Source organism: Ceratosolen solmsi, unplaced genomic scaffold (genome assembly GCF_000503995.2).
Source record: "Ceratosolen solmsi marchali unplaced genomic scaffold, CerSol_1.0 scaffold35, whole genome shotgun sequence".
In the NCBI taxonomy this organism is placed as follows: Eukaryota; Metazoa; Arthropoda; class Insecta; order Hymenoptera; family Agaonidae; genus Ceratosolen; species Ceratosolen solmsi.
Window position 1 is genome coordinate 8,187,793 of NW_011948423.1, and position 144,179 is coordinate 8,331,971.

Here is a 144,179-nt window from a genome sequence, read left to right on the forward strand (position 1 = left end):
GTCGATAAACGTTAATTTGGAATACGACAGAAGATTGGACGTAGAATGACAAGTGGCAAACGTAAATACCTACCACATACAGTTGATATCTATCACCTTCTACGAGCCTGTTACGCAACAAATGCGAAATAAGCTACTATCGCACGCGAATCCGATGCGAATGTCTTTCCCTCCGCGATAGCAGTTGGCTATAAAACTTGGGCGGCGTGCGTGCGAAAAGCCAAGAAAGAGCATGGATCCTTAGCCAACAGGTCGCGCGAAGGAGAATTGACTGCGAAACTCGAAAAAAGAGAGGTAAAAATCCGACGGGAGAGGAAAGAATATGGTAGAAAGAGAGGAAGAGGAGAAGGAGAAGAATTCGGCTGCTGCATGGCTTCCGAGACCTGGCGAGTGCCTCCACTGCACTGACCAGACGCTGCTTTATGCACTCGGAACGACCACTTGGGCGCTGTTTGTTTTCCTTGGATTTATTTTTACGTTTTTTTACTTTATCTCGTTCTTGTTTTTTGCCCCTTTTGCCGGCTGAATACAGTAAAATGAATTTGGTAAGGCGTACTTTAGTGCTGTATTTCTGATGAATTTATACCGAGGAAGACATTTATTCTGATTAAAAAGATCTCTGCCTAATATACTCAATTCGAAAATATGCGCGATTCTTCGATAGTTTTCAGATGCACCAAATTCTTTGTCTTATCGCGTGTAAATAACAATTTTTTATGCAAATTTCCTTAAACGATTTGAATATAAGAACGGAAAAGTAGTATTTCAATCGAATAATTTCAGAGATTTGATCTTTAATAAGTTTTCTAATATTTTTAGGTTTATATTAAATGTGATTTTAATTAGTATCAAAATAATAATGACTGTAACTTTAATTTCATTTAAACAATACACGTGATTATTAAAAGAAAGAGACTCGTGAATATTAACTTTAAAAATAGTCGTATAAAACTAAAAAAATTTTTAAGTAATACATAATGCGATTGAAGTAGAAGATTATTAATATAATATATCATATAGATAATGTATCGTATGATATTAAGTAATAATAAAAAAAAAAGATGATTATTCTTAACGTAATATTCTATAAACATGTTTCCCGTGGAATTTTAACTGTAATTGATATTGAGTTTGATTAACTTTATACATGAAATAAATTAAATAACTTATATCTAAAGATATACGAATTGAATTTTAAAAGCAGTTTATATTCGTATGTGGTAAATATCTTCTCCTTTTTTTTTTCTCAAATCAACTCCAAAGCCGTATGAATTATACAAAGAAATTGAGATAAATATTAAATTATTATATAGTTCACTAATATTTAAATTTAGAAAAAGAGCTGCAAGTTCACCAGGTTTTTTCATTTGTCATTAGAGAAGTGAACTAAGGATAGGCACCGTAAAAATGGAATGGATTCCAATAATTTTGGTTTATTATATAGAATAAATAAATATTTTTTCTCTTTGTTTCTAAACGAATAATTTATTTTTAAATTTTATAATATATATATATATATATATATTACAAAATATAATTAAAATTAATAGCATTCTAGTAATTGTCAAATTTTAAATATTACATTAATTGAATGAAAATTCTCAAGTACTCTTGCGAACCTATGAAATGGAGATGAATTTTATATGCAGAGTATTTATTACACAATTATCTCATTCCGAGTATTATATAAGGTTGCACTTTCATTAACAATACAACAGAACGATACTTTTATGATGGAATTTTTTTATTTCTTTTAATTTATGCAATATTTGAATTCGTTTCATATTAAATATTTATTACATATAATTTACAATATAATTAAAAATTAAATATAAAGTAAAAGAGAATAGTTTAATTTGTTTATTAGTTTAACAGACAAGTAAATATAGACTTATAAAAATATGGATTAAGTTTAAATTACTTAATTAATTTGGTTAATCAACGAACCAGTCTGTGTTTAAAGTTCCATACCGAATAAATAATATTAAATTAAAATCATTCATATTGTCCATAAATTCATATTAGAAGTAAATATTTTTTAACCAATTTGCTATGATTCAAAATTACATATACAACTAATAATATTAATCATCCGCTCAGCAGGTAAAAAAAATAAAATACGAAAAAAATAAAAACAGGAAGATTCTTCAAAATAACAGGGAAGAAAGAAACCGCATGGAAATTTATAGGGTTTCGAATGCCAAATATTTTAGCTCGTCGTGCTTTTTATAACAGTAGAGGAGTATACCAAACACGTAGATTCCATGTTGTCGAAAAGCGTGCGATACACGAGTAGAAGAAGAAGAAGAGGAAGAAGAAGAAGAAGAAGAAGAAGAAGAAGAAGAAGAAGAAGAAGAAGACAAGAGGCCGCCATGTAACTCTTATCATCCATAAAATTTGCCAAACAACAAATAAATATAAAAAAGGGAAAGGCAAGGAGGACGGTGTTTCACTTAAAAGGATACAAAACTCCCTCAAAATCCGTTTCCCAGTCATTGTGAATGAGTCAGGATGAAAATAAAGCCGACGCGTATCCCAATGTCGATAATTTTTGATACTCATATATAGTGCAGTGGGACTCGCCGTTATCCTCGCAACTTTGCAACCTTCATGAAACAGTTATACCCCAAAAATTCGGGCATTTTATGCCTGGCATTTTTATGCACACACTTACGGTCGATTGCGATTAAGCCAATTTACGCGTGCCGAAGACGATAATATTCCGCGGCGACGCGCGAATAATCCGAGGCCGGGGAAAAACAGACGGGGGTATGGCGATTGACGGGGGGAGGGGGTGGTGGTAGGGGGGGGGTAGGCGAGGAGCAGAAAGGCTGTTAGCATCATCGACCCGATTTACCTTATCGAGATCTTGAGTCATCTCTATTCATGTTAAAAAGGCAAAAAATAAATTGGAATGAGCATAGCAGCGCGTGGCGGGAGAAAGAAAATAAGTGGCTACTTCGAGGAGACTTTGGGCGAGTTAGCCTCACTCGTGACTTGAATAGCGCGATCCTTAAGGTTCTTCGAGCTAATAAAAATCCTCCCTCGACCTTGGGGCCAAGTTACCGGCGGTTCGCCGCTCAGTTATGCATATACAAGCGTAGAATGGCGACTAATCGTACGTGTCGACCAAAATACAACCGACAATTAATGATGAAACCCGGAGGGCGTCATTCAACTGTGTTTCACATTAAGCTTTCGGAAATTAAAGGTCTTCCTTTCTTCCTTCTCCCTCCTTCTTTACTTTCAAGCATTATAATAAATAGGGAATGTGGCTTATGACGCAATAAAAAACCTAATCCTTCAATGGTGTTGCTTGGTGTTTATTTTTATAGCTCTGAGAGAATGTTAGCGGAAGGACGCGCAGAAAATTATCTGTCCGTCACGGCATCCAACAAAATTATCAGATACAATAAAAACCATCTATAAATAATATGAACTTTCAGTGGTGTACTTAATGCTACTGCACTTCGACGTACATATTTAATCGATTTATTTAGTCTTTCTGATTTTATCTTTCATAATATCCCATAAAGCTAGATTTCAAAATTTACAATTTTTACTATAACAATAATTTATGTGCTATAAAAGAAATATTTAACTATGTGCTATAAATGTTAAACAAAACAAAAATTAATAAATAAGTAAATGAAAGAAAAAAAAATAAGTATAATAAAAATCTCGTAATATACCGAGGATATTTCGGATTTAACTCAAGATTTGGTCATTTCTAGTTAAATTTGAAGATTATCATTGTTTGACATTATCGTTAAATCCATGCTTATCTTCAATTGTTCGTAATTTATTTAAATAAGACACTGTTGAAACAAAGGGCAAAAAAGAAAAACACACAGGCGCGCGAACACAAATTTTTTCTTGATGTAAGGATAATATAATAGATGTAAGAATAATATGGTGAAACGATAACGAAGTAATTAATAAGGAAATGAGAATGTAAGAGAAGTAGAACGCGCTCGTAGCCCTTGGGATCATTCATTAAAGCCTAAAGTCTCACAAATATAAGAATTTTAGCAGTGATTCATGACACACTTTTTTCTGGCATTAAAAATTCCAAAGTACTTACGAAACCAATGCCCCGGCTATCTACATAAACGTGCAAAACTTTATAAGTCTGCGTAAAGCATGCATAAACAGAAGCCAGGTGACTTTTGCCAAGGGTGCAAATCGTCTGAAATGAGAAAGAGACGCAGAACGATAGGAGCCCCATGGTATAATGTCGATGAACAAAGCGCGTCTAGCAGCAGATCGCGATAAAATCCACGCCAATTAATGAATATGTGGGCAAAAGAGCGCACGCGTAATTTCGCAGTGCATAAGCACCTCCGATGCAAATTAGCGTACGTGTGCAATGTACTCAGGGCTGATTTATATTCGACTTGGAGTTACGCCTCACCTTTTGTCACGCGTGCATTATTTTTGCGCTTGACCTCCGTATGTCGACGCTCGCAGCTAGACGAGGATCCGCGTGCGCGCGCGCATCTTTAAGTTGGCCGGTTTTTCGCGACGGTGGTGCTTTGGATTTTCGCTTTCAATGTAACTCGGCGGAAGGCTACATCGTATAGGTATACTTATTTGCATATTTTTAGATGCGTTTCCCCTTACGAACAACTTGGCAAAAAAGCTCCTGCAAAATGTTACTTTATATTATCATTGCAATTTCCTTATCCTCGCTCTCACGATAAGACAATCGATGCATTAATTATCCGTCGCATTTACAAATTATAAATAAAAATAAATTTCCCGTGCAAATAAGTGAGTTTAATAAATGTAATTGATTGCGCGTGACGTATTTATTTGAATTTGGTGCAATAAATAATTTTTTTCAATATTCATTCCGCGGTACGGAAGATTTATCTAAATTACATAATTCTATTTCAAAAGGCAATATGGATTTGAATACAAATGTATTCATCTTGATTAATCATTTAGTGAGTACTAATATAAATTTTACTTTGCTATAATGTTGCATTCTAAATTGTATGCTACGTGCGACTGCAAGTTACGTATATATCCAGAGAAAATTCTTCAGAATTCATATTTACCGTTAAAAATCTATATATTGCTTTACGAACTATAGAAATATTTCATTTATAATCAAACTAAGAGTATGACACGATACACAACAGGTTTTCAAATGAACAAATAATCTATTGAAACCTGTATTTGAAGAAAATCCTGTTTCCGTGTACTGCCAATATTTTGACAGTTCAAACATGACATATGTGTTTAATATAATGGGATTCACTTCAAGTAATAAATTACCAATAATGTTAAATGAACACATTATTCTAATAATTGGGCTTAATATTACATTCATTTTGTTGTACATTTGTGTCTTTGTTGTACATTGTATATCGTTTATTGTAAAACTCTAAAAAAAAAAAAAAAAAAAAAAAAAAAACCATCGTCGTAAACAATAAATATATGAATGGAAAATATTTCTTCTTACTTCATGTTGTGCATTAATTAGTTTCTTTTTAAAAGCCTGTCGCAAGCTGTTTTTCAACTCTCGAGAATACTCAACAAGATGAAAAAAGGTTTTATAACATTTACAATCAGATGCGGTGTGAATAAAATTTTAAAACTGAGTTAGAGCGTACTTAGCGTATATCATGTTTTATATGTTAAACAAATAGACTGAACAATGTTCCTGATTTAAAATATTTTAAATATAAACGCTCGAGTTTCATGTAGATTGCATATTTATCAAAATATTTTATTTTGTATATCATTAATTTACAGTTTGTCAATCCTTACGAACTTCTGTTAAATTAAAATATAGAACCAACAATGAACATTATTAATTAACATTATTATTAAACAACAACCAACATTATTCTATAAAAATTTAAATACACGTAAGTTTGTGTATCAGGATGAGAACGTATATGTACAAACAATATTTTATAATTATTTCTGAAAACTCTATTTTACAGTTAACTAGAGTTTCATAATTAAAAATTCTAATTTATATTGATTTTCATGAAATTTTAATATAATTCAATAAGTAAACTGATTTATTAATATTTAAAATATTGTTTTAAAACATTTTATTGAAATAATCTTTGGTATTTTAAAATTTTTATAATCGAATGCGCTTTTTATAAGTGACGGAAACATTTTTAAAAAATTTCAGTTAAAATATTTATCGGGATTTTATTATTTATAGTTCCATTTTTGCATATTTATATCCATTTATTGATATCAATTGCAATAAATATATCCTTTTATTAATATCATACAAAATTATATTTTTTAATATGTTATATTATAAATTGTATTCTTCTTTAAGACGTTCTGAAAAGAGATCGAATGCTGTATTTACGTTAATATGAATTTGGTTAATCTCATTTTTTATTTCGATAAATATATCATAAATAAAAAGCAAACTATTTATGTAGAGTAATATTTGATCGGGGTGCATTTCATTATATAAATGAATAAATAAATAAATAAATATAAAAATATAACTATATATAAATAAATAGATAAATGAGCGTTATTGTAATTTCTATTGTAGTATTGTAAAACTATTGTAAAAGTTTGAATATCAGATTAGGTAAACAATGTCATGGACACAATTTTATATAAATATTTTTTTAACATAATGAAAAGTAACAGAAAATCTGCATAAGTGTTTTGTCAATTTTTCTTTTAATTGAAAGAGAATTACATTTAAATTAATTTATATATTAAATAGAGAAATGCTTGATTGTCATTAAACAAATAAATATACTACGAGGTATACAGCTTTATTAGATGATTGGTAGTTGATGTTTGACTACTTTTGGCCATTGAAGAATCAGACCGAATGAAAAAACTTCTAATTCTTATGATGCATACACACACGCACGCACGCACGCACGCACACGCACACAAAATTATAATTATTATAAATTGTACATGAAAATTCTAAAATTAACATCATAATTTATATAAATATATATATATATATATAAATATATATATATATATATATATATATATATATTGATATATACTTATATTTTGAACAAAAAGAATAAATTTTATGAGTAACGGTATTTTTTATTATAATAAACTAAAAAACAAATTATATTAAAACGATGTTGAACTACAGCATTAAAAAAGTACAGTTAATATATAAATGATCCGTTTTATCATTGCATTCATGATTCTGATAATAAAATAAAATTATTTTATGGTAGAATCGTCTTTCATGATTTGAGAAAAGTCGTCTTTTTTATCCAGATTAACGGTCCGAATGTATTGTTGGTCGCTTCCTTGTGAATTTCTCCAATTTCGTAGATGTTTACTCAATAAACAAATATAGTTCACAAGATATGTCAAATAAAAAATCTAAACACATTTAAATTTTCAATTAAAAAAAAATTACAAGTGTTTTAATATTTAAAAAATGTTCATGTAATTTTAATGCATTATTTATAAGTCCACTATTAGTATTAAAATAAATGAGAAGCTACTATTATATTCTTTTTTTGTAGTAGGATTTGCTAACAAGGCCTTTATAATTGTCATGTGGTACATTATGGATAATGATGAATAATATAAGCTCTATAATTTCATTTAATTGGTAATCATCATTAAATAGAAATTATTATATTGAATTAATTAATACTTTGTATTACGCATACTTTGTAACACAGTATAATGTTTATATTAAGAATAATGTGCCAGAATATTGTCAGAATATGCTCCTCTATTATCATGTCCAGCATAATTTTAACAAAAAAATTCTTCTTTCGTTCGAAGTCTTTTTGTAAATTCCGTAAGAGCGCTTGGCTTATCTAAATTACTGTAATAAATATCTACTTATAATGCTCATATATTTTATACAAAAGCAATGGAAAACTTCTCAGTACTCAAAGTCGACGATATTCGTTTTCGGGACACCATTAAAGAATTTCGCAATAATTCGTGCACCAGCCAAAATCACCTGGAAATCATCATCTTTAAAAATGTTGCGTACGTCGTATCTCACGGATTTTTATCCTATATAAACGAAAAAACGATTAAATAGAGAACGATATGCGCCAACACAACTGAAGAAAGGAAGGACGAAAGAAAGCGAAAGAACAAGGACTGGAGTATGGAGATATTTCGAACGGTAAAATTGCGGCATCTCGTGTAACGATAAGATGCAGATACAAATACGTACGAGAATGAATGATTGATAAAAAAATGTTTTTGGACGATAATGAGAGAAAGATGAAAGAAAATGTTGTAATCCGTAACTTGGTTGAAAAGTCTGAAATGACCGATTTAATTTAAGTTTATTTCCGGGACTATTGAATTTTCAAGAACCGATATACGAGACCAATACGCGTATATTTATTTATATAAGCAATGTTATGTCGAAGTTATTATTTCTTGCTTAAAAGTCTTTGAATAGAGCTAGACTTTTTGATTTTATGTACCTGTATGAATAAAATTCGACTTTATTACGAGTATTGTATTTGAACTATTTTTAAAAAATTGAAAAATTGAAATTTGTATCATTTACGTTTTATCAAGATACAATTTATTTAAATCGTTAACTGAATTAAATTATCTAAACGAATCAATCTTATTCATAATTTTATTTGAAAAGTTCTGAATATTAAGTCGTTTTGATTTTAAAGTAATGTATTATTATTAATATACTATTATTTATATTGTTTGATATTAATTTTTAAATGTTTACATATTCTCCTATTAAATGAGACAAATTGCTTTTATTTAAAACTACTTTACATGCAAATGAGTGAATAAAATTTAGATATTAAATCATTCTTTAAAAAAGTTTGTTTATATATTTATAATTAAATATTTATAATCAATAATGCATTTTCATTATTTTTATAGATATAATTACTTTGGACACTTCGTGCTTTTTCAATCCAATTGTTTTATTCTTAAATTTTATTGATCTTTGAAAAGTTTTTGAACAATCGTTATTCGTAAAATGTATTGTTACTACTCATAAGTAAGTTTATATTAATTCAATTCAAAATATGTATATTTTTAATCAAATTGCTTACATTGTTTAAAATGAATGTTACCAAATAATATTTATGAGTGAATATATATTCCATTTTATTTTTTTCGAATAACAGTTACACCTACTATCTCATTATATATATATATAATGAAATAAAGTTAAAATAATATATTCTAGAATATAGTAAAATGGGCTGAGTGTAAAATATTAAAATACTTTCCAAATTTCTTCTTTACATATCATAATTTTGTATGTTCGCATATATTAATTTGAACTTAATTAATATAAATAACATAGATATTTAGAATATATAGCACGCAAATATAATGAAAACATGACTTTGCAAGATTAGTCAATTAATTTCAGGCCATAATTGATAAGTTATCATTTTTAAGACGTTCTAAGGAATTTTATTTATCAGTTTTTAATGATATTAAAATACAAAATAATGTGTATATAAATTTTAATGAAATGTTTGGCATTTCTTTTTATTTTCCAATTATGATTTTCAAATATAAGAAATATTGTTTAATAATAATATTCATCTTGAGGTTATCAATTTATAACAAAATTAGATTTTAATATCAGTGACATGTTGAACTACCACTGAAGTAAATATTTGTTTTGTATAGTGTGACATGTTATCAATTGAGTTCTGTTTTTTCTTTTTATAATTCAAATACTAACAAAAATATGTCTGAAAATTATATTTATAAGTCAGATATCATTAAATTATTACAAATTATTACATATATTTCGTATATTAAAATAAACAAAAATAATAAAATTCCGTATATATAGGATATAAAGTTTAGTAAATAGTTTCGTTTAATAATATTTAAGGCATAATATAGCTAATTTATTATATATAAACAGTTTTATGCCCTATTAGAATTTTATTATTATGTTTACAATTTAGTAATTTAGTTTAGATATCATATAATAGCTTCACATAAACGAGATTTAATAATATTTTTGAAAAGATGCTGTTTGATCACATTATTTCAAAATTTTCTTACACGAGTTTCTTAACAATTTCAACATAAATGCCAAGACAAATACGTTAAAAAATATGAATAATAATATTATACATGAAAATAAATCTTTAGTAAATTGTTTATATTTTATTTTTTTTATATTATCTTAACTTAAATACTAAAAGTAGATGTATTACCGTTTTCATAAAAAATAGCTATCTTGACAAATCTATTCCACAAATATTTTATGAATTACAGTCCTTTTGTAAGAAAGCGTGTTAAAGATTAATTGATACGAATAAATTAAACAAATATAATACGGAAAGGAAATTTAATAAATTAAAATATTATAAAAATTGAAGTAAAATTTATTTTCTCGTTATAATAGTAATATTTAATATTTGTTTATCGGTATTTAAATAAAGATTTCAATAATGACTTTCGACAAATTCAATATTTTAAGGTTTTTTAACGACTACATTTTTTTTTTTTTTTCATAATCAATTACGAAGGTTAAATACAAAATGATAAAAAGATTTCTTTTATTAAAATTGTTTTGAGAAATAGGCAATTAACTTCTAGAAGTTAAAATAAAATCTTCGTTAACTTTTCAGACTAGAAATATTCATTAAAGGTATAAGATTTTAAACTTGGAAACTTATAAAAAATATTCTATATAACTTAAGTGTATACACAATCGTGTTGTTCCATTATTTAACTTTATTATTTATCTTATGTGCAGGATGATTGAGATAGTTATAAACGACGTCTGAGCAATCATGCTCTCTACCACTTGCGTTAATTGTACAGATATAAAAGAATAATGAAAATTATAATTAGATATGATGATATATTAAATGAATTGCACAAGAAGATAATTATTCACAATTTACAACGTAAATAAGAATCTCATGATTTTATTAAATTTACAGATAATTCACAGTTAATACAGAAAGTCAAGTTATAATAATTATGTTTCTACAATATTTACAAAATTAATTATTTTTAGATAATATAAATGACAAATAAAGAAGTATAAAATAAATTGAATCGAAATTTGAAAATATATAGTATAGGGTATAATTTTTGCCAATTCCTAGGAAATTGATCTATAAATAAATAACTTAATGCGTACGTAATGCTGTATCATTGAAATATACTAAGGTTTCTTTACGATCAATATAATTATTTGTCAATACTGTAGCTTATGAATTTTTCAACTTTTTACAGCTAAATTTAGTAAAATAAAAAAAAAATAATGAATTTAAAGAGAATGATTATAACATTTAGAGTATGAAGTAGTGGACGCGACGTGAGGAATGAATTTAGAATGTACGTTGCGACCACTAAGTCATATAAGTCCAACAACAGTTCCATATCAAGTCACCATAAATACAAAAAGAAGATAAGAAAGGATTAAGAAGCTCAGCAGTTTGCATAAGAGACATCGTTGAAAGAACCTTATAGTTCAATGATCTTCCGCTTGGCTGCGTATATACGCATCTTATTAATGTTGTACAAGGCATAAGTACGTGTAAACATGCGGCGGTATGCGCTATATTACCAGTCCAGAGAGGGCAAGGGTTCGACTTTGCCGGATAAAGTATATAAGTGACAAAGAATTGACCGCGTGTTTTAGATACTCGTGACTATGCTCTCATCCTCCCAAAGGATACGATCGTAAGAACAATTTGTACAGCCTCGCAAATAATCCTACGCAAGGATCTGCATATTTATGTTGACTTTTTCTACGAAAGCTTGTCCACTTTCTGATCCCTTTTGTACCAATCTTTGTTTGTTTATTATTATTATTATTATTATTATTTTCATTCGTCCTCCTCTTTCTTTTTCTTTCAATGTTCCTATCTTCTGCCGCATCCTTCTATTTTTAGATATTAATTTTCATAAAGGGTTTTTATAAAGCTTGTTACATTTAAAATAAAAAAATATCTGTATAAAAATTCTCTATACAACTTTGTCGCATTTATTTAAAATACACAATAATATTGGGTATTAATAATATATTTAAATTTTTCCGATGCTATACGAAGAGTTATATAGGATTTTTAACTTCTTTTTAACTTTTTTTTTTTTTTTTTTTTTTTTTTTTTTTTTTTTTTTTTTTTTTTTTTTTAAAGAAACAATGGGTATTAAATTTGTCGTTTTAGAACATATTAGCATACAATATAATGTCTTTGCATTCAGTTATAATCAATTATTTGGAATGGATTTTATCTTATTAAAATAAATGTAAACGTTGCGTTGCTTCGATAATGAAAAATACATTCAATTTAAAATAAGCGCTATTAATATTATATTAATATCGTTGGGAGCATAGTTTTTAATCGTTGAATTGTTGCAGCTATTGTTAACAGAATCGCGTATAATTAATTAATTGTGGATTTATTCGTTTAATCGAAAAATAGCAAAACTCCTCTCATTCACTTAATAATAGCGATAGATTTTTTTTTATTCTAAATATGCTTTATAGGCAATATTTTCTTGATTACATAATAGATTTATGTAATTTCAAACAAATTATTTGATTGTAAATGTAATTTAAATTAGTACAATATATTATGTTGATTAATGCAATCGGTTCATGGTGCATATGACGATGGCGGTACATATTTTGTTGATTAATGATGTTAAAATTCTTCCTCTTCTATAAAATACATTGTGTATAAATGTAAGTATGAGTAAAGATTTATATCATACATATAACATTATGCTGATAAAGTAGACATCTAAGACAGACGAATAAGTAATGAATAAATGTATCATCTTTGTGCTTTTAAATATGTATCGCTTCGTTTAATGTAAGATAAAATTTTATTCCTTTTATTGCGCGCTAAACAACAAAAGAAAATAAATATGTTAATAATAATAATAAATATTGAACGACATAGGGTATATTATGTTATTAATAAATTGGTAAAATCAGATTGCTTTATTCAGTAAAATAAATGTTGGTACGATGTAAATAATTGCGCCCATTGTTTTATTATTATAATCTAAGAATATTCATAAAAATGTATCTAATGTACAAAGGATGAATTTTGATTTGGATGATTGATGTGTAGTTTGCACTATTTACAAATATTTACTAGCCTACAGTAAACACCAAATATTTAATGTACTATCGACATATAAAGAATAATAATTATTATAAAGAATTAATTAAAGTAAGAAAAATCTCTTCTTTTTATTTTCAATTTACAGAAATATAATTGAAATAATTTCAAGATATTTTAACAAATCATCTTCCAACACGAATCCTTTTATTAATGATCTTTAAAATTTCATTTACCGATCTATCCATTATTCAGCGAGATTAATTCATTCCGTTTAATAATCAATTTAATAATTACTAATTATAATGATAAATATATTAACTTTAAAGAAATATTAACGAAGAAAAAATATTAAATATAGATTACTTTTCTATTATTGGATTCTTTTTTTTTTTTGTTATTTTTTTGTTTTTGGTTGGTAAAATTAATTCATGCGTTTAATGTTATTTAAAGTATTTATACACACACACACACACACACACACACACACACACACACACACACATATATATATATATATATCTGTATTATTCAAATATATAATATTTTTAAATAAAGATGAAGCTAAAGATGAACGTACTTAGAGCTATTCAGTCTTCATATTATTTGAGAATTGATACACATATTATTAACAAGTAAACTTTTAAATATTTGTCACATCTATAATACAGACTGCACAGTCAATTACGCCTAAATGCTTAATGTATCATAATCAATATAAACTTTAGCAAGCACACGATACTAAATATTGTAAAAAAATTGTTAAACAAATCTTTATTGCAATTACACCTTAAGATTTTTATTTATTATTCTACGCGCTTGCGTTCTTTTGATATCCAAGTCGTGTCTCTGCGCGCACATCTTTCTCCTTCTCTTTCACTCTCATCGTCCCCGCGTGCATTGTTTTTATTTCATTGGGTTAACGCTCAGCCCCTCCCCTCGCTATCATTTAAATCCTATCTCGCGTCGTTGTCCTTTACTCACGTACACGCGTACACTCGTCGAAGGCCCTGTGAGCGCGTGGACCGAACCCCCAATCCGGTCTTTTAGGCGCACAAGAGGAATGCGCATCTCGTCCTCTCGCCGAGGATGGAGGAGGGAGGGGAAGGAAGAGCAAAACGAGCCGCATCTCGGATAGGCTGTCAGAGATAGAGGGAAAGGACGTATGTGCTGAATTTGCAATATCGAGTGGGCTTAGCTTATATCAGATCGCTTTAATTGATGATATTTGTGGAGCATTTTGTTGAGTCTTATCGATCGACAAGGCGCATTTTCAGTGTATGAGAAGTGTAGGGAGATTTTTTAACGTGTGTGTAATCTTTTCAAGCTTTTCACGTTTAAGCCAAGCTTGTAATATTTGATAATTGTGATTATTCGAGGATCACTTATTAAACTATTGCTGGTTAATTATTAACAATTAATTTACCTCGCTAAGGTTTTGCCATTCACTCTGTCTCTACTACTATGATTTCTTTTTCAATATGTTTTACCTTCCTTTGATATCCGACATACCTATTTTCAAGAATTATTCCCATTGGATTTAATGAATAATTCAATAGACACATTTTCTCTACATATTCTTAACAAATAACAAACATTATAAATAATTTAAAATTACATTATAGCTAATATCGTTTGAAAAGTTATTAACTTTTTAAATATATTATCACTATATTTCGTTAAAGTTTAACAAATTTACGTTATGAAATATAGAAGATAAATTTTGAATAAAAATTTATTCCGAGAATCCGACGAAATGTGCTGTTAATGTTAAGTTGAAATTGATGAAATTCAATATTGTTTAAGTGAACCTTTATTTGGAAGTATTTTATGGCTTGTAAATGATAAAAATAACGTGCGAATAAAAATTTTAATTATGCAATCTTATACATATTTTTTGCCTCTTTACGGTAGTTCGATGTTTTTATCCTGGCTAAATGAAGGTCCTTTACTTCGTACAGATATAGAGTTCATTCGCTTTCAAGATTTAAAAGGAAACACCACAAGATGATATGTCGAAGAAAATATATGTTAATTAACTTAATGGTTTTTAAAACACTAATTATACAAGGAACATTATTTATCGATTTTTCATGTAATTTATTCATAACACGCGAATTTACGGTAAGTTAAGATGGAAATAACAGAGTGCTTATTAAATTTTTGATACTTATGTACATATGTCAGATTCACTTATAATACTTTTGAAAATATATTCATGTTTGCATCATTATAATTCATTATAGGGTAATATATATATATATATATATATAATTATTGTTATTATATATTATTAAATCTGTTAGAGATCCATATTATAAATTTTCAGTTTAAATCGATTAATTAATGAAAATAAGAATGAGAAATTCCTTCGAGAGTATACAGATCGAAATAATTATGTATATGTATATAAAGAAAAAAAACCATTAATACATATTAAACATTATTTTGATTCATGACGGAGGTATAACAGCGAAAGAAACTATGATTAATAAATTTATGAAGAAAATGGGAATGAGTCTGAAAATAAATTTTATAGGTGAGTGCGGTCTCTTTGTGCAATCATGTTATCATAAAATTGCAAATTTATTTGTATAAAACAAATGCTGCAATTAGTTTATATTTATTGGTGTACTATACATACACAGAGTGGATCAACAAAAACTAATGTTTTTTGCATCCTTACATAAGCTAACAATTGTTTTTTTACGAATTAATATATTGAAAAATATTCGGTATTTTTACGATCAATCTGTGTAGTCTATAATCCATATTATATGAGAAATTTGTTATCTTGTTTAATAAATTATCTTGTTGTGCTCACTACTTTATTAATAATAAAGTGAAAAATTTCTGTTTTTATGCAAAGCATTTCAACGTATTTATTAAATGTATAAATTAAGTTTTATAGCTTTTAATATATTCTGAGCCTTTTTTTTCAACTAAATTTGAACTTTTTATCTCCATGATAACTTCAAAATTTTTAAGATCTCAAGTGATCTACTTACTTGAAGAATAGAAAATTTTAACTCTAATTTTAATAAACTTACACACTAGTATTAATTTAGTTAGAAATATTAAAAAACAAACAAACAAAGAATAAATATTAAAAATTTCATTTTTTATTAATACTAATAAAGTTTTTGCTAAAGATTTTTTTACATTTTAATTGTTAATATTTGATTTAGTGTACTATTGAAAATAAAATTATCATAGACATAAACTGAAAACCAAATGTTTAATTTAACTTGTTGAGTAATATTTTATTAATGTGAACAATTCGTTCACCTATGACATCTTAACAAATAATATATTTATCATTAAAAATTTTACTTCAATATACAATATTTTATAAATATAAAATAACCGTTTTACAATGAATCATCATAAAAATGACAAATTAAGGAATACCTTAAAAATAATTTGTCTATATTCAGATTCACTTTGATGGATGAATCCACTTTAAAGAATGGATAATATTAATTAATACTAATAATAATCATGCTGTATGAAGTGCAATCAATTAATTTTATAAAATAATGTAAAAATAAAATGCTAATAAATTGATTGTACACAAACTTCTTTTGGATAAGATAGAGTACTCGAAAAATTATAGTTAATTTCATTCCGTAATTGATAAGAACATACTTAAAAATACATTAAAAAGTACAATAAAAAATGTTTAAATTGAGTAATTATTACCGAAGCATTTATTCTTAAATAATATAATTAATAAGTTTGAATATTAAAGGAGTATTCTCTCTCTCTCTCTCTCTCTCTCTCTATATGCGCGTAAGTATTTATGTGTGTATATATTCATGTATGAGCATCCATGGATGTAAGCAAAAGAGCAAAACAAGAAATGAAACTATAGTTTACAATATAATTTCTGGGGAAAAAAATTAATAAATCGTATAATCAAAGAATTTTTAGCTTGAAAAGATATAATTCAATGCTTATATGCATTGCAAATAAATTTTCACTTTAATCTCCTAAGTAAAGTGGTAAAAATGTTCATAAGTTTATAGGCTTCTTGATCTTATTTATGTAAATGCATTTACCAAATTATTTACAGTAATAAAATTTTCATATATTTACTGATTTTAATATTTAATATGAAGAAATAATAGAAAATTAGTATAGAATAGAAATAATAACGTGTTTAAAATTTATTTTAAATATATTAAAAGTAGTACAGTATGTTAACGGCAGGTTATATTGGATCCGATTAATCAGTAAAATTGAAAAAGAAGTATCCCATTCGAAAGCAAATTAAATCAAAATAATTAATTCCATTATTCTCTTATATTGCTTTTAATAGTTAATAAAAATACGGAAATCTTCGTAAAAGTAATTAAATATGTAAATATAAAAAACAAGACGAAATATATATATTTTGTTATCTTAAAACTCAATAAAAAATATATATAAATTCAGAAGCTTCCAATAAAGTCATTAACAAATGTAACTTTTGTCATTATATAATATAAATTTATAAAAGAAATAAGACATATTTAAATAATACATTATAATAATACAGCTTATTATTATAAAATTTGGAGATTTATATTTATATAATATTAATGTTACATATTACACATGGTGAACATAAAGTTGTGTATATAATTATAAGAAAGAAAAATAATTTTCAATAAAAAGTAAGGAATTAATAATTACTCATAAATTGTTTAAAAATTAATTATTTAGAAATTTCATAATACGTACGTATACATATGATGCGTGCATAGGATATATTTTGGACTTTTTTTTTTATATTCGTGAAAATTTTAGATTCGGCTTACAAATTCAGTAATATAATATATTTATAACATAATAAATATAAACCTCGAGTCTTTCAAGAAAAATATTTTTAATGTTTTAATAATTTTCGAAGAAATGTAATTGGCGAACTCACTTTCGAAATTTTATAAATATTAATTCATTAATTAAATACACGTGTAATTTAAAAGTTTCTTAATTTGTAAAGGTATAAGAGTTTCTTTTTATAATTAAAAAAGTAAATGAAGCTAATAAATGTTAAATTGGCATTAATGTATATTGTAAAATTGATAAAAAAAAAATATATATATATATATATATAAACGTAGTATTGTGATTGAAATATTTATTTTATTATCGAAAGAAATTTTTCACTATTTCTAATCATAAAATAAATGAGTTATCATGAAATAAAAATATTTATTTTCCTTATATAACTTTTATACATACTTTTTATATTTGAGAATTTATGCTTATCAATACGATGAATATATGCGAATTATTCTTATAATCTTTGGAGGAAAAATATAAATATGTAGACGAATTGAGCAAATGACTATGTATTTTCATGCAAAATATGAAGTTAATTGAATTCTCTTAACGGTACCGCATGATCAAATAATCAAAATCGCTTCCCTTCAATTACAGAACGAATAAAAAATGCTGTTACAACGATCCATCATAAGAGATTTGCGGTCAAAAAATGAAGCAGACAGTCATTCCCCTTTACCACCACGGTTTTCTTTTTCTTTTTCTTTTTTCATTTTTCTTTTTTAATGTTTATGTATAGATTATCAAACATATGCTTTTAATAAATTAACAGTAAGATTAAATGCAAATACAGCAATGTATGCTTGAAAATGACTACCTATCAATTTAAGTTTTAGATCATAATTTTTATTATCTTAAAAGTATTGAAATCTTTTCTTTAAAATGTACGTTCACGTGTTAATCTTGATTTTGTAATAATTGCATTATATAAATTATTCATCAATCGTAGAAATTAATCAGATGCGCATTAGGTATAAAAAAATTGAATATTTCATAACTGCACGACATAAATAAATTACTTTCTACTGTACTTATTTTTTTCATTAATATTATTGTTACTTCCATAAACGTTGTTATGTAAAGAAATTCAAGATTTAGTATTTATATCTAAATAAATTACACTATTATACAATATTAATGTAATTTCAATATACATTTCACTTTAATAACAATATAACAAATTACGTCGAAAAATTATTTGGTTCGTCGATATATATATATATATATATATATATGTATATTTCTTTATATTGTAATTAATGATATGATAATATTAATATACATGCAAGTTTAAGTTTTTTTTTGTCGCGCAATTCACGCAAGTTAATTTTAACAACTGGTAACTAAATAAAAATACATGAAATAATATTGCAAATCATCACATATAAACTGCTGATAATTGAATATAGATCGAGAAGCAGGATATTAAAATATGGAAGAAATGAAACTGTGACAGGAGGCGATGCACCGATGGTGAGCCCTTGAAAACTATTAATTGTATAAATGCAAGGTCGGGACGTCAATATTGAAACATTAAAAGTCGTCGTCGAATCATTCCTGTAAAAGTTAAATTGGATGCTTCTCGTATAGAGTCAGTTACCCACTTAAGATCAAATTAATAATATAAGTGCATAGTGAAATGAGATTTTATATTTTCATTATGCCGATGAGATAAAATGATAATGTTGCTACATCTCCAGTTACTCTCGCACTCGCTTCAATTATGCTGTCTTATTGGCAATGATAATAGTATCAACTTGGTGCATCGATGAAACTGTCTTACGGAATTCGGGATAGTAATTCTATGGGGTGAAAAGGAAAAAGGAAATTAAGAAATTGACCTAAGTCTATTTGGTAAACCAACTACCGAATGAAATTTCAATATTTTTATATTTCAATATGGGATTATTATATACATTTACTTCGTTTGTATGGCTTATTAATGGATAAACGACTTGTATGTGTATAAAGTACCATTTACCAAGTGTAATTAGGCAATCATAATAGTTTTCATACAATATGTTTTTATAATGTATGCAAAAAATGTATAATGTATGCAAAAAGGACAATATTAAACAAAGATTTTACCAAAATTTGAAATTTAAAAATTTTTTTAGTCTACATTGTTTACAGTTTTCATGATTTCTCAAAGATGTCGCTTAACCTACACTTTAAGAGTTGAAATCAAGTTCTGGTAAAATGATCAAAGTAACACTATTACCTTTTTAAATACATAATAATTAAGATACATTCAGTTAAATTTCAAATATTCCTCAGCCTTAATAGTTATTTAAATTTAAAAAAAAATACGTGTTTCATAATTAATAAAAAAAGATAGCAAAACTTTTATAGTGAAAAAGTTAACCAGTGGCATCTGTTGACGAAAGACGATAAAATACAGAATGATGTATCGATGCAGCGGAAAATGATTTTATCGATTTTATCGCTACATTCCGTTTGAAGTCAGGTTTATTAAAAAACTTTCATATTACATGAAAGTGTGTGCTGATAAGTGAAATTAGAATGTATATACTTTCTCATTTGTTTTTATTATTACTTTTTTATTAATTCATTACTATACTTCACAAAAATATTAATACTTTTTTTAAATTTAACTTCATTAATTTAGTGTAAGTAATAAATTTAATAATACGTATTACATTGAAATTTCATTACCATTATGTGATAGTTAATCGTTGTATTTTCTATCTTTTTAACTTAATTAAATATTCTGTCGATTTAATTAAGTCTGCTTACTAATAATTTGGAAAGTATTCTATTGTAAACGACTTTCATATTAATTTATTTATAAATCCTAGTAAATAAATAGCTATTTTATCCAAAGTATTATGCTATAATCAAATTATACTAAAATAATAAAAAATCATTTGAGTGATAAGGATACAGAAATTATTAGTAAATATTTTTTCAAATAGATGAAAGTAGTATAGCAGCGAAAGTAGAATAGCAAATATTAAGCAACTAAAATATAAATGTAATTTCATAATTTTTGTTTTATAATTTTCACAGAGCTAGTCTCTAGGAATCTTTCGATTACGTGTTGCAACATATTTTGCCTAATTGGACGATCACTATAGAGCAAACGTCCGCTACCAAAGCTTCCTATTTGCATTAAAAGATAAAACAAAAACAAAAACAAACAAACAAACAAAATGAGACGGAAAAGAGGAGTGGAGTGAAAAAAGTTTTTATATTTTCTCGACAATAATATATTATAAACAAAATAATTCGAGGCACGCAAGAACTTTAAGCGTTTGCATTATAAATATTAAAAGAATAGGCATGGAGAAATAACTGGAAATACACATCCGGCCTCGACAATCCTTACAGCAGCCGCTATCACTCCTTGTCTCGTGTGAATATCGTCCCGTTGAATTTAGTAAATCCTTTTGTTTTTATTACCCAAGTGTAAATCAAACTCAGGTGCACCTTGAAGCGTTAACGCGTATGCTAGTTTTTTGCTTACGCACGTATTGTTGTGGGGGGTCTCCGTTTGTTAAGAAAATAATCAAGGTTTTTCTCTCACTTTCGAAATTTCGATGGACATCATCCTTTATAGAAGATACCTTTGTTGCTTACCAGAATGATTGAGCAGTTCGTTTCATTTTATATTACGTGCATGATGGACTTATTTATTGGGACTAAAACTCTTAAAAAATACAATTCTATTGGTCGCGTAGCTGAGGCTTTAATGATGGTGAATAACGAGTGTTGAACAATGTTTGTTGTATTCATCCGCTCTATATGATACTCTAAAGAATAATCTAAAGGATACTGTGCATAAGCATGTGGATACTGTCATTTCGGTTTTACTTAATGCAAACTTTAAAATTAAAAACTTATGAACATTTTTAACGCAATTCCATGTGAATTTACAGTAGACGTGAATAATAAAATATGCATTTTATATTTACAATAGTTGTATAAATTTACATCAAAAATATATTTGCAAAATTTCAATAATTTACATATCTTTGCATCTGAATTTAAATAAAAGTAGAATAAAAATAAAATTTAACGTACACTATGTAAAAAGAAAAAAAAATCACGTTTAATATTGAACTTATTATCAATTTTTATGAAATATTAATCATTAAATGGATGAGGAAATGTGTATATTATACTAAACATAAAGAATGCTTTATAAATATACTATGAATACAGAAAATTTTAATTTATTAAAAAATATAACATTAAATATTAAAAATATTCAATTGTTTATTAAATACATTGATTATATTGAATTGTAAAAGAAAATTTTGAAGAACATTTAATTGTGTTATTAATTTTTAAATATAGTCACTTGAAATCAGTAATACTTTGTTGTTTTTTTTCATACTCTAATTTTTACTATTATTATTAATATCATATTACTATTATTCATAGTACAATGAATAATGTAATGTATTAAATCGATAATAATACTGAGATATTATTAAAAATAGTCTGTGAAGCAATTAAAGTTCGTCTATTTAGTCATTTAAAAAAATATATATTTTTGGTGGTATTCGAAATGAATTAGTTTTGTCAACTTTTAATGCATATGAATAAAAATTATCTTTATGTAACTCTTGAAATATTAATGAGTTCCATTGATAAATATTTTTAATAAAATTTTTTTAATAATTACTTATTTGTATTACTCATCTATTAATCTATTTGAGAGATGAATCGACATATCTTTTTCTCATTTATTACAACTTTTTATTCATAATCGTTAATATAGCTGAAAACTAATTTTCTGCTAAACCGATTACCGCTCGTACTTAATATAGTTTGAAATGCTCTATATATTGTACCGATTATAATTACTATATGTCATTATTTTGATAATACGTTACATAAAGTAATAAGTTAATGAATAAATCCTATAAACGTTGATATTTAAGTATAATACAAATCTTAATGTAATTTCATCCATATTATTTAAATAATACAGGTTATTGAATATTCATATTATTGTAAGTATAAAACAAAATATATAAAAATACCATCAGAAATTAATTTTATTAACTCTATATACTACGAAAATTCAAATTATTTAAAATAACATAAATCGCGATTTTATCACTCGTTAAGAGTATGTAGATTTATAAATATTTTATTAATTTCTTAAAATATATATAATACGGGCTGAACGTTAAAATGTATGTTTACGTATCTACGTAGTCTCATACTTAATATTAAATTTTATTTCATACAATAATTAAAATTTTCCAGATTAAAATTTTAAACATTCGCTTCAATGATTTTTTTCATCTTTTAATGAAATTTGCATGAAATGAAATTTATTTAATTGTTATGTTTTTTTTTATTTTTTTTATAACAATAATAATAATTTTGATTTAAAGGTTATGTAAAATAAATATTCTTATAATAAAAATTATAATGAATTTTTTATTATTGAAATTAAATCTTTTTGAAGATATATCGAAGCAAAATGTATCATCGTAGATCGAGTGAATATTTTTTAACTCAATGATTTCATGTAAGTTGAGGATGGAAATAATTGACTATCAAGATAGAAATAATTTGTTCTTTAAAGTCACAGGTGATGCCTATACAGATTAGATATTTTATCGTAACCAATTAAAAGAACACCTAAAAATTGTTGAACTTATTGTTGAATTAGTGTCCTAACTAATTTATATTAGTTTTAATTGAATATTATTTTTTGTCCGAAAAATGTGATGCTGTATTAAATAAGATCGATGAAAGGCCGTTAGAACATAAAAAAGGTAAATGAGAATTTTAATATGTTAAATATAATTTCGAATGAACAACTAAAAATTTACATTATTACAGGCAGTTGAGTTAAGCTTGTTGTTCGTAAAATTACAATTACTATCGTTTAATTAGGCATAATGAATTAGATTATAATGTGAGCAAATGGAGTGTATTAGGTTTATGACATCTTGTACTTGATAATATTATATGATATTAAAACATAATTGTTTAATTATCTTGAATTATGAATTAATATTTGATAAGGTGACTATATGAAAATATTTATTTTACCTTTGAAAGACAGTTCTTTCACAAGGCCAAATAAATACATTGGATTATTAAATCAGAAATCTTAGACTCAATACAATACGATTGCAACTGTTGCGTATATTTTTATTAATATGATCCAAGGTATAAGAATAAATTCTTATTAAAGATCTCTGTAAATGATTTTGCAAATTTGTAAAAATTTAGTTAATTTGAATTCATTGTTACATTATGAAGAAGCTATAATATTTAAATCATACAGATTAAAAATCAATATTTTTTGAAACTATATAACTACGTACATAAGATTCAGATTAAGATATAGACAAAGGAATTTTTTTTTAAAAACATTGCTGCTTGATTATTATTATTTTATTGAGAGCGAGATTTATTTTTATGCATCTGAGTTTGTAGAGTCTGATTTTCGTAGAGTTCATGATAATTACTTTCATTTTTGTATATAACGACGTTGTGATCGGTACAAGCTTTCACTAAATTTACAGTCCATTTTGGCTTATTATATGATCACCGCGAGAAGATACACAGAGAAATTTCACTTTCACGCTCTATTCATCATTCATATATACTTTATGTTTAAATTTGTATCGACAAAATAGAATTATTTTTCCGATAATTATTAGTTTACTGTACATTAGACGTAATTATTTATTGATTTATCTTTCATCACTTTATCTCGATGAGATAGTAGTCGATGAGAAGTTTTTGTTGAAAAAATCACAAAAAAAATAAAATTAAAGTAAATCTATTTTGAGTATAAACCACAAATAATTTTTAAACCTTAAATATATGCACTGTTTGTAAATTGTAAATTTTTTAGAATGAAAGACAAAAAGTTCGTTAAATTAATATTTTACATATCTGCTGTATATCTCTAAGCTTAGATAAATACTGTGATATAATATTTAGAATAGAGTCATTGCTAAATTTTAAAATATAATACCAAACTGCCGTTGTCTTTCATCTTACAAGTATAATAAAGGTGTTTCAATTGATTCTAATTGATTATAGAAATATAACACAGTAATATATTCATAAATGTTGAAGCGTTTGGTAGAGCTAATAGGTATTATTCAATGCAAATATTATTTTCAAATTAGTAATATATTTTAAAAAAAATAATTTTTCTAATTACTCACCTTATATGTTTTTACATATCTTCTAAAATTCTAAAATTATGTTTAGATTTATCAAAATGCTGAAATTGTATTTTTATTAACTATTTATTCATATATCATATTGGTTCTTATAATATAGTAAAAGTATCTTTTCTTTTCGTCATTTTTTCCTTCTGCTACATTAAAATTAAATCGAATAAATTTATATTAATATTAAACGTTTCTTCCATTCCTTGAAAATTGCGTTAATCAACTATTCTATCAAGTTTATTATATTATAAAATAGATCCAATTAGAATATATGAATGTACACCATTAACTAACACATTTGATAAATTAGAATTTTACCTATAAATAAATAATTAAATCAATAAAATGATGAATTACCTGATGTGGAAACAATCTTTTTATAAGTATAGTAATACTTTTATGATTACGAGTAGTATGCGTGCTTAATTTTTATTATGAATAACTTATTCCGATCTTGTGCTCCCAGATATCGGGTAAAATATAATCAAATATTCGGAAAAAGAAAATCAGAAATTCGAAAAAATAAAATCAGATAAAGAGATCGGTATCTTATTGGAATAAACTTGCATTTCTGTACATTTTATATATTTTATTTTCATATTGTATACATTTTAAATATGTGAATTTCATAATTGGAGTCGTTAAAAAACATTATTTATTTAATACACCATTGTACATTTTTTACATGCTCTTTCAAATAACATAATAATACATTTTTAGTTAACAAGTGTAATACTATAAAATCATAATATTAGATAAATTAACTTCAATTCTTTAAGTTTATGATCTGTAAGTAGAAATGTAACTTTGCAAAATTACTTAATTCACATAAATATATGAGGAGAATAATGTATTTTACTTTCTCTTATAATAAAAATGTTTGTTTTAACGAATTGAATTAATTATTTTTTTGTATTTACAATCGATTAATCCGTGTCAGATGCACGCCTGCAAAAGGTGATGAAAGAACATGAGCAGTTAGTTTACACTAGAATAGTTATCGAATATATGAGAAATATTAAAATCTGTTCGCTTTAATGCCTGTAAACGTGTGCAATTATTTCCAGCAGCAATTCACAGGTGAATAATACTTACACTATAAATCTCTTTACATGTCATACAATATTAGCAGACAGATACTTTGTATTTTTATACTTAAACTCCCCCCCCCCCCCCCCCCCCCCCCCCCGCCCCGCCCCAATTTGCGCCGCACGCATGTATTCACATTATTGTATAATTGGATGGATCAGAGAGAAAAATGACAATCTTGTGAATTCTCATGCGTACGAAAAATTATGGGTATAGGAAAAGATATTTGAATTTACGATGCGAATACAGGTAAGTGTCGGTACTTTGCGTACTTTCACGTAGAAATTTTCTCGAGACGTGCGTGTGTACGCGAGGCTGATAAGCACGCAGCCGGGGTTTCACCTCCTTGTGACTGGTGTTCTAACGGGAGATGCCGATGAGGCGATAGCGTTCATTGATATAATTAATTGTAAAGGCACTGGTGTGCGACTATGTCCTGTTTGTTTACCATAATATCCAACGCTATCCTGTCTAATCTTGAAGGTCTTTTATGTTTTTGTTGCCGTTGTATGTTACCTGGGAACTGGGAGAAAGACTGTTTCAAGTTTCTTTTTCCTCCCGTGGCTGAGTGTATGGATCTGGCAATTAAGGGGCGTAATGGATATTAAAGAGTTAAATCTACGTAGACGTTGAATTAAAGAATTGAAGAAGATTTCTTTCAAAATCTTAATAAAACCATATTAAAATAGATATTATAGCCATTGGATGTTCCAATTTCATTAATATTTATATAATTTTTATTGACTAATACGTTAGCAAGTATTATAAAATAATAAAATTCCTTAGAATATGAAAAAATTTTAAAACGTATATATATACACGTTTGTGCGCATGCGTATGTGTGTGCGCGTATGCGTGCTTGCGTGCGCGCGTGTGTGCGTATGCGTACGTGTGCGCGTGTGTGTATGTTTCATTAGGCTACGCTATATTACGCATTAATATATGGTAATTTAGTATATTTAAAATTACTAAAATTAATTATAATATATTATATAATTATTGCTTATTCATGTTGTAAGAAATGTAGGATCTTTATATTTTCTAAATTCATTTAACAACTTAGAGTGAGCTTTGTTTAAAAGTAATAGTCTTTAAATCTAAATATGACTAACTATTTATAATTATATTCTTAATTCAAATAGATTTTTGTTTTCTAAATTTAAAAATAATATTAAATCGTCAGCTATTCCTTCAATGAATGTACATGATAGAATTAAAAAAATTTTCTTATATTTGAATAGACAATGCACGAAAACATTATTAATAAAATGATAAATATGAAAAAACGTATTTTATATTTCTTTTTATGCTTATATTTTACCAAAAATTCGGCATTAAATATTATAAAAAATAAGTTGATTTTTGCAAATATGTCTGTATGTCCTCTTATATATAATATTTTTTAAAAATATAATCATTTTTTATATTTCTATATTTTCCAACAAATTAGTAATATTAGCTGCAATTTTTAATTCCATGCGAAAATAATTCAGACAATATCAAAATTAATCGTAGCTCGTTGTTTGAAAATTCATAATCATTCTTAGGTTTTTTCATTGTAAATTTAATTGCAATAAAAGATACTTATTCCTTTAATTCTAGTTAATGCTTACAAGAATTAAAAATTTTACATATCTATTTTTCTTTTACATATTATCTTAATTGTATATCAAATAGATTTTCCAATTAGCGTAAATTAATTTTTGAAACAAAAATCATGTACTCTGTATTTTAAATTACATGTTGGAAAAAATAATATAGTTTCAGTCAGTTTGCCAGGGAAGTATAAAGAACATTTTAATTTTATAAAGCAAAAATTATCAGTAATTGAATTAATAGTATTTATAAAATAATATTCATTCTCAATATTAATATAATATTGAAAATACTTTATTCTATATTATTATATCTTTATTTGTGTAAAAAGTTGATTTTAAATTAAGGTAGTAGAATATTTTGCCTTTAAACCTTAACTCAAAACACTAAATTACTTTTTACACGCTTAATATGTGGCAATTTCATGAATAAATATAATTATCTATTTATATTATACAGTTTTTGATATTTATGAATACTATATTATTTAAAACTAAATATTAATCTTTAAATTTACACAACAATCATTTACTTCAATGCGAATGATTATTAAAGAACTAGTGCAATAAAATTTTTTGTCCTCGAATATAAAAGACTTACGAACCTAAGAAGAAAGATAAATAAGTGACATCATTTAAAAATTAAAATATAAGGTTTGCCGTTGATTATGTAGTTTCTCAAAAAATGTAAATTGTTATAAAATACACGTTAAACATACACGTGTAAGTGAATTTGCAAGTTAAATTTCTATTTAAATAACAACTTACATAAGATAGTTACATAGAGAAAAAGTTAATATTATCGGAAGGTTTATAATATAAAAATTGTGCACCCTTCTCTTAATATATCAATGTAATTGACATATTTGTGGTAAAATGCAAGTCCATTGTATGATAATGACCTTTGTAATTGTTGTTATTAAGTAGACATTCAATTAAGGACCATAAGTGAATTACATAAAAAAAAAAAAATGAGAGATAAAAATAAAGCCTTCACAAAGAATTCTATGATAAGCATTTTAACAAATTGAAAAAGTGCGCGAGACGTGAGGTAGATGGTGGATGGATATAAGGCGAGGGAAGAAGGAAGAGAGAAAGAGAGAGAGAGAGAGATAGAGAGAGTGTGTGTGTGTGTGTGTGTGTGTGTGCGTGTGCGTGTGGGTGCGTTAAATCCGGCATAATAATCAGGAATAATGTAAAATGTCAAAAAGAGTGGATGGATAGGGTAAAGCGCCCCGTCCCGCATTCAACGCAAGATTATTCAAGCCGCGGAAGAGAAGGAGTGGAAATTCCGACGTGACGCCCCATGAATGCTCCCGTTGGGCTAACGATGCGACTAGTTATCTCCGCGGGACTTGGTGAGCTCTCGATGCAGCTCGATGAAAATCAGGCAGGCTCGGCTGTGCTGAGCGAGTACGAGTGTCAGGAGGAAAGTCGAGTATGTGCGCAGTAGGCGAGTCGAGCGGTCGACTCTCCTGGCGCAGCCAAAAGAGAGCGGATAGTCCAGCCGGACGGCCGTTTCTCGAACGGACGTAGACTCGAGTCCCCTTCCTCTCGAGCGGAGCTCGACTCCGTGACGAGGGCTCATCATCGGCCGCGAGGCCCCAAAAGCGCGGCGACCGTCCCCTTATCCCGGAGCGGGGCCGGTTCCGCGTATGCGCCGAGGCTCAGTCCTCTCCCGCGGAAGAGGACGGGACGCGACTCCCCGGCGGGCGGCACATTGTCATTCGCCGAGGCTCCGTTGCTCTGGCGCGCGCTCCCCCCACCCCCTTTTTTGTTTTCCTCGGTAGCAGCGCTCGGTAGCCGAGTCACGGCGAGACTGTCCGCAGACGCACCAGCGGCACCGACTAGATAATACTCCGGGACGAGAGGCCGAGAGATCAGCGCGCCCACGTTAAAATACGTCGAACGTCGAACGAACGCCGAACGCCCATCCTTACTTTTACGGGAGGCTAAGAAGCCATGAGAGCCGATATGATGACGACACGAGCACTTGCCCCGTTGATCCTCATCCTCCTCGTAGCCGTCCGAGGTAAGCCGCCTGCTTTATTCCTCCGAGTTCTTTGTTTCACTTTTCCTCTTCAACGGCTATCGTATACTTTACTCTCGATCATCATCTTCTTTCGACTTCTTTTGATCCCGGCGTAATGACATGCTGCACTCCCGGCGAAGCGACGATCGTTTCTAACTTGCCCGTACCTTACTGGCAATTCCATTTGTAAAAGCAACTGGGCGCACCTCGAACTTTCGATTGATTCGTCCTATAGCAGATTCCCATCCATCTAAGCTTACCCCGGCTTACTTGGAGACTGGGACAGACTGGTCCAGAAGTTAAGATCAGTAACCGAGGTCAGAAATAAAAATGCGACATTATAGTCGTCAGCGCGATTTCATTGTATTATCAGCATAACAATCAGTAATATTCTTACTTGACATTGCTTAATTTATTAATATTATCGCTGATTTCCGGAAGCGATATGGTTTTTTTGTTCTGGTACTTGTTGCGCTCAGAGCCAGCGATTTCGACAGTTTGATAATACTCAATCGATATAATTATAACGATAATAATGATAAAAATCATTACGTAGCATAGAAAAATCGATGTTGTTATAAATACTTTTGCTTTCTATTCGCACTTCCGATAATTGGATTCAGCTATTTTATACTTCTTTCGCGGCTACGTAGGAATTATCAACGATTACGTTAACGTTTCTCATTGTTCTTCTTACGGGATATCGAGATTCGATAACTGTACTGATAATTACTCTACTTTAATATTTAGTATATAAATTTCTTATTTTCACAATCTCGACAATGATTAAACCTACGACTAACGAAGACGAATATGGAGAAAAGATTGAATTCTTAAGAGATCAGCTACAACGGAATATTCGTCGAAACGCTTGTACATTTTGTAAAATGAAATTCCATAACGCATGTGCCACTAAATATGAGTATTTAAAATTGGCTAAATTTAAACCTTATTTATTTATTCGATGAAGAGAGCTTCGTCCCATAAAGCTAAGCTTTTCAACCACAAGCATTTTGAATTCGAATAGCAACAAGCCTCCATTCTATATCATCGACTGACTTAATCGACTCACTCACTTATAACCGACGTCATTCACTATACTGGATGATCATAAAATTAAAACGTTTGTCCGAACAATTCATAGAAACATGATCAAGTCGATAACCGCGAGGAAAGAGATCGCTTAGACTCAATTGTTTTGAGCCTATAGCAGCCAGTTGCCTCCGTTAACAAAGTATCTCACGAAGGAAAGGTACCACCGAGCGAGGATAAAATTTTACAGGAAGCAGAGAGGCTGAAATTTTGGGCGACAATGTCTAATAGACTATAATTTGACAAGAATAACGAAAAAGTCGATAGAAACAAACAAACAAACAAAAAACAAAACAAAAAACAAAACAAAAAAGAACAGCTACCGCGTAGATCAAATGGGAAAAGGAGGGGCGAGATGCTGGGGAATCGCGCGGGTCATAATCAGCGTGTGAGATTGGCGAGGTGAGCGCGCTCACGTCAAGTTTCACACATCCGACGGAGAGAACTTTCTCTCCCTGCACGACGAGTGAAAATATGAAAGTGACTCGCATCGCCCGAAAACATGCGCGATCACGCCTTTACTTGCTCCGTCTATCGGGTCCTTGGAGTTACTCTAGTCTGCTACCATTCTGGGGGCCTCGCTGGCTCCATGGCTTCTATTTTTTGCCCGGCGCGTACAGAGCGACGCCGATAATGCATGCGCCAGAGATCCTTCGAGATGGACCAACCAGGCGTTGCTTTCTAAACGAGTGAAAACGTGCGCGAGTGCTCGATTATCGGGGGACTCTCGGTCGGGCTCGTCGCTACTCCCAGCACACACTTGGCCAACATCGGTTCATTTGCAAAGTGTGGAATTTAATTCGACGCTACCTCCGTCCTTTGCACCCAACCCACGAGCACCTTCGCATCGAGCAACACCCCACTCTCTCGCACGCTCTATGTATTTATCTTTTTCCTTCTTCGTCTGCTACGCAGAGCCAAGAGTAATGGTATTTTTGGCTTAAGCACGCTAGCTTTCACTTTTACTAGAGCAAAGGAACATTATCGATCCGAGAAATTTAAATGAAGTTTAATGATTTTTACTATTAATATCGGATAATTGATGCTAATACAGTACTATTAAGAGAAATTGCGAATTAAATTATCCGAGGTCAAGAAATTCGCGTAGTGTGCCGTTTGATTGCTTTATCATTACAAGAAAAAAAAAATTAGTAATGGAATTACGAAAAGATGTACATCTAATAAAACATATCTTATCACTGTAGTTGATATTAAATTATTATAATGTTATTGCAAAATAGATTATATATGGATAACGAATATATATTAGCCAAATGAAATCCTTGTCATTGAAAAAATTTATTTCGGAATACAAAAAAAACTGCCCTTTTTCTGTTTGAGAAACGTTATTGCATGCAATTTATTATAATCATATTTACATACGCTTGTGACGAATATATTCAGCTTATTATTGAAATTGACGATAGGCGTTTGAATGAAAAATTTATTATTACGTGTACAATAGATGGTTAATAGTTTTTTAATAATTTCTATAGAACCAATTCGTTTATCGTTTAGTGATGAAAAGGAATAACGCTGATTTCATAATATCCATGCACATAAAATGCAAATGAAAATGAAATTAATTTCTCATTTTTCTTAAAATTGAATCGTAATTGACTTCGATAAAATTATCTTAATAATATTTTAGTAAAATTTTATTATCGATAAATATTTCATTTTCGAACAATACGTGTTTCAAGAAATTCAAATTGTCGCATAATTATGTGGAAATTGTCCCATTCTCTCTGAAAATAATTCCCCGTTCAATTAGAAAATATGATATATTTTATAATTAATCGATTGCTTATTATATTTATACTTTTCATATAATTTCACATTATTATTGCAAGCTCAAATTAATTGCACAAACGATCTTTCCTGCACTTGCTCGACGCAGTCGATCATACAATTAAGCCTATGATTAAAGCGAATCAAATAATGTGCATGTTTTCATGTATCTGAAATAATTATTTTAAAGTTATGGGAAATAAAAATAGATTATCATATCGACTGGAAGGTAATCGAACGTTTGTCACGCAGTCAAACGACAGCAAACGAAGTTATGGATTATAAAACGAAATACAGTTGATTACATTCGTTTCTTAATGATGCAAAGTCATCATTACCGATTATTAGGGACGTACACATAATAACGTTGAGCAAGCGACTCACGAGTACATAGAGAAGCTTATAAATGTCGTTGCACCATGTTAACGAATTTTCAAAACTAATTTCACTCTACGCCGCTTATGGATCACGCACCCAAAAGGCATTTCTAAACAATTCTCGCATAATGATTTCATGGCCTCTAGCCATGTACCAGTAAAGAAGCAAACGCAATTTTGAAAAGTTGCGCACACTCGCACATCTTTCGAATGTACCAAATTATACAATTACATATTACATTGCAATTCCAATAAAGTGTAATTAAGTGACGAAGTAACGGCATTTCTGTTTGATATATATAGTGTAAATTGCGCGAAATCGATTATATTTTAACAGTGAGTATCTCTATAAACAGTCGCTCGATTGTGTCCCTAATGCGCGAATTTGCTCTTTGTCAGTACTAAAATGCAAAGAAGCACAGGACAAAGCTCGCAAGCACCTTGGTTATTGCTAGAGTTTATTGCATTAGGTGCGCCCGTAGATAGATAGAGAGAGAGAGAGAGAGAGAGAGAGAGAGAGAGAGAGAGAGAGAGAGAGGGAGAAAGGGTTTGGAGAAAACCAAGCGCGCAAATAATGGAAATAATCCATAATGACGGTTGACGGTCAAGAGGGCGAGGGTATTGGAGGAGTGGATAATAACGGTGCAATTGGGGTGGGGGGGGGGGAGTCCGAATTTTCGCGCACTCCGAAAATTACGGGCTCTACAAGGAGCGACGTAAAGCTCCGCTAATGGCTTGGTGCGCGGCTCTTTACGATCGTAAAAGAAGGGAAAGTAAGTATCGCCGTCGACTTACGTAACTTCCAAGCCAGAGGGGCGAGAAAGGCCGCCCCTCCCCCCACCCGCCGCTCACCTTCGGGCGGGATAACGGCAAAGTCTCGTGGATGCGCCTCGTCGTTGCGGCTGCTCTCGTTTTCTTCCGCTTCGCGGATACAAAGACTTTCATTGCGGCGACTCCCTTCCGTATTGGCTAATTAGTTCGGCGACTTTTTCGGCGTGGAGTCAAAGGACGGATGCACGCTATTGTCGGGAAGTCATCAACGGGTACATTAACCTTGCTTTTTGCGCCCGCTCCGTGTGGATTTTGAGGATCGGGAGGGGGGGGGGCATGATTTGCTAAAAATTTTTGTGAAAGATGAATAGGAGCCGAAGCTCGGAAGCGCCGAATGAGTCGGGCGAGGTGGAAAGGAATTCCGCATCGCCCTCGATTTTATAGGCGGACAATGGCAAAAGCAACATTGACAGGGAAATTTCTATTATTATTTTAATAAGCAGCCCGATATTATCGAACGTTCTTCGATTCTTGTTACAATATAATGTAAGAATGGCCATTGTCCATCGTTTAAAAATGTACTGTTCAGCTATGCTTTATTTAAGACGACGAGAATGAGTGGATAATTTTTATAAGCGTCGATCGACCGCGGCTTTTTAATCCTAATGTAATGATTTCGACGACGATATCTCAATCGGGATCCTTTGCGATGTGCCAGTAAGATAAATGCTTCTTACTCGTCAAATAGTATTGGAATTTAATAATACTATTAAAAAAAACATCTTTTACAGGTATGTCCATTTAATTAAAATTGAGCGCGACGCGTAAAAATTGATGAGATGAAGAAGCTCGACGGGAAAGATTCTTTGATAATTATTTCCCGATGCCCGACGTACGTCAAAGATAAAATTTAGATTTAAACATTGCATGCAGCTTATGAAATTTGAATCATCCGTAAATAAGAGTACTTGTAACGGCTGTTTCGATAATCCGGTTCAGCGAGCAATATTATCTACATTGTGGTGTTGTAATGAGTTACGTCTCGTTACAGTCAATTGACGACCATCATAAGTCAATGCAGTGTGAATTTCCAGCTTATTAACAGTTCTTTTTCCGCATGACAATTGATTCGGTCTTTCAAGAGTCGTTGATTGTTAAGTTGATTTAACGGTGTAACCGTAATTGGCTCAGAGCGCACGCGCGTATGTAACGTTCGGTTCGGCCAATTCCGTATCGGCTGTTACCGAGACGTGCCGTCATTTTGTATCTAAAGCCGGATTTTCAACTCGTGTGACACTTGTTGGATAATGAATTTTTTTCTATATATTTTTTTCTCGCTTCGGCGGCTTCGTTGGGATTATGTGACGAGATGCAGCACCGCTTCATCAGATCTCGAATTGAACGGCATCGTTCAATAATCGGTAATACCGTATGCGTTGCCGATGACGCAATTATCCTTTATGGAGTGAATTCATCGGCGTGAATTGAATTCGTTATACGTCTTACCTTATTACCTAATGATTGACGTTAAGTATAAATGATTAATGTAAGTGAACTTGGCTTATACGGTTGTCAAAGATAATGTGTCCGTGAGCGCATAAGATTTTTCGTTTGATTGATAATATTGAAGCCTAACGTCGTAATCATCCAATTAAACGTATAATTATTTAAATGTTTATTTATTATGAAATATAATATTTCCTACGAAAAATGATTCGGCTGCACAAAAATGATACGCTTAACTTTTAATATTTAGCGTCTATTGTAAATACCGTTTTTAAGATAGTGAGCCATGAAAATGTTTTTTATCCTCCCGTACAAATTAATGTCTTATTTACGTCATCTTATGACTTCCATAAGAAGAAACTAGAACTTTTACAATTTATGTTCATTCTTTATAGAGTAACAAAAAAACAAACAAAATCCTTAATTCAACTGGCTATGATATAACTACAACTTACTAGAATTTATGTGAAATTGATCAACTTGTATGCAGGTCAGTTAGGGATTTTCGACTGAAAATAAAACTGAAGATAAATCTTTCCACCACGCGTCTCCGTTAAACACACGCGCGCACAACGGTGTGTACTTAGAGCACAATTAGCACTTTTCATTCATACCGAATTTTATCAGTTTTCGTACTCATTAGAGTATATAATTAAAATTAATAACTATAGAATTAGCAAATCTTTAAATAAATATAAAGGCAATTAATTAAGTAATATCACATCAATTAGGCGCCCAAGATTATCCAGCATTGTTATTGATAAATTAATTTTTTAAAGCAATTAATAAATAATCACTGAAGAAATGGAATGGAAGTAGCGATAGTGCTTTTGTTAAAATCTTATTCTCAGTGAGCGGATGCTTCCGCCAGTCTAAAAGGAACATTAAAAAAGATAACTCCTCAAACAACGAAACAAACAACATTAAGTCGCTAGCAACGCAACAAAAAAAATTGTGAAATACTTATGCAACGTGTTGCCCTCCTTTGTATTATTGCATCATGAAATGTTAATGTCTTTTCCGTTCGATAAGTCCGCGTTAGAGAATAGAGGAAGGGATTCATGGGAAATGGCAGTGTACCGATTTCGGATTGATTTGACAATTTTGCAAACGCAACCAGATCGAATGGAATTTAGAATTCAAAGTCACTTGAAACAATATCGTCATGGGCAAGATTTCAATCATTTTGTCATTTAAATAAACAATTATCTCGTAATTATCTCGTAAATAAAAAAATCTCGTGTTTATGAACATTCTCAATTATTATAATATCAATTTAAAATTACAGAAGTTCGTTAATTTTAGATTTTAGATATTGTTAGAACAAAAAAATTATTGTCAATATCTAGTATTAGAAGTTAATAATACTATTTATTAAGTTTGCTAAGTTGCATTTTGAAAACAAATTATCGTCATGAATAATTAAATTTTTCTCTACGGTATCAAACATACCCGAAGAAGACAAAATATCGCTAACTTTTCTATAACGTTTGGTAAAAATAACTATGATTAACAAATGTCCAAAAGAAGGATAAAAACATAACTAAAACGACATCTTACAGTATTATTTATAATATTGATAATTAAAAATTAATTATGGAGTTTTTGTGCATAGAAAGGCAGTAGAAACGAAGAGAGAGTATGATTATTCAGTGGCTCGGGCATTTGAGGCTGCTCGTTAGAAAAGCCGCGCCTATATTTCCCGTGTGTGTCCCTTTCAAAATGTGTACATATGCGATTAGTGGCCAATGTTTTCAGGGGTCTGTGAACGCTCAAAGCCAGTTGTTTATAATTCGAGGCGCAACGTTGCACGGAAACTCTTTCTGACGTCCTCTTGACTGGCTATTATTTTTAATTTCCTTATCTGCTTACGCACTTTCCGGCATCCCTCTACACACACGCGCACACAAGTCACTCTCTCTCTCTCTCTCTCTCTCTCTCTCTCTCTCTCTCTGCCTGTCTCTCTTTGAATATGAAATGATACAAACTTTTGTTTGGCTTCTAGCTGCAACGACATTCAACTTTATCCTTCCCTTTTGTATTACGTGCTACTTCAACAATTTTGAATAATTAGTATATATAGTATATATATATATATGTGTTTTGAATCGAAAGTAGGCCCAAGCCTTGTAAGATTCATACAACAATTGAAATTTCAGTTAATTCATGATATATAATAAACTCAAGAAATTTATTAAAATAGTAATAGTAAATGTAATTGAAAATTCAATTGATCAATTGAATTTTTATGAATTTTATTTAATGTAATGCTTCTTTCATGCGTCAATATAACGATAATCCAGTCATACGATTATATCGACGAAATAATACGACGAAATTATAAATAAATTATATACCGATAAGTTTTTGTAAAATCAATCTCACTCGTACAATTAACATCATTGTTTTATTTTATTGAAAATTATTGGATTTTTTAAATATTTTTCAGTGATATAATTTGAAGTCATGTAATAACTTTCCATTTTTATAAAATATTCATGTATACGCATAAAAATTGTTACACAATATATTAATTTCTGAACCATTAAAACATTTTATGTTTAAAAGTATATCTCTTTTAAAATTATAAAATAAAATAACCAAATATTGATAGTCGAGTTACGTGAAATAAATTCATATTTTAAAGAGATATTTTAATTTATATAATTTTATCCTGATTACTTGTGGCAAAAAAAATTTTTTTCCTTTTTTTTTCTTTCAATTATGATAAAAGTATTATTTACAACATTTCGCCTGTAAGGTACTAATCTCTAATTTCTAATTTACGCTTATATATATATATATATGTATAATTTATATTTGAATCGTAATTATTCCAACGACTTGAAGATTAATTATCTTTATTAAATTATTAAAGAAACGATAAATGTGTTACCATGGATTAAGAAATAATCGATGCACTGAATCCAACTTTCATTTAGTTGTTAACTTATATTATAATTATTGCATATGAGCGCATCTACGATCCTATAATCTTCATAGACCGTTTAATGCATATATATATAGCACATTTTTTCTTACGATTCGCAGACATTAGCAGTACTCCGTAATCATATATAATTACAAAATCGCCGAGAAAGTGTGCACATATTCGAAATGTCCAGACGACATTGAATAGGAAGTTAAAAAGAGAAGAAAAAAAAAATAAATGGAAAGTCCGCTACTAAATATATTCGTGATTTCACTGTGCATTCGACCGTACCCGTGTACAAAATAAGTGGTGGATTTTTAATCAACAACTGGTCAAAACAATTTTTTTCAGTATATTAATATTTTGATGTTATGTAAGTCGAATGATGTAAAGTATTAATCATACTTGATTTTATGGCACTTCTTTTAACATGCACAGAATTTTAATGAAATACATTAAAGGAAGCCTTATCGACTTATCGTATCGGTTGAACTTCCATTATAACAATTATGCCATCGAATTGCCAGAATTTCAAATTAAAAAATACTATTACATTTCAATGTAAATAAAGTATAATTATTTAATTTAACAAATTTATTACGTATTTATTTACTGAATTATTCTTTTACTGAATAATACATAATTACTTAATATTTTATAAGTCTAAAGGACCTACGATGTGCAAAAGATACATTTAAATATCATTTATTTATATTGTCATTATTATTATATATATGAAATTTTCACTAAAATTTTCGATTTCGACTAAAAAGCCTTAACTTTGGAAATTTTAATTGAGCAAATGATTAAGTGAACTTAGAGTAATAAAAAATTGTTAATTCCTATAATTAATCCTCGATGTGTGTTAAAAAAGTATTTTATAGCTCAGATGTTAAGTATTTAAAGGGAGCAAATAAATTCGAGGAGATTTAAAATTGACGGAACGATGATTTCTGAAAATTAAGTATGTGTGAGAATATTTGATTATAAAGGGGGCGGATCTTGATCGAAAATCTACATGAAGGTTGCAAGTCAAGGCTAAACCCGTAGAACCGAGGCTTCGTCACTTTCACTCTTGAGAGCATAGCTCCGCGACATTTCCCACCTCAATCGTGCGATTATTTACTTCAAACTTAATCTTAACTTCTTCTTTATCATAAATTCACTCATAAAATTGTATGCACACTCGCTTAGATATAATCGCTTTCTTCATCCTCTATTTATTTCCTCTCCCGCCTCACCTGTACATTACAATCGCCCAAGTTTTAATAATTTAAAAAACAAAATATCAAAAAAGTACGATAGCAACATTACGTATTATTCAATGCCAAAAAAATTGAACCATAGCTCATATTAAAATTAACAATAGTGTATTATTAATTTATAGAAAAACATTCACATATAAATAAACTTTTCATTAATCTCAGCACCAAGAAACTTTAATTCAATCACTGTATATATATATATATATATATATATATATGAGTTTAAAAAACTTCAAATAATATTTTGAAATTTTAATACAAAACTTTTGAAAGTGTATTCATTAGTTTTAACTATTACGTTAAATTAAAATTATTTTAAATATCGAGTAGAGTAAAAGTATATACCCTGATAATATATAAAAACATTACTATTTTATAAAAATTACTTTTAAATATATTAACACAATATGATAAATTAATTTTCTTATAAGAAAATTGAAAAATAATTTAAGATGGAGAAAAATTTTATAGAAAATATGCGCAAATGATAGATAAATTTAAATAGATTGAAATTAAATTTATAAATACTATTGTGTCATAACTCTTATTTTACTATTATTAGTTAATTTTATTTTAAATGAAATTTTATACATACCTCGTGCAAAATATATAATGAAAATTGTAATTTTTATTTATTTTTTTCCTGAAAATCTTATTCATTTCATAATAACTACAATAATGTAGTATTAAATATATAATAAAAATCAGACAAGAAAGAGGGAAAATTGAGAGAATATCAAATGTATAATTTTTGTAATTTATTGCCCTAAAATATAAACCAAACTTCCTTGATTTTTTTGTATTAAATCAATTACCCTTATAACTGTTGCTAAGCTTCATTATTTCATAATAGTTGTACTTAAATGGATCGGTTAACTTTATGTTTATTAAAATATAAAATTAATCGTAAAATAAAATTTTTAAAATTAATGGTGTCGATATTATATGCAATTTATGAAAGAATATTGTGCGACAAGATATTAAATTATTTCTTAACATATATATATTTTATACACAATTGATTTAATATTTATTAAATATTTATTTAATTATTTTTCTATCGAAGACACTAATGAACATAAATTATTATTTTTAAAATGTTTGTGAATAAAATATTTATTTTTATTCACATATTATTATTTGCATAAATTTTAAATATTTCGTCCAGCTAAATTTCATTGATTTCATTTTAAATACTAAATATAATTGTATGTTATAAGATATTTTAATTCTTATTAGCGCTTTCGATTCATGAAAAAAAAACTAACTTTTCCGGTTGAGAAATTTACCAAAGGTATAAATTGCAATTGTGATTATTTGAATGAATATATATATATATATAAATGATTAAAAATCAGATAATCGACAAGTATTAACAGCTTAAACACACACAATCATGAAATTATTTTATCAACTCTTCTCATAAGATTCTCTTATATTCTTCAACGACATATCTACATTATTTAAGGATGATATAAAATTTAATAATTGAAAGAATCTTCATAGATTATATGTAATTCTTGTAATTATAAATACATAAATCTGAAAATACATAAGTGAGTCCATATATTGTATTGATACATGTTTTACTGTACACGTGATCAAATTTAAAAAGAATGAATAAATTTAGAATTAAATAAGAATGTTATATTTCAATATGCATATGAGAAAATTTATATGAAAATTTTCAGATAATAGAAGTACAGTTCCAATATATTATTTGAATAATTTAAATATATTGCCTTTTTTCTTCTTCTTGTTTTCTGTTTTTTCTTTTAATGACATTCTGAAGATATTAAAGTTGCATTAATTAACTGTTTGCTAACATAAAGCCTATCCTCACCTAATGTAATACTAGTTTTAGTACACGTGCACCATTTTTTTTTATATGTGTATAAAAAAAATATTTACATGAGTATTCGAGCGTATTATAAATATCCAACTTGTTATATATTATCCGAATTCCGTCGCCAACGAAAGACGTGGCATAAGTACTGAGGTGTCTGTATTTGCTCGCCGGAATCATTATGCCGAGCATCTATATGCAAAGTCTAAAAATCACTTGGCTGACGTCTGAAAAGCCAATAATTGATAATAACTCAGAGCCAAACTAAGAAACTTCTGCGATGTTATTTCAGCTTCTCAGGCCCAGAAGCAGCAGCAGGAGGACCCCTGCCAGACAAAGTCGCGCGTCGTTGGGGACATCGAGTACTGCGATCGCTACTGGGAGTGCGTGAACGGTCGTCCGGAATTGTTCGACTGCCCAAACGGTTTAGTATTCGCGGGTAAGCATCGCGGAGTCACCGAGGGCTGCGATTATCCCTGGAGGGCGAACTACTGCGACGGTAAGCGCCAGGCGAACCCCCCCATAGCCGCGGAGCACTGCGATTGGCTCTACGGCATATTCGGTCACGAGACCAGCTGCACGAGGTACTGGACCTGCTGGAACGGTACAGCTACTGAGCAGCTCTGCATCGGCGGACTCCTGTATAACGAACGGGCGAGGTCCTGCGATTGGCCGGAGAACGTAGAGGGATGCCAGAAGCACCGTAAGTTACGCTAGAGCGACCTTATTTACTTAATCCCATTAGGATTGAAATCGGCTCGTAGATGAATTGCTCGTGAAACAATTGAGTCCGATATACTAGTTTTCGAGAATCATGCGCGTAATTTAAATGTATGTCTCTATAGAGTCGATGGGATATCCAACGTGTTACAGTTGCATAATGATGGAATATTGCAACCATTAAGTGATTGAGAAACATAATTTGGGTATTTGAGAAGCAGAATGCCGGGATTAGAAAGTATTATTTTCCTATGCAAATAAGTTGGTTAAGAAAAAATTAAGATGATTATCAAAATTGTGTATATTTGAGTGCAGAGTCTTAAAAGATTTTAGTTTTTGATGATAATCGAACGACAGAGGCTATAAAATACCGTGGAAGGATTATTGGGAATAAAGGCCATTAATGGCTAAATTAAATATAAGCTTTCTTACGCACCAAATAATTCGGAAAAAGTGATTGCTTATGAATGGGAAATTCATGTTGTCATGTGTCAGTGTATGTATTTCATTATTAAACCGAGTTTATGTATGTTCCATGCTATATGTGAGTAAACTTATTGTGAATTCAGATTGTACGTTTGCACAGTTCGTTGACTTCTGATAATCGAATTAACAATTATTGAGTAACGTTGTTATCCGACTGTCTTTACGTAATTCTAAAGCTTCTTAAAACTTACTTTATTTCTCGAAAATAGAAAAGCATTTAGCATGGTGCGCTTATGAATAAGGGATAAACAAAAAATTAAATTGTCATTAAAAAATTTATATTTATTACTTAATAAATTTTAAAGATTAATTAACAGAAATTCATATTGCTGGTTAATGATAAAATTAAAATTTTTGTCGTAATTCAATGATACTAGAGTTTCATGTTATCGTTTAAAATACTAAAGTACTATGCTTTTCGGTCCTTATTTAAAGAAAAAGTAAAAAAATTTTTTTTTTTAATATTTATCATTGTAAACGCAATATTTAATTATTGATAAATTACTTGCTTAGTAAACATCAATTCTAATTGAAGTAGCGAAACTATAAATTCAAGTGATTTGAACGTCGTTGCTAGCAATAGGATAAATGTAAAACCTTATCGAGAATCTGTAAAATATCTTAAACTCGCGATTTTCGGTTAATAAAAGTAAACAAAACTTTTTATAATTTTATAGTCTGTTACTCTACTTGAAGCAAAAACTGATATTATGTGAGGATCTAACGAGTATAAAAATCAAACGAGTAATTAAAGTTAAATGCACAGCGATAAGGTCAAAGTAACTAATCTATAATGATAATAATAATAATAATCATAATAATGATGATAATGTTGATGATGATGTCGATGATAATCAATATCAATATAAATTCTAGTTTATAATTAGGACATTATTCAAATAATCTGAAACGAATGATTTGTATTTTTGAATTCATAAGGAAGCTGTAGAATTTATATAAGATTTTTAACATTAATATCCGTTGTGTATTTGGTCTTTGTTTTTATTTTTTGTTTTTATTATTATTATTTTTTTTTTTTTTTTATACAATGTCACAATATTATCTTTAACAGACCTTCGGTCTGAAGATCCTTAAAAGCCTCCATTACCTACTGATCGAGCATTTAAATGTCCTGTGTACGCAGCTCTTTGTAACGAAGACGCAAATGGTAACGTGCCATTGGGCAAATCCTGTAACCGTTACTGGCAGTGCCAAGGTGGCTACCCCCGACTCCAGCGATGTCCAGCCATGCTGGTCTTTGACAGGCGTTCGCTGCGCTGCGTCGTACCACCGACCGAGGAATGCGATGTGCCGACGACGCCGGCAAACCTGGAGGGTGATTTGCCCGAGAACAGGAACGAGCAAGAGCCCGAGGAGGAAAATCTACCACCAGGAGTAGCGCCTCTGCCTCACGGCGCCATCCCCATACCCCTCAGGGCTGGACGCCCAAGGAACTAATGGACTTAGAGAAAGAAAAATAGAGATGGAAGAAGACGGGGAGATAGTGAACGAGAAGCTGTGCGCGTGACTGTGAGGATGTAAGCGAGTGAACGAGAGAACGAGAGAGAGAGAGAGAGAGAGAGAGAGAGAGAGAGAGAGAGAGAGAGAGATTATGGTTATTTTTGTCGCGAATGAGGAGGATTGCAAAGAGACGTGCGTAATTATTGCATCCATATACATCTTCTTTTTTCGTTATTCATTTTTATTTTTAATTTGACTCTTACCTCTGTTTCATTAGCGTCTGTACTAAAGTACTTCTAATATGTACACGGTACGTCATAAAGTTGTCCTCTTCTTATTGCTCTTTAGAATCATGTTTCTCGCATTGCGTTTAACAATTGTTTATCCTTATTTTTAAACGTATTTAAAAAAAAAGGCTAGTTCTTTAGAAAACCAGTATAGTATAAATAAATAGAGTAATATTTTAATAAATAAAAATCTCTTTTCTTATTTATTTCACGCTTAAAAAAATTATTTGTCGAAATTCCCAATGCACAAATACCAAGTAAATTCTACAAATTTATGCTTCATTAATATTTTTAATATCGAATAAATTTATTTGACAAAATCGTATAAATATTATGTAAAAATGCGCATGTAATATTATACTTAACGTAATAGATGCGTAATAATTTGCTCGCCTATTAATTAGCACGTACATTTAATTGAATGTAAATGGAAAATAGTTACTTATATCGTTAGTTAATTTGAGAAAAAACTTAATTAACCCATTTGAGTAATGCACAAGGGAAATCCAACGAGCAACACTCTGTTTTACCGTGTACATTTATGTAGCGTTTACAGACTTAAATAAAAATTCTACTACTTTTGAGACTTGTGTCAAGACCTCGGAATTCGGAAATTTATCGATATTTCATAACAAATGAAAAGAAAAGAAAACTGTATCACTATCGTATGTTCAACCACGTTTGTAATGTAGTTGTGATTCCTTAAGCGTGTTTATTTTTTTTTTTTTTCATTTTTAGGAGTCTGCATTTTACGATTTTAAATCGAATATGAGGGAAATTTAAATAAATCAACGATTTTTCCAATTTAAGTTACGCAGGCACGTGTTTTTATAATTTTTCGTTACTATCGTAACGACAGTTGAATAATAAACATTTTTTTCTAACAATACTTTATTATATTGTAAAGTTTAATATATCTGAATGTAAATATTTCTTTTCCAATTCTATTATTGCGTTTTATTCATAAATAATGCTGATTAAAAAAAAAAAAAAACCTAATAAAAAAATTTCAAAAAAAATATGATAATAAGTGTATGTTTATGGCGTAGAACTTTTTTTTTTTTTTTTGTAAAAATAAACTTACAAATGTATTTTTTATACATAATACACTTAAACCACATATTTCTGTTTCTTTATTTAATCTTTGTACTCTTATTTACTTTCACACATCCAAATGCTTCTATTAATTATCATTATCATAATATTTCCAATGGTCGACGGCGATAAGTTCGCTTCTTTAATCGAACGGGCGAGCGACGTTTCATCCAGGCATATTTATAAATGTACATTGATGTATAATAATTACCTTCCATCCGAGTATTTCGTAATCTGTACCTTTCTAAGCACTGCAATGAAAGAATCTCGTGATAAATATAATTTTAAATTAAGTGAAAATAGAAGGGAAAAAGGTGAGGCTAACCAATGAGGAAGTTCGTCCTTATCGAGACAGCTGAGAGACTCGGAATCGAAGAGCTTGTCATCGCCGCAGGTGATGAGGCGCGGATTACCATCAACGCAAGTAATTAGACGGCCGCAATCACCAGGTACCGGGAATCTAAAAAATCGGCAAAAGATGAAGGTAGTTGCGAAAATTGCATTGCTAGTTTTCTGATAATTGTCCACCTAGCAAGAATATTACTCGCATTCTTCTTTAAAATTCTAGCGGAGTAATTTGACGTTACTTTATTATCACGAGATCCGAAGAAAGGTAATTAAAAAAGTTATTAGAATTTATTCAGAATTAAATGAAACGAAGATGTTTATAGGATGGTTAGTGTCAGGATATGTTTGTTTTCTTTCTTTCTTTATTTTTTAATATTTTTTTTTTTTTTTTTATAACTCTAGGAGAGTTTTAAACTACATTAATTGATTAAATATTCAGTTCAACAAAAAATTACATTTATTTGACTATTGACATATTATTTTTATAATTTTAATGTTAATTTATTTATTTTACCGAAAAATTTTAAGAGTCATACTACATACGTATAAATATAATTAGAAAATATGATTTTTCTTTATTCGGATTCTTTATCGATGTTGTAATGAATTCCAGTAAATTACATATATATTTTTCACGATAGTTAAAGAGTTTAGCAAATTATAATTTTCACGGAGCCAGCATGTAAATAGTATGCATATTCATATAATTCTAATATTCTTTTCTCAAACTCTATATATCTAATTATAATAAAAGGAATATACGGTGGAGTATTATCATTAATAGTCAACCTTAATGAGTATTACTATTAAAAAATAACGCTACTAACGCAATAACAAATATCTCTTAAACAAAAAAGAAAAAGAAACGAAGAAAAAGGAATAAAACATTTTTCTTTTAAATTTGCTAATCTATTCAACCATTCTCTTCCCCTTATTATATAATCCGGCTACTATTTCTATAAATGCGACAGAAAGAAGAACTCTGATATTCTATAATAAATTATCGAGCTCTTGCCATTTTCCGCTCCTTATGACAATAAATAATTGCGACTTCTTCGTTTGATCATCTTACCTGGGGAAGGGCCAGAATCTAGCGGCTGCTCCAGTGGGTGGCCTATGGGGACACTTGAAGCCGACGATGGCCTCCGGATTGCAGTAGGGTAGGAGTTGATCCGGCCAGACGCAGGTGTGGCTCTTGTCGTCATAGGCGAGTCCGGGATCGCAATGAGCCTCGTGTGGCTCACCGTATGCGCACTTTATGTAACTCGTGCTGCAAGAGTCGCTGTCCGGATAAATGCCGAACTGGTACTCACATCCCGGCGAACTCAGCGGTATTACTGAAATCTCAATGACTTTTTATGTGCGAACGACAATGTTAGGAGGACAAGAATATCGGTATATTACTTTTTAATGGGTGCCTAGCATCTGCATTTTAATTATTATTATTATTGTTGTTATTATTATTATTTTTATCATTGACTATTAAGAATATTAAAATTTAATTAGTTTTTTTTTTTTTTTTATATAAAAGTTATATACAAAAAAATAATGCGTATAAATGCAAAAATAATAAATTTAAAATATCTCTAACAAGTGAATATATATTTTTTTTTATAAATGTATTTGAATAATTTTAATTATGATTATTATGAGAATGTATTTAATATCATACTAGATAATGTTGTATAAGCTATAAAAGATATTCGATGCCATGTTATGAAAATTCAATCGGATATATATATATATATATATGTATATATATGTATATATATATATATATATATGTGTGTGTGTGTTAGCGCTTAAGAAGATGTTAATATTTTGTTGTCGTTATTAAAAATAATAATTGTACATTAAAAAAATCATAAAATACTTGCGAAGTACATATGTAAGTAAAAAAAAGTTTTTAAAATAAATTCCACTTGAGTAGGCGAACTACTAATGAAAAAGAAGAAAAAAATTCGTCACGCTAGTGCCAATCATAAAGCCTTTAATTCGATTATAGTGTAGGAAAGTATTATTTATTATTTATTTCAGTACTTTTTGCAATATAAGCTAATATGTAATACAGAAAATGAAAACGTAATTATGAAAATTATTTGAACTAATCGACAGTTTTTAGGATGAATTACCATATTAATTGCTGAGTTTTTCATATAAATGTTTTTTGTTTTTTTTTTTTATTTTTCAGCCAACAATAAAACCACATATTTTAAGTAATACAATATATGGAATAAGATTAGAATACAAAAAAATTCCAAATTTCACAAAGTGTGAAAACAATAATTTCAACAAAGCCTAACGACAGCGCTAAATAATAGGAAACTAATTTTATCGATTCTCATCGTAATGAATGTGACAATTTGCTTTTGACGATAAAATAATAGAGCAACAATTGAGTGACTCATCCCATAAAGGTGGTAGAAAGCGAGTAAATACTTACGGTTAGCGGTGCGTTGATCGCAGTGCACAGCCCAATGATAATTGCAATGGTTATGCACGGCTCCCTTCCCGTCGAACAACAGTCCGTTTTCGCAGTGCTCGAGCGTCAGGGTGCCATTCGTGCAGAGAAAGTAGGAGTTGCAGTCGTCCGGATGAGGGTAGGCTTGTTCACCATAGGGTTCGGGGCAATGAGGCGCTCCCGATAGCGACACACCCTCCGCTGAAAAAATATTCTATTTTTGTTTGGGCTCCGATTGTGCATTGGTCGGGAGCAATGTAAAAGAGAGTAGGACAATGGGTAGGGAATCGGCTGAAGAGGTTACGCTTACTTGGATGACCGGCAATGTTTGGAAAAAAGCTACGTTCCTTTAAGCCGTAAAAAATTTGGCTAATATTACAATAATGACAGTGACTGATACTGCTGTATTGTTACTTTGCCGATGACTTGTTTATGCAAGTAGATCACGAACATCCAAGATTTATAAATAAATAGTAATGGATTGTTCAGCTTTCCTACGATTTTCAACTTAACTTATGTAATTTGAGTCATTTCTATTTTTTGTACTGATTCCCATATTATCTCTTTGGTTCTGTCCGCTTAGAGAGGGAGAGAGAGAGAGAGAGAGAGAGAGAGAGAGAGAGAGAGAGAGAGAGATAAAGAGAAAGATAAAGAGAGAAAGATAAGTTGGGATTGTGTTTACGATGAACAATTTAACAATAACTTTTATTGACTATGTTTTATATATTTGTCTATAATGGAATACATTAGGAATCATATTTATTTTTCGAAATGCGCAGACAAGCTAACAATTATCAATAACAATTATTGAACTTATTAATAATTACCATTTCTATTAAAGTGAGCAATACATAAAATTTAAATAATCTATAATAATTAATATGATTAATCAATAATTTTTAAATATTAAAGCTAACGAACATACCTTTTTATTTAATAAAATTATTTATTGTACTAATTTTGGTATTTTAATTCATTTAAAAATTCTTTTAATACAAAATTGGCATATAAATTATATTATCCCTTATGTAAATAGTAATAAATAAAATCGTAATAAACCAATATACTTTTTATTTGATAGAAAGTATTTTTCATTGTTACTTGATTATTAAGTATAATTTATAACACTTACCGTTTCAATTTTTCCTGGAACTTTATAAAATAAACATTACAAAAATAACGAAGCCATATTAATTTTACATAATTTTTATTATTTATTCTTAAGTAACCATTTCAATTGTTATGTAAAATTTACTAGAAAGTATTCAGGAGTCTAAAAATCTTATTTACTTATCTTTAAATATAGATATTATTAGTATACATATATTGTATTTTATGCGAGCAATTAAAATTTATATAAATGGATAAAATTATAGTCGAATATTCAAATTTTGTTGAATTAAGTACAATAATTATATAATATGATAGAATAATAGAATATATTGTCTTTCTTTCGTTATCTTTTGTATCAATGCTAATCTCGTATGATATTTGATAAAATTCTGCATAAAAGGAAGGTGCATAACAATTTAACTTTTCTTACGAAATTTCTTACGCATATTAAATAATAAGAAAATAATTATTTCTTTACATATTTTAATGACAATGAGAATATGTAAATTTATGTTCAAGATACTACGATATCTCACATTTTACAATAGTTTTATGTTTACATCTTATATATTTTAATAAAAGTATATAAATTATTAATTTGAAAAATGATCTTTATTCAATTAATGTAAGACGTATATCATTTAATGACATTTAATGACTCTCTCTCTCTCTCTCTCTCTCTCTCTCTCTCTCTCTCTCTCTCTCTCTCTGTCAATCTCAATCTCTTGCTCTTTTCTTTATCCTTTTTATGGCTGTTATTTTTATTTGTACTTATTATGATACAAATACTTACTTGTATTTGTACTTGTCAAAAATGATTTTTACAAAATTCAGTACTATTCATTTATATTATTGTAAAGTAGTTCCATTAAAATAACATCACGATTAAAATATTCTTCTATTAATATATATATTCATTAATAAAAATCTTCATTAAATTGTTATATCATTTTATAAAATTCTTAAAAAAAAAAAAAAAAAAAAAAATTGACAAAATATGATTAAATACACTGTTAATTATATAATTTTTTGTTGTTGAAAGTTTATGCGTCATTGCTAAATTAATTTTTATCATAGAAATTTTTCTATTCTCCCTTATTTAATGGTACTTAATATAAATAACTGAATAATAATTCTGGACCAAACTTAATGAATTTAACATGATTTCGATAACAAAATGAAACAATCGATATGTTAAACTAATATAATTTTATTTATAAAAACAACATTTTTTTCAGCAGAACAAGCATTAACATATTCATAAATCAATTATAATATAATAATCATCTATATTCATGATTGCCAGAATCAAACTATTAATTAAGAAATTTCATTATGTGCGTAATAAGTTAATCATAAAAAAAGAACAACAAAAAACAACTCCGTAAAAACATTCGGTTGGTCAAAAGTCATAAGTAGAATAATATGTTTTTATCGTGCAAGAGTTACGATGCCGACATAACCGTATGTCAGTGAAAGTAATCGGGTGGTCGCAACACTTCTCTTACGAATAAAAGAGAAGGCACAACGTGCGCCTCGCTCGCACTCCTCTCCTACTTCTCTATCAATCAATGATTTTATACATCAGTACTTAGTTTTCTTTTTTTTTCATTCGCTTTTTTTTATCCTTTCTTCGAAAATCTCAACCAATAAGTCATGAAACATAAATTGGAAAGATATTACTTAAATAAGTGCAAAGCAACTGCTCTTGCCTGTACTTTCATTTTAATCCCCTTTGATAAGTAAAAAATCCTTTATTCACGGTATTAAAGAGCCTTGAAAAATATATCGTCTCAATAAGCTCGACTATCCGACTATTGGAATTCAAACTAAGAACATTATTTCGCTGCGCGAATTCGATCCTGCTGATATAACACACCATCTTTGCTATGCTGAAGAAAGGCCAAAGAAAACTCGAAAGCCAAAATGAACGATTTAAATACACGAGGGAAAATAAATCGAGATAAATGATGGACTCACTGGTGGAGAGGACGGTGAGGACCAGGACGAGGACAGCGTTCCCAAGGCGGCTCATGGTTCCGGTCTGCGTGCTGCGACCAGTAACTACTGAATTTCGCAGCCGCCGCCTCCGCTATCGCCGTCACCGCCACCGTCACCTCCACCGTCACCGCTACCATCGCCGCCACGGGCCTCCTCCATTACCTACAAATATGTGTCCCCTTCACCTGGAGTTATGCGTCGACCCCACCTACCGCGCTTCTTATGCGCATACCTACCTGTTCCCGTGCTGTTATGTCCCTTTGTCTTCTGGACATCACCATACAAATGCGCTCTTGTTGCCCCGAAGAGACAATACGTGTCCAGGCCTTCTCTACATTTTTACTTATATTTTCTCTCCACTTAAACTTACTCGCACTTCCTCGAATAACTTCCGATAGATACTGGAGTACACGGATAATTAAAGAGAGAGATTTTAACTTTAAAAGATTTTTAAAGAATCTGATAAAAACAACTTTTTTTTTTAAACTTCTTTTCATTAAGTCAGTGAAAAATTTTTGTACCAAAATTTAAATATATACTCATTCATGATTATATAGGTTATTGTGTTGCAATTACAAATAAATGTCCTTTTTACATTTCATAAAAAATTATCTTCAAATTATTGTTTATGTATACGGATTTCAATAACATACGTTTTATTTATACTGACTATTATTGACGTAATTGTTTATAAAATTTCCAATTCAATAACAAAATATAAATACATAAAATCATACGTTAAAATACTTAAACATATTCATCCTAATTATTTTTTATATTTACATAATGAATACCTTGATACATTTTAATAATGAAAGTAAAAGATTTATCATGTATAAATATGTATAATTAAAATATGTTTATATATGTTTATTTAAATATATGTTTTATCAAGTTTAATTTGCAGAAAGGATTTCATCAAAAATGTATATAAGTATCTGACTATGTATATATACGTATATCTAAAATATATTTAATTTATATAATTTGTAGTATTTTCTATATTTAACAAGTAATATTATTACTTATGAAGTTACTTAAATATTATCAAATATAAAACTATTATAATATATATATATATATATATATATATATATATATATATATATATATATATGTATTTATTTATTTATTATATATTTTATTTACTAATACATTTATTATGTATAAATCAATCTACTTCATGTGAATTTTCTTTAAAGATTTTGAAATACACATAAAGTATATATATAATTAATTTTAAAAAATTAATTAGATTAAATGATAATTACATACATATATATATATTATATATATATATATATATATATATATATATATAAAGTATTTACAATTTTATGAGTATTGTTTATATTCATTATATTGCTTTTGATATTTTAAAAACACTATGTATTATATTATTTGTTAAAAAGATTTTTTCATGATTTCGTATTGTCTATTACCATGGTCTTATGTGATTTTTACGATTATTATTATTATTATTAGTATTATTATTATTATTATTATTATTATTATTATTATTATTATAGTTGTTGTTGTTCTTTTGATTGTTATTGTTAATAAAAGTTATATTAGTAGTAATAATGATACTTTCATTATAAATACGCATATAACTCGATATATACTTATGTATGGAAATATATATTGGAATTTTATTAAATAAAACTACATGATATTTTATAAATATTTATAATATATAATCTATAATAAACTATGTAAACAATTTCAAATAATTTTAAGAAATACATATTTCTCGCCAAGAACCAAAATTAAATTCCAGTCAGTTATTAAACTGTTTCGTTAAACATTTTGAAATTACAAAATTCGTAAAATATATTCCATTGATTTAGGTGGATTTAGTCTTCAATTCTCCACAAAATATGAGCATCTATTTACTTCGATATAATGTTGTTATTATATTAAATTGTATCGTTTATTTATAGAATAAAGATATTTGCGTGTATCAGCCATTAATATCGTAATTAGGCGCCTATCTGGTCTTTCATGATTTGCTTGTTTAGGATTGTCATATTTCAGTTCTTGCCTTTGTAATAGTTCTCACTGAAAATTAAAGAAAATGCAAAATAAAGTTTTATTGTGTGTGAAAAGAAATTATGTGAAATCGAACGCTAAATAGAAATCTGGAGCAAATGGTTTTCGTATTTACGAAAGGAGCCTCGTTTCTCTCATAAATATCAGTGCGAGTGAAAATCATCAAACTCTTCAAATATATATTTAATAACATTATTATGTGAATTTTCTATTATTATAACTTTATTTACGATAAATAAATTATTGCTTATGTCATAAAAGCTTAGTACTGAAAACTTCACATATTTTAAATAAAAAATATTTTTTGGTCATTGAATCAACATAATGGAAATATATACACATATACAATTATACGCTTTATCTTATTATTTGTCATAGCTTGCAGGATAAGTAAAATTTATTAAACAAATTATTCATACAGTGATTATTGATTAAAATATTGTATGATTTATTAATAAAATATTATAATAAATCAGTCCGAGTAATATTTGATATTTGTTAATATATTAATAATAATTATTCAAATTATAATTTAAAAAAAAAAAAAGACAGAATTTACCATTTACTTTTTATCAATCTTATAATATAATTGAATACAAAATAATATTCTTTTGTGAGCCTCTTAATCATGTAAATGAGAAAGCTGAAATTAATAATAATAAAAATCTTTATAAAATGCTGTAATTATCGAAACAAAAATTAATAGACAATAAATTTATATTAATTTAATCTGTAGATGTAAAATAAATACTAATTCAGCAAAATAATACATATGAAATTTAAATATATTTTATACATTTATATTAAAACATCGATTTAAAATGTGTTTATATAAAATAGAAAGTATCGTATTACATACTAATCAGGTATTTATACGTATATATATATACACACATATATATATATATATATATATATATATGCGTATAAAGTATTGTTTAGATTAAATATATAAATATACTCTTTCTTGTTTAAGAAATCAAAACATATTTGACTGCAGCCTGTTATTTTGTTGAAAAAAATATTTACTCATAATACAAAATATTTATAAAATTCATCATCGTATAAGTAAGCAATTATGATCTTACGAATAAAGATCGTTTTAATTAAAGTTTTTTTTTTTTAATAACATTATAATATTTCGTTTAATATCATTAATATAATCAATTAATTTAATATCATTATAATTATACATTTTAAGAATTATTTTTATTATCAATATCAATTGTTCATATTTGTTATCGTGTTACAGATGCTATCGTTGTTAAAGTTTGGTTATTTATTATTAACAATTTTATAACAATAACTACTTTTTCATGAAAGTCTGTATAAGCATGCATTGTTTATTCTTTTAAAGCTCGATTTTTACGAATGCAATATTATTTATTTTTCGAAAATCTATCAATATTAGTTACTTAAAAGTGCATAGTAATCTAAATAACCAATTCTATGTGAAAAGTTTTGTATATTTCAATGTAATTATATTTTCATATGTAATTTAATTTAAAATAAATGGTCTAAAATTTTGGCAAGCGTAATCAATCCGTTGGTATTTGTGTTTATTTTAAATAACATCTGAGCACCAATAACTTGGTTATCCGCATGTTAAACAATATATGATATGGAACATGTTGTTTCATATTCATCAACTCAGACAAGAAAATGAAAAATAATGTAAAATTTCGGTAATTACCATCCTTGGACTGATTCAGGTTCGGTGCACCTGAAAATGTCCTCATTGTAAACGAGACCTTCCTCGCATTGACCCTTTTGCGGAACCATTCCATTCCGACATATGTAGAACTTGGCACAATCGTCGGGATGGGGATAGGTCGGATGAGGTAAGATTCTTCCTTGAGGGCCGATGACGTCACCCGCTGGACAAATGAAGCCGTCATCGAGGGTTTCGCGTTTCGCGTCCTGACAGAGTCGTGTAGCATCCACTGCCCATACGCAGCTAGACATTTTCTCCTCGTAGACAAGCCCAGGCGGGCAAGGCATTACCTGTCGCCAACCAATATATTTTATTATAGAAAGGTGGTATAAAATTTTTTATACGGTGACTCTTGACTTTATAAGATGATTTATATTAATATTAAAGACTTAATATTAAAATGATAATCAACAATTCGAATGCAAATTTTTACTTCGACTTTTCTTTTATAGATGCATTATACTACTCAATTTGTTACAAGGTTAAGGATCAATATTGTATTTAAATGAAATATATTATTCAATTGAAGAATTGTTACATAAATTTTCAATCATCAACTTCTGATGATTTATTTTTTTTTTTAGGTAATTAAAGACTAATACTTATTGATACTAAAACTTATTAATTAAAGACTAATATTATTTATAACTCGGCAATAAATTTCAGTGGTTCCATTGATTCAATATTTGAGATAATTATTACTTTAATATGTACTTAGCATTTACCCAACTCTATACTGTGAGTTTGTATTTATTTTCTAAAGTCATCAATATTTGATATTGAATTATTTTATTTCCTACCTTTATATAATATCTATATCATGTAATTATAAGTTTCTTATAATTTTCACATTATAAAAATTATATATATATATATATATATATATATATATATATATATATATATTATTATAAATCTGTTTAAATAATTATTATAGTTTTTGCTAACAGTAAATTCTATGCATTAATATATCATAACAATAACTAAAATCTCACGCATATTTATTATGAAATTATAAATATGAAATTCAATGAAATTCTTTTTCCTAGTGAAAACTATCAATTACGTAGTTTATTCCGGAGTAATAACGTGTAGATTGATTGAACACAATGATATTTAAAAAAGATGATCGTTCATTTCATAGAAAATTGATTAAATTCGGAATTAAAAGTTTAATATGACCTCCCAAAATGTTAATAAAAATTATGAATCAAATATAGACAATTTCACATGAAAATTGAAAGTTATACAATCATAAATTTAATGAGAAGAAATGTCGATACAATTTATTGTTTATTTTAGCTAAATTTCATGGTTTACATCAGTGTTAAAATTCTATTATTAATTATATTTATAATTTATAGAGCTATTGTTTACTTTATTATTTTATATTAGAATAATTTTATTTAATTATATTAATTATTGTAACAGCAACCTTTCAACTCTATATAATTTATTTAAATGATAATAAACTCATATCAATTATAAATTGAATTATTATACATTTTACTTTTTAATTATAGAATTCTTTTATTAATAACTTATTGCAAGTATCAATATTTATCATTTACTAAATCTCATATAAAATAAAAATCTACTTTCATTATTTGTAAATGTATAGTGAATCAAACTAAATTGTAATAACAAAAATATTTAAAATTTTTATTCACTTACAATAAATGCAATGAGATATTACTAGTAAAATATTATAAAAAATTGTTAAAATTCTTATCACTCTCGCATAAAGTTATTAGCATTATGATTTCTTTAAAAGTAATTAAAAAAAAATATAGTTTTTTATGCGATCTTGTAAATTAAATGTATATTGATTTTTGTTATAGTTATTAATTTAAATGTTGTAATAAAAACATTTATCTAAATAATGTTTTATTATAAAAATATAAGCAAACATTTAAGCTACTAACACAATTTATTGTAGTATTGTTTTAGAGCAGACCACAAAGCTAATACAATTCTTTATTTATCTCAATTTCTTTAAGATAATCTAATATAAAATTGTAATAATAAAATAATATCGTTATCATGGATATTACCTGCGGAATGCCATCAATGCAATTGACAAATTTATCGCAGAATAGAGGATCTTCGTGCTTAAAGTAACCGTTAGCTCGTGGGCAGTCTTTGGAAGGATGGGGTTCCTCTGTGAAAAAGAAAATGAAAGTATAATCGCCAGTTTAAACAATGGCATCTGTATAAAATTCGCTTTTATGCATATCTATTTTAGGAAAGGAAGGCTACAAGTATTGAATAAACGATTGCGTGGATTGTACGAATAATACAAAAGGTGTCTGTATGAGGCTGAAGATAAAAGGACCGCGAGAGGTAGTGGGTCAGCTTTTAATAATTTTTCAAGAAGAACCTTGAAGACCGGTTCTCAAGATACATGTGTATAGTGCATTTGTCGTTGCGACCAATCTGCGTTCGTTGCGTTCATATGCACGAACTGTTCGCGTCGGCTGGCTGCGATCTGAAATCGGCGAAAGTTGCAGTCTATTCGTGAATATACAATCAAACGGTCTCGACTGGATACAAAGTTATTCTCAAGCTAACTTTGAGTGTGACTACAGAAATTTTTTCCCTTCTGCAATGCACTCCAATAAATATCAAAAGTCTGGCATTTTGATTAATGCACAACTTGGCAATTTAGCTCCAATTAATTATTAAAACAGTAGCTTGTATAATGCCTTTGAAATTGCAGAAATTTATACAAGAAAGTAGCCTAACTGTAGTAATATATATATATATATATATATATATATATATTTATGAGTAAATAATTCACAATAAATTATATATTTCAAAATAAAATCTAAAGTTTAATTTCCTGAAAAATATTAAATAATTACCTGTAACTTAATATATTTGATTTCATACGATTATTTTTCATAATTATTTTTCTACTGGCTGATTAATATTTAGTTAAATTTGCTATATTTTAAGATTATTTTATTCCATTAAAGATCCGCCGTGCTTTTACTATCATATAACTTAAATCGTTAAAATATTGGTAAAAATGATTTACAATAGCAGGGCTGTGTCTTAAAATCATTAAATACTTCGCTTCTTAAGTATTCCAAGAATACACGCACATTTATGAGAATTTATATTTGATAAAAGTTTAATTATTTTCATTACAGCTGGATGTTGAATTAAATTATTGATTTTAAATTCAGAGTAATACTTTAGTCTTTGAGCATTATTGTGCTCTTATTGTATAAATACCGCGTAGCGTATTAAGGTTTAGAATATCAAAATAAGTATAGAGTTTACTATAGTTTGGAAAAATTCCATGTTGATGAGTGTTTAAATTAGAAAATGTATTATTATTTTCATCATTAAATTGAAAAATAATAAAAACAAAAATTAAATATTATGAAGCTCGAGCGTATATGTTAATTACTTCTCATGTATTTATCAAATATAATTTTCTATATAATATAATTTAATTAATATAATGTAATTTTCAAATATAATATAATATTAGATGCAATATTTAACCATTTATTATTACACATTAAAATTATATAATTTTAAGTATTATTCAAAATACATAATTTTATCGCATATATAATGATAAAAGCATTACCATTGAATTACAAATAATTCGTGATGTAACGTATAGGGAATTAACTTGAATTAACAGCCTGAAATTTATAGAATTTTACTACGATTGTGTGATTTTTCAAATTTTTATATCATTGTTTAAATCGAATGCCGTATTACAAATTAGAAAGCCAATAATCGATCATATCGGCCTATGAGAAATTTATACTCAATTAATATTAATATTGATGTAAATACTTTTTCATCAATAGGTATACTTAAAATTAAAGATATTCAAATGATTAATTGCTCATCTAAATGAGCATTCGACGAAATAAACTTTTTCCAGGATAATAAATATATTTATGTAATGCGAATAATAATTAATATAAAACTTAAATGGCACTTTTCAACTAGAATCAAAATTTATTGAATTTAATCGAATTTTGTCTATTCATCAGATTATAAGATTTTTGCTACGATCGATGTATCACAAGAATTTTCTTATGACTAACCGACACACAATTACAGCAACATTGAGGAAATAATGCTCTCGAGTGGCAAATAAATTTATCATGGAGATTTAAATGTAAATTCAACAGTATTACATAGTTCGTTTAATTAATAATTAATTATTAAATAAATGAACGTGCGAGATGAACGTAGGTCCAAGTTGGGGATCCTAAGACAGCGGAAGTACATTTTAAGCAGCGCCTGGAATTGTCGGGACAAATCGGCTGGGGAACATCGCCAGGTATACTTACGCAGGGCCGTTCTATCGCCGCACTGGACGTTAGCGGGGACGTCGCAGAGCTCTTTCTTCGGGTTGTCGTCCCTGAACACGAGGCCATCCTTGCAAAGCCGCTCCTCTGGCTGGCCGTCGACGCAGGCGTAGTAGAGGTCACATTGCTCCGGATCTGGGTAGTAGCCCTTGGGCTCGGGGCACCGGAACTGAGCGTCGGTAAGAGCCCCGGCTACGAGAAGCCCGACAACGAACCTCCACATCGTGGATATGTGCTTGTTGTGAGCGGATGCGTGGGCGGGCTTAAGGGCCGAGGTGTGCGTCGAGCAGCTGGACGAAGGGAAGCAACACTCGTGGCTTGTCACTGGACTGGTTTCGCTCGACTGCGTTTTCACGACGCGCACACTTGCTCCCTGTAGTTGCATTTCAAGAGGGCCCCCTCCCACCCACCCCCCTTTCACCGAATTCACCTATCGCCTGTCTCTCTCTCTCTCTCTCTCTCTCTCTCTCTCTCTCTCTCTCTTCATCGGTCTCTTTCGTTTGCTCACTCACTATATTTTAGCACCTCGAGTCCGAACAGTTCTTTTCCTCTCGACAGCTTGCAACGTTGCCTCTAGTATGCTAATCACTCTGCAAGATTCTTCCTTAACTCTCTTGAATACTTGAATAAATAATCAATTTTGAAGATATTATTATTAATATTGTTATATTGCCATTTGACAAATAAATTGCTCAGTAAATGTAAAAGATTATGCGATATTAACTGGTAAAAATTCCGTTTAAGGATTTATTATTTCTCTTTATCAAATAATAATCGATACAGAATCAAAGAGCATGAAATAAATCAAGAAAATAATATCTGCCCATCAAATTACAATAATATGTTATATATTATAAACTGAATTGTTGTAACTATATAATTTTTTCAGTGTTACGAGTTTTTATTTTTCCATTGTAGGAATCTACAAATATATGTACAAGAATTTCCTTTCTTCGACATTTTCCAATCATGAATGCACAAATTTCGAATTTCCAAACATCGACTTACAAATTACATCATCTAGAATTTAGGTTGATTATATATATATATATATATATATATATATATATATATATATATATATATATATATATATATATTTTTTTGTAAATAATAAATAAATATATATATATATATATATATATATATATATTTATTATTTACAAAAAATTGCAATTATTCAGTAAGATTTATAATAAAAAATATATAAAAATAATATAAAAAATAATATAAAAAAAATTATATATGAACTATAGCAAAATTATATCTATTTTTATTCTTATTCATCATTTACCTAAAATCATAATTCGTTACTAAATAGTTGATCCTATTTATATATTTATAATAATTTATTAAAAATTATGAACGTAAATTATTTAAATATAAAGATATTGAAATATTTTAAAACAACCCTCTCCATTATTTTTATAAATCTAATCTAATAAAATTAGATAAGTATAAATTTTAAAAAATTATTTGATAATATAATATTCAAATAAAATTATAAGCAACGGTAAACTAACATTTTAAAAAACTTAAAAAAATTTTATTATGATTTTTTTACTAAGTAATAATTTTAAAGTTTAAAATACTTTTTTATGTATTTATTTATTTATGGAATATTTAATAAAATTATATTTTTCGAAATTTCTTCTGAATTTATAAAAATACTGTAAATAAACTTTCATTACTTGTTTCAACTAATTATATTAATAAATATACATATACCTATTGATACAGCTAAAGTTTCTTGTTGTAAATAATAGTTATTTGAATACGTAATGAAAGTTAAATTAAAATTATGATAACAATTATTATAAAACTATTTCGTATAATGGTTTTAATGTTACTTGATATTATCAAAGCACTATTCACTTATTAAGTAGATAAGACTATTTCAAATCTTAATTACTATATGTAATGTGTTAGCTAAAATCGCAAAATTGATTGTTATTAAAAAAAATCTTTTATTAAAACATGATTTCAATATCTAAATTATAAATCTAGTTGAAATTTTTATAATTAACAGCATACATTGACCTAAATAGAAACCGCTATAGAGAAATGAAAAACATTAAAATTATATTATTTATATATTTACAAAAATTTTATAAATACGTATATTTCATTCAATAATAATATTGTCTGCTGTATTAAAATTTTATTTCTTTATTTAATTAATCCAAATATTTAATACATTAATGGAATAATTAGAATATTAGACTATTTTAACATAATATATTGTATATTGGACACACCTTATTTTACTATCTTAATGAGAAATAAATTTCTTTGTCCCATTATACATATATTATAGATACGTCAACTATTTCATTATTCTGTTAATAATACTGTTTAATATGTTTTTTATACTGTTTTCCAAAATAGTAATTACAAAATTTCATATATATATATATATATATAAATTTCAAAATACATGAAGGTAATCAAAGTTATACGAATGCTTATCAAAGAAAGTAAAAATATTACTTAATAGAAAATAAATTATCAATTGTATACAAAACGATGAAACTAGAAATTTTACATATTTTTTTTTTTTAAACTAACTATGATCCTTGAAAAAATCATTAAAATATATATTTTTTCTAAAAATATTTAATAAAAAAAATTCATTCTTTTATTATCTATATATCTGTATATCAATTTAAATCAAATAGTTATTAATATATACATAAACATTATATTTAATATTTATAAAATGGCTGTTTACATAAGCAGTAGATATTTCTGATATTAGAAATTTATATTTCGTTGCATAAAAATGATTGATTTATTAGGAAATAATTTACTTTCATAATCTATTTCCGGAAAATAATAACATAGCATATAGCTCTGCTACATATTAGAAATTAATTTATAATAAAATACGATTGATATTAAAGTGTTCTGCGTAATAAAACATAATTAATTCGGTCTTTATTACTAATTGATTACTCTTGAGTACTCTTATATTTGTAATCGATATTCAATTATAATAATATTTAACTAATATATTTTTTATGAATAATAAAAAAAATTCAAGCGAAATAAATATATTATGAATAATAATGGAATTAATACTCATTATTTTATATAAATTATTTATACAATTGATATTAAATCCAGTAATTCAATATATTGAAAAGATTTAAAACACACAAAAAATTAATAATTGCTTAATAATTTTACAAAAATAAAAAGAAAAGAAAAGTATACTAATTAACACAGACTATTATTAATTTCAAGATATTTAGAACAAATTATATACACAAAATAATTATTTTATAACGAGCTATATATTTTATTAGTACTTACATATTATAAAATATTTTTTAATCCAAATATGAATGCTGTGCACATATATTTTTGCATGTGTGTCTAGACCTAATTAAGAATAAATCTATTGCGGGTCATTTTCAACGCATTATTCACAAATTGAATATTTAAAAGCGATTCATCTCCATAGTTATTACTAATATTTGAACAAATAATTATTTACATACAAACATACCTATGTAATAATTAAATATACTAAGTAGCTACTATACTAAGTAGTTATTACTAAACTAAGTAGTTAATATACTAACTAATTAATAGTAAAAGCTAGAACTTGAAAATGTAAATAAACAAATAATTTAGGTCATCAAATCTTAAAATCTTATAAAGCACGCTGGCTGTTATGACTGAGATATATATTCTAAAATAATAAAAAGCTATCTATCATTAACAATCAAATTTTCTCTCTTACCCTCGATACACTATTCAATTTCACCTGTAGATAAAATCGGATCAAGAATCCGCTATAATATATAATCTACGCACTAATTAATAATCAATTATAAAGAAAATATAAAGAAAGGAATGCATATGTATTCCGTACAAATGGAGGTGAGCTCGTGCATTTGTCGTTAGATCGATGTCCGTTTCACTGGAGGGCTGGAGTACACTGAAACTGAGTACACTGCAAAAAGAGCATAGAGAAAACGACTTCTTATTGAATAGCAAAGCTGTAATGTCGATAGGCATTCGCGTAGCCAAGGTTCGCCGTTGACCGAGACATAGAACGAAAGCGGAACATATCTGATAGGACTTTTACCAAGATCCGGTAGTCCGATCGAAAGTACATCTAGTTCTTTCGAACTTATGGACGATGTCAAAAAAAAAAACAAAAAAAAAAACAAAAAAAAAACAAAAAAATATGACGCGCCCGGTTTATCAACCGAGAGAAAGTTCGGCTACGTGAGATCGTTCGACACGAGTGCCTTAGGTGCCCGCGGCATCCAAGGTCTTTTGAAAATACAGGTATCCTTGGCACTTGACGAGAGTCAGTCGGAAGTCACTGTCGATGTGCTTTGTGTTACGAAATTATTCATGCACTTTCCGTCCACGGCGTATATCTTTTTTTCTAACCCGAGAATAATTTGACAAGGAATTTTTAAGTTTCTTGGGAAAAACGAATGCTTATCTATGGGCATTTATTACTATCGTCCTTCATGTTTTCCATTTCTTTCTGAATGACAGTAATTCATCAATTTATTGATAAAACCACAAAACATTAGATGAAATTAACAAAAAAGAAGAAATAACCATTATTTTGACATTTTTAAATTAAATTTCCATTAAATTTCCAATTAAAACAGATGTGATTTACCTTTTAATTTTTATATAAATTCCTTTATAAATAATATAATATTACAATTAAAAATAAATTATAATATAAATAAATTATAATGGAAATAAGCAAAAGGCCGTTTATTAATAACACGAACTATATATGGTATACGTTAACGAAACATACAGTTAGAATTTTTTCATATAAAACTAATAAAAATTTAAAAATAAAAATTTTGTTAACTTTCATTCATAGTAGGTAATGCGTGATAGGTTTATAAATCAACAGAGAATATAATTTTATGTTATTAATTTTTTATTGATTTGTAAAAATTACGATAATGCAGGTTCTTAACCTTTAAATTTTCTCTCTATTATAGTAAATCTTCACCATTATATCAAGTACAGGTGATATGTATTAAAGCACTCGGATGCTAATATAATATTAGTATTATATTATTATAGTAGATGAGACCTTAGATTAAATATAATACTTATATAGAATTTCAATGTCAACATTTTATAACGTGATTTTTTTAATATTTTTTATTGATTTATTTAATTATTTAACTATTTAATATAATTTTTATTTATTTATTTATTTATTTTGTTTATTTTGTTTATAAAAGCACAAAAGCCTTGTGCGAGATAAAATTTAATAATATTACAAAACATTTACATATCTATAGAACTAACGATAGATACATGAGGCGGAGATATATTTATATATGTACGGTGTCCCGATGCGGGACAAATCAATGTCGTTGCGGTGATTTATGGCTTCTTAGCGTCGTCTTTATACCAGTCCTCGCTAAAAAAAATTTCTCATTTAATAACATACATATCTTCGATCCCCATGATTATTATTTTATGATTGATTTCTAATTCAAATGATCATAAATGGATGAAAAAATGAAGAAGAACAAGTGTTAAGTTATGTATGAAGCTATTTTTCAAAATTCCATACTGTTTATATTGTAACAATTGTCCAATTCAATTAACAATACAATGCATCCTAACGAAATAATCGAATATGACTAATATTAAGTATCTTATGCATTTCATTTACATACTAATGTCGATTCAATACTAATTACAATAATTAATACCAATTGTAAAAAGAGCTTTAAATAACACTTTTTCGAAAATATAACCATGAATAATTTAAAATACGGAAATTATATTATATAAGTCATTTGATACAAGAGGCACACAATAAGATGCTCAATGCGACTAGAATGCAGCAATAAAACAAATAACGGAATACTCGGCAATTGTAGAATAAAAATCAAATGCCATACCATCCAGGAACGTTCTCGGGTGCGTCGCACCTCTGATGCTCCTCATTGTAAACGGTACCATCGCTGCATCCTTGTTCACGTGGTGTGACGCCATTCAAGCACACGTAGAACTTCTGGCAGTCTTCGGGATGTGCGAACTTTGGATGGTCGACGGCGAGTCCTCTACTGTCAACGCCTGTATCCTTTGGGCACTCAAAACCATCGGACAACGTCTTGCCAACGACACCGCAGCCCTGCTCAGTCAAGTCAAATCAACGAAGAAATTCGGGTCTTAGTCTTTTTATTTATCTACTCCAATCATCGTCATCTTTTATTTATCGGACATTTCACCTCTAATAATTATAAAAATCAGTTTTATTGTTAATTTAAAGATCACTGCAAATCAAAATTATTGCATTCGATGTGGTTAATGCTATTGATTTTATAGTAATTGACTTATCCTGAATAATTCTCATTTTATTTCAAAGTGAGAGAGAGAGAGAGAGAGAGAGAGAGAGAGAGAGAGAGAGAGGCGGCAAGAAGAGGATGAAGAAACCAGAAAAACTTATGTCGTATAATAATTATAATCTACCATAGAGACTAAAGCATCTGTAAAATATAAATTTTGCACGCTAATTCTGATAATAATAATATGAAAATCAAGTGAAATTAAATAAATGAAAATCAAACAATCAACTAGATATTGATCCAATTCCATGGATGTTATTATTGAATAATCAATCTCTTAATATTGTACATGTCATAGCCATAGGATTATTGTAAATCTTTGCACGCAGACGTTGATATTATTAGTCGTTCACGAGAATCACGAGTAACTTTTTAATGCTTTAACTACAAGTGGTTCAAATAAAAAAAAAAGACTTTAGATATTGGATTAAATCGTGCAAATATAGAAATTCTAAAATAATTTTTATACAAATTTACACAAAAGTTAAAAAATGTATGTTAATTATAATCGTTCGTTAAATTGTAAAAATATCGTGCCTCTTAATCTTAATCAGCTGAAATAATTGAAATTTTAAACATATAATAATTCGATGTCGTCCCCTTTAACAGAATAATAATTAGTAACAAAAATCTCTAAATAAAAATCTAAATAAAAATCTAAATAAAAATATAGAATCATTAGATACAGCAAGGAGGTTTTTAACATAAATTCAAAAATTACAATTCAGATAGTTACTCTATTGTTATTCAAAGTATATTGTTTTTGCTAAATATTAAGTATTATGTATTTTTAGTCTTGGTAATTAAAAATTTATGCGCTGTCTATTTATTTTAAATATACAATATATTAAAAAGAATAAATGGTTTTATTCGTGAGCTTGACTAGCTATAAAAATCGCACTATAGATACTAATAAAATAATTGGAATAAAAGCATTTGGTAATATGTGTTATTTAAGTTATTTTTAAATGTATTGAATATTATGTCAGATAAGTTGCGCATATAAATAAAGTTTTGAAAATCATTATGGAGTTAACGTGATAGAAAATATGGTTTTCAGCAAGTACGCAATAAATGAATAAAATTTTATAAATTGAACAAATATATACATAATTTATATAACATAATTATATTTCGATTAAGGGATTATCTAATTTTAAAGTTATTTACCCTAACTTTGATCATTATAATATTTTATTTAATTTTGCTAGTTTTTATGAATGATATTACAAATTTTTCAATAAACCATAAAATTCTTTAAAGCGCACACTTAATACAATGTTCACTCTTTCGACTCTTAGATCGATAAATTGTTAATAATAATGCCTTACTAACATCGAGTATGAAAATATTGCCTACTATAACGATGACTCCGAGTCAACGATCATTCCATTATCAATCACTGCTATTTAAGACATAAAAAATAAATCCGTTATGGAGTTGCTAACAATGTGATTCATATACCTTTCGACCAGCACTGTCGGGCCAGACACACGTGCCACTGTATTCGTCGAAGTGTAGCCCAGTCGTGCAAGTAATTTCAATGGCCTCGCCGTCTATACAGTTGAAAAATATATTGCAGACCGATGGATCAGGATGTGCGAAGAAACCGTTTCTGCGCGGACACTTTTTCGTTGGTTGAGGTGGCTCTGAAAGCATATTCCCACCACGATCTTTCTTATTTACGTAAACTCCACATTATTATCGAGATTCAGACTGCAGCTTCATAAATTCTTGTACTTAATCTCATTATAAATTGTGTATTGTAATAAATGTATGTAATAAATTCGAGTACTACAATTTATTACACTCAATTTATTAACTACATTCAAGTTTTGGGTAATTTGAAGGATATTATAATAAATCGTACAAGCTTGATGTGCTCGATTAGATAGTAAAAATTTTAATTCCATAACACAAGTCATTATTTATGATAGAAATTTATCATATTATTTGTCGATATATCACCTATACCTAGCCAATGTACAATGATGTAGTAACTAATGATACTTCAATGATTTTGCAATTTTTTGCAATTCAATTTTCAATTTTTAAAATTATATTTCTATTGTAAATTAATTACAGGATAAATAAAATATAGGATTAATCTATGCAAGAATATTACCATTAAAAATATCTAAATCTAATTATTTAATAACTTTAATTATTATTAAAGTTTTTCCTTTAATTTTGTAATTTTTCATTAATTTCTGTAAGTTCACCAGCTTTTTAAATAAAGTCTGAGATATCTTGATCATCAACTTGCGTCAATTTATTATAGAAGCGGAACTATAATTGAATACGTATTATCAATATCGAACGATAATTAAACGAGAACTGTAATTTAAATTGATCTTAGACTGATGTAAGATCAACCGAATTTACAACATTTTCATCAACTTTCCTCGAACGAAAATGTATTATTCACACGTGCATGCGGGGTCCCGTTTTTTTCCCTGCAATTGCATATATATATATATATATATATATATAAGCCCCCTTATTATCTTCATAACTAGTCATGAAGGAATAAATCAATCCGAGAATACTACATTTTCAATATCCCTTACAATATACAAAATTAATAACTTAATAAATTATAAAATGGATTATTTTATATTGCATAAATTCATTTTAGAAACTGTAAATCGAATTATATTTCAAATCAAATTTATATATTACAAATGCTTAAATACTACAAGTGGCTAACTCTATCCGTTTGTAATTCATAATGTTATCTTTACTTTTTCGCTGACAGAAAATAATGCAAATAAGTTTTATTAGAAATAAAATTTTGAGCCAATAAACGAACAGTTTGTATTGTGCGTTAGTTGTTCACGACGTGCGCGAATAAGTTATGAGCTCTCTAATAAGTTTTAAGATCTTATAAAGCATAAATAAATTTTGCATAAAGCTTGCAATATCAAATTTTCTTAGAAGACCTATGAGTATCAATTAGACGATACATAATTTTATAATCCAAAAGCCATATTGATTGCATCATATGAATATAATTTGAATTAGCATTTGAGGCGCTAAGGATAAGATATAAATTAATAAATAAGAGTAAAGAGTAATTAAACGTTCGTATAATTTTTTTAAAAATTTACATACAAATATAGAAAAAGCGTAGCAATTTGATAAATAAGGAAGAAGTCAAGTTTGTTACTCACGCAGCTCAAGTCGGTCGCCGCAATCAACGTTAAAGACATGATCACACTTGTTAACTTTCCGGTTCAGAGGATCGAACACCAGGCCATCCGGACAGTACTTTTCAATTGGTAAACCGTCGATACACTCGTAGTATTTGTCGCACTGCTTTGGATCTTCGTACTGTCCGTCTTCTTTCGGGCAATTATATGCTCCACCTGCAAGAACAAGCAATACATGCTCGTGCAACATTTACAGGAATAAAATCTCGAAATATTTGCCTTGTTATATTCGATATGTTACATAACTATTAACTATTCTCGATTCATCCAGATACTCGACTTTTGTAGATGTAAGGAGTTTTTTCTCTCGCGGTTTTTCGCCATTTCCGGGATTAAATCATTCGCGTAATTGCAAAACTTTCTTCGTGGAATGGAAAGAGATTAAAAGAAGTTTTTTTTTTTTTTTTTTCATATTCATTGCTTTTTTGCAAATTTATACAGCATAAGCGACTGCTTCATCCGATAACAATTCAAATAAATTCTTACATCGACATATTTTCCACGTTTTAAACACCGATTGAGTGTATAACAAAAGAAAAATAAAACATCTCCTAAATAATATAAAGATATTCATTCAATAAAAATTTATAAAAATTGACGTCGTTGGATAAAATAAATATAAGTGAAAGAAGGCTACTTCATCTAATAGTTATCTAATAGAAACCGCAAGTATTTCTATGAATTTAAAGTATATCTTCGGAGCACATTTTTTTTCTAGCTATTCGAGAAATGATTGGAATTACAAAATAATGAATTGGAACAATCTCTTATATTTCCTATTAAATCAGTAAATTCACATTGTCTTGTGCATTTCCTTATTTTACTGATAAATAAGCGTTCGACATTTATTTGATCGTGTTTCTTCCAGAAACTATAAACTATAATTTCAATGGATGGGATAGTTTTATTTATGCTTTATTATTTTAAATTTGTAGCGAAAAGTACCGATAAATAAAGTAATTATAGCATCAAAAATAAATCATGGGTAAAATATTATTAATGAAATTTAGCAATTATTTAGCAAGTATCTTAAAAATCTCTAATGAAATGATATAAATATATAAACACAAAGATAAAAAATTATTGCATAAAATAATGGAATAGGAAATACATGTAAAAAGCGGTATTCACAATTCCAATTATAAAGGACATCTTAACGCAGACCGGCCGAATGTAGTTACAACAGAATTCGCTGGAACTTCGGAATAATTATTCGACGATTCGGGGAATTTACGCAACTACTCCAGGGTAACGATTTAGCTACGCGAGGGTTACAAATGTATGTATGTGTATTCGAGTCTCGCATGAATTTTCCATATGCCGTTCGATTTACGAGTCTCGACTAGTGACTTGTGCGCTCCGCTTAAAATTATTTTACGTAAGGTTGCGTGTGGGCAAGCGAGGCCGAGAGAAAGAGAAGCCGTTCCGACGTTCACACTTTAGAAAGTGCGTACGTCGCGCCATCGAAACTTTTCGCGCGAGTGCTTAGAAAACTCTTGATTATCTTTGTAATTCACGGTTTAAGAGGGAGATACCAGTGAGAGTAGGGCCTGCCTGACTTTGGAAATTAGTAAATACACATTTTACATCTTTGTTTCTTTAATATATATTGATTTTCCTCCCGTCTGTACATTGAAAATGTGAATTCGCATTCAAAAAACATAATTTATCTATACAAGTAGCCGAGCTTTGGGACCAGTGAAAATGATATCTTATATTGTTGTTTGAAAATATTCGATAAATTAAATTCTTTTGAGAGATGTTAGAAAATAATAAAAGAAATTTTTTGTTTTTTTGTTTTTTGTTTTTTGCTTTTTAAATGAGAGTTCCCAAAGGCTTTTAACTTGGTCCAATTCTGTATAATAAAATCTTATTTCCATCGTCAAGTCAAACTTTTTATATCTCAATTTATTAAAAATATGTTATCCGAGTTCTGTTAAATTAGAAGTAACTTTACCAATTTATAAAACCGTTAATCATATAGAGCTTCAATGAACTTACTACCGCTGTTATGTTGTGGTAATTGCAAATCATGAATCTTCAATAAAAGAAATATAGTATTCGTAAAATCTTTCGGTAATTTCAATCCTATGAATTATATTTTATATTTGAAATATTATCGAATATCGTAGAACTATTTTATAAGACTATTGTAAATAATTTTTGGTAAAAAGAAAACTTGTTCATAAATTGATTGGTCTCATAAAAATACGATGTTAAAGATTAGTAAAATAACATTTTTTGCATTTCTAATGTTATCGATTGTAATATGCACTTCGGAATAAAATTCTGCCTATTAATGAAACATTAATAATTATCTTTATATCAGCCGACCGAAATGTGAAATAATTATTTTTCGTTAAAATTAAATTTAGACAGACAAGAAAATGTATGATAATCTTTTATATGTTATATACATATTATATGGTGTATTATTACAACATAGATTTAATTTTAAATTAAATATAATACATATATGAATCTGATAATGATAATAATTTTTGGGGGGAAAAAAAAATAAAATACTTGTATGCTTATGAATTTTTAAATATTAAATATGGTTAACGAATGTTTTAAAATCATACTTAGTCTTTACTTCTAATTACTGTATTAATTACCTATTTATTATATTACGACAGAACCGGTGTTCGCAAAATTTCTAAAAAATAAAAAAAGATCGCTGACTTAGGAATTTGTCGTATAAATTTTTAAAATGTTCCAGCGAAATAATACAAATATTATCACTCAAAATATTCGATATTTTATCAAACCTATCAACACTTTTAACGATGTAATGACGATTAATAAAAATAGAGGTTAATAAAAAAAAAAAAATAAATAAATAACCAAAAAATCAAAGTGACGTTTTCTGATTATTAAATGAAATGAATTAGAAGAAACCATAATGTTAATCGCGATGCTTAATAACTAATATGGAAAGTTTGAGCTAAATTGTTTTGAATACTCACGAGTTGCGGCAATGACAGCCAAGAGGCAAACGAAATTGATGTACATATTAGCCATTTCTAATTTCGCTGGCGATGAACAAATGATATAAAGAAACGAGGCAAGTGATTGCCACTCAAGCGGTACAAGTAGCCAGTGGCTACGTCAATTTACCTTGCTGATCTCGATACGGTCCTATTTACAAAAGTGCACAAAAGTACATTAATATTCAAATATATAAATGTGTATACACAGATGTCAAAATAGATAAAGAGTGCGTATGTATGAATGTGCCCGCGGTCCAGCGTATACGCGGATGGGTAGGTGTGAGTCTTTGTACTTGTATGTGATTATGAAAAAACGTACGTAAATAAATGTCAGTAATTTTTTGGTGCTCTCTCTCTCTCTCTCTATCTCTCTCTCTTTCTCACGCACACACTCGCTCTCTCTCTCTCTCTCTCTCTCTATCTCTCTCGTTCAATCTTTCTATCTATCCGTGTCGGTGAAAAGTCGGGTCCTCGCGTGAAAGACTGCAAGCAGGGCAGTCGTTCAGCGGGTATACCTTGTCATCCCCCACTTTCAGTCCTGCCAAGCGGCGTTTCCCCACCTTTTGCCGCGCTCTACCCAGCACAAATGCCTCCAATCCAGTGCGAAAGGCGAATTTTAAACGCAATGGGATATGGTAGCGATACCATAAACTTTCGCTCTTTTCAGGAGCCGATCTTATCATTCGTTATCTTTAGAGTGAATTCAGTTATACTGTATTTTCGATTACAATTCACATTGACTGATGAAATAAAACGAGTCATTGGATCTGTGGAGGCAGAAATCGTATATAAATGGACATTTTTTTTAATATTTCATACCTTGCCCTTCTCCTTCACTCTCTTAGAAAATTTTCAAATACATTACCTCATTGATTTTCAGCTACTGTCGCTAAGAACACATTTAGATCTTAGCACAATCATATTCAATAAATTTTATTTTAGCCTACAATTAGTGTTTTAGTAGCATAAAACGATTAGAGTTGATATATTAATTAATTTTATAATATTATATTTATTTTTAATTCATTTAATATAGAAATATCGAACCGGAAAGGACTTTTGAGAGACCACATTATTTATGAAAAATATATATTTAAGACTAATAAGTGTTTCAAAATAGTAAAAAAATTTGTCGATAAATTTCACCAAAACAAATGACGTTCCGACGAAAATAAATAACAAGCTTTCATTATTCTTATCTCTTAATATTTATAGATTTACATAAATCTATATATGATAATATCAATTTTCAATACTTGATTATTAAAGTGCTGATGATTAAAATATTTAAGTATAAAAAAATATTTCTTATTATTATATATCGAACAAGATTGAAAATGTAGTTTATTACACATTTTAATTTCTTTACGTTTTAAATTAAACACTATTCACACTATTCGAGACTAAATTTAATTTTTATTTTATAATAGATAAAGATCCTTATAAAGCACGTTTTATAATGATGAACAAAAAAGTTTACGAAATAGCATTATAACTAGTTTTGTGATTCTAAGAAACGATGAAAATTATGTATATCAATATATATATATATATATATATAATTGTATAAACTAGATAATTTAATTCTGATTTAATATAATTTGTATGATGTAGAATTTCTTTATACATATTTTATTTCAATTATTTGTAAAATGAAATTAGTATAAATTAATATGCCAATACATTTCTTATATATGAGATAGTACTTTCCTAATAATGTGCTAGACCATTAAACAAGTTGAATACCACAAGCATTCATTTCATTATGAGACACTGGATCTGAATAGGCTGGAAAGGTAACGATCTTGTAACACAAGTATAACTACTACATCAATGTATATATGTACGTAATATATAATAAGATACGTTTTTTTTAATTTATCTTACATATGTTTTTAACATTAATTTAAAAATTAAACTTTAACGAATATGAATAATAGAACTATTATTTGGTAATCATATTAAATAATTAATATCAATATTATCACTACTTTTTGAGTGGAATATAATTTATTTCTAATAAAATGTATAGCAATAAAAATTAAGGTATAAATTTTCAATATTACCATAAAGAGGCCATTACCATAAGAGCATAGATTAGTATAAATAATTGAAAATATTATTTTTTAATTATTACTCGACTTAATATATATATATATATATATATATATATATATATATATTTATAAATAATTGGTATTGAAATTATTATTGACAATTAATTCAAAGAACGAAAAAATTTTTAAATAAATTCAAAATTGAGCGGCGATATAAGTGATTTAGAACAACATTTTAAAGCAAAAGCTGTCTCTAAAAAATAAATTAGCAACATAATAAGATAATTTAATGAAAATATTTTAACAATATTCATTTTATATACTATTTCATTAAGTGAATAAACAAGCTTAATGAAGAAATTATTTTTACAAGAAAATTTTCAATATAAACAACATTTAAATCTAATGTTCAATAAATAAAAAAGTACTCGCTTATTTTGAACGTAAATGTTATAATGACAACATTATAAACATTAATTAAAGCATAATATATGGGAAAAGTCTGAATAATATAATTTTATAAATTCATTTCATTAAATCAATAATATTTTTAAAGAAATATAATGTATCTTTTATTTAATAACGAAATAAAATTCAATCTTTAATAAAATGACAAATATATTTTCCAATTATATAAATTTAAATTCTGATTATCATATTTACGTTGAATAATTCGCTTAATTAGGAAATCAATAGCTTTATTGAACGTTAAAAAATTTAATGGGAAATTGAAAAAGTATTAAAAAGTTGTAAAAAGTTTGTTTTAAATTTTTATAATTAGATAACACACGAATTTAAACGCGTAGATAAGCGATATATTTGGTCAGACATAATATAAACACAATATATAACTATAGATTAAAAAATGCAAAATACTTACACAAAAAGCAATAGCTAAAATAAAATTATTTATGAATTATTGCTATATTGTAAAAATTAATTATCACCCCAGTTTAAAAAACTAAATATTCTTTGCTGATATGTGTTCAATATATGTAAAATATTGATTTATTTATTTATATTAATATTAATCGTATATTTGTAGCCTATTGTATAAAACTTACATGTTTTATTTGTTATTTTATAGTTCAATTTTCTTGTAATTTAAACTATTTACAAATATCGTTTTTTTCTAATTAAAAACAATAAAAAATTACAATTATTCAATTATTAATTTTATGAGAATAATTTTGACATGTGCATACGAATACACGTATGCATGTGTGTGTATGTATAACTTTGTAAAAAAAATTAACTTCAAAAAATTATAAAAATCATGTTATTTAAAATGTTTGCATTTAATCAAATTCATTGAAAAAATCAATAGTAGGTGATTGAATTTATATAAAACAGAAAAATATTCTTCATTTTTTTCTTAGAAAGTTTAATGTTCCTATTTTTATCGCTAATTGATTTTTGTTTTACATTTCTTTGATCTAAAATCATTTGCATTATTATTATTGAAATATCTCATAAAATGTTTAGTAATAAAGATGATTGGTTGTGTTCAATTCTAAAACGATAATTCACGCTAAATAATAATTTCAATAAATTATTCTGTGAAAGATCGAAAATATGAATATTATGTAGAAACACTTATTCTTTACAATAACGTAAATTTTGTTTTGCTTTAATCAATAGTTTACTACTTTATTTGCCTAATTATTTAACTAATTTTTAATTTGGAAGGTTTCTTTATTTACTCAATAAAAATTACTTATCTTTTTTATTTATAATCATAATTAAAGAATTTTCACACATCTTTTTACGATAATTTCACACAATTACACAGCAAATCTTGTCGACTTAAAATTATTACAATACATATAAAGACGTATACATAGGTTAAACGATAAACAAACATATAAATATATATATATATATATATATATATTGGAAGTATAATTACTTATCATTTTTATAAAAGAATAATTTTATTTACCGAGTACAAATTTTGTATTCTCTTAGATATTGCAGGAAAATAAAAACTTCAGTCTCTGCATCTCTAATATTGATCCAATTGGCTCATTAGCTTTAGTAACTTCAACATCATAAAATTACCTACTTTATTTCTAATTATTAACACAACTGTCTAAATATAGAAATATTTTCTAAATAGAAAACAGTAAATAAACAAATTATTTCAAGACTATTATTTAGCTCATTCAGCTTCTCTTTTAGGTCCTTTCCTTCTGGCATTTGATCCTGTTGTTTTTGGTTTTGGTGGATTTTCCAGAGCATCTAATTCAACATCTGTCAATACATCCTTATACCAATCTTTACTGCAATTCAAATATAAATATTTATTATTTTAACGTAAAACAACATTTTTGTAGAATGCAAATATACGAATATGAAAAATTAAATATTCCTTAATTTTGTATTCCTTATTTAGACGATTAGGCATTAAATCTTCATGTTAATTACTTACTTATCTTAATCGATTACTTATCTCAGCACGTTTTTAAATAAAATTATATCAATTTTTTTACCATTTATCAAAATTCCATCTTTCTCTTTTAGTACATTTTTAAATAATTACTTTATTTATATTTATTATTTTAATAATTGGCATTTATAAAATTTAAAATCTTTTAGGTCGATAAAATTCAAATAAAGAGAGCATTTCTGCCTTGCTTAATAGAAATTAAATATTTTTATTTTAAAAGTACATCTAAATGTTCATGCAAATAATTTAATGAAAAGGAAACCTTATTCGAAGGCTTATCCGACCCTACTTTATGTAGTGAATTACGTATACCAAGTACATCAACTCAATATGAAATGTGAGAAAGTGTATATATATATATATATATATATGTCAGTATATAAATATGGCAGTATGATATAATATGATATAAAAAGCGATCATTATAATAAGTGGCGCGATAATATCCAAGAGTAGCATTTACCATTCTGGAATCTTACGGGCCCAGTCGCACTTGCCAGTTCGCTCGTCAAATGCCTGGCCAAGCTTGCAGCCACTTCGTCTTGGCGTTTCGCCGTTTATACATACGTAGAAGAATTGACAATCCTCTGCATCGGGATAACGTGGATGGGTGGCGGCTATACTCTCGTCAACTTTTGGGCAAGTGAAGTTGAAAAGCTCCCGGGATCCACACCCTTTTTTTTGAGCCTCGTCAGGCCAGTTGCAGATTCCCGTCTTCTCAGAAAAGACCAAACCATCCGGACATTTTATCATATTGAATTTACCTTCAACGCAGTAATAGAAAGTATTGCAGTTTGTTGGATCTTCATGGGCGAAGTAACCGTGCATGCGTGGACAGTGAGGAGTCGGTTTCGGAGTCTCTGCCAGAATAATGCAATTACATATTATTATAGGTGATTCCTCCTTTACATACATTCTATTTTTTTTTTTTGTACATAATGTTCAATAAATTTTAATTCAATACATTAAAGAGTTCACTGAATATTATTATTCAGACGGAAATTACGAACTATTTCTTAAATTGAATAAATATGTAAATACTTCAATATACCTATACTAAATACAATGAGAAATTCAAATGCTTTGCATTATTGTTTATAGCTATCATATTTCATAGCTTTTAATGCTTATTTTTATTTATAAAATTCACTAAAATTCACTAATTAATATAACATTAATAGTAATCAACTTTTAACTAAATATTTCAATTATATATAAAGCAATTTCCATTTAAAAATAAATAATAATAATCTATGTATACCTTAATTGAATTTGATATGTAATTAAAAAATTCATTAATATGTGTTAGGCTACTGATATTTTTACGTACATATTTTTGTATATACAATATTGCAATATCTAGTTTTTTAATTTTAAGGCTGAAAATCGATACATCGAAATATTATATAAATCACGAAATCAAAGAATATTCTTGGATTTATGAGTTTCAATGGTAAAGGCTTGTAAAACTGATTGGCTGCCAAGTTAAAATTACGGCTTACGAAGTTTGGATCTCTTGGAACAGTCAATGCCGAAAGGCAGGTCGCATTTCTCGTGCTGGGGACTAAAATCGTTAAAGACCAGACCATCGGGGCAAAGCTTTTCCATCAAGCTGCCATCTCGGCAATCGTAATACTTGTCGCACTGCTCTGCATCGGGAAAGAAGCCGTTCGGCTCGGGGCATTGATCCGACACCTCATCCTCATCGAACTCTTCAGCTTCCTTATTCCTCACGGTTTGGCGATTCGGCTGCGATTTGTAAAGCGCTTGCGAGGCTTTGCGTCGATTCTGTTCAGCAGCTTCTTCTTTACGTGATAGCGCTGAGGTCGTACCTGCATTAATCGTAGATTCACATATATATTTGTGTGTAAATATAAGGAATGAATGATAATGAAAAGGAAGAAGAATTGCAATTATTTACAACATATTTATATAAGAAATGAAGCTGAAACTTTGAATTGGATGTTTTAATAAATTGTTGTTGCACATTGAATAATGTCTGTATAGCAAGTGTACAAAAATTAATTATTTGTAAAAATAAAGCGGATTCAGTGATATATTACTAATTTTCATTTATTCAAAACTTTCATTATCTACATTCGATCAGTCGTATGTTTATTAATTATATTCCTGAAAAAGAATATCTTTTAGATAATGTGATTATATTCCATTGCAATTTATAAATTTTAACTTTTAGCTTTTGTAATCTCTGTGTTTAATTTATATTGGAATAATAAATTATACCCTGCGAGGGAATGTCGCCATAGTTTTTTTCATTTTATATAACACTATTTTTAAATTTAAAGACTATACGAGGTATAACTATATCTCATGAAATTTAATAAAAGAATTTTTTGCAATAATGTGATTTAACACATATATTGTTTCTATGTATTTAATCTATGTACGCAATATTATGTACGCAAAAAAGATTTAACACATATATTGTTTGACATATATAGTGATTTGACAATATTTTTTTTATCACATTTTCTGCAAAAATTATATTCCTATAGCAATTAATTATCTCATACTGTAAAATTTACATTTATATTACATGGAGACACTTTAAATTACTTTTGATTAATACATCAACGTTTCTTTCACTATTTAAATTCATAAACAATCATTATACAGTATAAGAGCCTTTTTTAAATTTTATTATTTTAAAATAAATATTATTATATGATTGACATTCAAAACTTTACATAAAGACGTTCTATAAAGATTTGATAAGGGTAAAAAAAAATTATGATTTTAAATTAATGAATTTAAATAAACTATTGTTCGATAGCTTCATACTTTTTCCGCATTATCTGAATATTTACTGATAAAAGAGAACAATATTTATGAAAAAACAAAAGTTAAAGAAATTAAGGTTGTTCCGAGTGTTTCGACTTACACTTACGACCTCGACATGCTACACGCATCCCTGAAAGAATGTACGCTCTGGTGTAGTTGACCTCGCGATGGAAAGAAAAAAGAAAGGTAATAAGAAATAAAAAAAAAAGAGTCCCAGAAGATATGGAAACTCGTGGAGAGGACCGGTTGCATATTTTGCGCACTTGCAAACTCGAAACTCCTGCTTGGCACGTGCGTTCAATGTTTCAATATTAATTTCCTAGAGGATTGAAATGATATTATTTTTTTCTTCTTTATTTAGAACATTTGCATTTTCTATATGGTAAGTGAAAATACCGTATTTTTAATAAAATCTATATTATTCAATTTGCGATATTTTCCTGAAAAGTTAAAAGATTTAATTTAAATAGAATCCATAGAAAAATTTTTGTGAATGAAAAGCAAGCAAATATAATTTATTTCGTGACTTTTTACGTGTAAATAACGAAGAAAAAAAAACGGAAGAAGAAATAATTAAACAAACATATTTATTAATAATTCAATAGTTGTCTAATAATTTATATACTATGGGTATACTTTAAAATAAGAAACTTAAAAAAATATTTAATTTTGCAAGACTCGGTTTCATTTCTTTGTAAATGATATATTTATAATGCCTATTAGTGATTAATTTGTTGTGCTTCAAAGAAATTGATTATTATATATTTGATAAAAGTAATTATGTTAATAATGGGAAGGAATACTATAAAAAATAATAACAATGCTTTTTATAGACATCAGAATTTTGAACTCAAGGTCAGGATAAAAAAGGTCGAGTTTCTTATACTTATGACAAGTTTTTTATACTTGCAATTTTATTCAATAGAATAATGAAATTTTCTATTTTTAGAAATTAAAAAAAAAAAAGAAAGTTTCATGAAATGTAAGTGATTTATTACATTTTGATAGCTTCCAGTCAAATGTATATCATGAAATAAAGAAAAAGTATGATTGTATGCTGAAAAATTTAGTCATATATTATAACTAATTAATTAAAAATAAACGGTGTAATTAATAATTTTGTTGTTTTCTTAGCAATAATTTTTCATTGAAAAATTGAAAATTTTTAATTGAAAATTTGTCAATTAATATATTATAATTCAATTATTGTAATAGTATGGATTAATTATATTTATAATGTTATAGTAATATCGTTTTTTTTTTAATTTTTCTTATAATTTTGCACATTTTAAAATGGAAAATTGGTATTTCATACATAGTTTTCACGACGTAAGAGAAATGGAGAATATTCCAAGCTAACAAAAGACTTTCGCTAATTTTATTTCGCCAATTGTTCAAAGAGTTCACGGTGCTTAATCTTATCATTCTGCGAATTATATCCAATTCGAGTATACGAATAAGCTTTCCCCAATTATGACAGAATTCACAGACATAAGGATACCTCCGTCCTTTACGAAATGTGGAGAAAAGCCTAACACGCTCGGTTTCCCGTTTTAGTACGTCTAATTTGCAATGCGACAAGTAACCCATGTAAAAGGTAAAGTTCAAGGTGAAAGCTTCTCCATCTCTCTCTTTATTTCCTTCTATTAAAAAAAATCTATATTATACATTGAATTATTTAAACTTATTATCTAAGATGCCGTTATTATTTTAATATTCTGCTATTGTATATATTACGGCTCATTTATATTTCATTCTAATGCCAAGCGACGACATAAATTTTATTAAATATATATGTGTAAAGGTATTTACTAAATCAGTAACAAGTAAAATTGTATAAGGTTTATCATATAAAATTTTACAATAAAAATTTGTATTATGTAATGTAATTGTAAATATTTTATCATAAATATTTTATCATAAAAATAGAAATATATCAATAAAAATTTCCAAAAAAATTTATGTATATATTGCTGCTTTTTACTAGCCCTAATTGTTCGATATTTATATGTAAATATACAATAAATAAAGTATTTAGGATACAGATCTTAATACTATAAGTTGTTACAAATAAGAATTCAAAGACGACATCAACTGATTATGTGAATGAAAATTAATAATTATTTACGCTTGTATAAAAACAAACATATATCTTTTATTATGATAGGAACATAATATGCTATAAATAATATGTTACCATGAAACCTATATTTATTTTGTTAATTAATAAATAATGTTTGATGTTGGTTCAAAATAATTAAAAAATATTTATGATACTTTAATTGAAAGAAAGAATGGACTGGTAATAGCTAATATTATTGGGCACGAAAAAATGTAAAAAGAAATGCTTTTCTCGATGACGTGCTACGAAGTTTTGATGGTAAAGTAGTGATCCGTGTTCGTACTCGTTGCTGTTATCCGCGAGAAAGTTGAAGAACGATAAAAAGCAGAAAGAACGCCAATACTCACTAAGAACAAGCAGGCAGCAGAGGAGAATCTCAAACTTCATGGTACCGTTGAATCTAGTAGCCGAAGAGGCAACTCGACGGCAATGGATAAATGATTGGCACAAGATCGATTCTAGCTGTAGCTAAAATTAAAAAAAAAAAAAAGTAACCAATGCCTTAGAATGAAGTTACAAGTTACACAGTTGAATACGGTTGTTCTGCCGAATGAATGTTTCAATCACAGGAGACTACAACTGAGTGTTCAACGGGACCTCGTGGGCCTTATATGCGTCCCCACTTACGGCCCCGAGTGAGTCGCAAGCACGGGTGTTGCAACTCATACACGCGCACGTTTATAACCACAGTATGGATATCGTGCGTTCATGACTATAAGAAAGGTTGCGTACAAAGAAGCTATGGATTATTGTTCTCACTTTATACTCTTTTTACTATTGCATCTGCACACATTATAAGTTCATTAAATGGCTTTGCTAAGTATTTGTTAATGATTCTTATTGTAATGGATGTTCTATTAAATTTCATTTACTAAATTTCCCTATTGAAATATATTATACTCTTACGATAAAATATTGTTTATTCCAAAATTTTGCCTTTAAACGTACACTTTCCTGAATTTTGAGATATAAAATATATTCAAAAGTTTTATCTTATTTTGATATTCCTTATGATTGATAAAAAAAGTATGTACACTAGTTTTAGATGATCAATAAATAAAAAATAAGATAATTATTTACAGTATTCGAATACATTTCTTTTGTAACATAATTTAAAAAGTTGACTATAATTTTTAAACAAAATCGGTGAATGCAGGTATTATCAATACAAATGTGTTAGAGAAATGAAAACGTAAATTATCCTTATAGTGAAAAACGTCAGTGAAAATTTCTTTAGAAATAGCTTGAAATTAAATTAAAATTAATGTCAAGTTTAAACGAATCCTATGAATATATATATATATATATGTGTGTGTGTGTGTGTGTGTGTGTGTGTGTGTGTGTGTGTGTGTAGATAAAACTTGAACTTTTGTGAAGAAATTCAATAGTAATTAAATAATTTGATTATATAAAGAAACGTATATAAAAAATTATGAATTGGTAACTACTACAATTAGAAGAATAAATAAAAACGTTAATAATAACGACATTAGTTATTTATAAATATAAAAGTTTACAATTTATTAATTAAACGCTGTTTTATTATTAGGCTGCTTTAAAACAGTGTTCAGGGTAGAATTAATAATTATAAACAAAATTTTTGTATAATTTATTAGCATATCAAACCTTGTGTAAAAGTTTCTTACAAATTAAAATAATTATTGGACATTTTTTTATAATGAATTCTTTCTAATTGCATATCAATAAATTAATCTACAATTGAGACATTACATAAAATTTTGATTTATCCAATATCATCATTAGATTATAGATCGACATTTTTTGTAATAAATTACGATCAGATTATCTTATTTTCTTTTTCGAATATAAGATAATTTATGTTATTATTTTACTTTTATTACTATTAAAAAATTATAAATTATCTTAGGTGTATAACAACTTACAGACTAATTAATGTTGTAAAGTAAAATTTTAAAAAGAAAATATAAAACTCAATATATATTAACATAAATCACCACTGTGAAATATTTACAATTTCTTACTTCTTGTAATTATTCATTATGAAGACAATCTTGCTATTACAATAAAAAGATAGAATTAATTATAATGAAATTTATTGAAATATATCCGTTAAGGTAACAAATAACGATTTAATATAGTATGTTAATGAATAAAATTAGATATTTTTTGTATTAAAAATGCATTTTCTTGTCATTATTATTACAACAAAACGATATTATGCAAAATATCAAATAAAAATAACACTTTTTCCTCTACAAATTCATGGACAATTTTTCAATTCTATATAGAAGTGTAACAACTACATACAGAAATAAAAATAGTTATTTGAAATACCAAATTATATTACTAAACTTTTGCATATAAATTTTTGACAATATAAAATTATATACTTATTTAACATATAGCTTAATTAGAAATACTTTAATTTGTTTTTATACTTTTAAAGCCTTCGCATACTAATTTATAAAAACAAATTCATATTATGTTTAATTGCATACTGCAATCTAGATTTAAACATTGTTATAATAGCAAAATAATAATGACGCAATAGATCATTTATTATATCAGAGTTTATTATCCTATGTAATCCTAAGTAACAAAACTATTTGACATAACTACATGAAACTAAATTTATAATATTTCTTTCTAATCAAAACACATGACAATATATATTTTTTATTATTCAATGTAGTTTATATAGCATTTTATAAATTTCATTTATATAAAAAATATAAATTAAATATCGATAATTTGCGATTAATTTTGGCAGAAAGTTAAAATATTTACCCATGTTTAAAAATATAAAAACATTCATTTTACTAAAATAATTAGAGCATCAACAAAAAAAAAAAATAGAAAACAAAAAATCAACTTAAATTTCATATATATTTTATTATATTTAATGAAATAATTTATATGAAAATTATATAAATGTTTTTGTTATTAATTTTTAAAATTAATTTCCGATATGTAATTTACACGCATATTTATGTAAATTAAAAGGGATGATATAAAACGTCTATATAAACGATTTTGCGTGCATATAATCACAATTAAAAAGAAAGAAAAACAAATATCTCTATTTCACAAATAATAAACATAATTTTAATGATCTATTAAAATAAGCAATATTTTTCAAATAATTGATACTGACAAATTAATAGAAGACATCTCTTATATTACCTATAGAATAGACGTTAAAATTTTTATTAATAGTTAAATAAATTTATTATAATATATTTAATATTGATTTATATCAGCTTAATTATAGAAAAAAACTATGAAAATACATTAAAATATGTTTTTAATTTATTATACTTTTATCTATTAATAAACCCATTTCATTATTAGGTATACTATTCTGAAATGAGTTTATATATTTATTTTATATTCTATAATACTTTTATTTATCAAAATATTAATAAATTCTTTTATTTTTTCCCCTAACAATTCATATCCCTCATGTGCCTTAATGAATATAAAATCCTATATGGCGTATTTAGTGAATTGTATCCCCAAATTTGACTGCATTTCAGCAAGTCTACTTTTGCTTAAATACATGATATCTGTAGAATATAAAATAAATCTTTAACCCGTCGAAATGTTTTCATTTCGTTTTCTTAAATTATCAGTATATAGTCATCGTAAAAATCTTACTTTATTGATAAAATCTGATAGTATTTTTGAATATTTTCTACTTTAAAAATAATGCTGCATTGGCAAAGTGTGTTTATATTTAAAAGAAAACTATACATCTTTAGTTAATAAAATATAGGAACAACGTATTAATATAGTATATATCATTTATGAAGAAATTGATTAAAACAATCTAAAAGTCATGAAAAAATGTATGTGTAAGATATTTTATTAGTATTTCGGAAATTTTTTACAAACCTAATAAAATGAAAAGAAAAATTAATAAACAATTGTATAAAGTATATTTTTCTAGTATAACACGATATACTGTTTAATTAAGTACTAAATACATGTGATTGCAAAATACAGATAAATCTTATTATTTAAAAAATATAATAATATTCGCAGAATATAAAGATACATTTTTTTAAAAATTTTCACTTATAATACGCAAAAGTTTAAATAAAAAAATTAGACAAATTAATACGCTCCATTAGATAAAAGTATTTTAAAATTTAATGTTTTTACAAAAATGACATATTAGTAAAATATAATCAGCAGCTTTATCCGTAAATTTTATCTATATCTATCCGAATATTTATCTATCAATATTTTTAATAAAATAATATTTTATAAACATCAATAAAATTAATGATAAATTTATTGTTGCAACCTAACATAAAATAATTCAATATAATAAAGTGTTAAACTATCATTTTTGAAAATAAAATTCTGCATTTATTAATTTCTAGTATACGTAGTTAATTTATAATGTAACAATATATTATAATTTAGCTAATAGATTACCTTAATTTGTAATAAATTCATGAAAATAAATTAACAAATTATACAATAATAATTATATTAGTAATACAATAACTTGATAATTAATAATTAATGATACAAAAAGAAGAATTGGTATATTAATATATTATATAGTATTTTAGTATTTAGACGCGATGTGCTTGAGAAAGTCTATGTATTCGTATAGATTATTTTCATGAAAATATATCTTTTAATGTGTGTAGCATTACATATATTTGTACAATGTATTTAGAAACTTCATATATGTTTAAAGTAAAGCGTCACTTAAAATTTAAAAATAAATAGTGAAATCAAGTATAATTTAAAATTATTTTTTAAATTTGTGTATATGATAGAAATATAAGTTCCGTGTTATTAAATATTATTAATGTTTGTAATTGCATATATGGTACAGAATTTTTTCACTACAAAAAAACTATAAGTTATAAATTTTATACTTATTGAATGAACGCTAATATCAATTTCATTAATACATAAAGTTTTTTATGATTGATTTCAACATTCTCTAATCATTAGAACGTAATCCGATGATGGACTAATAATTAACTATATAAAAAGGATACGAATTGCTTGTAGCAAAAATCTAAAAAAATTAATCGTATAATTTATAAGAATATTTTTAAATCAAATACAAATTAGTAAAACAACAGACGCAAAAAATGTCAAATTGTCAAGTGCTCTCTACAATTTTGTTTTACATTATATATAATTAATCTATTTTTAATTTTTTTTACTCTAATGCATATATTAAATTAGCTATACAACTATTTAATGCATATATTATTATATGTATTAAGAATAAAAATTAATAATATAGTTATCGAATAGGGACCTTATTTTCATATGATTCTTAGATACAATTTTTAGAATAATATTTACCAAAACGACTTTCACTGGTAGCATATATTAAACCTGTTTCTGTCATTATTTTCATCCGTAATATATATTTTTGATGGCATTAGTCACAAACAACTTTATCAAAACTAAAAATATCATATATTTCTTTTCATATAATCAAAGGAATGAAAAAAATGTGAATGTAATTATAAATAAATATAATTTTAATTGATATTGGAATTATTATAGAAAATTTGCAAATTCAATAGATATTGTTGTAGAGGAGTTAAGTTAAATCTTTAAAAATCGACTTATTCCAATATTTCATCAATTATTTGATAATGAAACAATTCAGCTTACATTTTTATATTATAGATTTCAATTAAACGCCGTGAATTAATTAATTGTAAGCTTCATAAAAATGTTCATATTAGTAATATTACTTCTTTATTGAATTCATTGAGATCAATTGGCAAAATGAAAAACACTCACAAGCGCAATAGTATAGACAATGCAGATCCACATTATTTTATATTCAATATCATAACCATTGAAAATCGAGCATGAACATACGGTTCTTTTAATTTTAATATCTACTCGTTTATTAAAGCCAAATACGTTTTATAGTTACTTTATTTTACTTTCCACTACCGCTTATCATTAAATCCATTACTATTATTATTATTATTATTATTGTTATTGTTATTATTATTATTATTATTGTTGTTGTTATTATTATTATTATTATTATTATTATTATTATTATTATTATTATTATTATTATTATCATTATTATTATTATAACTATAATAAAATATAATAAGCTTTGTATTGATTATGATGATATTCAGTAGCGATAATAAAATTCAAAATGTAAAATAAAAAAAGTCTTGAACATGTAAATGGTTAAATGAATTTGTACGCACGTTATATATGAACATACATATGAAAATATTGTATTTAATATTTGTGAAGAGTTTATCATTGAATATCAGGCATATTATTTATTATATGACGAGATTATTTGCATTAAAAAAAAAGTCTTCAAAATTGAAAAATTAATAATTTTTAAATCAACGTACCTTAAGAATTTTATTAATTAAATCAATATTAAGCAAATCAATGTAGTTTAAATTTTTTCAATATTTGCTTATACCGGTTATTAATACGCATCTTATCATTCGACATATATTTATATTGGATCGTCACGTTCCCTCCCACCTCCCACCTATATTTACTGAGAATTCACATTGTCAATTTACTAATTCCTGAATCATCTAATGACATTATTGCAATTTCATTATTATCATCATCATCATCATCATCATCATCATCATAATCATCGTCGTCGTCTTCGTCGTCATTATTATTATTATGATTATTATTATTATTACAATATATCACATTATGTAGTTGTGTAAACGAGAGAAGAGTATACAATATCGACAATTAGTATAGGTATGACGAGATATGGCCTAAAGAACCGGGTAGTAAATGTATGTAGGCGAGTGTAGAAGCACGCGCGCATCGCACAGCTGGAGCATAGGTACGCACGCACGCACGCACACAACAATGCGCCTTGCCATAGGCACGGCAGAGACGCACGAGCCGTAAGAAATTTCCAATTGTTCTTTCCAACGCTCCGGACGAAACCGCCGTTTAAGCGTACGCGCCATTACCTCAAAACCATAAGACAATCATTTCCAGAGAAATTATTATTCTTAAATTTGCGTCAGAATAGCGAATGAGTGGAGATGGAGTACCGTGCGATTAGACGAAAAGTACGGACAAGACAAATGAGGGCAAGAAAAAGTAGTCGGACCATCGGGTTAAAGCAACATCAATAACAAAATTGTCTGTCTCAACTGTAAAATAAAGTCGTCGAGTAGGGAGGAAGGAATAGAGTTATAAGGAGTCGTAGCGTAGCCGTCCATACGGTCACAATCTTCCATATAAATTCATCCGAACGAGTCGCCATCTTCGTGAGGCGTCCCTAAGCTGAAAGCAGCCGCTGCCTCCCTCTGTCTCCTCGAGAATGCTCAAAGCGCCATCTCGAACATTCGCCGCCGTCGCCTCCGCTCTTTTACCCTGGGAGCAGCAAGTTCGCGGCGAACGATAGGCGTGGGTCAGGAGTCGGGAGCGTCGACGCGGCGCTGCAGAGCCGAAATCTAGTATATCGCTGCAGTCGCGTCATCATCGAATGTCGGCCGAGAGAGAGCGAGCAAAGGAGCAAAACCTCTCCTCGAGTGGTCAATCGAAAGCAGCCAAAGCGAGAATATCATTCCGGCAAGCGCTCCACAGCCGCTAGAGCGATATAACTTGTAACCGTGCGGCGTGTCGTCGTTGGTTGCTTGTTGAGTCGAGGAGCTGAGAGAGGAGCGGCGCGCCACCAGCAGAGGAAAATAAGCAGCAGCAGCAGCGGTAGCGGCAGCGGCAGCGGCAGCGGCAGCAGCAGCAGCAGCAGCAGCAGCAGCAGCAGCGGCGGCGGTGGCAGCGGTGATATTGACGACGACGGTGACAACGACGAGGACGACAACGACGACGACGACGACGACGACGACGACGACGACGACGACGACGACGACGACGACGACGACGACGACGAGGACGACGACGACGACGACGAGGAGGACGACGACGACGACGACGACAAAGACGAAGGCAACGACCACGACGACGACAATAACAGCGGGAGCAATAGAAGAGATAGGAGTAGCACAGTGTACGGAAAACTCGCTAGGAAAGTCACTCCCGTCGTGTGCAACGCCTCTAAACCAAGGATCCTAGAGCACGAGAGTGGAGTAGCAGCAGGCGGCGCCATTTAACAATTGGACTTTGTTTATTATCGCTTTACCGGAGCGGCGACGGCGGCAGCGGCGGCGGCCGTCGAACGGATAACTCCGTTGCCGCGTCCTGCTTCCACCGACTCCTTTTCTCGCGCTCGTTCAGTAACTGCGCTTCCGATATTATAATTGCCGACACCGCGACTGTCGGCGAAGGGAAGCTTACTCCAGGAGAAAGGCTGCTGTCGAGGCAAAGTGCGTAAAGAATTCCCGGTGCGCGGTGACTTCCACTCCTAGCTCCGAGAATATTAAATATTAAAATGGAGAACAGACCGTCGCCGCTGCGCTCGAGGCGGGTCTGTAGATTCTGCCTGACAGAGAACGAGCCGCTGAGTTTTATTTATGACCGCGAGCTGAGCAAACCCTTCCAGGTGCCGCTTACCCTGCAGATCATGTCCTGTGTCGCCATCGAGGTAATTAATTATCCTCATACCTAGCCTAAACTTTGCACCTCATCTCATCTTATATACCACAAATTCCCGCTTTCCTTTTTCACCTCCTTGCTATATACAGTTATATTTTTTATACATTTACAACATATATTTTTACATTTTACCTTAACTCCAAACCGTTCTTTATCTTACGTTTTCATATGTATAACTATAGACTCGCAGAGCATTGATTGGATAGATAAAGCAGTATGCTAATCATCTAATTTCTTCTAATCCAAATTTCTCATTGTTAAAAGTAAATGAAATTTCTATTAGCTATAATTATACAATTGCTGATGTAGAATAAAATTCTATATATACATTGGGCTTCGATGAACACATACAACTCAATGAAATAAATGCACTTAACATTAAAATTGTTTTTATTTATTTATTTATTTTTTTAATACAATTACATACTTTTACAAGGGTAATTAATAAATTCAATATTGCTACTGTTTCAATGTATTAAATTGTTTACATAAAGGTAAATCATTGCAAATATACAACGTACTATTTATAATTTACAGATGTTTAAGGTAAGAAATAAATGTAGTATATAAATTATTTATTTACATTATACTACATATATATATATATATATATATATATATATATATATATATATATATATATATATATATAAATATGTTCAAAGTATTTATCTTTTGTTTGTATTGTTACTTTCTACTAATTATTATCATTTGTTTTGGAGTATTGGAATTAAAATTTGTTTATTTATAATGAAAATTATCATTTTTATTGAATATTATAAATCAAATGGGTAATTAAAAAGAAAACATCAACAAAACGATACAGTTATCAATAAATTTTTTGAAATTTATACGTACAAATAGATAATACTAGTAGTTGCTTAAAAGTAGTGCTTATGATAATGAAGTTATCGTCTTTACCGTGTGTGTAATACCATATTCTTCTTTATCATATGCGTAGGGAGATTTTTTATATTAAATTTATGAATTTATTTATAAATCATATAAAAGAATATTATTAGCATTGCAATATTATCATAAATCACTTTACTTTAAATATTATCATAAATAAATTCACTTTTTATAATTATTACTATTTATTGAAAATATTATTAATATAATAAATATTTTTAACTAGTTATTAGTATGAGACTTAATCCATTTTTATTTTTAATTTTTAATGATAATTGAAATTTTATGTTTTAATCGTGTTATAATTTATTCCATATCTCTTGTGTACTTATATTTTATTTATTTTTCTACAACTATTATCAATCTCTTTAATTATGAAAATAAGTTTTTCGTATGTTACATGAAATGAGATAGAAATAATTAGTGGATATTTTATTTAAGGTTTATTCTGCCGATGGAATGCCACAAATGATTTGCACAATGTGTCGCTGGAATCTAGATCGATGTTATAAATTTAAACAACAATGTAAAAAAGCAGATGAAGCCCTACGTGCCTATCCAATATCAGGAGTTCTACGAAGACCATTCTCTCCGATAACAAATGATCCCCCTGAAATAAGTAACAAACGAAATCTAGAATCTAGACCTACAAATGAACAAGTAAAGAAAGTTCGATTGGATAATGGGGACAGAGAGCGACGAGAAACAGCTCACTCTAGTGAGAATAGAATTTATAATAAAGAAATATTTTATACAACCTGTTCGGTACAGCCTAATTAAATATGCAATAATATAGAATAATCATATTTATCTGTTTGTTTACTAATTTTATTGGTAGTCGTAATAATTGCAAAAAGACCAAAATATTCTTTACAAATATAATTATATCGACTGGCTGGCATTCTTTCAATGAATTCTATCTAAATTTACAGGTCAACGACAGACAGAAACTCGTGCTGAAAAGCAGCAGCGAGAAAAGGAAGAACGCCGTGATCTCTATGATGAAGAACAAGATGCTGGCAGTGAAGGTGATAATGAATCCAACGATGTTAAAGATGACACAAAGTTGGAGCCTGGTGAGATTAGAGTACACGCTTGCAATCAATGCGACCGAACCTTTCCCCTCCTGCAGTCTCTTCAATTGCATGTACAACGTGCACATCGGGATCGCGATTATAAGTGTACTGAATGTGACCGTATGTTCTTCTCTAAATACGATCTGACGAAACACATGGCTACACACTCCGAAGAGAAACCCTTCTCATGTCAAATTTGTCAGAAACAATTCTCCAGAGCTAATTTACTGCAAAGACACGAGAAGATTCATAGAGAAGAGCTAAGATATGGCTGTCCGCACTGTGACAGAGAATTCTTCACTACAGAAGAATTAGAGAAGCATGAAGAAGCTGTACACAAAGCTGTCAAACCTTTCCAGTGTAATATTTGTAATAAGCGCTTCACTTATAAACAAGGTATGCAGCATCGAATTCAAACATATTTTTCAAGATTTTAAATAATAATAAACAAAAAAAAAATATATATATATATATATATAATACACTTTCAATATTTATCATTAAAGCATCATATTAGAAACAATTAATTTAATTTTTCATATGAATTCTCTATTTAAATATCGTCCTTAAATTACAAACTAGATTTTTAAATTATTAATTTAAACGCTAATTTCACGTCTATATTATGCACCGACATGTGTAATTCGTTAATGCAATTCATTATACTTTAATTAATTAATTTCTTAGCGATCATAGAGATTGATGGCATACGATAATAAATTTTAGAAGCCTTTAATGTAAACATCTATTAGCTTAAGATATTTATTCATATTTATTGACCTCAACTGTTTCTTACACTCTCAATCCAATCAAGGTTTGGAACGACACGAGATGTTGCACAGCGAAGACAAATCGTTTGTCTGTGAATACTGCAAAGAAGCTTTTCGTACGAGTACGAAGCTCGCAAGACATCTGACAACCCATGCTGGTCATCGACCATACCTTTGCAAACTCTGCCCTCGGACATTCCTACTCTCTCACCATCTAACTCGCCATATGCGTAGTCACTCGGTCGAAAAGCGTCATCAATGCGAAGACTGCGGTAAAGCCTTTAAGCGCAAGGAGAGTCTAGAAGTCCACCAATTGACTCACGTGAAGCGTACTGGAATGGCCCTAACCTGCGATGTATGTCAAGAGTCGTGCCGTAATCGGGCTGAGTATGTAACCCACATTAAGCAGCACATAGAAGCAGGTGAGAAAATGGGTCCCGATGGCTTACCACCTGATAACAAAGTAAAAATCGGTGACACTGAAAGTGATGAAGAGGAGGAGGAGGAGGAACAGTACTCGGATGGGGACGATGATTATGAGCCGCCAAGTTCGTACGTCTATTCGAAAAAGCTGCAGAAAGCAGCCAAAAATAAGGTCGAGAGCGAGGAAGATCAATTAGAGAAGGAGGACAAAAAGGAGCAGGTGGTCTATGTGAGGGGGAAAGACGGAAATGTTATGAAGAAGACGATCAAGACTTTAATGCCAATTCAGCGTAGAGGTGTGGAGCAACTACAGGAAGTAAAGCCAAAGACTGCTGGCAGTCCACAAATTATAACTCCAAAACAAACAAAGCAAGAAGAAACGCAAACGCCACAACCTATTCAAAAAGGCAGGCTGGATGAAACAGAAGCTCAAGTTCAAAAAATCGTTGCCTCTGTTTTTAAAGAGCATAAAATACCACTGAAACATCAAGGTTTATTTTATTCAATATTTAATAGTCTTTAAATAGCCCATCATTAAAATTTACTACCAAAATTACTTTCTTTATGTTCTTTATAATTCTTTAATTTAAATGAAATTTATAAGTTTTACATCATAATTGCATAGTTTTAATTTAATTTGAAGGTCCTGAACAAAGTAAGGAAACACAGCAGGTTGTAGTGCGACAGGGTTCTCAATCAACAGTAGCACCAACTATAATCAAAGAAGAAAAACTTGACACACCACTTACCACTCTCGCCCCAAAAAATGTTAACACTGTTAAGGTAATTAAAAGAATAGTCGTTCGAAAGCCAATGGGCAGTGGAGACTCGCCGATTGCTGTGACAACTCCTGTCAAAGAGCTGGTTCAGGAAGCCGTAAATGCCTCTGCTGCCCAGTCATCTCCATCGACTTCTGCGACACCAGGTCCAAAGGTACACATTGACATTTCTTATAAACATTAAACGTATAATTATAAACAATAATGAGACCAAAGTAAAAATAAGCTAGTATCATTTACTTACATATATATATATATATATATATATATATACATATACTTTCATTCGTACATATTCTGTTATTTAAATAATTCCATACAATATATCAAAACTTAATAATAAAATATTTTCAACAATGCACTTCTATGAAGATTATCAAGAGAGTGATAGTTCGTCGAATTATACGTCAAGGCGATACAACACGCGAGGTCATCATGAATCCTGACGGTACTATCATTGATCCGGCAGAACTTGCAAAATTACCTACCGGAAATGTGGTGAAGCGTGTCGTCGTCAAAAAGCCATTGGACAAGGGACAGAATATAGAATCAATGCTGCAGTCCGCAGACGCTAAGCGTATTATTAGGATGGCTGAAACTGGCGAAGATCTTGCCAAAGGAAGTACCACAGTAACAGTGCCAAAAATGATTACTCAGGTTCAAAGTGTGGTTGAACAACAACAGAAAAAAGTAACTAAGGATTTAATTATCATAGGCAGTATATATAAACGATGTCAGACTATTAATGATAATATACTTATATGCTTATGACAAGAATAATTATATAATCATCGGCCATAAATTTACCATCACTTTCAACTAATTTAAATCATATCTTTCATTTTTCAAAGTTTAAATATAAAGATCAACTTTAAAAATTATACTACTATTTTAACATTTTTATATCGATTTTAAATCGAAAGCTATGCTTATTATTATAAATCATAAATTGCTATTTATACCGATTTCATTCTATTGATAGTTGCAAATAACAAAAAATATTATAATGGTAATATTTGGAGAATATATTCTTTATAATAAATTCAAGGAAAAGACATTGTATTAAAGAAAGAAAAGATTTCAAATATATAATCTAATTTATATAATATTTAATAGAAAAATTTAAGTGAAAAATTAATGCAATTAATTAATAATAAATATTTAATATATATTCAGAATTTTTGGAGAAATACCAATGAAATTTAATAAAAAAATAATGTCCATATTTTAGGTAATTATGAAAGAGAAACTCGAACAACTGGAAAAACGAATTGAGCAACAGCGCTTAAAGATAGAGGAGCTCCAGGCTCGGAAGCAGCAGGGATACGAAGCATGTGACGAAATGGTTCCAGAGAGTCGGAGGATGAGCAACAATTGCCCCTAAAGCGTGTTTTTGTTAAGCGAAAGCAAAGTATATACGACGAGGAAAAAGAATACAATGACGATAGCTGCTCTAAAGAAAAGGAATACACAGAGGAATCTTCTAGTGTAATTAATGCTATAAATTCTAAAGAGGAATTATCCCACTCTTCCACGACATTTGAGGAAAAGTTGGATAAGGCTGTTAGCTCTACGAGATCGCTCGATGAAGCCAAAATCATTATCATAAAGCCCGAAGAAAATCCTTCAGATGTCGATGAAATGAGCAGAGAACTTTGCAACATTCTCGATTCAACAGAATCGGTTGTGAAGATGCAAGAGAATGTCCTTAATAATTTGACGCAGGTGACATCTATTGACGAAGTATCTTCTCATAAAACGTATGCAGAAGTCGCTACAGAAGCTGCAGAACAGGAAGAGGAAAGGTTGGAGACACCGAGTACGACGATGATTGAAGAGCCAATTGAACAAGAGGAAATCGATGGTGAAGTGGAACAAACTCAGGAGCAGGTGAACCATTGCAACGAAATACTCTAAGCATTTTTAATGGGCCTGCGGATGCATAATGTATTACTGATAAATATCTATAGTAAATGAAGAAAAACTTTCAAATGTATTTATTTAATAACAATAACATAAATGAAATCTTTCGCATAGTTTTCTTAAAAATAATTTTTCTATCTATTTAACTTTTATGTTAATTATTTGTATTGTAATTTTATTATGTGCTCTTTTATAAAAGTAAATAGTCTCGTAGTAAATAAAAAAATAGACTATGTACATTTAAATGTCAATTTACTTCTTACATAACATAAATGCATTCTGAGAGTATTTCTTTCTTTTTTTATCTACATTAAATTTAGATATGGATCCTATTCATAAAAAACCCTAAATGTTTAATTTTTTTCTTAATCTCTTATTTTGTAGTATACTATTTATATACATTTAACTTACTGCTTTTTGCATCACTGCTAAATTTCATAATCAGCACTTTGTGATGTACTAATTTTATCGTGCTTTTTTATTTTTAATTAGCTCTCATCAAAGTAGATCAGCTTCTTAATATTCTGTGAGTAATTATTTGTGTTAATTATACTATTTGCTTAAAATTTTAAGCCTTAAAAAATTTCTCTTTGATTAATTATATTTCTTGTAGTGAACATTTTTTCTTTTTCAATGCTTTAATATTGAAACTTGTTATGCTTTATGCTTAATATGATTTTGTGCCTCGTTTTCAATATATTGATTTATGGAAAATGATGATAATATGCATATTAAACAATAAAATTTCTAAACATACTGTAACAATATGCTTGTTTTAAATTGGAATGATATTTAATTGGGATTTAAATGATTTCTGCTCATTTTATATTAATAAGACATATTTTAATTTGATTACCATTGGTAGTTAAATTCAATTATTAAACGAAAGTGGCCAAACAAAAATACTCTTAATCCATTAATATTAAATAAAGTCAAACATATTCAATAAAATATTCAATGCTTTATTTAGTTAAGTAATCGTTTTGAAAGCAATAAAGATTTTTTTTTTTTTAAATGTTTTCTATTTTATAATAATAATAATCTTAAATCTTGTATTTTAAAGAAAAATGTTTAAAATTATATAATTATTTCTATAATTTATAAATTTAATTTTACAAAAATTTTGTTAATCCAAATTGTGTATTTTCAATTAGTATGACTTATGAAAAAGTAGGATTTTATATGTCGAATTCTTTTACAAGAGTTAGTAATTTGTAGAATGAAATGAATTTTATAGTATCTCACTTTATTTTCTTTTCATCTTTTTTTCTTTTTTTCTTTTTTACTTTTTAAATATATAATACGATTGTAACAAACCGTATAAAGTTGCATGATTTATAAAGATTATTCACTTTGGATATATGTATATATATATATATATATATATATAATAGTAGTTGTCCTAGTTAATCAAAGCTCGGGTTTAATAATCTCGTTTTGTCAATAAATTCCAAGGTTGAAGAAGAGGTGAGCAGCCAGCAGGATCCGACACTAAAAATCGTCATTACACAGTCGGACGAGAATGGCGTGAAACTCCAATTTGAGGAAGCACCGGAAGAAGTAAATCAAATAGAAGTAGTTGAAGATACAGGGATCGAGAGGACAGAATCGGGTTTGTCGTCTTTAAGTACGCAGGTACTCGGTGAGTCGAGCGACATGTTTGAGACGTCGGAGACAGCAATGGATGTAGAAGTGGTCAAAAGTCATGAGCAAACAAACCTTGACGAATCCGTTATTGAACTTTCGGCCACAAATGAAACAGTCAATCTGAATGAAACGACGGATAGCAGAGATAGCTTAGAAGACAAGCTTTCACAAATGGAAGGTTAGCCCCAGAAATAAGTAACGAAAAAGATTTTGTAAAATAATTGGAGAATGAATCCTTTGCTCATTATTATAACTTTCGGTGAAATTTCGCTATGCGAATTAACGGCTCGCAAGAGGAATCTTCTCTTCCATTGGCTTATTTATGCGAGCTGTTTTATGATTTTTAAGAATTGTTTTTTATTTTATTGTATTATGTCGATACACGTACATCATGGGGTCAGCGGTATTGCGTGCATGAGTATCGTTAAGCAGCAAATGGATTTATGGACGATAAAAAGGATTCATTAATGAAATAATACTTTTGCATCCCCTTAGATTAATAATTCTATCTTTTTCGACAAGAATTTATGACTGTATCAATCATCTCGTACTTTGTGTGGCATTATTGTATTTTTCTATCAATTCTTTAAATCTACTGCCTAAAGGCTTATATAGAAGCAAATTAAAATAGACAAAAATGATGTATGTAGCCAAAGTTATATAACAATTTTGTTTATATTAAGAGCAAAGAATCTTAAATTTTATATTAAGTCGATTATTAAATAACGTTTATTGACTAATGCACCCTCAATGCCACACTTAATGGAGATGACGCTGAATCCGTGTATGAAATAGTTAATTAATAAAACCTTGTACATAGCTGACCATTCCTTTCAGAATGAATTTTATATAAACGTTACTCGTCTATTATACCTGTAAGAACTTATAAACTTAATTTTCAAAAGAATATATAGAAAGCCAAACGTATATACATACAAATAAGAAGAAAAAAAATTATTTATGCTCAAGGGGATAATGTAAAAAATTTTATATTTGAGAACGAATATTAAGATTTTTTACAGTTATTGTATTATACGGTCGTTAAAATTGTATTATTTTTACGATCTTAATTGTAATACATTTTGAAAAATATATTCTGTAATAATATAATTGATTTATATTTATCATGCTTATCACCATGTAATTGATTTTACTATATAAAATTAGAAATTTAAATAATTTTATTTAAATATTTAAATTTTTTTCATAAAAATTGGTTCTTAATATTTATAATTTATTATAATAATATTAGACTATAAAAAAAATATTTTTAATTAATTTTATACACAATACCTCAGCATGAAAATAAGGCTTTAAGTAAATGACGAGTCATTGGTATGATTGATAATGTCAGCCAAAGAAATCGTCGGAAAAAAAAAAACTAAAATCAGTTTTAATTAAATGCACACGGCTATCTCATTATCTATAACGAAACATTTTAAACAAAATTTTATAATATAATTAATGTTTTTTAAGTTACGAAGGTTGCTTTAATATATATTGAATTTACCATATTGTATGATTTTATTACAAAATAGATCATTCATTCACTTGCGTTTGTGTAACAAAAGTTTCTTAAAATGTTTAATTGATTGTAGGTCATGCGATAGCTAGCTATATGTAAAACATGTAAAAACTTTAAATCGGTTAAACAAAAATAGTTTTTTATTAATTATAATAAAAAAAATCGTGAGGAAATGCTACTAAAGGTGATGGCCTAAATCATAGTTTTGAAAGTTTAATAATGTATTTTTTAAGATTTATACTTACAAAGAGTATGTAAATGTTGTCGATGGAATTTATTTAATATTTTGATGACCAGTAAGAAAGAGAGGTTCTATAAATAGTATCTTGATGGTTGAAACACTTAAGGAAGTTTATTCTAATACGATAACCAACAATTTAATATAGGCTTTAAAGTTTATTTAAAAAAAAAAAAAAAAAAAAAAAACAAAAACAAAAACACAAAAACAAATATTTTCTTTTATATATCTTTTTTTAAACATACACAATAATAATACAATTTTGTTATGAAATAAAAAACATTATGGTGTATTTCAATATGTTATGGTCATACAAAAGTTTCCTTTCAATAATTTATTTTCATGTAAAATGATGTACGAAATTTCAAAAAAAAATTTCTGTAAATCAAATCATAATTACGTTTATAAACTCTGTATTAAATACAAAGTGTGGTGTGTACGTATGGAAAAAGGTTTTTTAATTTTATTCCTCTCATATCTTAAAATTCTTCTATATATTTTAATATAGTATCGTTCTAAATTGCAAAAATTTATCACATTTTTTTAATAACGACAGACAAATGTAAGATTTACTTAATTAAATTGGAGTTATTAATGTTTTAATTAATTACTTATAAATTACTTAAATAGCTTTTTATGTTAGAATGAAAGGTACAATGTAATTTATTTAAAATATATAACATTTACTATAGTACATTAAAACTTGGAACGCATGTTAGAATAAAACAAATATGATTAATAGGTATAAAAAAAAAAAAAATGAGTATATTAGTAAAAACTTATTTACGAGTGAGCTTAACATATAAGTTTAATAAATAAAATTTTACAGTATTTAACACTTATAATGCTATAATGTAATATTGAACATAATTGATTTTTATGATTTATTTCTAATGTAATAAAATGCTTATCAAACGTAAAATTCATATAATATTGGTTTTGTTAGAAGTTCAAGCTAGTAGAATAAATTATAAATTTAATTCCTTATTTGAACTAAATAATTAAATTAACAATATAACTATTATAAATGAAATCAATAAAAAAAAAAAAAAAAAAAAAAAAATGCCATTTCACATAAGAAGAATAAATAATAAAACATGTGCTTAGAATTAAAAATAAAACTTCCTAGTTGATACATTCATATATGCAGGAGTGAAGCTCAAAATCGAAAGACTTAAACAAATTGGAAGAACAATTTCCATATACAAATTTAAAAATTGTCCTCCCAATGTACATTCAAATGTATGGTATACTACATTCTCATTGCATTATGGTGCATGAATTATATTACTTTAATCCTTAGAAATTGCGCAAAAATTGTATAAATGTTTGTAAAAGACAATTTTGTATTATTTAAAAAACATTATTAGGCTTATGTTTTTTTCTTTGATTCATTGGAATATGTACCAAGTGCTGTGAGATTCATTAATTTATTTCATTTATACAATTTCAAAATTTACTTATACATAATATTTTTAACGTAATGTTATATTGATTGTTACAATTCATTGAGCTTACACAGAAGTAATTATTTCGTACAAAATTCCTTGTAGTATTTCGCATAATGAATTTATAATGAAGCTAAACAGATCGGATGATTTGATTTAAAAATTGGATATTTTATACCTTTCAAATTTCAAATAAGTAAACAATTATATTTTAACATTTTTCTCAAAGAAAAATTATTCTTTTCATATAATATGACCATAATACTTGGGTAATAATGTTATATACATACGTGCAACGTTACATTATAAAATGCAAATTTATTATAATTTGTCGTAATGTCGTTATTATTGTGTCGATTATGATAGCACGTAATTGTTGCATCGACTATTACATGAACAGATATTTCACAGAATAAGAAGTAGACTTAATTGATAAGATTGTTTGTTTTAAATACCATTGATATTGATCGATTTTGCGTGTTTACAATTTAAAAAGCATTCACTTAAAGCATTCATTTGAAAAGTTATATCGTTGTAGTAAAGAAAACTTTACAGATATAGAATGAACGTTGTAGATATAATATTTTAATTATTATTTATAGTAAAAATACTTTATATTATAGTTAAGTAATATGAAATGGTAATATTCAAAAACATAATTAGTTTTAAATTTTTTAAATATCGACTTCTTTATTAGATTCATGTAAATGTACTTATGTACGTTGTGAATTAAATGTACGAAATACAAATGCAGTTAATTGAATCGAAAGTACCTTATAACGGTGAGAGCAAGTTATCGATAAGCGAGTGTTTTCATTTTATAAACACCATAATGAGAATTCAACGTATTGCAGAATTCTAGTAATATTTGGGCAGGTGTGTGAGTCAGTCACGCAAAGTCGACGATTGTCGAGAAAGCAAGAGGAAGAAAAGGAATGAGGCAAGAGAAACAAAGATCGTTGGGCTTCGGGGTTAAGGTGATCAAGCGGGCTGTGATCTCTTTCCGCTGCTGAGTCGATGGAGCTGCAAAATAACGGACATCATACTCGATCAGTGTTGTAGTCTATATTGTGCACTTCTCATAGCTCAGTCTCGCTCCCTCTCTCTCTCTCTCTCTCTCTCTCTCTCTCTCTCTCTCTCTCCCTAATGCACAGGCATACAAGCACACTTTCTTATAGTATATCTCTTTTTCTCGTTTATTTTTGTTCTTTCGCCCATCTCGCTCGTAGACCCATATTTTACAGGCCACCCCGTCCACTGTCTATGTACTCGAACCGCTGTGGGGCAAACACAATTACACTGCTTCAATTCCATCTTACAGCTTTTGCCTTTCGTCTGTCTTTTTTTTTTTTAACTTTTTTATATATATATTTTTTTATTATATTGGACATTATTTTTTTCGTAAAACTCTACTAGTAAATTTTTTTTCGAATGTTTCATTTTGGAATAAGTAAACACGTAATAAATTTCTTATGTTTATATATGTTCCTTAAATTTGTTATTTATCTGATATGGAATATGTTTTATTAATAAATAATATAATTATGGAAATATGAACAAACTTAAAAAAAAAAAGACTAGCCGATATAACTACAATTTTTATTGTTTAAAGCTAAATTACGAACGTTATTATATTAATATATATTTTTTAATGTATTATAATAAAATATTTTTAAAAAGTGTGTAAAAAAAATATTATTTACACAATTCTCCTAAAATCATAGACACTTATTTAATTTTAAAAACTTATTTTTCACAATACGGGAAGCTTTGCTTATTCTTTAATTTCCTTTATAAGGCTTCTGACTCTTCTTAATGCCTCTGAAATTGTATATTAATAGTATAAATTTATTATTCAGCAACATGTAAATAAATATATATAAACATACACAAAGATATATATATACACTCATAAATACATGCATGCATAACACGAGTGTCTATAATGTATGTATAGATAAACTACTTTAATTAATTTAATAATAAAAGTCATTCATTTCAATGAAGTAATAAAAGAAATTAATGTTAAGCACCTACATTGACGCATAACAGAACATATAACTAATACTGTAAAAATACATATATCATCTTTTTAGTTTGCCAAGTTAAGTTATGCTTTTATTTGTAGAAGAACGGCTTGAAATCTAATATTTTTTTTTTAAATTGTCAATATCTGTTTGTTTTTCTCTTATATTTTTCGATTTTAAATTATATTTAATAATTCAAAGCTAAGAATTAAGCGTTTATAAGATTAGTTATCAAGCAGCTTGGACGCGTATCTCTTTCAGCTTATAACAGTGTAACATTGCCTAATAAGATACATGTATTTAAAGAATTACTGGTTTGTTAACTTAACAAAAAAGAGAAATGCGTTTTGCTTGATTTTCTTACATTTTACTGTGCACACAGGCCTGATTAAAGTAATAAAATAAATGCATTTACGAGAAACCTACCTCCTTTTCATCGGTAGCGACAGTCGTATAAGACCTGGGCAGTTCGACTTCCTTGGCCGGGCCAAGTGCGTGGGTGTATATGAGGGCACCGGCAACGCCGCCTAGTATCGGACCAGCCCAATACAACCAATGATCCAAAAACTCTCCCTGAACAACGGCGCTACCAAGGGCCCTCGCTGGATTCATGCCCGTACTTGTGCGTGGGATCTAATGTTCACCAGACAATTTATTGGCAATTAATATTGCAAAATTACAGGCAGAATTTAAAATGTTACTTTTTTCGACCCACGATCTCTTCAATTATCTGGATTTAATGAAGAATCCCTATTTCATTTCATTATTCTGTCCTTCTTATCATAGACCAAAAAATTTTCAAAAGTTTTTTTTCGTGTAGTGCATGCCTTTTTTTTTTTTTTTTTTTTTTTTTGTCAAATACATTTTGATATAAATATAAACTAAAGGCTTGTTTTGTCCGCATTCAGCATTAAATGATGATTTGGAAAATTTTGCATATTTAAGATAATGCTTTAGCTCTTTGTGGATGGACTAATAAAAGCTGTTCTTATGTAGGGAATTTATAGGTGAAGTAAGAAAACTGGTTTCTAGCCTACTTTGGTAGCTTAGCGTACCTAGTACTTAGGTAGTCGCATTTATCCGCAAAAATATCGCAATAAATATATTATAACATGAAATAATTATTTATTTAATTTTGTTGGTCATACAGTTATTATTTATTGTGATAAGGCTAGGGTAATGCAAAAGCGTAAACTAATTAGAATTTATTAGATATTCGGCAAGCTAGAAATAACGATTCCCAATTGCTTTGGAAACAACTAATGCAAATAAATTTAGATTAAAAATCATGTAAAAGTAACTTTAGAAGAAGAAAAAAGAGTTGTATAGATGGAATGGTGTATTTTATAAATGAAGGGAAAAAAATAACAGAGGACTCACTCCAACGATATGTCCAACAGTTACAGCGAGTCCAATGATGAGGGGAGCGAGGGGTTTGCTCTCCGGTTTGCCAGGATCGCAGGCTCCACAAACTACCAGGACGAGAATTAATGCGAGAAAAAATTCGACACCGAGGCCTTGAACCGGGGTCACGTCATTCTTCAACGCTACCGCACCTAGGCTTGACTCCATCCGCTCGGATGATAGGGCACGCAACACTGCTGACCCAGCAATTGCACCAGCGCATTGCACCACCACGTACAAGATGGCTCGAATCACTGGAATCTACGCCAATTTTCAAATTAGCCACATATTTGACATAATTGACTTTTTACAGGACAATAATCTTCGTTAAATTATCGTTAATAAATCGGCTATTGTACTATTCTGTCAATCTACAGATGAGACGACGGATCTCTGAGGATTTATTTTTGAATGAAAAACATAAGGCCTTAACTAAATCAACATTCATGGCATAAATAAACGAATATTATATTAAATGTAATTGTTGGTGATGCATTGAAATGGCAAATTAAGAATAAATTGTTAAAAAAATTTAATTGTATATATGGTTTTCCATGCATGCATACTTTTGAAATGGAATTAAAAATATATTCGTACTATTACTAATGCTGCAAAAATTGGAGTCAATCAATTTCATAAAAGATACATAATAACAAAAAATAATAATAATGAAATTTGCGGTGTACATTCAATATAAAGTAAAAAATTTTACATGTTTTTATCATTTTGTTTTGCTGAAAATAATAATTATTGTTATTGTTATTATTGTTGTTGTTGTTGTTGTTGTTGCTGTTGTTGTTGTTATTATTATTATTATTATTATTATTATTATTATTATTATTATTATTATTATTGTTATTATTATTATATAAAAACGAGAAAACAACGTATATACTAAATTATATTAAAAATTTGCTTGGAATTTTCTAAATACTTCAAAAAATTAATACTGTTTTAATGTATAAATAGATTGATTATTGGCGATCAATATCAATAGCAAATTATATATTACATTTTACCTTGATAAAATCTTAACTTCATAAAATTGTCAACGATCCTTTGTATTATTGTAAAATAAATAATCTATAAACGGTCCATTAAATTATTAGCTTTATTAACTACGTATATACGCATTTAAATTATGTTTTCTACATGATTAATGTATAATAACCTATAGAAATTTCGAAATTTCGAAAATTAACGTAACCAGATATATAATTATGAAATAATATGAAATAATAAAAAACGGAATAACAATAATCATAATAAGTGTTATCTTCAAGTAAGAATTTATTTTAAGAACTTCTATCTAACGTTATTTGATAACTCTTGTACAATAATCTTAAAGATTTAATTAATCAAATAAATAATTTTTGTTTATAAAATTAGAAATTATTGTTAAAATAAAATTTACCGCATTTAATATGCATACTAATGTTATTTGTAAAGTTACACCTCATTTGAGAGCAAATTATAAAATTACTAAATATCGCTTAATTTTTTTAAAATGTCTAATTCCAATAGTAAATAGCGCGTGAGGTAAAGGATATTTCTTAAAAAATGATGAAGTACTTATTATAAAATAATATTTATTCATCATTAATAATTTAATTACGAGTATATTTTACTTTGTAATCATAATTCAAATTAATGTTTAATTTATGTTTTAAAGTGAATATTAATAGTATTAAATGCATACGCTTCTTACCAATTAAACTATTGTCTACATAAAAGCTGAAGTACTTTATAAAATATCTAAAACGAAAAAAAGCGGATTTTAACCTCCCTCGGGCCCCTCGCCCCCACCCCGCCAAAAGTAAAATATTAAATCATAAAATGATTACCTTCCCAATAGCGAGAAGACCAAGTGTCACTGCGGGATTTACATGACCGCCTGATATATGTCCGATGGTTTGGATGGCAGCAGCGACTGTCAAACCAAAGGAAAAACTGATAGCAAGAATGCTACCAGTAATCACGGCACCGCAACCAAAAAAGTTGAGAAGCAAAGTGCCGAGGAATTCCGCCACAAGCGCTCGATATAATCCCGACTTCTTATCAGTCAACTCTTGTATCCCCAGGGTATTTCTCAAATTGGCCATCTGAAATAAATGTTGTTATCAATGTATGTTAGCCTAATATATGTATTTGCTCGATAAATAGTTTTTGAACTTTACATGATAATTTAAATTGAGATAAGAATAAATTTCTTTTCATTACATTATACGTGTATTATCTTTTTCAATGTCATTACTATTTATCATGCCATACTATATATTATACATTGACATAATAACAATAGTACAATATCATTAATTATTTTATTTGTTTAATTTTTTTAAATACAATTTTTCAACCATAAGTGTTTCATATCTCAGTAGGTACAATTACAAATAAGTAATATAACTAAAATGGCGTTATAGTAAATTAATTAAAATTGATTGTATATCTGAAAAATAAATTTCATTTTGAAAACAATTCTCCTGTAGATTTAGGCGAAATTTCTTTCAAGGCATTTTCTATTAAAATGTTATTAAAAAAATAAAATAAAATAAAAAAAAAATATTATAAATCTAATGCAATGGGTAATAAATAATAGATGCAAGTTATGAAGAAAATAATAAAAATTCACGATAGTTTCGTTCAATTTACGTTCGATGTAGTATACGGAAATGTAGCTTTTTGCAATAGTTCCGATAAAATTTAAATGATATTTTTTTTAGAAAATAATTAATTAATAAGGAATTAATAATTTTTTATTATCATCAATTAATACACAATTTTTATAATTTATTCTATTTTAATATAAATTCATTACTCCAGAAATGTTCAATTTAATTATACTATAAAATTAATATAAATTAACTCCATTTATTAATAATAGATACTAATCTATTAACATAATAAATTAATTTTTCAATATTAACGACAGCATAAAAAAGATTTTATATTCATAATGCCCTACTTTTCAAACGACAACGCAAAAATGCAATAAACCACATCATTCGAATAATATTTTTTATTGAATGAAATAAATTATCACTGAAATACGTTATTATTCTCTGAAATATATTTATACAATTCGTACGTACATGAAAAATGATGTTTCATAATATGATCCAATTTTTATTTTTTCCTGTTTTGAAAATAGAACAGTAAAAAATATATATTCAGTTTGGTTATAATATTTTATTATTTCAATCATAATTTTTTACATTAATTTATGCTTTTGGAAATCATTGAACTATGTTTATCTATAATATTACATTCAGTTCATTCTTAAGGCAAATTTTTATTGTACAAATGTATTTTTATTATTGTCTTTCAAGCTTTTTAACTTCTCTAAAACATCTCTAAAAATAAATGGGAAAAAAGTTCATTATTTTATCCAAATCAGCTATGTTGTAAGAACAATATAAGTTAAGATTTTTATGTAAGGGTAATTCTTTTTATACTTGTATCAAATAAATCGTTAAGTATGCTTTGAAAATATACTTATTTCAAGTTATTAATTCATGAATCAACTTTTCTTTTGTCTAATTTTGTTTGCGTTTATTTTAGATAACTAATCTCTTTGTTAGTATCAGTGTGCTAAATTATCTTGTCAGCTAATATTGTATTTATGTTCACACATCTGTGACACCGATTTTTTTTTTTTTCGCAAGATGGAAACACCTCGATGTCACATTTGTTTGTCGATTCCAAAACACGCGCCTACCTCTAAAGTCGTATCAGATTATTTTGAAATTCACACTACAACGACAGTGTAAGTGAAAAGGAGACATTAAAAAATATGAAAATTTTTATTGAAATACTTTTATTTAATATACCCAATATGTAATGTAAAACAGAATATTTGAAATATTTTATTTATATTCATTATTAAATCAAATTGAATATTTATATAGTTTTTATGATTATACAAAATTGAAACTTAAATTTCTTTCAACAATTAAAGTCACATAAATATCACGCAATCTTTTAACCATAACAATCAATGTTTCTCTGATTTATTAATAAAATTGCATATAACGATATGATAAGTAATTATCAGAAATCATATCATACATTTTATTATAAAAATTAAATTATTAGCAATAATATCAGGAAGAAATGTTAAATCTACCGAATCTAACCAAAAATTTTTCCTATAATTTGAGATTTTAAAATATTTCTAATCTAATATTAAAATAAACTCGCATTCGGTTATTCGAGTTAAATATTTAAGTGCATTTATCGCGAAACGCCATTTCTTAAATGATGTCAACGATATCTTCAGTACCGTTGTTCTAATTTACTTTAAGTTCGACGTAGATATTCTTAATAATAACCCTTGTTATTCCTTGTCCTACTATTTATTTTTGTAAAAAGATTGTATATGGCCATAAAATACAAAACTATTGTATGTCAATGAATTAATAATCAAGCAATTAAATTTAGTTAATTAAGAATAAGTTTTGTTATAGTATCTAAATTTTATTTTATTTTCTTAAATCTTTTTCAGAAGAAATTCAAATACATAAATTTTGGTATATTACTAAAAAAATCTTTTCATTCAATTGAAAAAATACTTATAAGTATTTTTCAGAATTATTTCAAATAAATATAAATAATGTTTTTATGATTCACAAAACCTGTATTATTTTTTCAACTCATTCTATAATTCACCGCCTATCAATATAATATTATGGAATTATAATATAATAGAATGATATCATTTTATTAAAATATCTCGCGAAAGAATTATATAAATTATAATTATAGGATGATGAGAAAATATTGATAATTAGGAAAATATCTGCATTTATTAAAAATAAATTTATTTTTGAGGCATATATAAATAAAAATTTCTTTCTTTAATAGTACTTATCTTATTACTATAATTTATGTATTTCAATAATACATTTATATCTTGTATATCATTGTTCAAATGTTCTTTATAAGGAAATAAAAATTTTTTTTTCATATTTATACTACATTTATAAATTATACTAATCTATTATTGCAAGTCATATTAGTATTATGGTAATAAGGGAAAAGTTGCTATCTGTATAAATAATAAATATATGTGATTGAATATTAATTATTTTATTTTAAAAAAATTATATTTGTTTATCAAAAATAAAATAATTTATAAAGTCTACATTCTTTGAGTTCTATAAAATTTTGAAATATTTTTCAGTAAAATATTGTAAAATGTTTATAAATTAATAATAAATTATGAAAACATAAAAAAAATTATAAACAGAAAAATTAACAGCTCCGAATATATTCTTACAATAATTGCATATAAAATATGTTCATACCATATAAATGTTTATAAATTTAAAGAAATAAATGAATAATAATTATGTGATTCGATTCGATTTGTTTAAAGACGTATGCATTCATTGAAAAATGTTTTATCTATTAACAAATAGGATTGATGTGTATAAATATTGTGCGATAAATAAAGTACGTAAAAATTTTAATTTAATAATAAATACCAGGATATCAAATATTTATTTTAATTTATGAGTAATTTATTCTGAATATGAATACAAAATATTTATCACATATTCAACAAAAGTTCAGACAATTGTCTCATATTTCTAAATCATAATAATTTATATAACATTAATTGTCTATACCATCAATTCGCTCCTCAAAATATAATTATATATTATTCAAATAATTTTTTTTTAAATTATATTTATTTAGACTATCGTGTTTGAACGAATTAGGCATTAAATCTATTTAAATTTGTGTGTTGAGATTTCAAGACTATAAAGACTTTAAGAAAATATAATATAATTGTCATGATTGTTTATCTTTTCTTCGTAGGATTGTAGATATGTATATATATATATTACTGTATATCGTCTATGAAGAAATTTTATCAACTATTTTATTCAATTAATAAAAGTTTTAATGTTCTATAAAGGTGTTAATTGTTCATAATTCCAAAGACTATATGTTCATTAATGTAAATATCTATTAATGTGAGCATTCCACTTCAAATAATGCTTTTTTGCTAATACGATTAAGTATCCAATGATTTTTAAAAACGAATTTCAACATTACATATCTTTCTATTTAAACTTACGTATTTAAGCACTCATTTCACTAGTCGTTTTCTTTTATTATTACTCCCTCATTTCAATTTCTGTTGCGCACGCTTAGAGACTCGGCCTTTGCGTCCTCGATCTAAATTCACGATGTGAAGCACGGGAACCGCTAAATGAGTGTCGCCTATTGCTCAGATCTTTGCCTTTTCTCTCATCTAAACTCTCTTACTCACTCTCTTTCTCACACGCATACGTATAATCTCTCTCTCTCTCTCTCTCTCTCTCTCTCTCTCGCTCTCTCCCTCTCTCTAACTCTCTCAAGTTTTAAGTGCAGCGAATGAGGTACCTAATTTCCATCGACCACGAACCACTTGTTCCTATAATACGATGACATTACTATTCTGACGAAAAGTGCTACATGACAAAACAGAGCCTGAACTATTTGACCCTTGAAGAATTCTCTGTGTTTCATAGGCGAGTTTCGGCATACGTTATCTGTTATTAAATCTTTCGTCACGTGCAATTTACTTATTAGATCTTTCATTGTTATATTAAACGATGAGACAAAAGTCACATAAATATCACGCAAATATCTTAAAATAAAACTGACAAGTTGAAAATATAGAATAATTAACGAGAGAGGACTAAATTATTTTTATTGCTTGTATACCGTAAAGATTTTTGGAAACTATTATATGCATCAAAAATATAAAATTCATTACTTAAAGAATTTTGCGATACTAGTGTTACAAAGCTATATATTGCAAATGCCTATTAAAAATAGAAATTTATCATTTATAACCATTGTACATAACTAATAAATATTTTTAATTGTAGCTTAAAAATACAGCCTTAAAAATATAGAAATACCAGTAAAAATTATTGAAAAAGAGGGATTACTATTTTCTTGATAATATTATGTTTTCATTTAATTCGATAATTTTTTAAGTATAAAGCATTAACATATTCAAAGAAGTAATATATAAATTCGAAGAAATATCAAATACTAATCCCATGTGATAATAATTTATATAAAGATTTTTCCCCATGAAAAATATACAAATATAATAATATATTATTACTTTTTAAGCATTCAGAATTTACAAATTCATTTATTTCTGCTAATTTCTTAAAAGCTTTTTTTTTCACCGACAGTAGAATATTAATTGTTTCTTGAAATCTTAATTCTTCAACAATTTTTTGGTTAATTTTTGTAATAAATAGATAAATTAAAAATTTGATAATTCATTCACAATATTCAAATTTTTTATAATTTAATTCATCATTTTATTTATTAAGATAATATCATACGTGTTATTTTATAAAAAAAAAATTAATAGATATTCTTATAATAATATAATAATAAATACCATTCTGTCAGATAATTTGAATATAATACGGTGCTTATTAAGAAATTTATATAGAATTCTAATGAGATAAATATCTAAATAGAACTAATAAGTGAATAAAAATGCAAAGGATACTAAAGAAATTATTATTTGAATATAATTAGGTATAATTAATTTACATAAATCTATACGATATGTACATAAATGAAAACTACGCAATCTATTTTAAATTGTTAAAAATAATCGCTTTAAAAATATATAATTATTTTGATTTTTATAAAGCGCTGAAACGAAGCAAATATTTACATAATGATAAAAAAACTGATATAGTTTACATTTAAACTAAAATTCTTGCTCTTAAATAACTCGACATAATGATAAGCTAATTATCTAAAAAAAAAAAAAAAAAAAAAGGTATTATATAAAGCTAATTATTTTTAAAAAAGGTACATAAAAATACTCATTATTTCGCTTTATGATTACAGTACTTTAACATAAATGAAATGATTGACATCTATACTTATGTATACTTTTTAGTATCGTAAGTGAACAACAGATTTACAGTCAGCGTTTCTAAACGGTATAATGCAATGCTTAATGGAGCTTAGTTATTTTAGTTAATTGTGAATATTATTAATGCATAACGAGACTCAGGAAATAAACAGATGACAATTTTTAATTTTAATTTAATTATCCTTGCCAGTATGTAATTTATAATCATTTATTATTTTTTTTTATTCTGCGCGATGTGTTCTTGAGCTATATAATTTAATCGTCCTTGTTTATATTTCATAAATAGGAAATATTTCATGAATCTTATACAAAAATGTAAATTAAAACATATAGAGTAGATATTATTATCAAGAAAATATTTAAATATGGATACATATTTTATACTTTTCGTTTTTAATAGAAATTTAATAATTATAAATACTGTTAAATTAAATTTACAATAATTTTAAAACAATCTAAAGTTTTGTCTGATTTTTTACTACAAATTTTAAATATAAATATTTCTTATACAATAAAAAAGATTTGGATAAAAATCGATTATTTGTTTGATTAATTTAATAAAAAAATAAACATTAATTTCATATGTACCCTGGATCGTTTTTTTTTGTTTTTTTTTGTTTTTGTTTTTTTTTCAATCTTGGTGTGAAAATACCATTTATACAGATAAGGAAAGTCATAAACACTGAATGAAAGATATAAGAAATATGTTTTAAATAGCTGAAGCTATTTAAAAAACATGATTTCAACCTTACTAAAATTTATTAATACATGTAAGTTAATTTAAAATAAAATATGAAGAGAATATTGAATGTATAAATATATATGAATTTCAAATCGCTTAAACATCCTTCTTTTACTATGATTTAAAGAAATATGATTCACAGATTAATTAAAAGTATGTGTATCTTTTTCATGGCTATTTTATTATAAACTGTTCTCGGAATTTCTTTAGGTTATATGTAATTCGACATGAATTAAGTTAAAGTCTATTAATCTTTGTGTTTCTCGATACATTAAGAATTCTTTACAATAATAATTGCTATCTGGTATTTGAAAGATACTTAAGTTTGCATACGTAGGTGCAGAATAATATAACTTTATAGTCGCAATAAAATAGTTAGCGCATCTGTAACCACAACGAAGTATCCAGCACACGCGGCTTTTCGTTTCTAAATAATCAACATGTGTCAAATTGATCTGCTTATCATCTATACTCTCTCTCTCTCTCTCTCATTCTTTAGGCATATATATATATATATATATATATATATATGCATCTATATATCTTTATCTATCTAATCTATCTGTCAATCTATATGTCTGTATGTTTATCTGTTTACCTATCTAACTGCTTACCGTTCTATCGATATGTTTATCTATCTCCATCACTCTGTATCTCTCATCTAACATAAAATATCGGTCTGCTAACCTGATCATTCTACTTTTCAGGTGCAGGCTATGTTTTGTCCGATTAGGGAGTGCGCGCGTAGGCATCTTATGTGTAAATACTGTGCACATAGAAAACGACGTTGGAAACCGGTAAATCGTCTAGTGTTCCACTTTTTCAGAATAAAACGAAGTAGTGACATTCTTCTATAGAGAAATGATTGGTGTGTATCGATCATCGGTTGTGAGCATCTCGAGCAAATGTTAGTAGTCGACTTCAGAATTTACAGAAGTTTACCGTTTCGATAATTTTTTTATTCGATACGACTATAAGTTAACGACGCCACGGTATATAGTTTACAACAATTTTAGAAATTATAAATTCTGAACTTCCTTCATTTTATATCTAATTAACGAGTTAGTGGAATAACTTTATATTCATCTATTTACTTCCCGTTATGAGTTATACGATTTCTCCATGTAAAATGTAATGAGTAAAGAATTGTAGTTTTATACACAATGTTTATTGTAATTGGAGTAAATGACTTTGGGAATACATATAATTGTAATTTTTACGAGCTATTCATTTTCTTTAGATAGATTCTAATAATAAATAATGTCTTTCAGAACGTAAGCATTGGATTTTTATTAAAATGTTGTGTGAATTTTAGCAATTCTATTGAATGAACGTAAAAATTTTAATCTCAACATTTACCTTACGTACAGGATAAAATAAAATGCAAACTTTTCTTTAAACAAATACACACACACAGATATATATATATATATATATATATATATATATATATATATATACATTATGTAGCAGAAGCATAATTTATAGTTATGTAATGCAAAAAGTGTAAGAAAGATAATAACGAAAAAGGAATAAAAGCGTAATACAGAAGACTTATCCTTCGGTACAATTAATTAATGTTTTAAAGAACTAGTAACATTTAAAGAGTATATTATCAGTAAATAAATGTTGTCTTAGTATAATTTACTTATTTATATTTAGTCTTTAAATATTTATAATAAATTGCTTAAACTTTTTTGAGTTCAAGCTGATGTCAAACTGATTTTCAAACTGACTCTAATTATCTTGTGAAACACAGCGCCGATTGAAAGCATAATTTATTTACGTCGTTGCTTCGATGCAAAAATAATCAACATTTCGAAGCCATGGGGCGATCAACAAAATATAGCGGACGAGAAAAAACAGCATTCTCAGAGCCAGATATGAGCGTGTATTGCGGATAGATTGTAACTTTCAATTGGCCATTTGCAACGGAAAAAGAAAAAGGTGGTTTTGCCCGAGTAACAGCAGACTTTAGTGGATTTACGCTCGGCTTTTCCGAATATAGTTTGCAGCGCATGAAGCCATTCCATCTCGTCCAACTCGAATCTTAAGCGGATCCTCGGAAAGCCCAACTTACGTAATTATCCACGTAACTCGCCAGGAATACGACAAATTGTTACGAATAAGCACACTAAACCGACACGTCCTCGATAGCTAAGCAACAACTATGCTTCTTTTTCGATTTGCCACTTTTCTTCCCATTTTTCATTGCTCTTCCCTTAATTATCGTGATTGCAGTTACGTAGGTCGAACATTAATGACTCGCTCGCTCGAGCTTCATTATACCTTCCTACATTCTACAACGTAAAGTTACTATGTTTACGTCCAAGTTTGGGCTCCTCTCATCCAAAGTAAGCGCCTTTATTCAAATGTAAATATTTGCCGAGTAATTTTAGGCCGCAACGTGTTTTGACCATTCTGTCGATGAATAAGCTCGTGATGCCTCAAAAGTGTGATCATACCGCATTATTCGCTCTTTTAACAATAATAATGAGAAAACGAACATAAAATTTCAAGTCAACGTCATTCAAGAGATAAGTTAATCATGTACGAAAAACAATTGGTTGGACGCGCGTCGTATTTTATGTATCAATTAAAAGTCGATAGAATCTCGAAAGATCATTCCATATTTGTCTGTGACTATTATAACGGATAAAAGCTGTTGTAATGAGCACTCTAGGCAATTCGCCTTGAATTTATTCTCTGCATATAACTTGTATTTATAAATGATGTTATAACGCCTTTTTTTTCTTTTTATTTTCTTTTTTTTAATAATGCGATCGAACTAAATATTAATCACTCAAATCTGTGCAAACGCATAGCGAGCGATGTATAAATACCGTAAAAATTATTTGATTTAAACACCTGTTGAACCTACTGAGCCAACAGAGCTTATGTATATACGTTTATACATGTGTACTTCTATACGCGAATAGATTATTCTACGTAAATATATATATATATATATTTATTTATTTATTTATTTATTTATTTATTTATTTATTTATTTATTTATTTATTTATTTATTTATTTATTTATTTATTTATTTATTTATTTATTTATTTATTTATTTATTTATTTATTTATTTATTTATTTATTTATTTATTTATTTATTTATTTATTTATTTATTTATTTATTTATTTATTTATTTATTTATTTATTTATTTATTTATTTATTTATTTATTTATTTATTTATTTATTTATTTATTTATTTATTTATTTATTTATTTATTTATTTATTTATTTATTTATTTATTTATTTATTTATTTATTTATTTATTTATTTATTTATTTATTTATTTATTTATTTATTTATTTATTTATTTATTTATTTATTTATTTATTTATTTATTTATTTATTTATTTATTTATTTATTTATTTATTTATTTATTTATTTATTTATTTATTTATTTATTTATTTATTTATTTATTTATTTATTTATTTATTTATTTATTTATTTATTTATTTATTTATTTATTTATTTATTTATTTATTTGCAGAGTTCCAATTTTATAACGAAAACAAGTTATTATTGTTTTTATTATTGTTTGTCGTCGTCGTCGTCATCGTCATCGTCATCTTAATCGTCGTTATTGCCGTTATTGTTGTCCTTACGTTGTTAGTATAATTTTTCCGAACTCCCTTTACGTAAGTTTGTTATGAAAAAAAAAGCGAAGGTCTTTTGATTTTCGAAAGCGGCGAGACCTTTTCGTCACATTCAATATTTCAGTTTTAAATCGTAAAAGTCTCGTTAGACCTACTTTTTGTTTACTTGTTTATACCATTAAAACGAATGATTACATGCTTCAACGCGCAATTAAAACAGTCACTCGGCTCACAATTTTCATCAAATACGCGAGACATAAATTGCCACTTGGCTCAGCTCGAAGGTATTATAAAGTTAATAATAATAAGGCATTACGAAGCCTTGATGGTAATAATTGGGAATTAATACTGACTCGCTGCAATCGGTTAGCGTTTGAAAGGATCGCGAGCCGTTCCCTCAGCGACGCCCAGGAAAACAGTCGAAGGATCTAGGATGATGGTCCCGCAGACGGGGAGGGGGCTGACGTAGGAGACTCGTAAACAGCGTATCGGATAATGAGAGGAGCCGAGCACTGAATTAATGGAGATTGCCGATAGGACGGGACAAAGGACTCACCCTGAAGGCTCACCAGCAGCTGGAGAAAACTCGGAGGGCTGAAGGGGGCGCCAAGCTCTCTCGGAGCTCCCTCTCTCCTGACGATGCCGGGGCACGGTGAGGAGGTCGACTCGGCGGCGGTTGAGCCTCGGGAAGACGAGCGAGTGGGTGGCAAGGAGCTGCTCCTACGACGCGCGAGGCTCTGCGACTGAGCGCCGCTATAGCTTACGCGAATCTCATATAGGTGCGTGGGGCACGAGCACCGGCTGTGGCGGTGGGCCGCGTTCGCGGAACACCCGACGCCAGTCGGCCGTTTTATCGCTCGAACTAGATTCGATCGGGGAAACGGCGCTCTCACCTTTTTGCCTCACCGTCCCGCGGCGGCTTCACCCGGGCTGCTGCGAACTTGAAATTTTCACGTTCCTACTTCCTAGCGGTGAGCGCGCGCTTACGATCGTCGGCCGTCTTCCTCCCTTTCCTTTTCTTCCTCCTCCACCACGAAGCTTCAACTCAAGCTCATCTCCACTTCTCAATCTCCTTATTTTGTGTGCGAAGCTGCAGGATGAGTGATTCTACGAGAACGTAAAGACGTACGATTAGGCACACTATTGGAACTCGTCACTTGCTCAACCTCACTGCACGCTGCCTTTGTAGCATCGTTCAACCCTTTAATAATTACGATATCTAATGGTTTGCCAATCCCATTTGCTTCCCACTATTGCCCCTCGGCCTATTCATTCATTCGTATTGTCGGATTAATTACGTTATATCACCAGGACTCGACAATTCAGAATTACGCTACTCTATTATTATTTGCCAAACTTCCGATACTAATTCAAATCTGTCAATTTATTTGGCAGACGACGAATCAACTTTTCCAATATTTTCAATCGAAAATTAATCGATCATTTATTGAAAGCATGTTAAGCTACATTCTACACACACACACACACACACACACACACACACACACACACATAAATACATTTGAAATTTCATCTACTTTATAAACTATACTTTATAAGCTATAACGTAGGAGACGATATACATTTTCTCATTGTTTTACACGTGTATCTTTATTTGAAAATTCACTTTATTTGTACTTTATATATATATATATATATATAGATATTTTATTTTGAAAATTAAATTATTTTATTTTATCGTGTCGTTCTTTACATTCGACAGTCGTACTACGTATATAGCGCACCTCAAAATATTCTTTAAAAGTCACGTACTAATATATACATATAAGTGGAAGCTCCTTTTTATTTTATTACTTATTGTATCACATTTAATAGGAAAACCTTTGCGCAGCTAAAATTATGAAATAATTGTATTGATAGTCATTAAGAAATTTAACGTTAATCATTGAATCATATATAATTATGTATAAAATTAGTACTTGTTCCATCCCACTTTTACGAATTATGCAATTTACTTTATATCGATCAATATAAATAAGTGAGCAACGTGTTATTATTTTTTTAACTTGCGCTTTTACTTGCTTCTGTAAAGAATAAACAAAATAAAAAAATATTGTAATATAAGTAAAATTTATAAAATTTAATTTCACTAAAAATGAAAATATGTACTGGCATTTAGTTTTATTGAGATTTTCATTCACGGACATCATTCAATTTCAGAAATGATTATTTATTACTCGATGTGTAAAATATGAAATTGTAAAACTTTGGAAATATTAAAACGAAGATGAAAAATCTAAAACAATACATGATACATACGCATTCGTACATCTCACGAATGGATATAAGGTTATACCAAAAACAATTAATTTTGAGGAAAAGTTTCCCGATCCTCTAAAATCCACCACATTTTTTTTAAACAAACATATAAGGTATTACATATAATGTTAATGATAACAGTAAATTATAATCCATATAAGCACCGTTTACTTACTTTATGCGACAATTCTCGTGTATTATTCATAAATCGTATAGTACATTAAAAATAGTAGATTCCACTCAGCTCTCTACGTACAATTATAGCTATCATTTTAAAGAGAGAGAGAGAGAGAGAGAGAGAGAGAGAGAGCGAGAGAGGTAACGATTCTCTAGCAGTTAAGGGTGATGAGGAAGGCGCGGAAGGAAAAGGATGAAAAAAGTAGCAAAGCTGAGCAGTGTTGCAGGAACTTGTACATGCAATTAATAGGCGTCACGCGCGGCGCACTTTGCATTACATGTATGGAGCACCGTTTCTATACTCGGAAACTGTCACTTTTTCACTTTTCGCTGTTTCATATCGTAAGTTTTATTAGTTAACATTCAGAAAAGATTCCCAGGGGCGTGCCCTGCTAGTCGGGTTGTTGTTTATAACGTTTTTCAATTGTGGATGCATTACTACGTGTTATTTATAAATTATGAAAGGTTATTATTCTCTTGAGATTAATAATAGTACTTTTAATAATATAAAATATTTTCAAATATTTAGCTCATGATGAACATTACACGTGTTTACTTCACATTTTTAATGTACATTCGTTATACTTTCATACATGACACTAATAGAAGAAGAATAAAGTAATTTTATTTACTTTTTTCTAATGTATGTATTCTAATGAAATTAACTAGATAAGTAGAAAAAATATTTATAAAAAATCTAATGATCTTTCAGATTTTTTACCATTTATGTCCATAAATATTTTGGTACGTCTATTTTTGTGTTTTATGAATGAAAAAGCTATTTAAATAAAGAATGAAATTTAATCTTATTTAGTGTATAGAATTTCACACTCTTAATTAGTCAGCGTTTACTCGTCTATATTATAAATACAACAAAAAATCAAATTCTAATGCATTAACGCAGAAAAAAATGTTTTTTCTTTTATCTTCTGCAATGTTGCGGTTTTTCGAGAAAAAAAACAACAAAATTTGTATTTTATAAGGAATTTGCGAGCTTCGTACTTTTAACTTTATTCTAATTATAGATGAATTGAAAGTTTTTTTTAATACTTTTTCCTTACCATAATAATACAGTGTGTTTAGTTATCGTAGCGCATTTAGGAAAACGATAATATACTCTTGTTACTGCTCTCTCTAATCTGAAAATAATAGAGACAATAGAGATAATCATTCAACGCTACCTATTGTTGGTTTTAAAAACAGCTGTATTAAGAAAATGTGCATATCCATAGAATATAATAGTATTTTAATAATATTTGATATGTTGATTATATTTGCTAGGTAATTTCAAAAACGTATTTACAATAATTTTCTGCTTTCCTAAAATTATTCCCTTTTTGGTAATAGTTTTAAATAAAAGTATTATCCAAATTCAATAATTAATATTCATCAATTTACTTTCAATTTAATTTTCTAGAATTATTTAAAATTTAAATTATTTATTCCATTTAAAGAAATTAAATGTTTATTATTGAAATGAATTAATGTTATTTAAATTTTCATTAATATTAAAAACGATGTATAACGAAACATAGATAATAATAAAAATATATATTATCGATATAATATCTATTAAATAATATATTTACATTCTATAAATGAATATATTTCGAGCAAATATTTCACTAATTATTTTATAATGCATTTCAATTATTTCATATAAATGAATAAAGTAATACTGGCTAATACACCTTTTAAAAGATTTCAACTTGATTTTTCATTGTTTTTTTTTACACAAATCATCTTAACGATTACTGTTTAATGCATACGAAAATTATTCGTAAACATTTCATATTGATTTTTTTTTTAAACTATAACTATATATATCTTATGTAGATTTAAAAATATTGCTCATTCATCTAATTACTTCGATAATTATAATATCTTATTCTATTTATAAATAATATGTTAATTCTATTAATATTACAGGCTTAACTTATTACATGATACATATTTCTGTATCAGATCAGTAACTTTTAGTATTTAAGTGAATCGTTTTTTATATTCGAATTCATCAATCCTATTTCACTTTACCTTATTAAATTCAAAATTTATAAAATTCTCATAAAATTAACAAATTCATTAAATTCATAATTATTAATATTAGATAACAATAAATGGCGTAAAGTTTTTGTGAACAAAAAAATATATGTATATTTTTTTATATATTTATTTTATTTATTTATTTTTATTTTATATTTTTTTTATATTTTTTCGTTTGGCACGAACAATACAAATTTTGATCAAGTTTTCACATTAATATAAGTTATTTATTGATAAAATTCATAATTCAGATATATAAAGTAATATAACTTGATAAGTGAATTTAGAAAGTTATTATTATTATTTTATTTATCTTTTACTTAAAAAATATTCACTGATACCCGTGCCTTTCACAAAGCTGTTATAGTTAATCCATAATAGTTTCTACAGGCTTAAATTTTTCAATAAATACATATTATAATGAAATTATATTTTAATTGTAATGATTGTGTAATAATTAAGTATGGATATGGATTCTATGAGATCGAAAAATTGCTGTTTAACCAATATATATATATATATATATATATATATATATGGCCGATATTTCGGTAAGAATAGAATATTTGTTGGGCCGAGTTGTCAGCCGAATTGTAATGCTAATGAAAATAATTGAATTTCGAATTTAAACAATTGATTATATGTATGTACACTTGACGACGATGTGTAATGTAAACGCTTCGGGAAAATGATCGATTGATCAATTGGAGAAGGTCAGCATGGATGCATTGTTCCGGGCAGATATTAATGTCGCGCAGCTCGAAAAGCCGCAGAGCATAAGAAATAATAGTGGCGCGAAAAAGGTAAAGAATCTTTATAATACTCGGCGTATGCCTCGCTAGTCTTCCTGCCTCATTCCTCGCACTCTTCTAAATGCATTATGCAGCTAGTTGCAGGTACCGATAAGCTCCCGGGACTATTTCCCAGTATAGCATGTAGCATGGCGATATGGTTGTGCACGAGCATCTCTCTCTCTCTCTCTCTCTCTCTCTCTCTCTCTCTCTCTTTCTCTCTCTCTCTTTCTCTCTTGCTCACCTTGGCAATGCCTCGACGGCGTGTCTCCTGTTGCGTAATGCGCCTCTACGCGAATGTACAAAAAACCGGTCGAAAACCGTTAAGGCACGCTCCCCTCGCCTCGTCACCTCCTCACCGCACCATGACTACGGCAAGCGAGAAAGAGACGTGAGATACGCGCAACAATCCCCCGTAATGCCGTCTTAACGCACCGCAGACCAGGGAGACTCACGACCTGATTACGCGAGCGTAATGTGCACCGACGAGCTCTGCGTCCTTTTTCCCTATTCTTTCTTTCTTTCTATCTGTTTTTCTCTTTTTTTTTCTTTTTTTTTTCTTTTTTTTTTTGCTTCTTTAACGAGCGACTGCTCCTCTCCGTTGGATCGGCGATTGTTGTTACCGCGACCGGCAATCGGAAACCCAACAGCGCACGTTATGTTTACGGGTTTCTTTTTTCCCGACACTCGTCAGAAATGATCTTCGTGATATTTTTCTTAGTCGGTTATAGAACTTTATCGCTTTTTGGCAATCTTTTGCGTTGCGACCGAAGAGATTTTGAAACGAAAGGTATTTCTTGTTTAAGAGGCTAAATGGCAATATCAATGTTTGGGTATCGTTAATTAACGAACCTATGATTATAACAAATCATGGTTCGCGAGATAATTTGGATGCATATGCGCGTGGGTGCACTTAGGATACACGATTACGCAAGATCTCTCATTAAATGAATGTCTGAGCAAACTCGGCTTACGTCTAAAAGCATAAATAGAAATGCTACATTATCTTAGGAATTCAATCAAACTGCTCTCTAGCTAGACATCCACTAAAAAAAAATTAAATTTTTCACGTATCCACGATACTACAGATTTCTAATTTTATGTATTCGTTTGTTTGTTTCGTTCTATCTTAAAATTTATATATATATATATATATATATAAGCATGTAGCAAAAATTGTGACGTTACATCTATTTAATTATTCTTTCGAATTCAAATGAAAATAAATAAGTATTATTATATTCTGCATTTTAATTATTACTAGCATGGCTGAACTTCTTGTTTTTAAGCCTAAACAATACTCGTAAATTATGGTATTAAATAATTCAGGCAATAATTATTAACGAGTAAATTGTTATATTAGCGTGGTGTGCAAATGTCATAAAGTATAATTTCTTTTAGTCAAATACAATTTGATTGACATTTATATATATAATAAATATTAGTTATGTTTATTATTATTAAAAGTATATAAACTTTGCGGTAAAATTTTATAAAGATATTATAATTTAATCGAGACAATACTGTCTTCAGTGTATTTTTAACAAATTTAAAATAATTCTTTATAGAATTTCTAATAATGAACAGTAAATTAAAAACTATTTATATTATAAAAATCAATTACTATATGCTGTAATATATTGAAAGATAATATCATGTGTAGTGTATTGTTAAGTGTATAATTATTTTAATCATTTGTTAAACGAGTAAGAAAATGTATAATATTTTTAAAATTCAAGATAAAAAATAAATGTTTTTATATTTAAATATAATTAAAATTTTATCATGAATTTTTATTATTCATATTATATTTATAAGTATCAAAGGTTTTAAACAAATATGAGAAAATTTAATCTGAAAATTTTAAATGAATTTCAATTTAAATTCATTTATATAACTTATTTACAGAAAACGGCATTATTATGTCATTTGAGTATCTCAATAGCAATTGCCAAAAGTGGCTTCTTCTATACTTTTCTCAACTAAGTAAAATAGTATAAACACTTAACGTATGCAATATAAACAAAGTACTACATTTTACTCATATATATTTCAATTAATTAATAAAATATAATCTTTTAATATAATTTTAATGAACAAATTAATTTATATTAAAATATTTATTCTTTATGATTATATATATATGGTTGTATATGACATTTGTTTGTGCTTGCTCGGGTGTACGTTTACATATGGATTTTAGTAACACAATTTTCTAACAACTAATGTTTATTTCGGAAACAAATGAATTTCAAGTGAATTTTAATAACACATGTGGAAAATTATTTACTGGTTTATAAGAATAATATGTTTACCTACAAATCCATTTAATACAAGCACTCACTAATACTTATTAGCTACAATTAATTTAAGTAATTGTTTCCATTAAACAATATATTTGATTAAATATTTGTTTAACCAAGCTTTATAGGCAAAGCTTGATTCTTTTCTATTAATAAAAATATTTCTTATTAATTATTTATTAGAATTCCTTTTATAATTTTTTCTATAAATCTGTAATAAAATCCCGAATCAGGTAAATATTTATTTAATAAAATATTATTGGTCACTTTATAAAATCTTACTGCAATATCAGTTTATTTAATAAGCGAAATCATTTATAAATAAAAATTAAATAATTCTTTAAATTGTTGAAATGTTGCCAATTAATTAATTATTAAACAAAAACCTTTCGTTGTTATAACGATTAATTAAAACATTCTTATTCTTTAAATGTGAATTTATTTGAATCTTTAGTTATATGTATAAATTATATTAAAAAAAAATATATATATATATATATATATATATAGATTGAAAAAAATGTTTATACAATATTTAGAATATATATCTTATAAAGTAAATAAAAATTTCAATTTAAAAATTCAACGCTTACTTATATTATTAAAGTACAAATTTTTTATCTTGTATATATTTAATATGCAAAATTAATTTGAAATGAAAGTAACCGTCTATTTGATGAACTAATAATTGACTCAATGCAATTTATAATATACGTTAGATATAATTTCATATTAAAATATATTTAAAATAGGCAAGTAATATCCCTTCATTAATGGCTACGAAATATACAAGTTTGTCAATCATATTGCATTTTACAGGTGCATTATGTAATGAGTAATAGCACTCTCGTTTCTCGAAAACAATGCCGAGTCCACTATTATATTAAATTATCTGATAATATTTTAAATATCATTTATTCTAATTCAAAAATGCATTCAATATCTACATATTTTTATATTATTTGTATAAAATACATGTTAATGTCTATAAGTATGAGTAGTTTATTTATAATATTCCATGTATTGCTAGAACGTCGCTTCTTATAAAATAATAATTATTTTTAAAGTATATGAAATAAGATATTTTATTGTTTAATATATTAGAAAACGCAATTCAATTATTGACGTAAGGAAGACTTTTTATCCCTACTAATGTACATTAGCGAACTATATACAGTTACAATAACTTAATGCATATTAGATAATATTGTAAAGTGAAAATTGTTAGATCGTTTGTCGATCTATTGGGTAAAGGTATATTAAAGAAATCAAATTAAATTAAAAAAGTAAATTACAATAACTTATTTATGTACATAGGCTGAGGATCGTAAATGTACTTAAATAAAACATAAAATGGTGTCATCGAAGTATGCTGAACATGTACACAAACGTAAACCATAATATTTATAATGAAAAATATCTCTTTCAATAATATCCTTCGCGAATCAGAGTTCATTAAAGTATTCAAAAATTTTCAAAAATATTGACACTTAATGGTAAAATAATAAATAAATACTTTATTTGCCTTAATGCCACTGCCAAACTTGCTAAGTGCGTGCTCGACATAATCAACACATCATAATGACCATAAAGACGTTCTCGAAATTCCTCCTATGCATTTACCCTTAAAGTTCATTTTGATTTATCGATTATTAGCAGATACTAACTCGTACTCTTTGACCTTGGCACGAATATTCCGTCTTGTTTGCAGCTTGAGTCTTATCGCTCACGACCCTGAATTTCAACGATACCTGCCTTCTATCATTATCACTTGTAGGTTAAGTTACAGAGGGCTACTCTGTTACTCATTTTTTCTTCAAATGTGTTAATCGACATATAACGAATATGCAAAATCAGACAGTTAATATGAACGATAATGAATTATTATAATAAGCCTTTGATCGAAAGTACAAGTGCTGCTTATCGCATAGTATTAAGTTTTGATATTCTATACACATGAACCTACGTAAAAGTGAAGTTAAGAAAGAATTAAAGATAATTTGGAACATATAATTTAAAGCTGTAATAATAAGAAATACGAGATTACGGCTTGATCAACGATCTTTCAGTATTGTTAAATTAACAAGAAAGTAGAATAAATAAAGTAAAGATTATGTAGAGAATAAAATAAAAATAGAATAAATGAAAAAGAGAATAAAGTTTTAATATAGAAAATTACAATAAAATTTTGATCAGGTAAAAATAAATATGACGAAATGTCAAAACAAAATGTTAAGAAAAAAAAGGAAAAATATAATAATCATATTAAAATTCTAATACTGTTTTCAGATTTAAGTGTAAAAGTAATCAGTGCGCCATTTACTATAGGTAATTAAGATTTATGTGAGAGCTCTAAATTTCACGCCATTACTATAAAAAATGTATACATATTAATAAATTCAACATTATTATTAATTTATAAATAAGTAGAACATTTAAAATTCAACATATAATTGTCAATACGAATGTAATTATTGGGATTAATTCATTATAATAAAGATTTTATACTCATCTGCTGAATATTTATAAAATTTCTGCAAATATTTATAAAAATTATTTGAGAATAAATTGTCGAATCATGTTAAATTTTTCGTTATAATAGAATTAATAAGCAAATAGAATATAAAAACGATCTACTTAAATAATCATATGCTTTTTTAATTACTTAATCAATACTTTACTGTTGTTTTATTATGAACCTCTAAGAAAAGTAATTTGTAAAATTCATAAATTTGTAAATATTATGATAAAATTAAGAATCTGCAAAAATTACATATGAATCAAAGATCTATGTATAATATATATATTTATTATATAATATTTTTAAAATACGATGAAGCGCATGAATATTATAAATTAACTCTTAGCAACTAAATTTATACTATTCTAATACATCTATTAATAAATTAAAGAAAAGTAATGTAATAATTATTTTTATAAATTTTAAATCTCTATTAATACTATTATGCTAATACAGTCTAGTTGCTTTTATTCAATACAATTCATTATGTATAAAACCTACAAGTGTAAAATAAATTTAATTAGAAATAATACGATTTAAATGTTAGCGTGTGAACTAATTATTATTATTTTTGAAAATATATTATAATTTATTTATTAATATAAGATTTTAATTTTTAGCTAGAAGATACGAATCGCGAAGCTTTGTTAAAAATTAAATAAGTAATGCATTTAAATAAAAATAAAAATAAAAATTTTTTCTACAAAAGATTACATTGATAATAATTATGATATAATGCAAGTTGATAGAAATACTGAATTTACAATATATGATAAAAATAATTTTAATAGTTTCATAATTTTAAATTAATTGTTGGAAAAAGAGTTTTTCTGTACTATCTAAATCATTATTTTTGTTCATCATATTTATCTGTTAAAAATTCATTTCTAATATAATGAGTTTACCTTTAAAATTGAATGATTTTATTATACGTTTGAGGCTTATTATATTTAAATATATATTTAAAATAGAATTAATAAATACATTTTATAATCTAAAAAAATCCTTAAAGTTTATCTTTAATTTAAATTATTATTAAGTTAATCATTGAAATAATAAACAATCAAAATTGAAACAATTAATTCATAAACTATCTTTATCGTTATTTACTATAATTATAATAATTATTATTATTTATACTGTATTAATTTAAATTCATTTAAATCTATAAAATTTATATTGCGATTTCATGTCAAAATGTCATAAAAAAAATAACCGTAAAAATCAATTGATAAGGAAAATTTATGTCACATTTCGATTGAATCATATTAAATCTAAAGTAGAAAATATAAATTCGTAAAAGCGAGTATGAGTCATGTACGAATGCAATACACTGATCATTTGAAGACTAAAATATAAGAAAAAAATAGAATTTAAGCAAAAAATATATATTCAATGAAAATACAGTACTCGTTTGATATACGAATAGTAAAAGAGAATCGTCTCGATCATAAGAATTGAGCCAATCATTGTAATTACATCATGACACTGTTATTGATATTATTTAATTTTTTCTATATCTATAAAAAAAAAAAAAGATAAAAGAATGGGAAGTATGGAATAAATTATATAAAATTACATTGTAGAAAATAAATTGACAATTTAACTCGAAAAAAGTAGAAAACTACAAAACAATGCGAAACGCAGTGATAAACTTGTATAATTCACTACTAATTATCATGACAATTGTGCACAAATTATTGTTTTCTTTTTCATCTTCGTATTATGCAATACACTTCATGAAAATATGTAGGAAGAATAAACAAATTTTAATAAAAAATAAAAATAAATCAATAATAATAATAAGTAAAATCTATTCTGTAATAGCTTTCTTAAATTATAATATTATCGTTTGAAAATGAAAATCATCGAAATAACTATTTCAATTATAATTAATAAATTAATGACATTTAAACAATCTTTTGATGCTGAATTCAATTATATTAAATACTTTAAGTAAAAAAATAAGTGAAACAATAATTTATGCTATTTTCTATTATCATCTTTCACATATTACTTAAAAATTTATAATACATAAACTTTAAGATGACCTTCGATTTAACATTTCTTACTTAATCTTTTAGTACTTATTTGCCAACCATTAAACTTATTACCATAAGACTAATTAACTTTTCTCAGCTCTTTTATAATTGCTTTAAAAACAACGACAAAAATGACTAATTTAGTTACACAAATATAGACATGCAATAGCATTGTTATGATTATGGATTAAAAATTATTGCACATTTTAATTTTTACATATTTGATTTTCGTTAATCTTTAATGTGTATTATCATTAAATTAATTTGTGAAAATTATTCTACATTGTATTTAAATATTTATATATTATTTTGATTCTAAATATTTGTAATTATCATTAGATATTATTTACTGCATTGAAAAGGGAAAAATTTGGTAATTCAAATACAAATACATAACTGTTAAATGCACATCACCTAACACATATCCAAAGAATAAAATTTCCACGATAATGTAATAATTGAACATAGAACCTGTCCAAATTATTCATCCTTGTGAAGAAGAAAAAAAGCGTTTTAATTATGCTTTATCTCGTGTTATCTAGCTTGATCAAATTAATCGCTGAACAATCGCTGAACAGCTCGCATTCATAAGCATTTAATATTTCACCGCACCCCTAAGCTATGCATCGCGTGGCACTAAATGTTATTAAAAGTTTGCCAGTCGTTTCGCTTAATGATCTTTATTTTCTTGGTGACCTAAGGCACTAGCTTCCAATGGAATGATAATTCCACGATTTTTAATACTAAATAATAATTCAATTTTATGCTTACGATACTTAACTTTCCATGCGTATTTAACTCTTCGATTAAACATTTTTCTTAATTGAAAATTTAATTTTTAGTCTTCTTTCGTTTCATAGATTAATATTAACAATAACAATATTAACAATAACAATATTAATAATAATAATAATAATAATAATAATAATAATAAGAAGAAGAAGAAGAAGAAGAAGAAGAAGAAGAATAATAATAATAAAACACCTTCATCGGAACATTACTTATGTAAGCGAAAAAAATTACATCAGAGTTTTTCCACAAATAACAAAATACAAAAATAGCGGTGATATAAATGCATATTACTATAAAATCCGTTTATTAAAGATATCATGCGATGCGACTCATAGCTCCATCAACATTAAACGCGATATGGGATATCGATTATGAATCTACGTGCAATATAAAGAAAGAGCGGAACAGCGAAAACATGCAATATACTAATAAACGTGGTTTTATCATTCGCATTCGATTGTCATGGTAGCTCAGTTTATAGTAAGATCGACATTTCGCCGGCGAATATTGCCTTAATAGGATACGATTGGATGAGATAGGTCGATTTATCGTCGAACCTGATTAAGGGTTGATCGAAGTGAAGGTCGGAACTCTTTTATCGAGATTTGAAATAATTCAAGGAAACGTTCATCACAACATGGAGAACCTATAGTATTCTAACACTTTCAGCCAACATAAGGAAGGGGATCTGGATATACTTGCTTTAAGACATCAAATACAGCATGAAAAATACAATTAATTATTATGTAAGTCTGTACTTTTTATTGTATTGTGTATGTGAATAAATAAGTCTGGTTTGAATTTTTCATCTCCGAAAATATATATCGATCCGAGGAACCTTTAATCTTGACTAAGTCTAATTTTGTTGATGAAAAAATTTATATCAAAACATATAATTCGTAAGCTTGCAATTTATAATTACTAAAAAAATAAATAGTTTAAGAATACTTTTACTTTAATATATTTTAATAATCGTCTAACTATTCATCATTATTTACTATTATGTAAAAACAATACATGTATAATCAAACAGATTAATTGATTCTTCGACAAATAATTATCGACAAATAATACGTGTGTAGGTGGATCTTGTATTTTTAAAAAAGAAAATTAATGTTGTTATTGATTCTTAAAATTTATTTAAATTTTAATCTTTTGTCTCATAAAATTTCAAAAATATTAATCCGTTACGCGCCCAAATAACTTTTATTATGTACTAATTGCATATGTGATACAGGTATACTTTCCACTACTTAAAATACACACGTACGCACGCGCGCGCGCACACACACGCACACGCACACACACACACACACGAATTTATATATATTGTATGCACGTTTTATAAAGATGAATTATATATAAATTGTATTGTAATAGATTTTTTTAATTTGACTAAAATCTTTAAATAATAAGAAAATAGAAAGACAAAAAAAAACATTTTAATATTATCATAGAATTTGATTTTCATAAATTTAATGACTCTACCATAAGTATTACAAATTTTGTATATAATATCTTATAATTTTTTATTAATGAAATATTGAATTGAATTTTTTTTATTTAATGTTTTTATTTTAATGTAACTAAATTTAACCAGATAAAAATATATATAAATTGTTAAAAACTCACATTATATGAGTAAAAATCTTCCTCCGATTCAAACTAAATTTATATTTGTTATTAAAAACAATATTCCAATTTCCTTAATATTCCAAAAAAAAATGTATATATAAAAGGAATTTAAATTTGCCAATAACAAATAATGTCTTTCATCCATCTGTATATTATACTAATAATGCAAATATTATATTTCTCCATTTGTCTTGACGTATAAAAGTTAAATTAGAGTTATACAGTTTATTCGATTTATATTATTCAAAAAAAAATTTGAACAATTGTTGTCACTTTCTTTTTCTTCAAAAACTGAAGTTATATATTTGAATTTTATCAAATTTCTCGATTTAGAATCATTAGCAATTGCCTATTAAGACTATTCGACTAATTAATTAAATTATACAGTTAGGTGTTTTTAGTTAAACATATTACAAAGTCAAATAACCTATACAACTATCACATACGTTAATTAAAGTAAATATAGCTATAAAGTTTAAGCTTATCATCACTTATTAAGCACATGTACATTTGTAAAAGCACATGAACGTTAAAAAATTGAGCTTTTAATGTTACAGTTTGTAATTTACGTATGGGATTCTTTTATCTAACGTAGAATGAAAAATCAAGTAGCAAATAAAAGAAGCAAAATGAATTACCTACTTGAGGCATTAAGAGCCGCAAAGGGACACGCCAGTCTATCTGCATAAATGCTGTACGAACTATAAACCCACCGCCGAGCTATAAAACCGCCAGGGTAGATCGACCGACTGGCACCAGCTAGTAAATGTCAAGGTCATGGCTCCTACTTCCACGCGAATATCATCCTTCTTTATGTGAAAGAGTACGAAGAAAGAACGAGATAGATAGAGATAGAGAGAGAGAGAGAGAGAGAGAGAGAGAGAGTGAGTGAGTGAGGAAAGAGCGAGAAAGGCAAGATGTTCGCGTGAAGGTGCGCAGCGAACTTCCGTTCCAAATTTAACTATTCCTTACCAACTCGGACATGGCTAGTTAGTCGACAGGACTCACGGATACTCCTGCTTCTCATCGCTAACTCTAGATTATTTTCAAGTTTTCCAACGTGCATGAACCACGACATACTCAATGTTAGCGGATTCAGATTTTCTCGAGCGAACGCGAAAGCCAGGAAAGAGGAGGATACAATGTCAGGAATTGTATTAGAGCTATTATATTACAGCCAATGTGCAGCAGCAACCGTTCAACCAATTTTATCTTGGGCACACTGAGGTAATAACAGAATTTAGGATCTTTCAGATTTTCAAATGTAATTATTTATAGCAGCAGGATAACACCTGCTTATATTAAAAATAACTACATTTGTGATGCGAGCTTAATAATATTCCATCTTTTATAGAACTATTATCGCATCCCATTGATACCGAAGTAGATCAATATGCATTATAAGTATTTATTTTAGTCATTGAGGATTTGCATTTTCAAGTCTTTAAGTATTATCCTTCATAGAAATGAGGTTATGCGAAATAGCTATAAACTGTAAATGGAGAAAATTTTATGCAAGTTACACATACTTGGGTACATAAAAAAAAATCGTATAAATTTTTTAGATATAAGAAGTAATTTATCCTAAAACTATGGTATAATTGCTATATAACTGATGTTTATCTCAAATAAAATATTAGTATAAATATTTCTGATTAGTTGCACCGTACGTCATAATTATTTGCCTTTAGAAATTCTAAAAAAAATTATACCTTATCAATTATAGAGATTTACACATTCGATCTATATAAAATTTTTATACACAGTTAACGATCTGTATTATTAAATTATTTAAGTCCATTTGAATTATATTTTCCATTAGTTATAACACGAATTATGTAAATAATCACAGGGTACTACATATCAATGTATAATATTTATTAATTATTTAAAGTTTATATCTTAAAATGTTATGAATTTAGGTAATTTATAGATTTATGTAACGAAATATGATTTTCTAATTATTATATTATATTTTAATATTTCAGCGATACAATCCTGTTTAATAATTACCTTTTATGTTACCTTAAATCTGCACTGGTAAATTCATCTAAATAAACTTAAAGATAACTGTCAATTAAAATAAAATATAAACTAACTCCAAGGTTAATCACAATAATACATTATAATTCTTATAAAAATAATTTTAATATTACATAAAAAAATCAATCGGAATTTAACGTTTGATGATTAATCAAAATTATTTATTTTTAAAATATGTAGTCAACTTATATATATATATATATATATATATATATATATACTAATCTAAATCAGAAACTTGATTTGATAAATAAATTTTATATCAGTTAGTTATATGTAGAAAATAATTTATAATACAAAATACAATAAAATATATATTATATATAAAAATATAGATATGTAGATGTATTCTAGTTGGAAATATAGTAAGAACATAACCGAAACTTTCAAATACATTCAATCGATTATTCATAACATAAACACTGTAAGTAAAAATTATCAGCAAAATAAATTAATAAACCATTTACACTTACAAGTATATTATAAATAATTGTTAGCGTTGGCAAGTTAGAATTAGAATGGTATGCAGCTTATGTAGTTATAAAATTATAACTCCTTTTAAGCAGATTTTTTATATAATTATAAAATCTATTGTGTCTATATTTTATGCAGTTAATCTTTTTTTGCACGAAAACTGAGCTTATCGACCTTTTAATTCAAGGACATAATAATTTCCGTTGCTATTGTTAATTAATACCTGTCCAGTTAAAGATATAATTAAGAGAATTTAATTAGTATCCAAATTCATTATGAATAGTAAATTGTAATGACTCAAGATAATCTTAATTTAAGATATATAATATTAAAATCAAAAATATCAAATTAATAGATATACATGTCCTACTTTATACATAGGTTGAAATATTATTGATTTGTATATTTATTTAAACAGTTTTAATGTTTAATATTATATATATATATATATATATATATACATGTTTATAAATTAAAGAGAAAAAAATTATCAGTAGTTTAAAATTAATAATTTAAAAATATTATTTTAATAATTCAAATTAAAATGTCATACATGCATTTAAGACATGAAATAATTATATAATCCAGAAATGTATTAATATTATTCAATTATTAAATGCTATGTTCACATTTATCAATGGCATTGTCGTTATTATTAAATTTCTGTGAAATGTATCATTTATTCAGAAATTATACATTACAATCAGCCAGTTGACATACGTACCCTAGTTTTTAAATACTCTTCTTGATAATTGCAAAAACATAAATATATATTTACTTTAGTATACTAGAATATCTTATTAGTTGAACAACTCAATTTATTTTAGATCTGTAAATCAAAGACATAAGAAATAAGTGATACATAGCTAGAACTATGTATCAATATGTTTATTATTAAGACATTAAATAAACAGTGACAAAAAATTTAAATTTAGAAACAAAATTTGGATATATATAAAATAAATTCAATTTATAGAGCTAAAAATTAATACGATATATTTAAAAAATACTTGATATAATTAATTATTAAATCAAAATTATTACATTATTTATCAGTTATTATCATTAAAATTATTACCATTTACTTGATGATTACAAAATATATAAAACTTTTATATAACAAAATTATTTAGAAAACTTTTAACTAACACGAGGGATAAGAATATTGTCGCAGAGTATAATTAAAACGATAATCATGATCGTTCAAATAAAATCTAAAAATAGAAAATCAGATAATTTGGTATTGATAATGAGATAAAACAAAAGAAAATGCTTTTATTGTTTCTTAAAAATTAAATAGAAATAATTTAGTTATTATAAAAGTTGAAAGAATAACAAAATAGAAATATCAAGGAGTTTTTAATAAATAAGTAGTCATAGCTATTTATTTATTTAATTTATTCTTATTAATTTGAATATTAGACTTTTCATATGTGATAAATAATATAAAATTTTTGAGATTTCAAATCTAAAAACTCGTTTCTTTGATTAAAAATATGTACATTTGCATGTACGTGATTTATATCCGTACGCGCGTGAGATTTCTATTATATTTATACAAAGAGAGTTACCGAATACCATTTTATTATGCATGTCATGAGCTTGTAATTTTATAAATTCTATCTTCATATAATTATTTTTCATTTAGCACAAATATATATTGTTAATATTTATAACTCTATACCTACGGGTCTTCCTTATAGTTTTAGCCATAAAATGAGAAGAAAAAGAAAACACTACGAAATTAGAAGATCCAGTAGTAAATTTAAAAGCTTAAAATTAATCGAAAATATGCAAGTTTAAAATGTGTGAATTGAATTTTAAGTAAAATTCATAAACTTATGTAAAATTAAATACTATTAATTTAAAAATAAAATAATGTTTATTTCTTTAAACCTGAAGATTGTATTTTTGTTCATAACCAATTAATGATCATTAGTACATTTTAAAATAAATATTAACAATATCCTCTCAAAAACTTATTATATTATACGTTAGAAAAAGAATTATAATATATAATTAAAGAAATATTATTAATTTTAATATTTAATATAATATAATTAAAAATTATAATATATAATAATTAAATATTATTTAAAGCTATATATGTGCAAGTAATGGAATTAAACATTATAAAATTATTTTGATTAAATTAAATAAAATTAAATAAAAAATTGAATTCAATTCCTATGAGACAGTATTATTTACATTTGTATTTATATAATATTTATAAAAAATTAAATTAATACACAGGATTCCTGAAAATCCGATCAATCAAGTGAATGGATTGTCAAGTAAGTTTATATATAATATTTTTGTATTACAATATTCATACCGTCTATGCTTACTCGATATTTATCATAATTTCATTTATTTTTATAATTTGTATAAATAAATATTTTTTTAATTGATACATAGAAGAAACAATTATATAATGATTAATTTTAGTTAGAATATATGTTTGATATTATATGCTTTTGATTGCTTATGTAGTATAAATTTTGAAAAGTTAAAGTAATAGCTTGGAAACTTAATTTAATTGATAAGTGGTCTTATCATATTGAATATATAAAAATTTTTTTTTTCTTTCGTAGATAAATGTCTAGCATGAACATTTCAACGGTATTTCCAGAAGAATATCCTGATCATCGGCAGGAGAACAATGATCAGGAAATGAAAAATAATTCTCAGCATAAACGTATTAGGCATAATCATCAGCTACAGCAGCGAAATCGTCATGAAACATGTGAGTTTTTTTTCTGATCCTAACTCGATTATTTAGGAATAAAATAATTCTTTTAATGAATACATTTATCATCCAGTCATTAGTCACTTTTTGACTACTGAAACAGGCAAGATATTATCATATAATTAAGATAAGTTACCAATAAATCGTAAGCTAAGATCATGTTATAGTTACGTGGAGCATCATTGCAGGTATAAATTAAATGATTAATGTACAAAGAGTATAGAGGAAATTAATAGTCATCGCATTGTTATTATCGTAAAATTTAATTGTTTTATAACATTTTTCATTTCAATTAATGCTATATTAATTTATTTTACTCTTCTTCGTAGTATATAAATATTTAATATAAATATAAATATTTTATAAAAGCATTAAACTCTATGTACTTAAATATTTAAAGAAACAATAAAATATTTGACTCAAGAAAATATCTTCATTTTTTACTGCATGCATAAAAGTGTTTATAATTTTGCATTTCTGATGTTATAGATATACATTTTTAACTTTGAAATTTATTATTAAAAGTTTCTACGTACATTTATATTTACGCTATTAAGTATAATTAAATAGACGAATATTATTGTAACTGTGTAGATTTGTTAATTTTTTATAGTATAATTGCTTTGTTATTGTATAAAAACTCTATTGAATGTCAAATTTTTTACATTTCAAGTATTATGCAATAAGAATCAATATAACTGATTAAAAATGTACTATAATAAAAGTTGTAAATTATATCTAATTATTATGTAATAGATATAAAAAAATATTATAAATATAAAATCTAAAAATCTCACCAAATATGTGAACCAGATCTTCCAAGATGATTTAATAATTTTAAAAGTGTAATGGAAAAACATACATTTTCCTTGATTCGATCGAACGAAAATTTACGATAATCTTTTGATTTGAAGTGTATAATTAATTCCAATAATTACTTTAGTTTTCTGAAAATTTACCGTGACAGAAATATTTATGATGCAACTACATCATGAACTACGAATATTTGAGAACAATGTCGACTGTCATTAATAAACTACACGTATCAACTTATCCTTACATTATTAATAGTTTTATATAAGCTATTGAAAATAGAGGTTTTAGTTGAAAAAACGTTATTTTTAATTTGATTGTGTAATACAAAAGTTTATGAAATAATATATAATGAACATAAACAAATTACTACAAGAAAATATTAATAATATTGGAATTACTTACACTTTGTTTGTTTTCTTTTAACTTCATATTCACAAATGAGTTTAAAAACTTTGGATGATGTACTATTTTATAAATGTTATTTTTTTGATTTTTGAATGGTATATTTTTAAACAAATAAATATGTTTTAAATATTTAATTTATCAAAACTTACACTATATTATTACATTTGAATAGTAAGTTAATATCTATGTATACACTTTAATTATATAGATTAGATAAATTATTTTTAAAATTCTATAAGACATTATATTCAAGTTTTTATAAATATATTTTTAGTTAACATTTATAATATATATATATATATATATATATATTTTTTTTATTTTTTTTTAATATCTTCACATTTTCAAATCTTTACATCATTATCAATTAATTTTAATGAGTATTATTTATTTCAATGAGTATATTATAATATTAAATAGTTATTCAGATAATGGATTTATATTATACCTTTTATAAATTCATATATGAATAATCTAATACTCTTTCTTGATATAATAATGCTATAACTACTATATGTGCAGACAGAGGAAAAACATTTATGTTATTTGCATAACTGATCAAAAAATGCTGTATATTCATTACGTAAACAATTACATACTGGATTCATGTAATCTTATATATCTTGAATATTCTAAGTGTATTATCTTTCAACTACGTTAAGGCTTATATACATAGGGTAATGGAAAAGAAATTACACACTTGTTTCAAAATATTTTTTACATAAAAAGTATATGAGATGTTTTACTGAAACACTGCTTTATACAAACGGTCTTTAATACCAATTTGCATAAATAGTTCATTGTATACACATACTAATATGTATAAAATACACTTTTCACAGACACTGACGTATAATCAATTTTGGAATTATATTACTAAAATTTTATTCGATCTTTTCCCATATCTATAAATAAAACTAATAAATTTTATTAAGCATATAAAATTTTGCTCAATTTACAATTTAAATCTTTATAATATACTTGTAATTCTTAAAAATACATTAATCATATATTCACAACATGTAGAATATATGAATATGACTGGTCTCTCAATTCCTCATATGTTATACTAGTAAGTAGAATAATGGAATAAATTTAAGTAAAAAATTATAAATATATTGTCTGGATTATTAGTAATTGTCTCGATATTTTCTCATTTTTTAATTATCTTTGAATTCATATTGCTTAGTTCATTTATAGACTAGAATTATTTCTTTACTTATCAAAGTACATTATTTTGATTATACGTGTTTAAATATTTTACATATAATATATAATAATATGATATAATATAACAAATATCTTTGTATTAATGTATTTAATAATAATATAAAAATTATCTTATATAATATGTAAAACATTGAATGATGTTTATTATGTTTTTATGTCGCGAGTCATTTTATATAAAAAATCTTTTCTATTTTCATCATAATAATTTACTATTATAAATATCTTTAAATATTGCATAACATTTCAAGTACTATTATATTGAAATAAATGATTCTTTATTACTAATTATTATATAAATATTGAAATAAAATCAATTATAAAATTTATATTTGAAATAAAAGATTGTAAATAACATCCAATATAATAATATTTTTTAATATTTTAAATTTAATATATTTACCTACAGCAAAAAACATTTTGAAATTGAAATAAAATTTTTATTTATTTTTGGTTGCATTTTTATACTTTATTTATCATTACATATCGGTGTTGATAAATTTGTTTTATTAAAAATTAAAAGATTTGCTATTGAAGGTCAATTTTTGAGATGTTTATCACGCAAATAGTATTATATTAAATAATAAATAGTAAGGTTTTAGATTCATAATAAATAAATACAACTAATTAATTTTCATCCATTGATTCTCAAGTTTTTGTAATATTACAATTGCAATTCATTTTCAATATTCTTTTGTATCACTTTGAAATATCAAATATAATATTTTGATATAATTTATTGTTTTGCTAATGTATATTTTTACTGAAATTCTTATTTAATATGCAAGTTTAATAGATAATTATATATATATATATATATATATATATATATTTATATATATTAGATTATTAATTTAAATTGATTTTTATATTGAATTGACAAAAATTAGATTTTTTGTTAAACTGCTTAAACCTTTTCTAATAAGTTTTGCAGTTCTAACGATATTAATCAATATCGTCAACATATAAAATAATTAATAAATGTTTGTACAATTTTTCGTTTAATAGATTTCATTTTATAATTTTCTGTATCTATTATTTTAATATGTAAAATGTATTTCTATGTTAAATATGTATGCGATTATTTTATACGTAAAATAAATATATAAATAAATAAGTAAATAACATCCGAGTTTAAATAAACATTTTTTTAAGAGTCAAATAATAAAAGTAAAATCTGTGCAATATTGAATAAACAATAATCTAACAGTATAGCATAATATCAAATAAATCTCATTAACTATATCATTACGCATTAAAGACATCATTGGTGTATACCAACTAAATAAAAGAAAATTATTTAAATTCATAAGATAACATTAATATGCTTTTATCAACTATTTTTTACATTCGGTTATTATATTGAATGTATTTTTGTATGCAAGAGACAGCGGCAAATCCATTTACATATAACCTGAGAGATTGTAAAGGTTAATCCATCATTTCTGATCTCCCTGAATAAAAATTATTGAAGGTCAAATATTCAGATATTTATACTGGAAAAAATTCATAAACCATAATGAATAATTAATAAAATAAAAATAAAAATATAAGTACGTCGATTGTATAATTAGTATAATAATAACCTAATTATTAAACATAATTTTAATAATAAAAATATATTTGTTTAAATAACAATCACTTAATTGGTATACATTGTTTAGATTAATATGTTCTATGTTCCTTTATTTAAATATAGATACATCACAAATATTTTAATTGATCCTATTTAATACTATCTAAAAGATAATAAATAAATAAATAAATAAATAATAATTTATTTATAAGAATATAAAGTTTATAAATACATATAAATATTCTAAATTATGTACTTGTCTGTATAAAAAAATTTTAGTAACTTGTATAAATTTTTTCATTCGAAACGGAATTTTAAAATAAAAAATATATTATTTAATTGCTATTTCTATAATTGTTCTTATTCAGATATTTAGTTACCTAACTTATATTTTAAGTAATTCTACAAATACTTAATTACAAATACAATTTTTAAAAATCATTTGCATAAAAAAAAGTATATTACAAATAAAATTGACGATAAAAATGAACTTATTTTAAGAGAAATATCATTAAAAAGAAAAGAAAAAATTCAGTATCTTAAATTATTATAATATGAAATGAAGAAAATAAATCTTAATATTCATAAAAAAAAAATATATATATATAAATATATATACTCAAAAATTTAAACGCACCATAACAGTAGAAATAATAATTTAAATTATATCAATTATTGTATAAAATGTCATTTTTGAAAATAATGAATAGTATAATGAATACAATTAATAGTTTTATTTAGATACATTTCAAGCCTATATTTTAACGTTGCCGAATCTAACTCAAAATCAGAAAAAGGATTCAATCTCACTTCATGAGATTACCATAATTCTTAAAATAATAATGTTTCATGCGTATACGTATAATTAATAAAATTCATATTTTTAATTAAGGAAATTAATTGATTGTTGTAAAATTTTTTTTACAAAATTTTAGAAGAGTTTAAAAAAAATTCGTGTTTTACAAATGCTATCATTTGGAATTTCAATTTACAAAAAAAAAAAACCTGTTATTATTTATACTTCGATTTATTATTACTAATTTTACTATTACATATTTTCTAATCTCTAAAATTACTTTATCAATATACATGACTTTGATATACAATAAGAAATTATTTTTAAATTCTTCTAATTACATAAGTGTTGAGTCCCAAAACATTATTAACCGTTGATTAGTATATCAGAGACAAATCTTCAGTCCTAGATGATATATTCTTTTAGTTATTCTTTAAGCTTTATAATTATTGTTATTATCTATCGAATATCTTGGAATTTAAAAATAATTCTGCTTTTTTCGAATGATTTATGGTGACATAAGTGATGACAAAACTGTAAAGTACGATACTGATACTTTTATCACCTAAAATAGTATCAAAGAAAACTTAACGATATTGTCATTTTAATATTAAAGAAATTTATAATCATATTAGTTACTGCAGAAAAATTTTCCATGTTAAGAATATATATTGTTCCAGCAGTTAAGAGACATGGTTTTTGACTCCTGAGTATCATGAAACTTAATAATCTTTTATATTTATTTGATATAGAATTCTCGTACCATTTACAATTATAACTAAACAATAAATAAAAATTATATAAGCGCATATATATATATATATATATATATATATATATATATATATATATATGCGCTTATATCTTCTGCATATAATGAAAATTTAATTACCACGCTTTATAAACCAACAAGCTATGCTCCTGTATCTTTTCACCAGGCCAATTATAATAAAAAAGATGAATTATTTCTGCAACCGCAAAAAATATGAAACGAACCATTTGACTGAGGTTCTTATTATACAATATAGCCTAATAATAGAATATTTTAACCAAATTTATAAAAGAGTATATGACAATAAAATTGAATTTTATGAAAATTAGTATACTTCAAAGCCTGTAATAGTCAATGGTATCATAGCGCATACAATGGAAAAAATATTGAGGTTTGAAAATCCAGATTGTAACTTATCTACAAATCTATTTAAAAGAAGAATATAATTTAATTGAATGTAACTATTATCCAAATAACTATTATATAATAAATTAAATTATTGTACTAAACTCTAATGTATATTTATGCAGAATTATGCATTTAAAAAATTTCTGTTTAAATAGTTCTTCTTTCTTTTTATGATGTTCCTTTGATTCAATATTAGCACATTGATTCACCATAATAATCGAATCATGCAGATTTGTTCTGATTCACATAAGAATTTAAAATAGTCGTATAATGCCGAAAAATATAATAACGAATTATATATATATATATATATATATATATATATATATATTATTTTTTTTTTTTATTACTTACGTTACGATAACAAAAAGAGCACAAGCATGATACACAAATGTAAAGTAAAGAGTATCGAAACCTAGTAAAAAAATTATTGATAAGGTGTCACATAAAAAGCCATGAAATGTAATGAAATATATATTATCATCAAATATATTAATGTAATATTTTATTAGCCTTGGCGATTGTGGAAGCCGTGATTCATTTTTTGGAAACACAATGTCCATTGTATGCAACGTGAAGGGTAGCATACTGTAAAAAAATACAGCTACTAACATGTATACTGATAACAAAAAAATTCATATTAATGTTTGTATAAATAAAATTCATTTTTAAAATTGATTTACAATCATGATAGATAGTTTTTAATTACCTATATAATAAGTGTTAATGTCATAAGCTTTCTTATAATATTTATCAAGAATTTTCAAATCTTTATCATAAAGTACTTTAAAATCATAATTAATTTGTTCTAAAACTTTTTTGATCTGTGATAAACATATATATTGAATTATCATTGATTTAGATAACTAATAATTTATATAAATTAATTTTATTATAATAAATTTTCTATTGTTCATTTAAAATTATATAAAAATGGAATTAAAGACTTATAAAAGTTATAAATGTAAAACCTCTTTTCTTAGTATCGTAGCGAAAATATTTTTAAAAATAAAATTCCCATAATATAAAAATGATGGTATACTCAGAATAAAGCCTTGGAAGTCGTGTCTCATCTCGAACATTTTTATCATCTGAAATATTATAACTTATATTTAAAATGAAAAAATTTCATAATGTTGAACATTATGTGAAATGTACTTGTGGTATAAAGATAGTTAAGATTGTGATCATTAATAATGTTTGATTAAGAATTTTAATTATTGGTTTTTGATAAGGCCAATGGCCACAAAATCTTAAAAATTTGTTGCAACGAAAATAGTATTTGCTTGTTAAAATATCCATAATTTTTTCGCTGTTACTTGCATAAAAACTAGTAAAAGTAAAAATCACGATAGTTCTTCTTTTTTATTGGCTTTATTCGATCAATAATTCAGTCTCTATGCACAATGAAAAAAATAAATAAATAAATAAAAATACAATACGCGTCACTCACATACAGTATAATACTGCAAGTAATTTTCAGCTATTTGCATAACTAATTAAAAGTATATCCAGATCTGATTACTATGTATATCGTGTTCATTTTTATATTCAGCGTTTCTTGCTTCCTTCTAGTATTGTAAATATATAAACATGCAATCAACGTATTATTTTATATTTCATTCAAAGTTATTATTTTTTTTATTATTATTTTTAATGTAAATAAGGCAGTTATTTTAATAAAACAAACACTTACATATATAATATGAAACTTTTACAATAAATAAATATTTATATTTAAATATAATAATATTAAATTTATTTATATTTAAATATAATAATATTAAATTTATTATAATACGGGAATATACAAACACGTAAGTAAATATAAGTAAATTTATACTCTATTTTTAATAAATCAAACAAAAATTTTCGCTATAGTTAGTATATATGAACTTTTAATAAAT

At 27.1% G+C, this 144,179-nt stretch overlaps 8 protein-coding genes across 9 annotated transcripts; 2 read left to right on the forward strand and 6 right to left on the reverse strand.

Annotated features, from left to right (window-relative positions):
* The first annotated feature begins 29,310 nt into the window (after positions 1-29,310).
* LOC105362324 (chondroitin proteoglycan-2) lies at positions 29,311-44,431 on the forward strand. The gene is made up of 3 exons (XM_011499742.1): positions 29,311-29,779; positions 41,652-42,062; positions 43,710-44,431. Exons 1-3 carry the CDS (start codon positions 29,710-29,712, stop codon positions 44,021-44,023), a joined length of 795 nt encoding a protein of 264 aa, XP_011498044.1. The 5' UTR covers positions 29,311-29,709; the 3' UTR covers positions 44,024-44,431.
* A 1,134-nt stretch (positions 44,432-45,565) lies between these two features.
* Cpap3-d (cuticular protein analogous to peritrophins 3-D) lies at positions 45,566-51,442 on the reverse strand. The gene is made up of 4 exons (XM_011499743.1): positions 51,311-51,442; positions 48,200-48,418; positions 46,829-47,093; positions 45,566-45,868 (listed from the first exon to the last, which is right to left on the reverse strand). The coding sequence occupies exons 1-4, from the start codon at positions 51,363-51,365 to the stop codon at positions 45,616-45,618; spliced, it is 792 nt and encodes a 263-aa protein (XP_011498045.1). The 5' UTR covers positions 51,366-51,442; the 3' UTR covers positions 45,566-45,615.
* A 3,630-nt stretch (positions 51,443-55,072) lies between these two features.
* Positions 55,073-59,805, reverse strand: LOC105362326 (peritrophin-1). Its single transcript, XM_011499744.1, has 3 exons — positions 59,426-59,805; positions 57,152-57,258; positions 55,073-55,387 (listed from the first exon to the last, which is right to left on the reverse strand). The coding sequence occupies exons 1-3, from the start codon at positions 59,664-59,666 to the stop codon at positions 55,073-55,075; spliced, it is 663 nt and encodes a 220-aa protein (XP_011498046.1). The 5' UTR covers positions 59,667-59,805.
* A 4,859-nt stretch (positions 59,806-64,664) lies between these two features.
* Positions 64,665-72,379, reverse strand: LOC105362327 (peritrophin-1). The gene is made up of 6 exons (XM_011499745.1): positions 72,327-72,379; positions 71,984-72,155; positions 68,976-69,170; positions 67,267-67,451; positions 65,356-65,588; positions 64,665-64,865 (listed from the first exon to the last, which is right to left on the reverse strand). The coding sequence occupies exons 2-6, from the start codon at positions 72,036-72,038 to the stop codon at positions 64,829-64,831; spliced, it is 705 nt and encodes a 234-aa protein (XP_011498047.1). The 5' UTR covers positions 72,039-72,155; positions 72,327-72,379; the 3' UTR covers positions 64,665-64,828.
* A 3,768-nt stretch (positions 72,380-76,147) lies between these two features.
* On the reverse strand, positions 76,148-82,029 carry Cpap3-b (cuticular protein analogous to peritrophins 3-B). Its single transcript, XM_011499746.1, has 4 exons — positions 81,785-82,029; positions 78,016-78,345; positions 76,977-77,373; positions 76,148-76,346 (listed from the first exon to the last, which is right to left on the reverse strand). The coding sequence occupies exons 1-4, from the start codon at positions 81,822-81,824 to the stop codon at positions 76,226-76,228; spliced, it is 888 nt and encodes a 295-aa protein (XP_011498048.1). The 5' UTR covers positions 81,825-82,029; the 3' UTR covers positions 76,148-76,225.
* A 7,364-nt stretch (positions 82,030-89,393) lies between these two features.
* LOC105362329 (uncharacterized) lies at positions 89,394-98,233 on the forward strand. The gene is given in 9 exon segments (XM_011499747.1): positions 89,394-89,973; positions 91,338-91,614; positions 91,829-92,368; positions 92,787-93,656; positions 93,809-94,098; positions 94,317-94,634; positions 95,176-95,296; positions 95,299-95,834; positions 97,323-98,233. Coding segments are annotated over 9 exon segments (3,480 nt in total). The 5' UTR covers positions 89,394-89,820; the 3' UTR covers positions 97,698-98,233.
* Positions 98,234-101,388: 3,155 nt separating this feature from the next.
* LOC105362331 (aquaporin) lies at positions 101,389-117,243 on the reverse strand. Of its 2 annotated transcripts, none has more exons than XM_011499748.1 (5): positions 116,979-117,235; positions 106,001-106,258; positions 104,133-104,417; positions 103,179-103,385; positions 101,389-101,748 (listed from the first exon to the last, which is right to left on the reverse strand). In XM_011499748.1, exons 2-5 carry the CDS (start codon positions 106,256-106,258, stop codon positions 101,707-101,709), a joined length of 792 nt encoding a protein of 263 aa, XP_011498050.1. In that variant the 5' UTR covers positions 116,979-117,235; the 3' UTR covers positions 101,389-101,706. The 2 variants fall into 2 exon arrangements, with proteins under 2 accessions (XP_011498050.1, XP_011498051.1); XM_011499749.1 differs by lacking the exon at positions 101,389-101,748 and adding an exon at positions 101,863-102,002 and having other exon boundaries at positions 116,979-117,243.
* Positions 117,244-141,600: 24,357 nt separating this feature from the next.
* LOC105362441 (putative odorant receptor 92a) lies at positions 141,601-143,574 on the reverse strand. Its single transcript, XM_011499882.1, has 9 exons — positions 143,431-143,574; positions 143,244-143,363; positions 142,982-143,096; positions 142,627-142,891; positions 142,375-142,509; positions 142,199-142,289; positions 141,985-142,121; positions 141,732-141,870; positions 141,601-141,657 (listed from the first exon to the last, which is right to left on the reverse strand). The coding sequence occupies exons 1-9, from the start codon at positions 143,572-143,574 to the stop codon at positions 141,601-141,603; spliced, it is 1,203 nt and encodes a 400-aa protein (XP_011498184.1).
* Between the last annotated feature and the right edge of the window lie 605 nt (positions 143,575-144,179).

Excerpts from the sequence above, each read along its gene's own strand:
- LOC105362324 (XM_011499742.1), top strand. The coding sequence starts at position 29,710 with ATGAGAGCCGATATGATGACGACACGAGCACTTGCCCCGTTGATCCTC. Across the intron at positions 29,780-41,651 it reads CCTCCTCGTAGCCGTCCGAG|CTTCTCAGGCCCAGAAGCAG; the intron begins GTAAGCCGCCTG and ends ATGTTATTTCAG. Across the intron at positions 42,063-43,709 it reads AGAGGGATGCCAGAAGCACC|CTCTTTGTAACGAAGACGCA; the intron begins GTAAGTTACGCT and ends CTGTGTACGCAG.
- Cpap3-d (XM_011499743.1), bottom strand. The coding sequence starts at position 51,365 with ATGAGCCGCCTTGGGAACGCTGTCCTCGTCCTGGTCCTCACCGTCCTC. Across the intron at positions 48,419-51,310 it reads CCTCACCGTCCTCTCCACCA|CGGAGGGTGTGTCGCTATCG; the intron begins GTGAGTCCATCA and ends ATATTTTTTCAG. Across the intron at positions 45,869-46,828 it reads AGATTCTGGCCCTTCCCCAG|ATTCCCGGTACCTGGTGATT; the intron begins GTAAGATGATCA and ends CCGATTTTTTAG.
- LOC105362326 (XM_011499744.1), bottom strand. The coding sequence starts at position 59,666 with ATGTGGAGGTTCGTTGTCGGGCTTCTCGTAGCCGGGGCTCTTACCGAC. Across the intron at positions 57,259-59,425 it reads CGGCGATAGAACGGCCCTGC|AGGAACCCCATCCTTCCAAA; the intron begins GTAAGTATACCT and ends TCTTTTTCACAG. Across the intron at positions 55,388-57,151 it reads GCATTGATGGCATTCCGCAG|GTAATGCCTTGCCCGCCTGG; the intron begins GTAATATCCATG and ends GGTTGGCGACAG.
- LOC105362327 (XM_011499745.1), bottom strand. The coding sequence starts at position 72,038 with ATGGCTAATATGTACATCAATTTCGTTTGCCTCTTGGCTGTCATTGCC. Across the intron at positions 65,589-67,266 it reads CCGACAGTGCTGGTCGAAAG|GGCTGCGGTGTCGTTGGCAA; the intron begins GTATATGAATCA and ends TTGACTGAGCAG. Across the intron at positions 64,866-65,355 it reads CCCGAGAACGTTCCTGGATG|CGAGGACTGGTATAAAGACG; the intron begins GTATGGCATTTG and ends AATTTTTTTTAG.
- Cpap3-b (XM_011499746.1), bottom strand. The coding sequence starts at position 81,824 with ATGAAGTTTGAGATTCTCCTCTGCTGCCTGCTTGTTCTTA. Across the intron at positions 78,346-81,784 it reads CTGCTGCCTGCTTGTTCTTA|GTACGACCTCAGCGCTATCA; the intron begins GTGAGTATTGGC and ends CGATTAATGCAG. Across the intron at positions 76,347-76,976 it reads GCCCGTAAGATTCCAGAATG|TAAAGATTGGTATAAGGATG; the intron begins GTAAATGCTACT and ends TTTGAATTGCAG.
- LOC105362331 (XM_011499748.1), bottom strand. The coding sequence starts at position 106,258 with ATGGCCAATTTGAGAAATACCCTGGGGATACAAGAGTTGACTGATAAG. Across the intron at positions 103,386-104,132 it reads CTGTTGGACATATCGTTGGA|ATCCCACGCACAAGTACGGG; the intron begins GTGAGTCCTCTG and ends GGTGAACATTAG. Across the intron at positions 101,749-103,178 it reads TCGCTACCGATGAAAAGGAG|CTCCATCGACTCAGCAGCGG; the intron begins GTAGGTTTCTCG and ends GTTATTTTGCAG.
- LOC105362441 (XM_011499882.1), bottom strand. The coding sequence starts at position 143,574 with ATGGATATTTTAACAAGCAAATACTATTTTCGTTGCAACAAATTTTTA. Across the intron at positions 143,097-143,243 it reads CTACGATACTAAGAAAAGAG|ATCAAAAAAGTTTTAGAACA; the intron begins GTTTTACATTTA and ends TGTTTATCACAG. Across the intron at positions 142,290-142,374 it reads CTGCATAAATATACATTAGA|ATTTGTAGATAAGTTACAAT; the intron begins GTTTAGTACAAT and ends TCTTTTAAATAG.